At 46.3% G+C, this 123,897-nt stretch overlaps 3 protein-coding genes across 5 annotated transcripts; 1 reads left to right on the top strand and 2 right to left on the bottom strand.

The window, feature by feature from the left end:
* The first annotated feature begins 6,130 nt into the window (after nucleotides 1–6,130).
* NRDE2 (NRDE-2, necessary for RNA interference, domain containing) lies at nucleotides 6,131–58,441 on the top strand. 3 transcript variants are annotated; one of them, XR_005791131.1, is made up of 15 exons: nucleotides 6,133–6,327; nucleotides 20,011–20,119; nucleotides 22,163–22,393; nucleotides 25,360–25,509; nucleotides 31,334–31,784; nucleotides 32,635–33,040; nucleotides 35,108–35,241; nucleotides 37,627–37,747; nucleotides 43,011–43,186; nucleotides 45,180–45,566; nucleotides 46,301–47,229; nucleotides 48,345–48,483; nucleotides 51,314–51,385; nucleotides 51,842–53,187; nucleotides 54,200–58,441. XR_005791131.1 is itself a non-coding variant. In XM_040477991.1 (14 exons), the coding sequence occupies exons 1-14, from the start codon at nucleotides 6,264–6,266 to the stop codon at nucleotides 51,965–51,967; spliced, it is 3,495 nt and encodes a 1,164-aa protein (XP_040333925.1). In that variant the 5' UTR covers nucleotides 6,133–6,263; the 3' UTR covers nucleotides 51,968–58,441. The 3 variants fall into 3 exon arrangements, 2 of the variants coding, with proteins under 2 accessions (XP_040333926.1, XP_040333925.1); XM_040477991.1 differs by having other exon boundaries at nucleotides 51,842–58,441; XM_040477992.1 differs by lacking the exons at nucleotides 51,314–51,385; nucleotides 51,842–53,187; nucleotides 54,200–58,441 and having other exon boundaries at nucleotides 6,131–6,327; nucleotides 48,350–48,466.
* PSMC1 (proteasome 26S subunit, ATPase 1) lies at nucleotides 53,604–67,175 on the bottom strand. Its single transcript, XM_040477993.1, has 11 exons — nucleotides 67,105–67,175; nucleotides 63,213–63,266; nucleotides 61,848–61,944; nucleotides 60,250–60,374; nucleotides 59,815–60,000; nucleotides 59,533–59,661; nucleotides 58,612–58,708; nucleotides 56,242–56,431; nucleotides 55,597–55,748; nucleotides 54,893–55,047; nucleotides 53,604–53,951 (listed from the first exon to the last, which is right to left on the bottom strand). The coding sequence occupies exons 1-11, from the start codon at nucleotides 67,105–67,107 to the stop codon at nucleotides 53,817–53,819; spliced, it is 1,323 nt and encodes a 440-aa protein (XP_040333927.1). The 5' UTR covers nucleotides 67,108–67,175; the 3' UTR covers nucleotides 53,604–53,816.
* A 53,998-nt stretch (nucleotides 67,176–121,173) lies between these two features.
* On the bottom strand, nucleotides 121,174–122,954 carry KCNK13 (potassium two pore domain channel subfamily K member 13; the record flags this gene model as incomplete). The annotated part of the gene is made up of 1 exon (XM_040478432.1): nucleotides 121,174–122,954. A coding segment is annotated over one exon (900 nt), but the record flags the coding sequence as incomplete, so codon positions are not given.
* Between the last annotated feature and the right edge of the window lie 943 nt (nucleotides 122,955–123,897).

The raw sequence follows: 123,897 nt of genomic DNA, 5'->3' as shown, positions 1-123,897 counted from the left end.
TGCTCTGTCTCTCTCTGTCCCAAAAATAAATAAACATTGAAAAAAAAATTAAAAAAAAAAAAAGAAGAAGAAGAAGATGAAAGGAGTTTGCTCTTACAGGTTCTAGGTAGACCAGTTTAAAAATTTTTTTTTCAACGTTTTTTTATTTATTTTTGGGACAGAGAGAGACAGAGCGTGAACGGGGGAGGGGCAGAGAGAGAGGGAGACACAGAATCGGAAACAGGCTCCAGGCTCCGAGCCATCAGCCCAGAGCCTGACGCGGGGCTCGAACTCACGACCACGAGATCGTGACCTGGCTGAAGTCGGACGCTTAACCGACTGCGCCACCCAGGCACCCCCTAGGTAGACCAGTTTAAAAGTCTCATTCATCACTCCAACGAATTGGAACACCTCCAGATTGTGAGGTTATGACCTTGAGTGTGGAAATGATGTCATGCACTCATTCATTCTGTATTGCTTAGGGCCCGTGGTTGTGAAAGCCAGTCAACTTGAATCCATTTAACTGAAATGGAGAAGGTATTATAAGGATATTAGGTTGTTTCCCAGAATCCAAGCATAGGAATGAGGCTCCAGGGGCAACTGGAATGAGCTTCCCCAAATCTCTGGGACTCTCTTCTCCAACTCAATATGTTTCGTCTTTCTCTACTAACAGGCAGGCATCCTCTGCCCCTCCGCCAGCTCCTGGGCTATTACATCACGCGGTCTAGACACACAGAGGCCAGTTTCTTTGCTCAGCTCTAGTTCCCAAATCCCTGGAAAAGAACTTTGCTGGGCCTGGCTTGGGTCAGATCTGGGTTGAGCCCTTACCAACCGAAGCCTTGACTGAGTTGGGTCACATACCTACCGGGAAAACTCAGGTGGGGCCAAGACACCCGGCCTTATTGTACACACATGACCACTTCCCGGATTCAGGAAAAGGGCTGTGAATTAGGCAAGACAATAGGAGTCCACTACCTATTCTTTTTCCTATAATGTTTTTCTCCAAAGGTAGATGGAAATTACACAGGCATTATTTCACCAACAAACAAGGACTAGGCACCTACCTACTTTGTGTCCAAGTGCCTCCTGGCAGTCTATTTCTTCATATTGTGTCTCCTGTGACATTGTTTACAGACTGTTTTCTATAGCTTTCGGTAGCCTCTACTCATTTTTCATTCTTCGTGGCCAGACTGGCCGCCTACTCCACTGGGATCCAATGGAACACCATCTCTCTTCCAACTCCTGCAACTAAAACAGAGCCCCTTTCTGCAGATCTCTCCTGCACAATTCCCACCGCTCCTCCTTCACGTATCTTCTCCTCCCGCCAGCCTCAGAGAAAAGATTCGTTCTTGTCAGTGTCTGGAGGTGATCAAAATCCATGAGGCAACGCAGGCTAAACGAGAACACACTGGAACGTAAGACAGATCTAGAACAGCACCGTGCCCAGCTAGAGGGAGCAATCCCTGCCACAAAGAATAGAAGTACAAGGGATCGAGTGGTGCACTCTCACCGTTTAGTCAAACTACATATGAAGCCAAATCAGAATTTGAAACCATTTTTGGCCTATTCTAAGAAATCCCTGCTATAGGCACTGGAAATACCCAAAGTCTGTAGGGCAAAATAAATAATAATAATAATAACAACAACAACAACAGTTAAAGTGAGCTGTTTCCACGTACTCTGGGGTGGAATTTCCCACGCAGAAAAGACCTTTCAAAAATTTACTTTTACGGGCACTTGGGTGGCTCAGTGAGTTGGGCATCTGACTCTTGATCTCAGCTCAGGTTAAGATCCCAGGGTCGTGGGATCAAGCCCCGCATTGGACTCTGTGCTGACAGCATGCAGCCTGCTTGGGATTCTCTCTCTCTCTCTGCCCCTCCCCTGCTCACAAACTCTCTCTTTCTCAAAATAAGTAAAATAAACTTTAAAAAAATTAGTTTTGTTTAATGATATAGAGTTTGCAACCATCCAGCAAACTGTGGCCATGGGTCAAATTGACCCACTGCTGATTTTTATGGTCCATGGGTTAGGAATACTTTTTACATTTATAAGTGTTGCAAAAAAGAGAAGAATATTTTGTGACCTGTGAAAACTATATGAAATTCAAATTTCAATGTAGTCGACACAGAGACCCTATGTCCTGCTAAGTCTAATATACTTACTCTGCAACTTTTTTCAGAAAGTTTGGTGACCCCTGGTTTAAAAGGTGTTTAATTTATTGAAACAATACATTCCAAACCTTAGTGTGGTCTTAAACTTTTAAAAAGCCAGGTGGTGGTTACACTTCCATGAAACCACCACCACCATGATCGAGATACAGAACATTTCCATCACCCCCAAGAGATTCTGCGTGCCTCCCATAGAATATCCCTCCGTGTGCTCCCATAACCCTATGCAACCACTGATCTGCTACTATATATTCTGTTACTATATATTAATTTGCCTTTCCTGGAATTTTGTATAAATAGAACCATATGGTAAGTACTCCTGTGTCTGCCTGTTTTTGCACAGCATACAGATTTTGAGATTCATTCATGTTGTTATGCCTATCAGGAATTTGTTCCCTTTTATTGTTACGCTTTTTAAAAAAGTAAACTTTTTGATGTTTAGTTTAAAACTTTTGTATTATAGAACATTTCAACATTTTACCAGAAAAAAGGCCAAAATAATAGTACATGTATACGTTACTACAACAGTTATCAACTCAGGGCTAATCTTGCTTCAACCATACCTCGCCCCTTGACTTCCTCCCATATTGGAAGCCAGTTTTTGGCAATGTACCATTTCACCTTTTGGTATGTATATCTAAAAGACACAGACTCTTTTAAAAATCTGTAATCACAGCACCTTTATCATGCCTATACAATTTTAACAATAATTCCTTAATTTTATGAATTACCCAGCCAGTGTTCAAATTTCCAACCAATGGTTTCATAAGTGTCATGATTTTGACTTACACAGTTTGTATGAATCTGAATCCAAATAGGATATGTGCATTACTGTTGGTCAATATGCCTCTCAAGTCTCTTTTAATGTATGTCGCTCTATTTTTTTATTTTAAAGATTTTAAGTAACCTCCACACCAAACCTGGGGCCCAAACCCACAACTCTGAGATTCAGTTACACGTTCAACCGACTGAGCCAGCGAGGCACCCCTCTTTTTTTTTTTTTCAACGTTTATTTATTTTTGGGACAGAGAGAGACAGAGCATGAACAGGGGAGGGGCAGAGAGAGAGAGGGAGACACAGAATCGGAAACAGGCTCCAGGCTCTGAGCCATCAGCCCAGAGCCCGACGCGGGGCTCGAACTCACGGACCGCGAGATCGTGACCTGGCTGAAGTCGGACACTTAACCGACTGCGCCACCCAGGCGCCCCACCCCTCTTTTTTTTTAAGTTTATTTATTTATTTTGAGAGAGAGAGAGAAAACAGGTGGGTGGGGAGGGGCAGAGAGAGGGAGAATCTGAAGCAGGCTCTGCACCCTGTCAGCACAGAGCCTGATGTGGGACTCAGTCTCCCAAAACTGAGATCATGAGCTGAGCCGAAATCAAGAGTTGGATGCTTAACCAACCGAGTCACCCAGGTGCCCCAGACCCTCTTTTTTTTTTTTTTTTAATATTTGTTTATTTAAGTAATTACACCCAACATGGGACTCAAACTTATGACCCTGAGATCAAGAGTCACAGCCTCTTCCAACTAAGTTAGCTAGGTGCCCCTGTATGTCTCTTTTTGACTTGATTTTTTCCCTTGTATTTTATTTGTTCTAAGAACCAGATGGTTTGTTTTATACAGTTTCAGGGTTTTGCTGATTGTGTCCCCCGGTGTTTTAACATTTTCTGCTTTTTCATTTCCTGAAAACTGGCTATTGACTATAAAGGAATAAATATTTTTTAAGAGAGAGAGAGAGAGAGAGAGAGAGAGAGAGAGAGAACTTGAATGGGAGAGGGGCAGAGAGAGACTGAGACAGAATGTGAAGCAGGCTCTAGGCTTTGAGTCATCAGCACAGAGCCCAATATGGGGCTCAAGCTGATGAACCACGAGATCATGACCTGAGCTGAAGTCTGTCACTTAACCAACTGAGCCACCCAGGTGCCCAGGAATAAATGTTTTAATTGAAGAACAATGTTCTTAAATGTTCAAGTTCAGCTTACAAATTTTATTTGATTTATAAGCCTAGTAAATTTTAGCAATACCTTGAAGGGGTCTTGAATAATGTTTGTTTCAATTTATAAAGACAGTTAATCAAACACTGCCCAATGTAATACAGAACACTTTCCAAGTCCACTGTGGCTCACTGTTTTTGTAACCACAGTTTTGTTAGAACACAGCCGCTCCCATTTGTTTATGTGTTTATTACCTATGGCTGCTTTCCCGATACAACAGCAGAACTGAGTAATTGTGACAGAGACCCTCTGGCTCACAAAGCCCAAAATATTTACTTTCTCGCCCTTTAGGAAAAAGCTTGCTGACCTTTGCTTTGTATTTATATATTTCATATAAATTTATAAATTTAATATATTTCATTTCCTTTTCAGGTACTTCAATTACCTGCCAGGTATTAATTTTTATAAAGCTAAGCAATTACACTTACACATATAGTAAACTTTATATTCTTTGATGTTCTGAAACTCTGTCTAAACTTCATAAAGTTTCAACTTAAAATCAGGAGTTTGTATCAGTTACTCAATTATACACTTTGTTTTTGTTAATTAATTGCTTTTAGTAATCTCTACACCCAATTGGGGGGGGGGGTCAAACTGCAAAGCCAGGCGCCCCTTGACTGTACACTTTAAAGTGTTTTTTAGGGGCGCCTGGGTGGCTCAGTTGGTTAAGCATCCAACTCCAGATTTCAGCTCAGGTCGTGATCTCACAGTTTGTGAGTTTGAGCCCCGCATTGGGCTCCACACTAGCAGTGCAGAGCCTTCTCGGGATCCGTTCTCTCTCCCTCTTCCTGCTCCTGCCCAGCTTCCTCTCTCTCTCTCTCTCTCTCTCTCTCTCTCTCTCTCTCTCTCCTTCTCAGCAAATAAATACCCCCCCAATTTACATTGTTTTTTAATTTTTTTCATTAATTATTTTGAAAGAGAGAGAACAAGCAGGGGAGAGAGGCAGAGGAAGAAAGAGAGAAGGTGGGGGGAGAATCTTAAGCAGGCTCCAGGCTCAGCATGGATTCTGGGATCATGACCTGTGCCAAAATCAAGAGTCCCGGATGTTCAACCAAGTAATCAACCCAGGCGCCCCTTTAAATTATTCTTATAAGGGTGCTCTCTTAAGCCCAATTCTCCTATGCATTTGTAGCACCGAAAATATCTAACATGCCCAGATTCCTTCTGATTACAGACACATTACTATTAAGGTTTGATTTTCCTAAACCTTCCATATAACTTATTTTTCTGGAGTAGAAAGACATGGAGCACTGGGGAGGACTATCAGCATCCCCGCTCTGCAGTCATCTGCTAAGGAGGCAGATGCTGCTCCAACTAATTGAGATAACTTAGAGCCAGAGGTTTTGGTAGAACCTGAGGTGTTTTTTTATTAAAAAAAATTTTTTTTTAATGTTTATTTATTTTTTGAGAGAGAGAGAGAGAGAGAGCACACGCAAGCAGGGGAGGGGCAGAGAGAGAGGGAGACACAGAATCCGAAGCAGGCTCCAGGCTCTGGGCTGTCAGCACAGGGCCCAGTGCGGGGCTTGAACTCACAAACTGGGAGATCATGACCTGAGCCGAAGTCGGACGCTTAACCGACTGAGCCACCCAGGCACCCCAAGGTATTTTAAATAGTAAACGGAATTCTGGATATCTCACGTGGCTTTGAGTTGGATTTGCAGTCACAACTCACATAATAGCTAACTTTCATCAAGTGCTTTCCATGGGCCAGTCACAATGCCAACTAAGCACCTTATTAAGGCTCATTTAATCGAACGAACATTTTGCAGATGAGGAAACTGAACCTCAGAGTTTGATTAATTTGACCCACTTAGTGACGGTGCGAGTTCAGGGGTCAACCGGAATCCCAGCTCCTACTACTTTCTGCTCTGAACAATTCCACACCCGGTCTCTGCACTTCCGGGTTTTAACAGAAGCCTTCCAGTATCAATTACGGCGATGTGGCTCCGCCCCACCCCGCCCCGCCCCTCCTCGCCCTGCCGGGTCCCCGGGTCAAGCCCCAGGGAGTGCGAGTGGGAAAACCACACTTCCCAGAGTGCACCGCAACCGCGAAGGCCTCACTACCGGCGTCCGCTCGCCGGCGCCATTTCTGGAGAGGGGGACGGCGGTGCGGCCTGCCGTCATGGCGCTGTTCCCGGCCTTTGCAGGCATTGGTGAGACTTCCGGTAGCGGCAGCGCCAGGAAAGGTAAGGAAACAGAAGGGGTGAAGAAGTCACCCGGCGAGATTACAAAGGAGTTTCGCGGTCTTAGGTCTCGGTCCTTGCCTTGGATTTGTTTATCCCTTTGTATCCCAGAGTTCTCAGCGGCGCTGCAAAGCCTTCTGGGAAGGGCTCCTGGCCTCGTCCTGGCTTCTGCGTTTGAGTTGCGGAGTAATGGATGGAGAAAAAGAGACCGAGGAGAGGCCCTGGAGCTGGGACTTGCATGTTGTCATGCTTTTGGACCTCATTCTTGCGCTGAGCCTCAGTTGCTTCATGTATAAAACGTAGATAATAGTACCCTACATTTCAAGGAGATTCCTGATGTAGATGCTGGGTGTTCTTACCACATCTTTCTTCCTTTCCCGTGTTACTGATTTCTGAAATGCTTATTGGGTTCATTTCTGAAATGCTTATTGGGTTCATAGCTTTTGTCAGACTCAGAGCTAGGGATTAGGACCCAAAGCCTAATCAAAAAAAGCAAGTTCTTTCCGCAAGGGCGCAGGTGCTGGGAGTCAGAACTGTTTATTGAGGGTCTCCTGGGTGCCAGGTGATGGTATTACAAATTCGTTCTAAGCCTTAAGCATTCCCAGGAAATCTGCATTATTAACAAGTGAGGCACAGTGAATTGTAATGTAGAGTATTTAATCCTAAATCGTACACCCACGTGGCAGAGTCCAATTGTGTCTGGCACCTCTTTTTTTTTTTTTTTTTCAACGTTTATTTTTGGGACAGAGAGAGACAGAGCATGAACGGGGGAGGGGCAGAGAGAGAGGGAGACACGGAATCGGAAACAGGCTCTAGGCTCTGAGCCATCAGCCCAGAGCCCGACGCGGGGCTCGAACTCACGGACCGTGAGATCCTGACCTGGCTGAAGTCGGACGCTTAACCGACTGCGCCACCCAGGCGCCCCTGGCACCTCTTTTTATATCCTTTCTAGTTCACACGCTTCTTTTTTGGTAATGCTTCTCAGAATTGTGAGTCATTTCTTATATAGTTAGTGTACTTTTTGGCTAGCCTTCGCTAGACCCTAACCTCCATGTGGTCAGGGACAGTGTCTATACATGATAGCATACTTAGCCCCTAGCACAGGTCCAAAACGTGGTAGGGTATTCAATAAATGTTTGCTGAATATACAGACCGATAATAGGTATTTCACAAAGTAACAGAAAAGGTAAGATGTTATAGGTGGCACAGGTGAGCTATTGCAACATGGGAATTTCAAAGAAGGCTTTATATAGGAGCTAACTTTTGCGAGGGGTCTTCAAGAGGGTAGGATTTGAACAAATGGAGATAGTGGAAGGGCATTCCAGGGCCTTCAAAGACACGCAGGAAGGAAATCATGGGACCTATGCAGAAAACTGCAAACAGCCCAGTTTGGAAATACAGAGGCATGAAGAGGAGCCTTGGGAAAGGTGATTGAGACTGATGGTGAGGAAGGGTGGTGACTTCAGTAACTGCCAAGGGGTTATCCTTTACTGGGGGAAGGTGAAATAGAAGGTTTAAAGGGGAGTGTCGCTCTTGTCATTTATCTTAAGATATTTATCGAATGTCTTCTGGGGGTCTTCAGCATCAGGATAATGTTTGTAAAAGAGCTTTTTATGAAAAAAAAATCTAAGCATCACTTAATGAAATTAAGTGTAATTCTTTAATGTCATCTAATTTCTAGTCTGTTCAGATTTCCCGACTTGTCTTGCAAATGGTCTTTTAATGTTGGTTCAAGTCAGGATCCAAAAAAGATACAACAGTGTATTTTGTAGATATATCTCTTCAGTCTCTTTTTAATATAAAACAGTTCCTCCTTCCCCTCCATTTTCCCTTGTGATTTATTTGTTGAGGACACCGAGTCATCTGTCCTGTGGACATTTCCCACCAAATCCTCCTGGTGTCCTTTAGCATGCTTCTCTATCCCAGTATTTCCTGTGAGCTGGCAATTAGATCTAGAGAGTTAATTAGATTCAGGTATAATGTTTTTAACTGAAAATACTTCGTTGGGGTATTTGCTATTGACCGAGGTGACAATTATTCTATAAACTTCCTGTCAACACCATTGGGATGCCCTGAAATACAGTTCTGGCAGGAACGACAATGCTTGATGTGTTCTCTTTGCCAATTTTCAGAAAATGAGTTGGGGTCCTTACAATTTTTAGAGGTGACCAATTAGGTGTTTCTTTTTTTCCCTGCTTTCATTACAAACTATTGAATTTAAAAAATTTTTTTTTCAACGTTTATTTATTTTTGGGACAGAGACAGACAGAGCATGAACGGGGGAGGGGCAGAGAGAGAGGGAGACACAGAATCGGAAACAGGCTCCAGGCTCTGAGCCATCAGCCCAGAGCCCGACGCGGGGCTCGAACTCCCGGACCGCGAGATCGTGACCTGGCTGAAGTCAGACGCTTAACCGACTGCGCCACCCAGGCGCCCCTAATTTTTAACACTTATATTTCAATCCATTGCAGATATTTTTTCTGTTGCTCACATTGTCCCATCCGTGGCTAATGGGAGTCTAATTAAGTTGGTATGTGTTGTTCTGACATGACCCAGGTGTCTTTAATTGCTTTCTTGCTTTCTGGTCTAAAGGATGCCCAGAGCTCATCACTTCTATGTTCCATTATGGCCTGGAACTGGCTGTTTCTCTAAAAACCATTGTTTCTTTTAGTGGAAAATGGTTCGGGGAGGTTGAAACCACAAATTGGTGTTCGGAGTGCTAGTTGCACTGGGTTGCCATTATTTCTAGACGTTTTGAGTGGTCAAAACCAGGAAGAGAAAAATACGTCATGAATTCAGAGTGATATTTCCGGGCCAAATTGAAGATCGTGAGATTTTTACTTAATTTCTTTTTATTATGTAATATGTAATTTGTATATAAATTTGTAATTTAATATGTATATTTCTTCTTACACTGAAAATCTTAGTTCCTAATGCCATCAATACAATCATGTATATGTTAAAGATAACAGTAGTATTGTGACTAATACTAAATAGTTTGGGGCGCCTGGATGGCTCAGTAGGTTAAGCGTCCACCTCTTGATTTTGGCTCAGGTCATGATCTCTGGTTCCTGGGTTCGAGCCCCACGTCAGCTCCGTGCTGATGGTGCAGAGCCTGCTTGGGTTTCTCCTTTTCTCTCCCTCTCTCTCACCCCTTCCTCATGCATGCTGTCATGCTCTCTCTCTCCCTCTCTCAAGATAAATAAGCTTAAAAATTAGTTTAGTATTTCTTTGTGATTCTTTTTGTCCTTAGGACCTATCCTGCAGCAGATGTGTGGTCAAATTACTGTGTTTTAAGATCACTTGAAGTAATTCTCTGTGGTGTTATCAACAGTTTGTTATACAGTTAGGTATGTTTTTAATTTTTAGGGATTGCTTTTTTCTTCTTTTTGAATCGATCCTGTTTTATAGTGTTGTGAAACATTTACATGGTTCTGAGGTTGAAAATGTAAACCGGGTATATCCAGAGAAATAAAGGCTTCCATCTTTGTTCCTCCGGCCTGTTACTTTCCTTACTCTGCAAGTTAGAATTTTAATTAGTCAATGATATCCTTCCATTTTTTTTCTCCCTTAATATGAGTGACTATATTCCCTTCTTTAATGCCTACTGGTCTGCATTTTAGCTTGAATCCCAGAGATCACCGTACAGCATAGTATGAGATCTTCCTCATTTCTTTTGACTGATGCACAGAACATCATCGTGTGATGTCACATGGTTTATTCAAACAATCCTCTGTTAAGGACATTTACACTGTTTCTGGTCTTCTTTTGTACATAGAAGCACCGGACTTCCTTTTATATTTGGATTTCAGTTGACACACAGTGTTACCTTAGTTTCAGATGTACAACATGGTGATTCAACAACTCCATACCTTACGCTATGCTCACTGCAAGTGTAGCCACCATCTGTCACAGTACAACACTATTACAATCCCATTGACTACATTCTCTGTGCTGTGCCTTTTCTTGCTGTGATTTATTCATCCCATAACTGTAAGCCTGTATCTCCCACTCCCCTTCACCCATTTTGCCCATCCTCCCATCCCCCTTTGGCAACATCAGATCTTTGTATTTAGAAGTTTGATTCTGCTTTTTGTTTGTTTTCTTTTTCTTTTTTTTTTAATTTTTAAAAATGTTTTGTTTAGAGAGAGTGCAAGCAGGGGAGGGGCAGAGAGAGAGAGGCAGACAGAGGATCCAAAGCAAGCTCCGTGCTGACAGTAGCGAGCCCGCTGTGGGGCTCGAACTCACAAATGGCGAGATCACGACCTGAGCCAAAGTCTGACGCTCCACTGACTGAGCCACCCAGGAGCCCCTGCTTTTTGTTTGTTTATTCATTTGTCTTGTAGATTCTACACAGAAGTGAAATCGTGTGGTATTTTTGTTTCTCTGACTTCACTTAGCATGATAGCCCTTTCGGTCCATTTATGTTGTCCCAAATGGCAAGATCTCATCCTTCTTTGTGGCCATCCTTTTTTAAGCCTCAGAACCAGGATCTGAGCTCAGGCAGTCTAGCTTCAAAACCCGTGCTCTTTTTTTCTTAATTTATTCTTTTATTTTTGAGAGAGAAAGCGGAAGTGGGGCAGGGGCAGAGAGATGGGGGGACAGAGGATCCGAAGTGGGCTCTGCACTGACAGCAGTGAGCCCGATGCGGGGCTCAAACTCATGAACCGTGAGATCATGGCTTGAGCCACCCAGGCACCCCCAAAACACGTGCTCTTAAATACTCCTCTTGGCTGCTGATCTTTAGAATCCTGGCTCTGACTTTGTCACTCTTGTTCGGAGCTGTCTACTGTCTGTCTGTGGCTGTTAGGAGAAGCCCAAACTCTGACACCTTTTGAAGGCCCCTAACCTCTCCAGCTTCCTTTTGCCCCCACTTGCTCTCCCCCGCAGGGGTCCAGACATAATAGCTTGCTGTTTCCCAGAGCCCCGTGTTTGCACTTCCAGGCCTTTGTAGCAGCCATTTCCTCTGCCCAGACTCTCCCTAGCAGATTACCCTCATCCTTCAGGTCTCCACGGAGATGTTCTCCCAGGCAGCCTTCTCTGACCCATACCTGGTTGGGACCATGTGCTCTGCTTGTACCCCGTGTATTTTCTTTTTCTTGACATTTGTCACGTTGTGTGTGACTGCCAGTGTGTCAGTACCCTGAGAGTCAGGTTGGGTTTGTCTTGTTTGCTTTGTGTTCCTAGCTCCTAGAAATAAGAAAAATAAAATAAAATATGCCGAATGAAAGGAAAGAGAGACTTAGAGATTAAGTATTTTGTTAAGAGTTGCCCAACCAGTAAACGGTAAGGCCAGTATTTGAACACAGGTCCTTCTGACTCAAAAACTTGTGCTCTGAGTCACACTGTGATATTAGAATGTTGGGGGTTGGGTCGTGTAAACATTACTTTTGGGATCCCTGGGTTCTCTTCAAATTGTAGGTTAGCTCTGTAGAAGGGCGGACTTTCGTTAGGTTCTCTGTAATCACCTTAAACTCAGTGCTTAGCCATGTTTGCTGGAGGTTTCTGAACAAATGTTTCCTCCCTCAGTTTCCTTGTCAGAAAATAAAGGTTTCGATCAAAATGAAGAGCTTGACTCAGTCTTACTAAAGGGACAATCCCCTTCCCTAATATATATGTTCGTTTGTTATACTCAGCCTTAGAAATGCCTTTTTGAATGATTCCTGGAGGGGTGGTGCTCACCTGAGTTCACTTAAACCAGTGAATCAGTGCTATTTTATTACAATAGAATGGGGAGGGGGTGAACTTGGATATTTCATCCAGTTGTGATTCAAAAAATGTTAAAAAATTTTTAAATCTGTTCGTGGTGATTTCTTCATCCCTGTATCCAGTGGAATTGAATTAAAGCATTTTCACTAGTGATGGAGAGATAGCATTATATAATAAACTTGTGATAAAAAGAATGTCAACTTACTGATGATTCATTATATAATTTTCTTCTTCTAGATACCTGCCTGGGTTTTGTTCGGCAATAGTTTTTATTTATTTATTTATTTATTTTTATTTGTTTATCTGGAGGGAGAGAGTGCGTGCATTTGATTAGGGTAGAGTCACAGAGAGGGAGAGAGAGAGAATCCCAAGCAGGCTCTGTGATGTCGGTGCAGAGCCGGACACGGGGCTCAAACTCACAAACTGTGAGAACATGACCTGAGCTGAAATCAGGATGCTTTACCGACTGAGCCAGCCAGGCTCTAAAGCTCCTAAAGTGTTTTTTTGCCTGATGCTTCCATGCTTCCTTTCTTAGGAGTGTCTGTCTGTCTGTCTGTCTGTCTCTCTCTCTCTCTCTCTCTCTCTGTGTGTGTGTGTGTGTGTGTGTGTGTGTGTGTGTGTTTGTATAGCAGAGTGCTCATTTCCAGGCAGGTTCAACCTATGCTTATTTACCAGCCTGCAGGGACAAAAGGTTTGTCAGCCAGTCAGCTTCTCCATTTAAACCCAAGCATGTTGTATCCTGCTCAACCTGTCCGTAATATGTTACATCCTGCATGGTGTTGATGTAATTATCTGAATACATAATATTTGTTGATATAATTATCTAAATACATATTTGACTTCTGTCAAAGGAACTTGTAAATTGTGAGGATGTAAGTAAATATAGAAAAAGACTGCATTCTGATTAATAAAGCATTGTTTAATCTCAGATAACTTTCTCCAGGATTCCATATAACCAAAATTTAATTTCACAATGCCCATGTGTTATGTGAACAGTAAGGTTATGATTAAGTATAAATACCATATGAGCAGAGAGACCTGGCCTGCCTTAGTCACACTCTACCCCGAAAGTCTAGGACTGTGCCTGGCCACATAGTGGGTATTCGGTACTTTATTCTTTAATGATTCAATCTCCATTTGCAGTGAAGACTGGAAGAATTAAAATGGTTGTACTTTATACCTAGATAATGGCATGCTTTTGACAATCTCAAATTGCTTCAGTTCAGTATATTAGGTGCTGGGGATACAAAGATAGGAAGATATGGCTCAGATCCTCACTCATTTTGTTTTTTCAACAAATATTTATTGATCCTAGTTGCTTTGTGCCAAGGCCCTGTGCTAGGGGTTGGGAATACAGGAGTGAGTAGTCATGACCCCTGCCCTCATGTTGCACTTAGCTTGGAAAGGAAGGAATAGGAGGAGGGTGGGAGCTGAAAACTCGGATGTAAGAGTTGTAAACCAATTTCCTTATTTGGCAAAATATTTTTGTCTTTTTCTTTTTTTCATTCTCTGTACTATCACAGGAATCATTACTAATCCAGTCTCTGTAAAGATTTTCTTTAGACAAACTTTTTTTTTTCTTTTAATGTTTGTTTATGGGGGGGGGGCCGGGAAGAGCAGAGAGAGAGAGGGGGACTAGAAGATTCAAAATGGGCTCAGTGCTGACAGCAGAGAGCGCGTTGCGGGGCTCCAACTTCGAACTGTGAGATCATGACCCGAGCTGGAGTCAGGTGCTTAACCAACTGAGCCACCCAGGCGCCCCTGGTCCCTGTAAGGATTTGAGCTGTGGACCTTAGAATGAAGTGGGAAGACGGCCCCGCAGGTAATGAGATCACAGAATGAAAATCACCATGGTAGCCCTGTGTACCAGTTGCAGGGAGACTTCAGGAAAGCCAGCTCCTTCGTTGAGGAAGTGAAGAGTTGCACCACGGTGTATGATGGAGACAACTGGGCAGAGTGCAGATCGAGGCTTGGGTGTGTGCCCTTGGCCAGAGGACTGGACTTCTTCGGACCTCCCATGTTGTTCTGTAAATGAGGGAGTGGTGCCCGGGCTGTGCTCTGGAGAGCTTTCTCAGACCTGCCCCCTCCCTCTGAACCCCAGGAAGCATCCCTGCTTTTGCTGTTCTGCAGGTTGGGCCTCTCGGGAAGATTTTGTTTGAGCGGCATTTTCTTTAGCTAAAAAAAAGTTTTAAAATCCCTCAACTGATTATCTCCAAAATTCCTGCATGCCTAACATCCAGTGATGACTACTTCTAATATTCCATGCATGTTCACTGCTAATGTGCTACCAGGACCAAAAAAAAAAAAAAAAAAAAAAAAGCAGTAGCAGTAACTTGTCAGGTAGAAATACCATTTGCCCCAACAAAAGGTCATTTGATTGAGATGAAGGTCACAGAGAAGGTCAGTTATGATTTGGGTTAGAACCCCAAGCGTTTTAGTTCTGTAAACATTACTTTTTTTCCCACAGTGGTCTCATTTGGCAAAGCCTTGATTGTTTCCTTAAAAACCCTTTTTCTTATTTTTGGAGGACTTCTGAAGGACTTTGGAGAGTTACACACTTTATGTTGTTTTGACCTCTGTGTTTCTCTACATTTCCTCCACGCTGTCCTCACTATCTCAAATATTTATGTAAAATATGTAATATGTATATGTATGTAAAATATATGTTGAGAGCACCTCTCTTTGCATATTGCTTGTTCCGTCTTTTCCTTTGTTCATGACACAATGCGGTTGTTTTGGCAATAATCATGATCTCAGTGAGCTACAGAAACTTCACATACCTCTTGCCAGGGATCAGATCCAGACCGCAGAAGGAAAAGGAAACAGTAGGAAAGAGACTGCACGAACAGCTGTGTAGCCCTCAGTGGGTATGACCTTACAAATTACCTAATTCCTTTGAGCTTTAGTTTCCTTCTGTGCAATATAGATTGTAATACCTCCCAAAGGAGATTGTTTTGATGCTTAAAAGGTATAACGAGAATGTAAAGTGCTTTACCTGGTGTTTAGCCTACGGTAGGCACTTAAAGAGTTACAATCCTTCTCTTTCCCTTTTGTTTTAATGTCCCTTTCCTCCTTAGGAATTTTCCTCCCTCCCTCCCTGTCTCCCCTCTTTCCCACAAATATTTATTAAACGCCTCCTGATGTTATGCGAGGCATTGCTCATGGACCCACGGATACAGCAGTTGAGTAAAACAAAGTACCTGTCATCACGGGGCACACATTCTGTTCCTTCCTCCTAAGATGCAGTAACCATCAGGGACCAGAACAAAGAATATATAAAGCACTCTGCCAACCCAATACTAAAAAGACAACCCAATTAAAAAATGGGCAAAGTATTTGACTATTTCTGTTCAAATATTGGCCAATAAACACATGAAAAGATGCTTAACATCATTAGTCACCAGAGAAATGGAAATCAGCAGCACGATGAGAAAAGACATCACACCTACTAGGATGACTATAATCTAAAACACAGACGGTAACAAGTTGCCAAGGATTTGGAGAAATTAGAATCCTTCTACCTTGTTAATGGGAACGTAAACTGGTGCAGCCAATTTGGAAACCAGTCTGGCATTTCCTTAAAATGCTAAGCATGAGTTACCACATGGCCCGGCAATTCTGGCTGTCTAGCCAAGAGAAATGAAAACATATGTCCATATAAAAACTTGTACATGAATGTTTGTAGCTGCATTGTTCATAATAACCAAAAAGGGAAACAGCCCAAGCGTCCATTAGCTGATCAGTGGACAAAATGTGATCTACCCATAAAATGGAATATTATTTGCCGATAAAAAGGAATGGCTACTAATACTTGCTACAGTATGGATGAACCTTGAAAACATTATGCAAAGTAGAAGAAGCCAGTTACAAAAGACTGTATGCTGTATGATCTCATATTAAATGTCCTGGGGGTGCCTGGGTGACTCAGTCGGTTAAGCACCGACTCTTAATTTCAGCTTGGGTCATGATCTCGTAGTCGTGAGATCGAGCCCTGTGTTGGACTCTGTACTGAGTGTGGAGTCTGCTTAAGATTCTCTCCCTCCCTCTCCCCCACCCCCTCCCGCTCCCCCTCTGTTTGTCTCAAATTAAAAAAAAAAAAATCATATTGTCCCAAACAGGCAAATTTGTAGAGACAGATTAGTGGTTGCCTGGGGGTGGGAGAGCCAGAGATGAGTGATGGTGACTGCCAATAGGTCTGGGGTTTCTTTTTGGGATGATGAAAATGTTCTAAAATTATGGTGATAATTGAACAATTATATATATATATATACACACACACACACACATATATATACGTGTATATACATGTATATATATATATGTGTGTGTATATACATATATACATAATACGTGTATATGTATATATATGCATATACATATATACACACACACAAGCATATATATATATATATATATATATATATATATAATCTAAAACACAGATATTTTTTACTTAAAATATATATTTTTTTAAGTAAACCCTATGCCCAACACGGAGCTGGAATTCATGACCCTGGGGTTAAGAGTTGCACACTCCACGGGCACCTGGGCGGCTCAGTCAGTTAAGTGTCTGACTTCAGCTCAGGTCATGATCTAGCGGTTTGTGAGTTTGAGCCCCGCGTTGGACTCTGTGCTGACAGCTCAGAGCCTGGAGTCTGCTTCGGATTCTGTGTCTCCCCCTCTCTTTGTCCCTCCCATGCTCATGCTCTGTCTCCCTCTGTCTCTCAATAATAAATAAATGTTAAAAAAATTTTTTTAAAAAAGAGCTGCACACTCCACCGACTCAGCCAGCCAGGTGCCCTGCCCAGTTCTAAATATAGTAAAACCTTGGTTTGCAAGTATGATTTGTTCTGGAAACATGGTTGTAATCCAAAGCACTTGTGTAGCAAAGTGAATCTCTTCATTAGAAATCATGGAAACTCAGATGATTCCACAACCCCAAAATATTCACATAAATGATACAGTACCATAATATAATACAAAATAATAAAGAAAACAGATAAAGAAAAATAAATTAACCTGTACTTACTTTTGAAAGCCTTCGTGGCTGGTGTGAGGGAGACGAGAGAGGAGGGTTATTGTGTAGGACAAGTTTCACTATCACTAATGGAATCACTGCTGTCTGTTGGCTCAGTGGAATCTTTTTCTGCATGGGGCCGTTGTATACGCTCACACGGAAGTTGACTACAGTATTAATGAACTCTTGTCATATACTGTATTTAATGTAACTGGCAATAAGGCAGCAGAGGAAAGCGTCTATATCTGCAAGGAGCCTGACCTAGAATGAAGCTAAGCATTCCTAAGCTTACTCTTGAATGGAAAAGCAGAGGACTGTCCGTAGGTGCTTTGAAGTGACAAAAAATACACTAGTACCAGTCGTGGGCACCTTCCAACGTTCTGAAAAATCACTGATTTCTTCCAGACACCACGGCCTGAGACCGAGCATGGGAGATCACCCACAATCCCTCAGTGAGAGAGAGAGAGAGAGAGAGAGAGAGGGAGGAACCATTGGCTCAGTTGTGATCATGTGACATTCTGAATCACGTACTACTTGTATTGCAAGACACCGTTTGTTTATCAGGTTAAAATTTACTAGAAATGTTTGCTTGTAGGAAACAACCAACAAAACTAAAAGGCAACCAACGGAATGGGAAAAGATATTTGCAAATGACATATCGGACAAAGGGCTAGTATCCAAAATCTATAAAGCACTCACCAAACTCCACACCCGAGAAACAAATAATCCAATGAAGAAATGGGCAGAAACCATGAACAGACACTCCTCTAAAGAAGACATCCGGATGGCCAACAGGCACATGAAAAGATGCTCAACGTCGCTCCTCATCAGGGAAATACAAATCAAAACCACACTCAGATATCACCTCACGCCAGTCAGAGTGGCCAAAATGAACAAATCAGGAGACTATAGATGCTGGCGAGGATGTGGAGAAACGGGAACTCTCTTGCAATGTTGGTGGGAATGCAAACTGGTGCAGCCACTCTGGAAAACGGTGTGGAGGTTCCTCAGAAAATTAAAAATAGACCTACCCTATGACCTAGCAATAGCACTGCTAGGAATTTACCCAAGGGATACAGGAGTACTGATGCAGAGGGGCACTTGTACCCCAATGTTTATAGCAGCACTCTCAACAATAGCAAAATTATGGAAAGAGCCTAAATGTCCATCAACTGATGAATGGATAAAGAAATTGTGGTTTATATACACTATGGAATACTACGTGGCAATGAGAAAAAAATGAAATATGGCCTTTTGTAGCAACGTGGATGGAACTGGAGAGTGTGATGCTAAGTGAAATAAGCCATACAGAGAAAGACAGATACCATATGTTTTCACTCTTATGTGGATCCTGAGAAACTTAACAGAAACCCATGGGGGAGGGGAAGGAAAAAAAAAAAGGTTAGAGTGGGAGAGAGCCAAAGCATAAGAGACTCTTAAAAACAGAACAAACTGAGGGCTGACGGGGGGTAGGAGGGAGGGGAGGGTGGGTGATGGGTATTGAGGAGGGCACCTTTTGTGATGAGCACTGGGTGTTGTATGGAAACCAATTTGACAATAAATTTCAAAAAAAAAAATGTTTGCTTGTCTTGCGGAACACTCGCAGAACAAGTAACTTGCAATCCAATATTTTACTGTATACTAAAAACCATTGAATTGTACATTTAAAAAGAATGTTTATTTTGAGAGAGAGAATGTGAGCTGGGGGAGGGGCAGAGAGACAGAACCCCAAGCAGGCTCCCCACTGTCAGCGCAGAGCCCGACACAGGGCTTGGATCCACGAACCATGAGATCATGACCTGAGCCGAAATCAAGAATCAGACGCTTAACTGACCGAACCACCCAGGTGCCCCTTGCATTGTACATTTTAAATGGGTGACCCTTATGGTATATAGATGATATCCCAGTATGACTGTTAGGAAGTGCATCTCCTAACTTAGCCATCTCACGGGTTCTTTCTCCTGAGCGCATGAACATGCTCTGGCCTTGTCCTAGAACAAAACAGGACAAAATACAAACCCCCCCCCAGGAGCCCCCTTGCTGCCACCACCCCAGGGTTTTTTTTTTTTTTTTTCCTTCACAGCTAAGGCTCCTAAAAGGTTAGAAAATTAGTAATTAAGAAATAGTTCATTCCAGAGGACTTCAAAATTAATGGAGGAAAAATTTGGGACATTTAATCTCACCACCCCCAGAGATAATCATTATTAATGTTTTATTTAATTTTAGCATTGGAAAAGTTGACAGCTTGTGTTTTTATTTTCAAAGAGGAGTACTGTTTTTTTGTTTTGTTTTTGTTTTTTAAATGTTTATTTTTGAGAGAGGGACAGAGAGAGTGTGAGCAGGGAAGGGGCAGAGAGAGAGAGGGGGACACAGAATCCGAAGCAGGCTTCAGGCTCCCAGCTGTCAGCACAGAGCCGAAGCGGGGCTCGAACTCGCAAACTGTGGATCATGACCTGAGCCAGAGTCGGATGCTTAACCGACTGAGCCACCCAGGTGCCCCCAAAACAGAATGTTTTTTAAAGAAAAATATCTTAATCTCCTGTAACAGTATCAAGCATGGCAGGCTTTTGTGCATGCTTTGATTTTTAAACTTTTTGGAATTGTCTGAATCAAATGCGAGGTCATTAAAACCCAGTGCTTTGGAAGCGTTCCTGCTCATTGAAGTGTGGATGGAATTCATAAAGCCTTGTTGCTTTTTAAGCCACGCTTGTTATGTGGCTTTTGCTTAAGCCACAGCCTGCTATCACAAGAGGATTTCAGTCTTAAATATTTTAGAGTGTGTTAGAGCCCCATGCCCCGGGAAATAAAAATTTCATGGATTCCCTTCGGCTTCTGAGGACTGTTCACGACGTGTGGCTGACACTGGCTGTGAATTAGGACGTCAGCTGGTAAGATGGGTTGCCTGCTCTAGAAATCCCATCGAGCTCACTTCATTGATCTTTTTTCTTTCGCCTGTGCAGAATTAGACTGGCTGAGCAACCCAAGCTTTTGTGCTGGAGCCATAACCTCTCTGAGCCAACAAACTGAAGGGGCCACAGCCCTGGTTTCTGAAGGGTCACCTCTGACAAGGTAGGTTTTTATGAAAGATGGATTTTCAGTTTTTGTCAGTGTGTAGTCTGTAGCTTAGTTTGAATAATGCTTCTCCGTAAACCCTGTGATAAAAGAGCGAATTAGAACTCTTTTCACTTCAAGCAGTGAGGTGATCTTTGACTGTTTTTCCTTACCTCATTCCTAAATTCTTTCTATTTTTCCCCCTGCGTTACAGTGGCAAGTGCGAGACACAGTTACTGCCAATAATTAAGCCCCAAGGGAAACGGCATCATTGTGATTCTTTAAGTAACTTGACTAACCTCATTAGTAACCTTTAGAATATTGTCACTCAGATACCTCTTCAGTTGCATTTTTAGCAGTTTTGGAAAAACAAGATGCTGGTGTGGTAGAATGTAGGATAAAATCTCCTGGAAACTTTGGGGGAAGCAGAATGGCACATATCTGGACGAAGCTTTGAAAGAAGTTGTTGGGGTGCCTGGGTGGCTCAGTCGGTTAAGCGTCCGACTTCAGCTGAGGTAATGATCTTACAGTTCGTGGGTTCAAGCCCCGCGTCGGACTCTGTGCTGGCAGCTCAGAGCCTGGAGCCTGCTTTGGATTCTCTCTCTGTCTCTGTCTCTGTGTCTCTCTCTCTCTCTGCCCTTCCCCCATTTGCTCGTGCTCCCCCCCTCCCCCTCAAAAATAAACATTAAAAAAAGTTTTAAATTTAAAAAAAAAGAAAGAAATTGTTGTAGATCATTGAATTGAGAAATGAGTTCTCTTGCAAATATGGACTAGATGGTCTCATTAATTAAGATGATGAACCCTGGGAAGCCAGGACTCTAAAAGTACAAGAAGCCTTTGGAAATTGAGAATAGTTGATGCATGAGGCAGTTGTTTGTAGGTGTTTCAGTAATGCAGAAGAGCTCCTTGGAGCTTTTAAACGTATAAGGACCAGAATGAAATCTTTTTTTTGGCATTAAGTGATGAAGTTTTGGGGTGATGGTGGGGTGGTCTGGAGCTGACAGCCAAGAACGAACTCTTGAAGACATCTTTGGTGCATAAAGCTGATTTTATTAAAGCATGGGGACAGGACCCATGGGCAGGAAGAGCTGCACTGGGGTCCTGATGGGGGAGCTCATTATATACCCTCGGGTTGGGAGGGGGTCAGGGATAGAGTAAGTCTCTAAGGAATTTTGGAAGCAAGGTTTCCAGGACCTTCAGGGGCTGGCTGTTGCTAGGGAAATGCCGCTTATTACAGCTTAATAAAACCTCAGTCATGAGACCCTTCAGATGTATGGGGGGTGGGGCACAAGCTTGGAGTAGGATTGCCAACATATATCTCGGGGCAGGTGGGATGAGGGAAGTCGACTTACAGGATCCTCAAGGTTGGGATAATGTTAAGCCAAGGTTGTCTTTTGCCCCCAGCAAAGCGTCATCCTGGAGGCAGCTGAGCTCCTAGAGGGAGGTCACCCTGCCAGTTTCAAGGACTTGTCAATGGGTTGTAGGCAGTAAGGGAATTTCAGTTTTCATTTGCCTTAGTTTCCCACATCACCATGGCAAGCACTTAAACACTTTCTCTGTTCTTGGGTAGCCAGGCGTGTCCCAGGCACATCACACATAACCCACCTTGGGGGGGCGGGGTGCCAGCCCGTATTTTGCCCTCAGCTTGCCCCACCCTCCCTCATCATTAAGGACATATTGCCTTAATATGTAGGACTGAAAATAAACCTTTTATAATGTTATTTAAACAAATACTGTATTTGATAAAATGACTGGTAGATTACTTTCCTTCAAAAATGTATAGATGTGGGGCACCTGGGTGGCTCCATCAGTTGAGCGTCCAGCTTCGGCTCAGGTCATGATCTTGCGGTTCATGAGTTTGAGCCCCACATCTAGGTTTAGAAACTGTTGAAATTAGGATTTCTTCACCTACTGTTGTTTTAGGTCCAACTCTTAAGTCCTTAAGGGGAGTTGTGACCCAGGAAGGCACCGCAGAGTTCCCTTTTACATATTTGCTTATTTACATAGTCTTCTTTCTAATTCTCTTTTGAAAATTACTCTGATGTTGGTTTTCCCCAACAGGAGCCCTCTGAAATCAGAGCCTTCAGATGACAGTGACACTAACAAAAAGCCCAAACAAACAAGCAGAAAAAAGAAGAAAGAGAAAAAGAAGAAAAGGAAGCATCACCACAAGAAAACCAGGAGAAAACATGGGCGGTCCAGTAGCAGTGGGTCTGAGCCAGATAGTGATTCTGAAAAGGATAAAGCTTCCAGAAGCTTTAGAGACAGTAAAAAGGAATCCGAGAAACCAAAGTAGGTTTTCTGTTCGTAAATACCTATGACTTCAAAGTTTGAATTTTTCCCCTCAGTTGTTGCCACAAATTAGACGTTTGAATGCCTGGTTAGCCACTTAGTCAACTGGAGTCCAAAACTCTCCAAAGAGAGCTCTACCATTAGGTTAGCATTTAGAAGAAAAGTTTCATTACAAAAAATTAGAGTCATGATTTTATTTGAGAAGAGTTATTGAGACACAGTAATGGTTGTGTCAAAATCTGATTCAGGCAAAAAGTCTTTGGGGTTTTTGAAAGATGGCGGATGGGCCACGCACAGCCTGGGAATATGGGCCACTTTCCTGCGTCGTGTAGGGTCCCATCTGGGAGGGGCTGTTGGCCCCCACACTTCCGATCGCTCACATCACCCCCATGTGTGCACGCACGCGTGCGCACACACACACACACACACACACACACACACACTCTTTGGTTGAGGTTAATGTAGCACTCCATCGCTGCCTTTGTCCTTTTCTCCACATTTATTTAGAACCCCTGTTGAAAGTGTGGACCAGCTCGTGATCACAGTGTCTCCTTTCCTGGGGGCTTTACTCCTCCCCACATTTTGCTCCACTGTCTGCCGTGAGCGTGTTGCTCACATTGTCCCACAGCGCGGCGGCTGCACAGGTGCTCACAGGTCCTCTCTGCCTCGTCTCCTGGCCTCCCACACAGGGAGGCACTTTTCCCTGTGGTGCCTGTGACAGGTGGCGTGTGGTGAAACTACCTGAGTGATTTCTCACTTCACTTTTTTCTTTCCTTTGTTCATATGGGCTAGAAGAGAGAAAATTTAAGACATACTTAAAAAAAAAAAATGCAGTGCTCTTAAGTTTTGACCCTTAGGGATGATTTGCTTTCATAGTATGCTTAGAAGTCTCACTGATGGTCAGTGAGAGCTCTGTGTTGGAGTAAGTTTGGACTCTGGCCCATAGAGTTGCCATCAGACAGGGAGACGCTGCCGTCTTCCTGGGTCCTTCTGCCATCAGACCGTGGAGAACGTTGCAGGCCTCCGTGGCTCAGAAGACACAGATTGATTTAGCCCTCTCTCTGTGTCTCAGGTGCTATACCTGCAACCCACATTTGCTCTAGGAGGGGAGAACAAGGGAATCCAGCAAAAGGGCTCTGAATTTGACTGAATTTCTGTGGGCAGGAATCACTCCCGTCTTGCTTGCCATTGTGTTCTCTCAGCGCTTGGCACAGGGCCTGGTACATAGTAAGCGCTCAATACAGTCTTGTTACGTGAATGAGTGAATTATTGATATTTTTGCTTTCAGTATGTCTTCAAAGAAAAATACATTAATCATCGTTTCTTCTGAAAACTCACCGTTAGCTACCTGTCCTTTTTTTTCCTACCGTCGAGGAAAGTGAATTTTAAAGGATTTCTTGAACCCACACAGGAACTACCGTTCGAACTTGAAAGGTAGTTATTTTCAGCCTGTGCTTAGTCACATCGGAGGTGATCTTTACAGCCTCTTGATACTTCTGTGATCCAAATGGCATTTTTAAGTTCACTGATACTTTGCAGAATATCCCCATTAAGATCAAAATCGATTGTTGCTCTCTTATTTTCTCGATCTGAACTTCTGTAGCCTCTCCCTGGGAAGATGGCCTGGAGGAATTGTTTCCATAGAGACAAGGACTAAGATACTGATGCGTTGTGAGAGTACTTCCAGGATGTGGGGAAAGTAGGTTCTCAGGGGTATAGTATACCCCACGGGACTCTATTTCAGGGTGATCAAGGGGCCACTTCCCCCAAGGCGACAGCTTCGCCTGGACCTTTGTTTCCTAGAGTGACCTCTTCATCTTCAGGTGAGGCAGACCCTTCCCTGCTCACAGCCCAGACCTCATCCTCCTTCTTGACCTCAGTACTTGGTAGGGGACGGATCAGACCTTGTCTCCTCCCTGGGAGTGGTCTGCAGCCGCCCCCCACCCCCAACCCCACCCCCGCCCCCGCCACAGGCTTTCCATTTCTTTCTGGAATGCATCCACCTCATTCCTTCCCTTTGCTGCCCCTTCCGGAGTTTGTCAACAGAAAACCCTCCGGGTGTTCCAGAGGGGACTATGTTAAAAATCGCTGTGTGTTGTGACCCGAGATGCTGTCATTCAGCAAATACTGATTGAAACCTACTCTGTGTCCCCGAAATGCCATTCCTTTGTATTCCCAGCCAAGAATGATTTAGAAGCCTTTAGAGTCGTTATTTCTCTCTGGGAAGAGCCAGACAGCAAAGAGAGCAAAGGTAATGCTGTTGCGACTCTGCCCTGGCAGCCTCTTGTATGTCAGCAGCATTATGAGCTGATCTTCAGAGCAGGGAGGATGTTAGATGCCAGAAAGACTTGCCTTCGCTCTCATTTGACTCCTGGGAAGTGATTCCATGCGCATCTTGGCAGGAAGTCTGCCTACTCTCTAGTTGGTTCTGGGGGTACCGAAGGGTCTCGTCTCACAGTGGACTCTCTCTGCCCTTTTGTAAGGGGGGTCAGCACACAAGGCCGAGGCACCGTCCACAGAGCCCAGCTGTCCAAACAAGACTCAGCCCAAGCCTCAGTGATGTCTGAGACTGACCCATTCAGAGCTGCAGCTTTGCTGTTGTTGCCAAGATTCGGCTGGAATAACCGGAGCGCTTTTGGATGAGTTAGGCTAAGCAAGGGCAGCCCACTTGTTTACCAAATATGCTTGAAATTCTAGTTACAGTCATTTAATGGAATACTTGAACAGCTATATCAGGTTAATTTCTGAGGTAGGCTGACTTCTTGGTAAGATGCCACTTAGCGTTGACAGTTTTTGCTTTATATTTTAAAGTTTTTTCCATCTTTGTGACACATGCGCCTTTCATTTTATGCATTTAAGTACTTTGATGCTGTGCGGAGTTTGAAATGTTTACCTTCCGTACTTCCGAAAAGGTGGGCCGTGTAACTAGATGTCCCTTTGGTACTTCACCTTCCTCTGCCCCACAGCCGAGAAGGGAACGCCGTCGCTGATACTGGGCACCGCTGCGTCTGGCTCGAGGACGTTCAGGCTCTCACAGGGGAAACCTTCAGAACAGATAAGAAACCGGATCCTGCAAACTGGGAGTATAAGTCTCTCTACCGAGGAGATATAGCAAGGTATCCGTCACGGTGTCTTTCCTGATTTTCCCTGGTGGGAAGTAACTTGTCTCCCCCCGCCCCCCTTGAGCCCTGTCTGCATCGTCTCTGTCTGCTCCCATCCCTTCTAGATTCCGGGGGGTGGCCCCCATTGCCGAGGTATTGACATATGTGTCTTATCTCTCACATTCTGAAATGAAAGCTTAAACCTTGAGGTCAGGATCCAGTCTCCTTTGTAATAGGTTTTTAGTAAATATTTGTTATGAGTTACTCTAAAAATACCTTGAAGTAAGTAATTGTGACAAACTATCCAGAAACCATTTTGTCTGATCTGTATGCCATTTTTTTTTTTAAATGTTTGTTTTTGAGAGAACGAGAGACAGAGGGTGAGCAGGGGAGGGGCAGAGAGAGAGGGAGACACAATCTGAAGCAGGCTCCAGGCTCTGAGCTGTCAGCAAAGAGCCCGACGCGGGGCTCGAACCCACAAACCATGAGATCATGACCTGAGCTGAAGTTGGACTCTGAACTCATTGAGCCACCCAGGTGCCCCTGATCTATATGCCGTTTTTAAAAGTTATGAAGACTTTTATTTATCTCTCCCCCACGTAAGCCATTTAAAAAAAAAGACATTAAATAGTAACGACTTTTTCAAAATGTTTCTAGTGTACATCACCAGATAAAAAATGGGTGATGGTATTTGCTTCAGTAATTAGTTCATTAAACTTTTCTAGCCTGCCAATCAAAAATATTTAAATGCTTCTTAAATCCCTTAGACACTTAGTAGTTGTAGGACACTGTCGGGACACAAAGAACAGTGACACCCAATCTCTGTTCCCAAACAGCTTACAGGTAATGAAAATTGAAGGTAGAGAATATTGGAATATAAAGCCAAGGGGAGACCATTATCGTTCTTTATAAGCTGATTACTTTTTAAACTAAATGTCAGTTTCCATTACTTTGCTGCACCTCCCAATTTTCATGGTTGCCATTCATCATGACGTTATTCCTCACCACATAAATGATTCCAACAAAGATTTCCTTTACGATGTGTTTATATCCATAAGATTTTAGTGTGTATTTACAGCTGCGTACTGTCACGTCTGAGAGGCATGACTGTTGAAGTGTATTCATGTATTTTTGAGTTATTTTCCTGCTCCTCAAAGTCTCGTTAGATTTTCCACGCCACAGACGTGGGAGGACCCAGCCAAAGATGGGGAGGCCAGCACGCACCGGCCCAGCCTGCTCTTTCACTCCCGCTAGCCTGTCTGACCCTCCAGCTGCTGTGTGAGGAGGGCCGCACTCTTCTTTTCCGAACGAGGAAAGCAACCTCAGACAGGTTACGTAGCCTCCGGAGATCATACTGCCTGGAAGCGGCTTTTTTGGGAACCTGTGTTCCTCGAACCAGTAATGTTCTTTTGCTGTCCCCAAGTAAAGATGGGCCTGGTTGTCTGGTAGGCTGTGTTCTAGATTGGGAAATGGACTTTGCCGTTGACTAATAATGGAATCCCAGGTGAATCCCTTACCCTGTCTGAGCCTCTGTTTCTTCATTTGTTAACTCCTGCTGAGTCTTGCACTGAGATATCAGAGATAATGGATATGAATTAGAAATCGGTTTGCAAAAATAAAGAGGCATTATTTATTAATAGATGAAAAGGGAAAAGTATTCACAGTGAGTGGCTCTTAAATCTGTGCTAATGAACGGCCCAGATCTTAGGAAGAGAGTAATGAGACAAGTTTATTCATTTGAATTGCAAAGATACTATGGGAAGGGCTTGGGCATTGGTGTTATTTTCCAGTTAATTCCTAAAGTTTAGGGGAGATAAGTCTTGACCGGATTAATGGCTGTACAGCTGTTAAATGTCCAGATCTCGGAAGGTATTGATCCCACAGCATTGTGAGTTGGTCAGAGAACAGGGGGTGTTTTGTCAGGCTGTGAATTTTCACACTTAGGGGCAGTGACAACTCAGGAGCATTGAGAGGACTTGGCTAGCACTGTCCTGTGAGGACCAGATGAGGGCTTGTGGGTATTTGGCTTGTGACAGCAGCATGGTCACTGTCTTTTAAGCTTTGCTGGACCGTCTTTGGAAGGTGGGTTGGCAACGTTCTGTGTAACTTGGGAAGGCAGAGCCAGGACCAATGAGTGGAAGTTCCAGAAAGATTGGGCTCAGTATCAGAGCAAATGTTCTCATCGTGGGAGCATCCCAGCAGTGACCTGGTGTGTGTTAGAGTATTGTAGTGAACGGGACCTAGGGTTTGTGTATAAGAGTCAGAATTACCTTCGGAAAATGCCTTAGGACTAACATCCTGGCTGTCAGTGAAGTTCAGCTCAGTTTTAATCCATTTTTGGAATGGATTGTTTCTTTGGCTGTATACCAGATGAAATAGTTGGCTTATGTTTAAGAGCCAAGTCTTATAAAATAATAATAACTTAAACTTACCTAGTCCTTATTATATGGCTAAGGACTTCAAATTTATAAACTTTTTTGATCGTCCCTGCTCTTCTATGACATGGGTACCATTATTTCCGTTTCACAGATGAGGAAACTGAGGCACAGACAGGTTTTTGTTTTTTGTTTGAAATAGCTTGGTCAGGGTCATCTTGTTAGTAAATGATGGGGTTGGAATGTGGACCCAGGTGACTGCCACCATGAGAGCCATGTGTGAATTGAAGTCACTGAAAGAAAGGCAAATTTATTATTGCACAGCTCACTCTGGGACTCAGAGCCACTCAGTGGATTCAGGGCAGAATTCTATGCTTGATTTAAATATATTCTTTTCCCATACCCTGTCCCTTTTTCTTTTCTTTCTTCCCTTCTCTTCCCTTCCCATCGCTTCCCTTTTCCTTAATAGCTGAATTCATTTAAATTAAATGTCCATTGATATCCTTCACTGAATCTCCAATAATTCCTTCTGGAATTATTCAGGTAAGACCAGCTGACTATTTGATAAGGATTTTACAGGAAACATGCCTTCCTTTGGAGGAATATTGCATTAAATTACATCCTAGGTTTTGCCCAATTAAGATTCTATGACAAGTGATAAATTAGATAAAACCCAAATAGAAGGACGTTAACTTAAATGAGGGCTTACCCCTCCAGTGGGCCAATTTAAAGCTTTACAATAAAAATGATATTTGCTAAAACTAATGGTGTGGCAAAGTGCTTAAAGTAGGGAGGAAAGCCTGAAGCCATAATATCAACTATTTTTAACATTTATTTATTTTTGAGAGACAGAGCATGAGCAGGGGAGGGGCAGGGAGAGAAGAAGACACAGAATCCGAAGCAGGCTCCAGGCTCTGAGCTGTCAGCACAGAGCCCTACACGGGCCTCGAACCCACGAGCCTTGAGATGATGACCTGAGCCGAAGTCGGACGCTTAACCGACTGAGCCTCCCAGATGTCCCTAATATCAACTATTTTTTTTTATAAATTATTATTATTATTATTATTTTTACATTTATTTTGTTTTTGAGAGACAGAGACAGAATGTGAGCAGGGGAGGGGCAGAGAGAGAGGGAGACACAGAATCAGAAGCAGGCTCCAGGCTCCAAGCTGTCAGCACAGAGCCCGATGCGGGGCTCGAACCCACGAACTGTGAGATCATGACCTGAGCCAAAGTCGGACGCTTAACCGACGGAGCCTCCCAGATGCCCCTAACATCAACTATTTTTAAAACTATTTTCACATATCTGAAAGTAGGCACTTGATATATATCAGTAAGATTGTTTTCCTTCTCCTTTATCATTTTCATCTGTTATAAAGTACAGCTCTTAAAATCGGTTTTACAAAATGCACTTTAACGTCAGAAAACTCTGTAAACCTTTTTTTAACAGATTATGTGAATGTCGTAGTACCATTCATTTTTAGTGAAAACAAAATAGTCATGAAGGGGAGACCTTAAAATTGTTTTGACCACTCTATGGACTAGGCTGGGGAGAGACCGTCAGGAAGTAACCTAGGAGGAGCCAGGGGAGACGGTAAAGAGAACGGGCGTGTGTGAGCGGTGAGGGAGGCTTCACAGGCACCTGTTGACTATGGGGAGGCAAAGGAGCTGCTGGGCTTCGACCAGGAGATGGTGGAGACAGATTTTTCTGGAAGAGGACAGTAGACAGCGGCAGCTCTCTCCTGCTCATGCTGCTCCCCACAGCATTATGTTAACGAAAATTAAAAAAAAAAAAAAAAAATACAGCACCAGTTGAAAGAAGCTCGTATTCCCACCCTCTACGTTCTGCCATTAACATCTTGCTGCCCTCGCCTGATCACATATTTATCTGTTCGTCCATCCTCTAACCCACCTTGTTCATTTGATGCCAGCATCAGTATGCTGCCCCCTCCATGCTTCAGAATGCATGTCATTAACTAGCATTCAAGATTTGTTTCATTTTTTTCTTTTGACTTAAAATTTGCATACAGTGTAACACACAAATCTTCATGATACACCTGTATAACCCAGCCCCCTATGAAAATAGAGAACATTAACGTGACCCCGGAACGTCTCCTCACGCTCTTTTCCATTCAGTCCCCTCCCCATCTCCCCAGGGGCAGTTGCTGTTCTGATTTTTTTCCCCATCATTAACTAGCGTTGCCTGTTCTGGAATTCCGTCTAACTGAAATCATGGAGTCTGCACCCTTTCGTGTCTGGCTCCTTTCATTCAGTGTGATGTTTTGGAGATTCAGCCACATTGTGGCATTTATCGGTACTTCGTTGCTTTTCGCTGCCGGTCGTCCTCTATTGTGTGGCCATACCGTTGTTTATCTGTTCTTTCATTGCTGAGCGTCTGGACTCTGCAGTATTTGGCTGTTATGAATAGAGCTACTGAGAACATTTGAGCCCAAGTCTTTGTGTAGAAATGCAGTTTCCTTTTTCTTGGGTGAATACCTAAAATAGAATCGCTGGGTCACAGTTGGTAAGTCTAAGTTTAGTTTACAGACCTTTCCCCGAAGTGATTGTACCAACTCACATTCTCACTAACAGCACATGAGAGTCAGTGTTTAATTTTAGCAGTTCTGGTGGGTATGCTGTGTATCTCGTAGTTTTAACTTGCGTTTCCGTCATGACTAATGGTGTTGAGCAGTTCTGCGTGTGCTTATTGGCCATTCATGTCCTCTTTGGTGAATTCCTTCCAGATCTTTTGCCCATTTTTTACTTGACTGTTTGTATAACGTGCGTACAGAAAAGTGCACACTTTCCCTTAGCTTTTGTGCAGATACTCGGTGGTCCTGTGTTTGTAATTCTGGGGACATCTACATGTCCCATAAAAGCATTTTAGAACCCAGACTCTTTTCCCCTGGAGTAGAAACTAGCCAAATGTAACTTTGTCCAACATACTTTTGTTTCAGGACTAAAACTACAATTTTAGCCCTCTCCATTTTCTTCTTAAGTGGAGATGCAGGACCACATTGAAGAAAAGGGACTGGTCTAGGAGACAGATGACACATTATCACCCAGGGTTTCAGTGTCCTTAGCAATGGTGTAAAAGGGGATGAGGATTTCTCCCTTGCCTGGGTATGTATGATTGTGATGACCGATGACGAAACGTGTGGGGCAGTACTTTACAAAGCTCCAGGAAAACAGAAATTACTAGAATCTGGAGGACAGGCACGATCTTAAATTCATGAGATGTTAACAAAGAATTGAAGTGTTTAGGGGAATAAGTCAAACACAGAAAAAGTTAATTGCTAATTCTCATATTTCTCTAAATAGAAACAGTTTGAAGGTGAGGTGAATTTGAATACATGTAGTTAACTTGTCTAACGAGAGCCGAGGTCTGCTGAGCTGAGCCTTCGCCCGTGCAGAGTCTGTGCACATAACGCCCTCGGTGTCTTCTTTTCTTTTGCAAATATAAGATACAAGAGGAAAGGAGACTCCTGCCTTGGCATTAACCCTAAGAAGCAGTGCATATCCTGGGAGGGGGCTGCCACAGAAAAGAAGCACTCACGCAAGCATGTCGAGCGCTATTTCACGAAGAAGAGCGTGGGACTGATGAACGTTGACGGAGTCGCCGTTGGCGGTAAAACCGAACCTCCCTCATCTGAGCCGGTCTCATTTATCCCAGTGAAGGGCTCGGATGATGTGGTTCCTCCTGTTACGACCTGGCTGAACCCTCTGGGGATTTACGATCAGTCCACCACACAGTGGTTACAAGGACAGGGTCCTTCAGAGCAAGAATCAAAGCGGCCAGACTCACAGACAGACAGAGAGCATGCCCTGCTCAAGGCCAAGGTGGAGGAGTTTAACAGGAGAGTTCGGGAGAATCCCCGGGATATTCAGCTGTGGATGGCATTTGTTGCTTTTCAGGTAAGTGTCGCCGTCCCAGTTCTCCTACCGGAGTGACTGTCCTAGTTTGGGGAAAACAGATTTGCTGTGCCGCGGTTTTCGAGCCCCTGGGAGGAACCCTGGCACTGGGCGTTTGAGGATGATTAGACTGGAGCCCTCGCCCTGAACTTGGTCAGACTGAATAAATGCAGTGTGGGGTAGCGCGTGCTTCCGTGCAAAACTTGGGGGTGGGATGAGGGAGTGACCTGCTACTAGGGAGTGAGAAAGGGCTTCCAGAAGAAGGTGAAATCTGACCCGAATCTGGAAAGAAGAGTAGACGTTCACCAGGCAGGGAGATGTACCCGTGAGGTATAGACAGCGCGCAAAACACGCAGAGTCCAGGGGAGAAGGTGGTGTTCACACCATTCCCTGGTCAGAGCTGTGCTGCTCCCGTCCCAAAGTACATGGCTTTGTCTTCGTCCTACTTCTCTGTTGCTGAACCACATGTACCATTATCCTATTTTGCCTCACATTTGGCTGTTTTATTGGTAAAGTTGGCTCTTGGGAAGCAGTTTCCAAGATACTGCACCCTGGCTATTGATACATGATCGAAGTTTGAAATGCCAGAGCGTAGACAGGGAAATAAACGCAAGATCAAACATACCAGGTGACATAGGTGCCCCAGTAGCAGAGTTTCCACTCAAGACAAAAACAAAACAAAACAAAACACAACACTGATAAATGCTTATCAAGAAAGCAGGACTAACGATTGATTCTGAGAGGTGACGGGCGGTGCGGCCCGGAAGGGCTGTGAGCGTCTCTGTCCTGGCAGTGAGCGTTTGAGCCTCCCCTACTGCCGTTCGCGTTTGTAACTTGATGTTTTTGTCTGGAGGACGAGGTCATAAAGAGCCCTGGCCTGTATGCCATCGAGGAAGGAGAGCAGGAAAAGCGGAAGCGGTCTCTGAGGCTCGTTCTGGAGAAGAAGCTGGCCATCCTGGAGCGGGCCATCGAAAGCAACCAGAGCAGCGTGGACCTGAAACTCGCCAAGCTGAAGCTCTGCTCCGAGTTCTGGGAGCCCTCTGCCCTGGCCAAAGAGTGGCAGAAACTGATCTTTCTGCATCCCAACGATACAGCCCTGTGGCAGAAATACCTTTTATTTTGCCAGAGCCAGTTTAGCACCTTTACGGTGTCAAAAATTCACGGTCTGTACGGCAAGTGCTTGAGCACCTTGTCTGCCGTGAAGGACGGCAGCATCTTATCGCACCCCGCCCTGCCAGGCACCGAGGACGCCATGTTTGGTAAGAAGCCGAGGACCAGATCCCTTTGTCTGGGGGGAGCTCTCCTTTCTTTCGGCTTTCGTCAGAAATGAACACTTAGTTTTGCTTTACTTTAGAAGTGTCGACATGGATAAAACTGATTTAAACAAGAAAGTATTGGAATTCCTTGTGATTACCACAGATGTTCCCCTTTCCAGCTTCTTGGTCGGGGGCGGGGGCATTAGAGCCAGTAAAGTTAGAGAAGTATCACTGGTCTGGAAGTTCCAGCCTTTCTGCTTGTTAACCGAGGAAACCTAGAGAAGTCTGGAATGTTCTGGCTGTCCGTGACCTTCTCTGTGGAGGTGCTTGTCTGGCCGTCTCCCCCGTTCTAGGATCTCAGGCTGTGGTGTTCAGGGGGAAGCCCCAGCTGACTGGAGGTCGTTGTGTAGATGCAGTTCTTTTTTTTTTTTTTTTTTTTTTTTTATCTTTATTTGAGAGAGAGAGAGAGAGAAACAGAGGGAGAGGGAGACACAGAATCTGAAGCAGGCTCCAGGCTCTGAGCTGTCAGCACAGAGCCTGACGCGAGGCTCAAACCCAAGAACTGACGAGTTCATGGAATTCATGACCTGAGCTGAAGTTGGATGCTTAATCGACTGAGCCACCCAGGCGCTCCCCTCTTTTTAATGTTTATTTTTGAGAGAGAGACAGAGCATGAGCGGGTGGAGGGGCGGGGGGAGACAGAATCGGAAGCAGGCTCCAGGCTCTGAGCTGTCAGCCCAGAGCCCAACACAGGGCTTGAACCCACAAACTGCGAGATCATGACCTGAGCCGAAGTCGGACGCTAAACCGACTGAGCCACCCAGGCGCCCCTGCATAGCAGCAGCTCTTATTTTGCTGTTAACCATTCTGGTGTGTCCCAAAGGAGGCTAGAATAGAAACTGTGTCCAGTAGTGAGCTACCGAAGGCAGCATGTGAAGCAGGAGCTGGAGAATATCACTCTTGACTCGAACCCTGGGTTTGCCCTTCCCTGGTAACCTTGCCTGTTCGTGAACCTGGTTGAGTGCCAGTTTCTCCCTCAGCACCAGTGGTATAGTACTTGTTTTGGAGGGTTATTGAGCACATTACCTGCACATTACCTGAGACAGCTCAGTGTGTGGCACACAGCAGGCATTTATTTGGTCAAAACCTTGCTATTTCTGTTACCTTCTAAAGATAGAAATATATCGCTCCAGAAATAATAAACATGTTTGATATCGTTTGCGGTATGCTCATACAGCTTAGTAGTATTTAGTAAATGGAATTGTACCACAGTTGAGACAAACCAACGTCTTCGAGCATGGAACCCTGATTTGCTTACAGCTGACTCTGAAGAGTTGATGAAAGCTGCCGATGGTTACTGCCATCTAGCTTTCGGCACACTTCTCTGCTTTCTGATGACAACCTACATCATCCTCTCCCGAGAATTTTTCGTGGCATAACGAGCTTTGAATATTTGATTAACTGTTCAGACCAACCTTTTGCCGTCTTTTCCTATAACATATGTAGTTTTTGTCAGTATTTGTATTCCACGATGGTTTCATATAAAAATTGGGATAAATGTACATCATTTGATTACAGTACCATTGTGAATCCTTTTAATAAGGACATGTGTTATTACAGCTTTGAAATTACCACAGTAACTAAATTTGGAGAAAAGATATTCTCGGTGTGGAGATGCACATTTTTGTTTGTTTTTTATTTATTTTTAGAAAGAGAGTGTGAGTGAGTGTGCACAAGGAGGGTAGGGGGCGGGGGGAGAGGGGATGAGGGGCAGGGGGAAGGGCAGAGGGTGATGAGAGAGAGAGGGAGGGAGGGAGGGAGGGAAGTGGAGGGAGAGAGAGGGAGGGAGGGAGGGAGGGAAGGAGAGAATATCTCCAGCAGGTTCCATGCTGAGCACAGAGCCCAATGTGGGGCCCGATCCCATGACCCTGGGATCATGACCTGAGCCAAAATCAAGAGTCGGAGACAACCGACTGAGCTACCCAGGAGCCCCAGAATGCATGCTTTAGAAGCTGTGTTCTTTCCCTTTGATGCTGTTAACAGGAGTCTCCCTTCTCTCCCCGTTTTCAGGTCTCTTTCTTCAGCAATGCCACTTCCTGCGGCAGGCTGGTCACTCTGAGAAGGCGGTCTCTCTGTTCCAGGCCATGGTCGACTTCACCTTCTTCAAACCCGACAGTGTGAAAGACCTGCCCACCAAAGGACAGGTGGGGGTTCTGGTTGCGTGGCCCACCCCCCTCTCTCCTCCCTCTCCCGTTCTTCTCTCTTCTGGGGGCAAGTGTGGATCCTGGGAGATGGTGCTGGTATTTTTCAAATATCCTGTGCTCCTTTGTATCAGTCTTGCTGAGAATTATTTCTCAGAGTATTGTGGTGATCCAAGGAAAATTCCATAATGAAGGTGGTGAAACATGGAGAGATGAAGGATCCCCCCCCCCCGCCCCATATAAAGACTCACTATGTCCCCCCTTTTTTCTTAGGAGCTTTGTTTCAGTGCTCGTTGTCCTCACCAGGCGGAGAAGCAATTGTTACGCTTCTGAAGTCACATCTTAACTCTGTCCTGCCTTCGTGCGTTTGAAATTCGGTCTTGCGTCATTTCCCCAGTTAGCATTTCCACCACCTAAGATCTTCGTGGGAATTGCAAACGCTGTTACTTGGTGCTGGTTTGTCAACACACGTCCTAACGGGGGATCTGTTATCATTTAGGTGGCGCATGAACATTGCCCATATTTGTGATGTTGAAGCAGTAAAAACATTCTACCGCAGAGCCGTATACGAAAGCCTGCCTTTCCCTTTTTCCTTGGAAGAAATCTCAGTTTCCTGCTTTGCGAAGGGGCTCCGGTGGAAGATGGGCAGGATAGCTGAATTTATGGTGAACTTAAACAGAGGTCTTGAGAGGCTGAGGTCTCCATCTTGTGGAATGTCCATGAATTGCATTTGAAGACTATTTTTATCGTCATTATTTTGATCCGTTTTTTCCTAGGCAAAATTGGGTTAAAGAATATTGGTTAATATTAGTACAACTGATTAGCAGTATGATAAGCCGGATAACAACATTACTTTAAGACGTGCTTTGCTATTTTAGGAATATGCCGTGCCGTAGACGTGAGTCTTAGCTGACTGCGGGGCACAGGGTGTGTGCTTGCGGGGGCAGGATCGGAATGGCCCTCATTGCCACCCTTTGCCGACACTCGCTGTCTGTGACGAGGACGGCGACTTGTGGGGAGGGCACTGCCCGGGACTGTGAAGCGTCAAGAGCCACTCGCCCAGAGTGTCCACTGTTGCACACTCTGGAGATTTTAAATATTAGTAGCACACGTAGTCTCAAAGCACTTGCAAGGCAACTTTGAAATAAGGCTTTCTCTTTGATGACGTACCATATCTTTATAACTGAGAGACCTCGTTACCATACACGGCATAACATCAAAGAAGCAGAGTCTGGTCTGTGTCAGTGGGATGAATAAATTGGTTATCACCGTCACACTTAAAAAAAAAAAAGATACACTTCTTTTTCTTGAGTGACTTTCTTCGATCCCTCCTGGAAGAACAAGACCCGTGGAGAGGGGGGTGGTCTTCCCAGCTCCCCTTCCCGAGGTGGCTGACGGGCCCTCGGTGCGGGGACCCGGCCCTCTTCCCGGTGTGTGTGGTGCTCCTCCAGGCTCAGGCTGGATGGTCCCGCGGCTCCTGGGCCGTGGGCCACCTCGTCCTCTTCAAAACGTTTCTTATAAAAGCTTCCATTGAGCAAGTCGTTGGTTCACTTTTAAAGTCCTTATTGTCAGCTGACGAGACGATGGCTCTCCTGTTCGTGGCTGTGATCACTTCTCTTCCACGGGGAATTACCGCACTGAACTGGGGTCCACACACAGCGGACCTAATGCCCCAAACGCGTGAGAGCTGAGGTGTGATCCCAGGGCCTGGCTTTAACATGCAGGCCATTTTCTTCACCAGATGCCTGCCATGTGCCATTCTCTGCCGACAAGCGTTTATTGAGTCCCTACTATGTATTGGGCACTGTGCCAGTTAGGAACACAGAGTTGAGAGGTCATGCCATCAGGAGCTCCCAGGCTGTCCTGTTGAAACTTTGAATCGACCCCCTTCCCCACAGAAGGCCTGGAAAGCAACACGATTTCAGGTATTCAGGGGCCCAGTGGCTTTAAGGGAACCGGCGGTGTCACTGTTCCCAGTTAGACTGTTCTACAGCAGGATCAGAGCTGGGAAACCATTCCTCTCCCACTCAGCTGGAGGCCCTTCTCGGTGACCACGGCTGGTCTTTTTGTCACTGGTTCTCAGAAGTGGTAGCTTGTCACTTTTTGCCGTATTGTGTTCGTTGTAAGTCACTGGGTCCAGCCCTCGCTCAGGGGTGTGAAAGCCACAGGGCAGGGGTCAGGGTCCTGGGGGGCTATTTTGGAGGCTGCCCACCACACTACGTAATTATTTTTTTCTATTTTGGGGATGTATCCCATATCTACTAGGAAGACTGATGGCGAGCAAGATTTCTGCCATGAGCCCCTCTTACGCCAGTCAGAACGCACTCTGCTCAGTGACTCAGCAGTGTTGTACAACTTAGGCTAACTCCATATCTTCAACCTGAACAGGTGGAATTCTTTGAGCCCTTCTGGGACAGTGGGGAGCCCCGGGTTGGCGAGAAGGGCGCCCGAGGCTGGAGAGCGTGGATGCACCAGCAGGAGCGGGGCGGCTGGGTGGTCATCAGTCCAGGTAAGGCGCCTCTCAGGATGCGTATGCCTCCGCCTTTTTCTTCTGGAATGTGTTTTCGTATCTTCATGATTATTTCTTTATATGTGTAAGCTGTTTATTAGTCCTGAAGAACATTGAATGTCAAAAATACATCAAGTGGTTGCATTTGGAGAATAGACTGTCCCTCACCCTTAGGGTCTTTCACTCAACCCCCCAGGCCTTTGGAGGGTTCGAGTTTCTTTCCAAGGGCAGTAATTTTCATTTTTCCTTTTATAAGGTTGCTCCTGAAGAAGTAATCTTGTTACTAATCCCCCCTCTCCCTGCCCCATTTAATGTGTACTTAAGTCAGTCTTTCTCTTTCCTTGGCAGTGGACAGACCAACAAATCCTTTGACAAACACTTGCCTGTTTAGGAATACTGTGAAATATTAACTAGCATTTGTGTAACGCATTCTAAGTGACCCCAAAGCACGTTCCAGATTTACACCCTAAGACACCACTGTCCAATAGAAAACATAATTCGAGCCACAAAAATAACTTTACATTTTCTAGGAGCCACATTGAAAAGGTAAAATGGTGGGGCGCCTGGGTGGCTCAGTCGGTTAAGCGTCCAACTTTTGCTTTCGGCTCAGGTCATGGCCTCATGGTTTCGTGGGTTTGAGCCCTTCATCGGGCTCCATGCTGACAGTGCGAAGCCTGCTTGGGATTTCTCTCTCCCTCCCCCTCTCTCAAAAAAATAAATAAATAAACATAAAAAACTAAAAATAATAATAAAAAGGTAAAATGGTGAAATTAATGGGAATATATTTTGTTTAACCCAGTGTGTCAAAACCTTAATATTTCAACATGTAACTAATAATTTAAACATTGGGATAGTTTGCATTTTTTTTTCATACAAGCTCTTTGAAGTCTGGTGTGTATCTTACACTTTCTAGCACATTTCAGTTCAGACTTGCCACTTCCAAGGGCCCCGTAGCCGCATGTGCACGGCTGTCGTACTGGCCAGTGCAGCTCTCAGCTCCTTGGGATTTCACACCCTGGTTTTGTTGAAAGTGCAAGGGGGCCCCTCCTCACACACGTCACCCTTCTGGCCGTGGCTTCTTCACCTGAGGAACGAAAACTCTGGATTAGCCGCGGTCAGTGTGGCTGTGCAGCGCTCCAGGCCGGGCGGCCAGTCTGGCCCTTCAGGTGCCCGGAGCAGCTTTGCTGGGGCACAGGGAAGGTCACACTCGCTTGGCTCAGCTACTTTGACTCTCCTGGAGTGTTATTTCCCAAAGAGAACTGGAAACGTTCTTCAGGCTCGCCAGGGGTTCCTATATGAAGAAAAATGACCTGCAGGGCAAAATGTTTGTAGGTGTTACCCTCTTAAGCCAGTGAGTCTGCAAGACCCATGAAGGACCAGAAAATGGAAGTCTTTCTGGTGGTAACTTCTCTTTGAGTTACCAGCTCAGCATGCCTCTCTGTGTTTCGGCTGCTTTTTTGTTTTTGTTTTAATGGGCAAGACTCTTAAAGTGCATGGAATTTATGTTCTAAGGTTTACCATGTTCTGTGAGAAGAAAGTAGAATTCTCATAGCAGTGTCCAGGGACCAAGTTAACATTACTTCTCTGAAAGGTGCTCAAAGGTCCAATAGTTACTCATAATCAGATGTGAAGTTTGTTTTCCCAGAAAGGTAATGCAAGTGGTAAAACCCTGATTTTTAATGTCAAGTTACGGACATAAGTTGGCGTTTCCGTTATGGAGAATCTTCTATTGAGTTAAATGAATTTAGTGGGATCCTTCCAGAAAACCAACAGGATCAGAAGAAAGGCTGACCGTTTCTTGTTTCCAGAAAAATGAAATGATAACTATTCTTTGTTTTTGCTTTATTTTTAAGTTTTCTTGTCCATCTTGACAAGGTCAGCATTTAGAGTGTAGTTGGTATTTATCATTGATTCTGAGGTGTTTTTTCTTCATACATCACAGCTTATTTCTTCTCTCTCACCCTCACTTTCTGTTAGTCTGTGTTGTTACATATTTATATATGTCTTTCCAAAACCATGTAATCTTTTGAATTTCTAATGTAATAAGTTCAGGTATCTAAGTCTGATGTGTGACTCACAGGTGATTTCTCTTAATGGTGAGAGGTTTTCAGTGTGGTTAAAGGGTTACCTTAAATGTAAGTCTTTAGAAGGTGATAAATAGTTAAATTTTACCTTTCTTTGATAACTCAGAAGAGTGTTTAGATAGAATATTGAGTTTATTTTATTTATTTATTAAAAAATTTTTTTAAACATTTTTATTTCTGAGAGACAGAGAGCATGAGTGGGGGAGGGACAGAGAGGGAGGGAGACGCAGAATCCCAAGCAGGCTCCAGGCTCCAAGCCGTCAGCACAGAGCCCGATGTGGGGCTCAAACCCACAAACTGTGAGATCATGACCTGAGCAAAAGTCGGACGCTCAGCCGACTGAGCCATAGATAGAATATTGAGTTTAAAATGCAAATGTACAGGGGCGCCTGGGTGGCTTAGTTGGTTGAGCATCTGACTTGGGCTCAGGTCATGATCTCATGGTTTGTGAGTTCAAGCCCCACATTGGGCTCTGTGCTGATAGTGTAGAGCCTGTTTGGGATTCTCTCTCTTTCTCTCTCTCTCCCCATCCTCCACTCGCACTCTTTCTCTCAGAATAAATAAATAAACTTTAAAATGCTAATGTACACATCATGCCTTTAAATTCTCTGGAGTTCTTGTTACTCATTTATTTTGAAATAGAGATTCACAGGAAGTTGGAAAATACACAGGGAGGTTTTGTGCCCCCTCCCCCCGCCCCAGGGCCCACCAGCGACTGTGCAGTCGCACAGCCTGGAAGTGACCCTGGGGCGGTCCCCTGTGTGCGCGTGCGTGCGTGTGTGAGTGTGCGTGCGCACCCCCGCATCTCATGGCTTGACGAGCTCTCATTTGCTTGCGTGTTTGGTGCTGTGCAGCCTAATCGCAGGCATGGCTTCCTGTAACCACCCCCGCTGTCGGAGAACGATTCGTCACCACCGGGCTCCCTGATGCTGTGCCTGATAGCCATGTCCGCCCCCACGCCCACCGCAGAGGACCACTGATCTGCCCTCCACCCCTGTTATTATGTTGTCACGTTATTTTACACGTTAGATACAACAATTTTCTGTTGTAAAATTCACACAAAATTTACCACTTAAAAAGCATTTTAAAATATATGGCTCAGTGGCATTAACTACGTGCACACTCTTGTGCAACTGTCTTCACCTCTGTCCATCTCCTCAACCTCCTCATCTTGCCCAGCTGGCACTCTGTACCCATTAGGCAGTGACTCCCCATTCCTCTCCCCACCCTACCCCACCCCGGCTGACGGCCACCATGCTACTTCCTGTCTCTGAATTTGACTATTTTAGGAACCTCAGATAAGTGGGATCAGACAGTACTTGTTGTGTTGTGACTGGCTTATTCCACTTAGCATAATGTCTTCCAGGTTTGTCCAACGTGTAGCATGTGTTAGTACCTCCTTTTTTTTTTTAATTAAATTTTTTTTTACTGTTTGTTTTTGAGAGAGAGAGAGACAAGACATGAGCAGGGAGGGGCAGAGAGAGAGGGAGACACCGAACTCAAAGCAGGCTCCAGGCTCAGAGCTGTCAGCACAGAGACTGATGAGGGGCTCGAACTCACAAACCGTGAGATCATGACCGGAGCTGAAGTCAGATGCTCAACCGACTGAGCCACCCAGGCGGCCCTCAGTACCCCCTTTTTAAGTCTGAATGGCATCCACATTTTATTTATCCGTTCACCTGTCCACGGACACTTGGGTTGCTTCACCTTTTGCAGCTGTGAACATGGAGTACACGTGTCTCTGAGAACCTGCTTAGAGTTCTTCTGCACGTGTGCCCAGAAGTGGCAATGCTGGATCATGTGGTAGTTTTAAAAACTTCTCCGAGGCACCGCTATGTTGTTCTCCAGAGCACTGTACCATCTTCTGTTCTCCCCAACCTGTGCACAAGGGTTCCAGTTTCTTCACATCCTCACCAAAATTTGTGTTCTGTGTGACTTCTTAAGATTGACTTTTTTTTTCACCTAGCATCATTCCCCTGAGATCCGTCTGAATTGTTGGACGCGTCCATAGTGTATTCACATTTACTGTGAATAGTAGGTGTAGACGAATCAGCTCGTTTCACCTACTACTGCGGGACATTTGGAGTGTTTGCAGGGCTTGGCCACTATGGATAAAGCTGCCGTGGGTGTTAGTGTGCAGGTGTTAGTGTGTACGTAGGTTTTCATTTTTCTGGGATCAGCACCAAAGACTGTAGTTGCCAGGTCTTTGAATAAGTGCGTGTCTAGTTTTATAAGAAACTGCCAACTGTTTTCTGCGTGGCTGTACCAATGTATATATCCTGTTTGTTTATTTTTAAATATTGAACTTTTCTCCTCTTCCATTCTGCATGTTCAGAATTAGGAAACAAAATGAAAGTACAGGATAATCTTGAATTACCTTTTTTTGAGAAGTGGACACCAGTTGTAGTCATAAGGCCACTGGCTGAAAATTCTGGTGGCTTTAGAAAGGCTGAACCAGTGCTGTCATTAACTATCATTTAGCGTTCTAGAACTGTGTTGTCCAAATACGTAGGCACTAGCCACATATGACCATTTTATTTTATTTTAAGTTTATTTATTCTGAGAGAGAGCGAGCGAGCAGGGAAGGGGCAGAGAGAGAGAGAGTGGGGAAAGGGAGAAGCCCAGGCAGGTTCCACGCTGTCAGCGGCAGAGCCTGATGTAGGGCTCAAACCCATGAACCGTGAGATCATGACCTGAACCAAAACCAAGAGCCAGACGGTTCCAGACACATAACCGACTGAGCCACCCAGGCGCCCCTACATGTGGCCATTTTAATTAAAATGAAATAAAAAATTTAGTTCTGGTATCAGCTACATTTCAGGGGCCCAGTAAGTCACGTGGCTGGTTGCTACCGTATTAGACACATGGGTACATATTATGTCATTATCACAGAAAGTCCTCTTGGGCAGTGCCGTTCTATAATGTGTGTATTCCCATTTTAATTGCTGTGATAGCATTAAAAATCATGTGATTTCATTGGTTAATCTTCCAGGGAGTTTTGGGGATTTGATGGATGATAGCAGAGTCCCTCGGTGCCTCTGAGTCCCTGAGTGTCCCAGAAGGCTGGGCCTGGGTCTTACTCATCATGGCATTCCAGGGCCTGCCACAGCAGCTGGCATAGCAGAGCGGTTGGGTGTCTGTGGCTGGTGAGGGGGGCTAAAAGTCCCGTTCTTGTCTAGATGATGATGATGATGAGCCAGAAGATGAGGACCAGGAAATAAGAGAGAAGAGTCTGCCCAGGTGGCAGATCTGGCTTGCCACCGAGCGGTCCCGAGACCAGAGGCACTGGCGGCCGTGGCGCCCTGATAAGACCAAGAAGCAAACCGAGGAAGACTGTGAGGATCCAGAGAGACAGGCAGGTCCCCCGGCCCAGGAGGGAGGCCGGCCTTGGGGTCTCTGCCTTCTCCCCGTTCCCCTGGGGTCTGGTTACCTGAAAGAAGCTTGCTGAGCTCACTGTCTGAGCACTCGCCTGGCTTGGGAGATGTTAGCTTTTGCTCCTGTTTCTGTCTGTGGGAACCTCCTGGGCCACTGGTGGTGTGGGAGCTTGGAGGAACTTGACCAGGTAGTTCCTGTCCCCAGGTAAGGAGGGCAGGCTTCCCCGGAGATTGTCTTCCAGGTTATTCAGTTACTTTTTCACACAGAAGCCTGAGGACTCAGGGTTTTAAAACGTGGTATCGCCGTCCTAGATTCTTTAACCGCGTCCACTTTCCCCGCAGCACTCTGGGATCCTCAGAGGTACAGCCGATAGGTTTGATTCCAGAAGACAAGAGGACCTGGATGGAGAGGCTGTGTCGGGACAGTCAGTGTACCGCTTGTCTTGCTGGGGAGGGAAGTAGCATTTACCGAGTCCTGGCTTACGTCTTGACTTACCGAGTCCTTGACTTACGTCTCACATTATCTCACTATCATCGAATGCCTTGGTCTGTGCTGCGCTGTGTCTAGTGACCAGCAGCTCTGACGATTTACATTAAAGGAAGAGATTCTATTTTGAGACCTGAAACTGACCCAGTTTCGTAAGACACCAACTATACTGCGTGGCTCACAGCATGTTCTAGGTACAGACCAGGGGGCGGGGAGTGTTTGCAGTGGCGAGGCTTGTTGGCTTCGGCCTGGTTTGTGGTCTGTGACCCTCACAACCTACCTGCCTTGAGGGTGGGGATTTTTGCCTGCTGCCGGGTCACAGTGCGTGGACGGTGCTTTTCTTGGGGCGAGTGCTCAGCTAATGTTCCTGGATGGTGAGTGAATATTTGAAGCCAGATCTGCTCCAGGCAGAGGAGTCAGCATGGGTGCCTGGAATGTTTGGGGTGTGGCGAATGGGGTGGCCAGACTGCAGTTAGGATCAGGAAAGTGGGGAGCTCTGCGCAGGAAGGAGGGGCTGACTTCAGGGAAACCTCCACTCCACTCTCGGATGTTTGGTGAATGGCCCATCGCCAGGCGAGTCCCTTTTCCGGCCAAAGCTGATTGTGTCGGGAGGAGTAAGGTCTTGGTGTTTGGGTTTTATGGCGCTCAGGGTCACCCTTCCAGAAGTTCGTTCTCAAGGCTCAGAATTCCAGCCATTTTCTGGAAGTTCATCTCTGGACCAAACTGCTGCTGTGAGCCGTTCCTTGTCCCTTAGCTTTTCCTCCAATCAGAGCCTGGAGTAGAACAGCTTTCTGATTAACTGACGGTTCTGACGAGTAGAACCCCAGGGCGTCCAGTTTTATTATGCTCGTGCTTTGCTTTCCTCTTTGCTGAGAACCACAGGGACCAAGCAGGTCAGCAGCGCCCTCAGACAAAGGCTGGTCTCCGTGGCCTTACCTTTTCAAGTTACTGCATGAAATCATCTGTGGACATTTGCAGTTAGCGTTCTCTCTTCTAATTGCTCTTACCTCGTGGTCCATGGCTGCTGCCTTTCCTTCCTGCCTTGCTACTTTTTATCTCCTTTTGGGCATAGTTTTCATTTCCGAAAACAATTTTGTACAAGGAAATCACCAAATAATAAAATTATTTTCTATCTCAATAAACAGTGTTAACTATCGTTAACTTAGAGTAACCACAAAAGCAAATACGTGTGCTTTCAGAAGTGAGTATGATTCTAGATTTTCTGTGAATCCATTAGGCTCCTTTGGAAGGTTTTGGCTTAAGCCTGCCAACAGTTCCCTCCAGCTCTCTGGAGCCCTGTGAGGCCTCTGACTTTTTTGTATCTTTCAGGAAACCTAGCTTTTGTCCGTTTAAAATTTAATTTGAATAATTTCGAGTCATTAGCACATCGACGTAAAAAGAGCTGTGGGGAAAGTCATGAAGCCCTGTTTGTCACAGTAGACAAACCGAGCTCCCGAGCAGGCCCCTTCATCTCGTCTCTCTTGCAGGTGCTGTTTGATGACATTGCCCAGTCTATGATCCGTCTTTCCAGCCAGGATCTTCAGTTTCAGCTGGTTGCGGCCTTTCTGCAGTTCCTGGGCGTGCCTTCTGGCCTCAGCCCTCCAGCCTCCTGCCTCTACCTGGCCATGGATGAGAACAGCATCTTCGATGACGGGCTTCATGACGAAATGCCACTGACTTTTCTCAACCTTTCCTCTTCCGGTGTCAGCTGTGTTGGCTGCTCAGACCCACTGGGCCGCCGGCGCTGGACCCGGGGTCACAATCGAGAGGGCGAGGAGTTCATCCGCAACATCTTTCACCTTGTGATGCCTTTGTTTTCAGGCCGGGAGAGGTCTCAGCTCTGCTTCTCTTGGTTACGGTACGAGATCGAGAAGGTAACTGTGGCCTCCTCCACCCCACGTGGGGGCTTCGTACATGATCACGGGGCTCTTGGTGTTCCTCGGAGCACTGGGCCACACCACCTCCTTGTTCAGGGACCCCAGAGGCCCCTGGTGTGTGGCTGCCCCTGCTGAGGGGCCGCGGGGGTGGGTAGGAGGAAGGAGGGTGCAGCTTGCCAGTGACTGGGGCCGTGTGTGTTCGCACTTCTGCTGCCAGATGTCTGGGATTATAGGAGCAGTTAGTGTGAACAGCCAGGCCTAAGCGTAAGCAGGGGTTAGAGGATTTCGGGGTTTATTAAAACAGATAAAATACGCTACTTGACCCTGCTCCTCGTATCCATTTGCTAGAAATTTGTCTAGGGGGAGCTCTTCTGCCCTCTGCCGGTCACCAGTCAGTGGTGAATCTTAACACCCACGGTTCTGACGCCTGAGCTGCCCATCCACACACCAGGTTGTATCTGTCTGATAAGATGTGGTGGCCACCTCTCACGGGAGGAGACTACTGGGGTGTACGAGCCTTGTTTATAGAGGTTTGGATGCAGTCGTGTGGGGGCGCCTGTGGCCTCGGTACCATCCTGAATTGTTTCCCAGCTCAGGGAGCCTCAGGGTTTACCAAACATGTGAGAAAGGCGGGAAGTGTCGACACCTGTGTGGCTTTCTAACACTGACGGTACAGGGGGGTTGCCGTAAAATCCCAGGGCACTCGGGAGTCCTTTTCTTCTTACTTCTAGGTCATTTGGTGTCTGCACACTAAAAACAAGAAGAGGCTAAAGTCACAGGGAAAGAACTGCAAGAAACTAGCCAAAAACCTCCTGAAGGAGCCAGAAAACCGCAACAGTTTTTGCCTCTGGAAGCAGTACGCACATCTGGAGTGGCTGCTTGGCAACACCGAGGACGCCAGGAAGGTGTTCGATGCGGCGCTCAGCATGGCGGGGGGCAGAGACCTGAGGGACCGTGAGCTGTGTGAGCTCGGCCTCCTCTACGCCGGGCTGGAGGCGGAGCTGTTGCCGGACCCGAGAGGGGCCGCCACGGCACGAGCCGTTCACGTACTGACCAGGCTGACGGAGCAGGGGCCCTGCGGGCCCTACTCTGGGCAGGCGCTGGCCGTTCACATCTTGAAAGCTCGGAAGGCGTACGAACACGCGCTGCAGGACTGTTTGGGCGACAGCTGTGTGTCCGCTCCGGCTCCCAGCGACTCCTTCGACCGCCTGACTAGCCTGGTAAAATGCTTCATGCTCTTTCAGTACTTGACCGTAGGGATCGACGCGGCCGTGCGGGTGTACGAGCAGGTGTTCGCAAAACTGAAGGGCTCTGTTCCCCCCGGGGGCTCCGGCCCGGAGGACGGTGCCCGCGCCCAGGGCCCCCACGGCGCGCTGGAGGCCGTGACGCTGATGCACACGAGCCTGCTCAGGTTCCACACGAAAGTCAGCCTTTACCCCCTGGCTCCTCTGCGACAGGCTCTCTCCGAGGCGTTAAGGTTGTACCCAGGCAACCAGGTGCTTTGGCGGGCATACGTGCAGATTCAGAGCAGGTCCCACACAGCCAGTGAGACCAGAAGATTTTTCGACGCGGTCACCAGGTCTACCAAACTCTTGGAGCCTTGGTTGTTTGCGATCGAGGCCGAGAAAATGAGGAAGAGACTGGTGGAAAGTGTTCAGAGGTGAGTATGGACATCTTGTTCGTGTGTCCACAGACCTTTGGGGCACGCCTGCCGGGTCCCCACTGCCCTGCTGGGCCCCAGGGATCCGGAAGTGAGTATGGGCCGGGGCTGGAGCGCCCGCCGTAGATGTTCCGGGTGATGGCGGATGACCTGTGGAAAGAGGAGTAAGAGCCTTGCAAGTGGCCACAGCTTTCATTAGGGGCCTTCGTGGCTGCCTCCCTAGGCCGTGCTTTTTGGGATCCTGAACCCCTTGCTTATGGCGTGTGGGCGGTGACGGTCAGGCTTTCGGCTGTCCGAGGAGCTGTGCTCTTAGCACATGGACCAAGAGCCCGGGCCTGGAGTACGACTCTGGATCCAGATCCCAATTCCTCCACTTACCAGCCGTGTGGCCTTGGGCAAGTCCAGTCACCTGTAACGGGCTCCCCTTTTGTAACGTGGGAACAGTTGAGAGCCTGCCTCTTAGGGCTGCTCGGAGGGGCCGCTGAGGTGAGTGCTGAGTCCAGAGGGAGTGGGAAAGAATTACCAGTCTCTGTTGTTGTTCCAGATGGTAATAGTATCAGGCTTAACTGTTACCTCTTGATACAGTGTTTGTGTCTGAAGGTCGGGCGGTGGTCTTGGGGACACCTTAGCTTAGGCATTATTGTTCCTTCCAGATCTTTGCTGTCGCTTCACCCTGACCTCGTAGAAGCTGGCTACTCAGAGTTGCCTCTGAACAGTGTTTCACTTCATTTTTTATTTCTTCCGTTGGGATTTTGGTCACTCTCTTTTCCTTAAATGGAAAGGACTTTCCTCCCCATAAGGTAGAATTTGCATTCTGCTGATCAGAGGGTAGGCTTTCTTTAGAAAACAGAGAGCAAGGAGTTTGCGGGTGATGTCTAGGCAGACTCTGGTGTAGAAAACACACAACCCTGGACGCTGCCTTCCTCTGGCCTCGGAGGGGCCACATCATGTCTGTACTCTGCACCCCTAGCGCCCCCACACCTGGGACAGCACCATCCCTGATACACTCTGGTCCTGCCGATGCTGCTGTCTGCCGTCACTAACGTACCTCTTCTTCCTGTGGCGCCGTGGGTGCGAGAAGTGGCCTCGGAGTTACGTGAGCCTGTGTCTTGCAGGGTAGATGGTAGAGAGGTCCACGCCACAATTCCCGAGACCGGCTTGACACATCGCATCAGAGCCCTGTTTGAAAATGCGTTGCGGAGCGACAATGGCAGCCAGTGCCCCTTACTGTGGAGGATGTACCTGAATTTTTTGGTAAGAAAATATGTAGAGTTTTTGTTTTTATGCCGAGCTTTGCTTCGTCACAAGTGAGAAGTTAGAGGCGTCCGGCCGCCACCTCCTGGCAAAGCTGGCAGGGGCTTGCTTTTGCCCTCACGCCTCCGTGGCCTCGCTTAATCCTCATGGGAACCCCGGTGACTCACGTCCGGTGTCTCAGGACTGGGCAAGAGGTCGCGGGTTGTGGATCTCTTGGAGTTGACTTTGTTGAGTCAGCAACTTGGAAGTGGTCTGAGCTTTCATTGGAAAGAGACCTTAGTTCTTTGCCATCTGTTCATAAGAGTTCCCAGATCCTGATTCTGTTCTGTCGTTAAAGGTAAGAGTCACCCTAGACTGTCGCTTTTACAACGACCTCTCCAGAGAAGCTTTGTCTCACTGAAAAGTACCGTGGTGATTGAACATGGTGCAGTGCCCTTTAATTTTGCTGCTGTGCGTGTGGGGGCTGCTGGGTGGGTCCTGGGCTTCAAGCGTCTGTGAGTCAACTTTGCCTTTGGTTCGGGACCTGGCCTCGGAACGGGCCTCATTTGCCACAACACGTCTACTGCCACGTTGCATAGCTGTTTAGAAACCTAGGCTTCTAGGCCACTTCAGTGTTTGAGCTGAAGGCTACTAAACCAAGTGATCTGTAATGAACGTTGTAGCTTTCAGAAGCAGGAGTGATCTTCCTTATCTCTGTTTCCACTGGGTAACTTACGACAAAGTTTGTGGACTTTTCCACTTGACATAGGACAGAGTCGGGTGTAAAGAGCACGTAAGTTACGGATTAGGAGAGCTCTGGGCCTCCCCCCATCTTCGCAGATCTCAGAATTCATGTGGGTGTGCCCCCCTCTCCCCCCCGACCTCTGAAAGGCCCGAGTGGCAGGGAGGACGCGTGATCCCGGGACAGCCGCCTACTGGCCCACCGGGGACAAATAGGCACTTCCTTGTGGGCGGAAGTCGGCATCAAGATGAATTACCGCAAAAGTTTGTGTGTTTTGTGACATTTAAAAAACCCCAGAGCTCAGATTCGGTATTTTGACGCCCGTGTGTGACGTGGAAACCTCCAGAAGTCCAGGTGCTGGTGTGGTGTTCACGGCGCACTCATGGTGGCGGCCTGTTAACCGGGGGTGCAGCCAAGGCAGCGGCCAGAACGGGTTCCAGGCGCACCTCCGCTCCCGTGGGTGGAGCCACAGGAGCCACTCAGCCGAAGGAGAGGAGACGCTCCCTAACATTTCCAGCGCCGTTACCACGCAAGCCTTGGTCAGCAAGTGAAAGACCTTGAAGCGTAAGAAGCGAGGGCTCACGCGTCTGCCAGTTCTAACGTCTCCCGTCTTGGTCAGTAGAGATGGGTGGTGCGAGGTGGACCGGATGTATTTTTTACAAAGATCTTCCATGAGCCAGATTCGGATTTTGGACAAAAAAAACTCTTGTTGACTTGGGAGAAAACAATGGAGCCCCTTGTGGGATTTCTCCTTCTGGAAAGGTTAGCACTGGACTGAGGGGGAGTTAGAGCTGAGTTAGAGCAGGACTTCTCACAGCTCCTGAGGCATCCAGGTAGGTTCCCAGGGCTCTGATAACCCGGGAGAAAAATCAGAATAGGGCTAGAATGCTGGGGTGCAGGCCGCGTGTGCAGGGAGAGGCTGAAGGGAGCCGGCTCCATAAGCAGGGCTGGTGCTTTGGCTGGTTGTGTCTTTGTGCCTTTCCAGGTGCGTGTGCGCACGTGCAGATTTACTCCCTTATTTTCTTTGGGAGAACGATGGAAAGAATTAGTTTGTTGTTGGCCGTGGCGAGTATGGGAGAAGAAAGGAATTGGGGAAACAGTTAACTTTTCCCACTGAGGTTTGGACTTAGGTTAAAACCTGTTTGAGGGGCGCTTCCAAATGTGCTGCTCTCCCTACACAGTAACCAGCGCTTTCCCACTGAACCTTGTTGTTTTGGCTAAAATTACAGTTTGTTTTTTTTAATTTTTTTTTTTTTTAAGTTTATCCATTTATTTGGAGAGAGCGAGGGAGCACAAGTTGGGGAGGGATAGAGAATCCCAAGCAGGCTCTGTATTGAGCATGCAGAGCCTGACGTACGACTTGAATTCACAAACTGTGGGAGATCAAGACCTGAGCTGAAGTCAGACACTTAACCAACTGAGCCACCCAGGCACCCCTCGTTCTTTTTTAAAAATTTTTAAGTGAATTCTACTCCCAACATGGTGCTCAAACTCACAGCCCCAAGATCAAGAGACGCACACACCATCGATTTAGCCAGCCAGGCGCCCCGAAACTGCCATCATTTTCAAGATTCTTTGGGTGTTTTGATCATGTACCTGCACAATTGGGAAAGAAACTAGAGTGTATAAAGCGGTCCGCTGGTGCCGTGGGCTCGATGAAGTCAGTCTTACTAACAGAAAAGGGAGCAGGGGCACCCAAGCCGGTGGTCACCGGATTGCGTTTTACCCTCCGCTGCCATTTCTTCTTTCCCATTGACTGCTAGCAGAAGTTAGAACACACTGAGAGGCCAGCATGTACGAGAGCCGTTTCGGTTCACCGCGCTGGTGCTGAGTACGTAAGCCTCCGGAGGGACCGTCGGAGTCCCGGATCCGCCCGAGCACCACACCCCTGCCCTCTGCTCCTCCACCAGCCGTGTCCTCTACAGTTCTGTGCTTGTCCCATCCTGGTGCTGCGGGTCACGGAACACACGCCATGGTGGCGGTACCAGCCCTTCCCCACGGGCTGGCCCACTGCAGCCGAGCCCCCAGGTGGATTAGTACAGGGTAGTTTCTGTAGCCCTAGACTCTCTGCTTCAAGTAATCATTTCTGTGATTTGCCCCCTGCCTCAGGTTTCCTTAGGAAACAAAGAAAGGAGCAAAGGCGTGTTCTACAAAGCACTTCAGAATTGTCCCTGGGCGAAGGTAAGTTCCAGAGCCCCGGAGATCCGCACATTCCCAGGGACCTTCCCGCCAAGCCTCGGTGCCCGCCCCTCTCCCGTGTCCTTGTGGACAGGGCCCATGCCAGACCCTTTCATCGTGCAGCTGTCCCCCGTGGAGCCTCAGCTGATGGGCGATTGATTGTTTCCTTTCCTTGCGCGTTGCTGTGGGCAAGGGGGTCTGTCATTTGCCCAAAGCTCAGCCCAGATGCTGAAAGCATTGGGGTCTGTGTCCCAAAGCCCGGTCAGGAGGTGTCAAACACAGGGACAGAGATGTCCACCTAGTCCTGACCCCACTTCGGGAAGAGAAGGCTTTGCTGGAGTTCACCCCTTCCACCCCACTTCTGTGAGTCGGGCGTCCTGCCCAGTGAGGCCGAAGGGGAGCACAGGCTGTGGGGGGCGGCGTGGGGGCAGCTGGCTAGCGCTGGACCCCTGGCCCTAGGTGCTGTACCTGGACGCCGTGGAGCACTTCCCCGAAGAGATGCAAGAGGTCCTGGACCTGATGACGGAGAAGGAGCTCCGGGTGCGCCTGCCCGTCGAGGAGCTGGCGCTTCTGCTGGAGGACTAGACCAGGAGAGAACGGGCCCTGCCTTCCGGGCCTCTCACCTGCCCTGCCCCCGACCCCCCCACCGGAGCCGGGATGCGCAGGACGGGGACGCATGTGTGTGAGCATGTGTCACGAGACCTCCGCTTTTCAGGTTTAATTCTTAGTAATTTGGGTCTGGGTTATCAGTCTTTTACCTCTTGCACATTGTTTGGATGTGTGAAGGACACAAAACCATTGTTTACATATTGTATATGTGAATGTGTGTACGTAGGGAACAATCCTGCCAAGTGAAAACTAAACCCGTGGCTCGTGTGCGGGAGGTCTGTTCCACTCCTCTGCCCGGCCGTGAACGTTCCCCACTGGCACCCTTGGTGGCCCTGCCGTCGTGGTAGGAAAGGTCTGGTTTCTGAGCACTCGGACCTCTCCCCGCAGCTGGTGAGGAGAGCAGCTTTTGCCCTTAAGAGCCGTTTAAAACTTGGTGTTCTGGCCTCTCTCCCGTTTTAAGTTTCTCATTATTTGCTAGGCTCTTGATGCCACCTCCCTTCTGTGGACCAGGAGCATCACCTGGGGGCTTGTTAGAGATGCAGCCTCCGGGCCCACCTCAGCCCTTCTGAGTCAGGGCCTGCACTTGAACAGGACCCCCTGGGGACTTAGGTGCACCAAGTGTGGGGGGCACTGCCCAAAGGACCCCTGCGGCAGGGGAGTGTGCAGGCGGCCATCTGAGAAGTGCAGAGTGGAGCCAGCGCCTTTCCACCAAACCCACCCCTGCCTGGGGGCTGTGACACAGGGGCCCAGACCCAGACCTGCCAGGCCACATTCTTGTTTTGATTTCTGAGGGTATGAATGGAACGAAACGTAAATATCCACATTCAGACCACTTTCTTCTGAAAAGGACACGCCTTGTAGTCATTAAGGACACTGAACTGGGAGGAAATTGCTCTACCTTCCCTGAGGTCCTGCTCTAAGAGAAACGCGGACTGCTGCTGACTCTATCCTGAGCTCTAGAATGGCTGAAGTTGTATTTCTTTGGCATCTCATCCAGAGAAGCCCGTGTCGTGGAAGAGAATCTTGCCTAGAAACCAGCGGACACTGGTTGGGGAGAAGGGCGGCGGGTCAGGGCACCCGAGGAAGGTGGCTGGCCAGCCAAGTGGACGCTTGCCTCGATCTGCCCCGCTTCCTTCGCGGCTTCAAGACTGAACTGTTCAAGAGAGGGGAGAAGTGCCGGAAATGGATGAAGAAAGGTAAGGGGGAGCTCTAACAGGTTTTGAGAACCCTTGAGGGGGGTTAGGTTTCTGAACCTAAGAACGAGCAGGCAGGGCAGATTCCTGTTGGGAACCTTGCTTAGCAACGCCAATACCTTCCTGCCCAAAGGATGCTAGAACCCTCATGCTCCACAGACCTTCCAGAAGGGAAAGCTGAGTTTCCTTCTGAAGCCAGAACCACACAGTCGGCCTCTGTTGCTTAAACAGCAGACACCGCTGGCTTTGTGGCTGCTGTTGTCCAGCCCTGCCGCCGGCTCTGGGGAGGAGAGCAGGGCAGGAGGTGTTCAGGTCTACACTCCTGGCCGTCACCCAGAAGCCTCCCTAACGCCTTGGTCCACCTAATGCCGGACCAGCTGCTGAGCGGCTGGCATGGAGGCTCCAGAAACGGGACAAACTGAGGAGGCGCTCACTTTATTGGGGGGAGAGCACTGCACGTGGCCAACACATGAAGGCAGCCTGGCGGGCACCCTACACACCGCGTTCAAAAAGGGACACGGGAGGTTTTGCTAAGAAAGACCAATGGGAACGTGGGTTCCTCTGGGCGGCTTCCCAGCCTCATCCCTCGGAGGAGTCGGGACACCCCGTTTCCTTGAAGGCAGATGTGGTCACTACAAGTAGAGCCCTTCAGGGGTGCCTTCTTGTTTTTTATAAAGAACGTTTTCTTTCGATTTTTTGAAGTCTTCATTTGTTACTTTCATTCTGCGTTCTCTCAAGGCCATCAAACCAGCTTCTGTACAGATCGCCTGTGAGAAAGAACAAACAGTATGTTCAGAAAATGAAATACTTTGTGTTCTAATGATTCCGAGAGCTACTTTGAAATAAGGTGTAAGACGCCCACACTAAAACTCCCTCAACCATTTGGGAAAAGATGAGATCTTGTGAATGTCTGAAGCCTTCTAATGAGTGGCTCTGAGGAGGAGGACTGGCTCGGGGTCTACCCGGCGGAGTGGCTTGGGAGGGAAACTCTACCAACGCCCCACCGTTGTTACAGGGAGCCACGTTCCCGGGCCACAGATGCCGTTACACCTGGAAACTTCGCGGCAACAGAGCACACGTACAGTTCACCTACCTACACTGAGGAGAGAGCATGCGTTCTGGCTAAATGGAAATCTCCCCATTTACTGCATTTATTGTCTCGCAACACTTGCCAAAAGTAAAACAACCCACGCAACATGATGTGATAAAACCACAATCTCAGCACTAAGTTTCTATCTGGTTGTGACCCTCAGGATATTTCAAATGGTTCAGCAAAAAAAGAAAGTGAACAGAATGATAAAGCAAAGAGGTAAAACGGTAACACTTGGTGAACTGAGGTGATGGGTATGTGGGCATTTACTATTGTTGCAACTTTTCTGAAGACTTCAAATTTCCTAAAATACAAAGTTGGTGCAAAATTTAAAAACGCTCTTTAAATTGAAGTTACCGACAAAGACACTAACCTAGTTCTACAGATGCCAACGATACACAGTTCAGTGCAGGCACCGGCGTGAAAAGGCCCCACATGCGCCGTCCCTACCTGACCTTGGCACTTACCCCTACCTGACAGAAACCCAGGTCCTCACATACAAAGCAGGCTGGACGCACACTCAGTGCTGCCGAGCCTCGCCCTAATTCTGGTCATCTGGGAAGAAATGTCCTCACGCACACACACAACCAAGAGGTACAGTCCAGCCCAGGTTCTCACCTTGATGTCGGCCCCAGAGAGGTCATCTTTAGCCATGATCAAGTCGTCCAGGGTCACATCATCGGCCAGCGTCATCCTGCTTGTGTGGATCTGAAAGATGCGCCTCTTGGTCTTTTCATCGGGCAGGGGGAACTCAATTTTCCTGTCAATGCGGCCTGCGGGTATAAAAGGTTTCCAGTCACACCCCTGTGGCTCCCCCCAGGCTCCGCTGTGGCTCGGGAAGCCTGTCTCCTCAGACCTGCAGTTTCAGGGGGAAACTTCCCTTGTGGGAAGGGTCCAAATCTTGAAAAGTGAACACTGCTCTCTGTAAATATCCACATTTGAATTCATCCCGTTTAAAAGAAATCCTCTCTCCTCTGGTGCCTTCAGAAACACACAAACTAGCTACTGCTGCTTTTGGTGCTACCCGAATGCGAAATTAACTGGAGCTACCATAGGAGCTATTTCTTCAGAAAAAAGAATATTCATTACGGGAAAGAGAAACGGTCACAACTTAAGACTGCGATGAAAAGGGCCACGCTACACCTACTACATGATGCTCTTAGCCATTACCTCAGTGGAACACAGCTTTTGGGAAGTTATTCTACCCTTCAATAACGTATTTGCCTTGATGTGTATCACTTTTAAATCCCCTGAAAGTGCACTTAAACACGAACACATATAAACACACTCATTCTCCGTGATGGGACAAAAGCAAATCTGACCTGGTCTGATAAGTGCTGGATCCAAAGTTTCTATTCGGTTTGTGGCCATAATAACTTTCACGTCACCCCTTGAATCAAATCCATCCAACTGGTTCAACAGTTCCAACATTGTTCGCTGGATTTCTCTTTCACCACCGGAATTTGAATCGTATCTTTGAAAAAAAAGAGAAGGGATGAAAACCGAACTGATCTGCTGAAGGGGAATTATAAAAACACCTCTGATGCCTCAATTCTAGCAACAAAATCAGCACAGCCTCCCAACCACCACATAATCTTACTTAAACTGTAGATGTTTTGTGCCTGAGATGGCATCATTAATTCAGATTGCATGTTTGGTATCTGAGCCCCCGACCCAACCATGAGCTCCTGGAAAGCCTTGTGACAATGGCTGTGTCCCCAGAGTGCAGATGATGCCTGGCTCAGAGTGGAAACTCAAGGCATGGCTGCACACTAATCTCCAGATGGTCACGACTCCCGGGTGGTTGTCACCTGGCACCCCGGAGCAGAGCCTAAAGCGTCCACAGCCGCGTACAGAAGGAGCCGAGGCAAACCCATGTGCAGGCCATGCAGGCAGTGCTCCGTGATCATTCTCAGACAAGAGCTACAAGGTCTTTACCTCTAAATGACACAAAGAGAAAAATGTACCTTTTTGTTCCGATGGCATCAATTTCATCAATAAACACGATGGATGGCGCGTGTTCTTCTGCAACTCGAAATAACTCCCGAACGAGTTTGGGCCCATCACCTAGGTACTTCTGAATAAGTTCAGAGCCAACCACTCTTAGGAAAGTGGCTGAGGTTTGGTTTGCTACTGCTTTGGCTAATAAGGTTTTACCTATTTTAGGTTAGAAAAAGAAAGACAAAGTGAAAAAACCCTCAAGTGCTGTCTTAACTTGAAAACCCTGTCACTACCACCTAAAACGGGCAGATCCCTCTGATGAAAAGGCATGCCGCCATTCCAGTGTCTTGACATTATGTTCTCCAAGGCAGATAAGAGGAAATTCAGAACGTTCTGATTATTTTTAACCATCTTCCTAAAGTCATCATCATAGTGTCAGAAAATACACTTTATTGGGTTATTCGAACTTGCATAGAAGTTGCAAGTTATTAACCCGATGCATGCCACCAGGGTTTGAGATCCAAACTCTACTCTGAAACAATCAGTGATGGAAAAACGGCCTGAGAACCCTAGGTCTGACCTAAGGAAACACTCTTTAGCACCAGGCCTGCAGCCCCCGGGGCCACCCGAGGAGTCGTGGCTGTGCTGGCTGGGCTTCCCCGAGGCTCAGCTGAGACAGGGCCAGCTCCCAGTGAAACCCACAAATGATAGTTCAGACTTTTCTCAGTCTCTGTTGTGTCCTTGTGAGGAACTTCCTCTCACCAATCTCAGGGAAGATCTCAAACATTTCCAGTCCTGCCCCGTTCCTTGAGATTTCTATTTCAGGTCAAAACCAAGAGATCTGGCAGCCATTTTGTGAACTTTAGGGCTGGAAGACCTTGGCCCCTTTGATGGTGAGTGAGGACAGGGGCACAGGGCCAAGCAGGAGCATCAGGACACGGTGACAGTTAGAGCAGGGCTGGTAAAGGACCAACCTTAGGCCCGCGGGGGAAGGGGAGGAGGCTGCCGGGGAGTAACACGGAAGACTTAGTTCAAGTGGGAAGAAGGACGAGGCGCTAAGCTTTACTACAAGATGTGGCCACGACATCCTTGTGGTGAGACAGACAGAGGGCTGGGTATGAAGGCTTAAAGTGTGGAGACTCCCCGAGAGAATCGACTAGGGCTGGTGAACAGAAGACAAAAAGGACCTTTCTAAGTGGGTGGCATCTTTCAGTCCAGAAACGGCCAAGGCCAGCTGCTGTGGCACTGCAGTAGCCAGAGGGCTCACAGAACTGGCTTCTTCCTCCTCCTGTCAGGCCCACCACCCTGTGCTTCACCCCAGCTCCTCAGATCGGTCCCCAGCAGTGCACATGCACCAAAGGAGGCCTCTCTTCCAGCCTCAGCCCTGTTGCCAGCTCACTCCCAGAGCGACCGCGGCCTTGGGCTAGTGGTCACTGGCCTCTCTGATACTTGATTTCCTGGGCTGTAAGAGGACAGGCTGCAGAAGCTCCATGCCTCTGGAGCTCATCTCCACTTGTCTCCCAGTCCCTCCACTGTGGGCAGTCCCCAGTCCTCTCAGGATCCTCCTGGGAACGTGGTTTCAATTCACTCAAATAACTGTGCTTCCTCTGGAATTTACACAGCGATGTACTAAGTCCTGGACTGTACAATTTACTCAGGTCAACTAGTCGCACGGTGAACCAAATATATGTGTTTTTATCTTCATCTACGTATACAGTATTATATTCATTCAGTACCAATGGACCAGAGAATGAACTTAATCTGAACAGCACAGAATAGGTTTTAAATCAGCGGTTCTCCACCATGGTTCTGATGTCTGGCCACACACTCCAGATGCAGATCAGGATTTTCAGGGTGGGACCAAATACTGGTATTTTTTAAAGCTCCAGGGTGATCCTAGTGTACAGCCAAGGTTGAGCATCCTGGTTTATTTCCTGTCTTATAAAGTATATTTAATAGACTCACACTAATCTTGAATCATAAATACTTGAAAGCCTTATGTTTTACAGCATGTAAATGAGGTATACAAGAGGAGTTCTAAGAAACTGTAAATGCATTCACACTGAGCAGGCATTTGGGGTGGGGGCTGCCTACTGGTGTTCGTTTTTTGTTGCAATTCCTACTACTGTTTTTAACACATTAAGTCTGTTAAGTCTACAATTTCAAGTCTAAGATAATTCAGTTTCTAAGCATCTACTATACAGATAAATATACTTTTGTGTAATAGGTATGTTTCTGTATTTATTCCAAAAACGTCCAAAATGCCGCTTAGAGAACTTTGTTTTAAACTAAGGAATTGTGGCATCATTACTCAAGAATTAATTATAACAAGCTAATACTGCAGCTCAGGAGATCAGCTGAGTGCCCAGAGAGTGTCAAACACGGAGCATACGTACCTGTGCCAGGTGGTCCATAGAGAATGACCCCTTTTGGGGGCTTTATACCCATCTCTTCATAATATTCAGGATGAGTGAGAGGAAGCTCCACAGATTCCTACAGAAAACAAACACTGGTAAAAATAAAACGCTTTCCTACTAAAATTACCAGATCCATTAACCGGCGTCAAGAATGTAGCTCACTTTCAACAAAAATAAGCTAAAACCTCACTTACTACTGTTAGAGACACTGTGGGTGACTTCCTCTAGCAGCAAGGACACATTGAAGAGGACCTCTGTCCCGCCTGAGCTGCCGCCCCCTGCCTATTGCTCCCAATTTCCCTCTAACTTTCCAGAAGCCAGCCTTGAGCAACATTTAATAAGCTCTTCCTGAGCAAAAGAACTTCAAGTGAAAATACACCCTTTCCATTTAAACTACAGACAGGAGCTAGGATGATTTTCTGATTGCTGTTACACCAACGGACACACTGGCTAGAGATCGAGCTGTCTGAGAGGTGCCGGGTGGAGACCGGGGACAGCTGTGCACGACCTCCCGACAGACAAGACGCCGTGCAGGTGGCTGGCCCACAGCCAACCTGAATGACCACTGCACTTCCCCCGACTCACACTGTCCCCACATCACTGGAGGTTTCCAGATGGCCACAGCTGAAGTTAACACAGATGGAAACATTATATATTCACACACACAATAAACGCTGCATATAAAAAGGATTAAGCTGCAGCTGCTGAAGCAACAATCACCCAATTTATTTCCATTACCTAACTCGGTATTAACAACTACAAAAGAGCACACTGGCAAGCTCTGTTACTGTTTGATCAGTACAGAAAAAACAAAATATGCAAAATAACTCTAAGCACCCTAAATGAGGCAGCAGTAAGAAATCTAAAGTCTAAAAACCCAGAGCCGGTGCCTAGACCTACCTTAATTTCCTGGATTTGGTTGTCCAACCCCCCAATATCAGCATAGGTTTCCTGGGGGGCCTTTTCTACTTTCATCACCGTGACCAAGGGATCCGTGTCATCCATGAGCACCCCTATGACGGCATGTACCTACAGAGAACGTTAAGTTTTACTGCAGGGACGTGAGGTTTACACAATCCATTTACAACAGTGCAATGCCATTCACCAGAACGGCACGAATAGGCGGATCTGAGAGGAAGGAGAAAGCATCCCTAATTCGGGGCTTCGAGACTGGCAACTTGCCTTGTGGTTGAGCAGGACTGAACAGCCTGGCTCCAGCAGGTCCTTGTCTACAAAGGAGAGAATGCTGACGTAGTGTTCTGAGCCCACAGACGTGGACACGATGGCATGATTGTCATCAATGATCTCTTCCAATGTTCCTACTGACATCGGGGTCCCCCTCAGATCATCCACCTTTGATCTCTCCTCCTATGTAAGAGTATGCCACGAAGGAAAAGCGGGTTAGACCTAAAAAGTAGACAATGCTGACAGTTTTACTAGAGTTACTAGATTTTACTACGTTTACAAAGCAGGTGGTGCTTTTAAAAGGCAGCTAATTTATGATTCATAAGAGCCTGCACAGGTCAACTGCTTGAATTTCACTTATTCACTGAATTCTATTTAATAACTAAAACCGTCAATTTGTAAAATCAAAGTTACAGTAATTTCTCAGTTTACCTCTTGCTTTTCTTCTAAAGGCTTCATTTGTTCCTGATTTCTAATGAATTCTTCCTCCATGAGAAGATAGTCTTTAATTCTCTCTAACTTCAGTAATTTTAAGCGGCACTGAGTGTGAGGTGTCACTGTAATTAAAAAAGTTTTATTGTATGTGGAGCTTGACATTCGCAATGAATTAAGTCCATTCATAAGAAAAAAAGGTTAAGACTTAAAATAAGCTAATAAGCAGGTGCCTAAATGCAAAGGGAAGAGAGACTTTGGCAGTTCTAAGTAAGCAGGTAAAAACGGGACGAGTTCCATGACCAGACAGCTAATACAAAATGACATACACTAAGTGAACTGTCTCTATATATAAGAAAAGAACTCAAGGAGCCAAAAGATAGTTTGCTTTGGTGTTTTATTCCCCATAGGTGCTAATAAGAATAGCTACAAGTGCTGTTCAGTCAGAATACATGCTGCATGCTAGCTAGAACAAAAGCATCCACTTGTAGGAGGACCGTGAGATATCAGTGGTATTAACATAGGTGGCAAACATTTTTTCCACACTCTTCTGCGTTCTTTTGGCTTGAAGTCCCCTGCTGCACAGGAATTTTAGCATATATAGACAAAAATGCCAATCTTTTCTTTTGTGGTTCCTAGGTTTCCTCAAAATGTCTCTCCTTCCCTGAGGTTAAATATATTCCTGAATTTTTGTTCATTTACTTATTTTCACATCTGTACTACATCTGGCAAAAAGGGATCTAATTTCATTTTCCCTCAAGAGCAAATAAAATACGCCAGCCATTTATGTTAATACTTCATCCTCTTCCCACAGAACTCAGACATCACCTTATCATATAGTAATGACCCATGTAACGTGACTTCCTATGCTTTTCTGGCAATCTGAGGACCTCGTCTTTACCGATACCATTTTGACTCATTATTCATTTTTTCAAATTGTCGGATTCCTTTCATTCTTAACCAACCAACATTTAAAAAATTATTTCATCTCAGCAGGAAGACTTGTTTAGATGGGGATGGGAGGGCTTTGTAAGCCGAAGCGATGAGAAAAAGGCAGCCACGGGAAGGAGAGGGGGGAAGAATGTTTTTAAGCAAAGGGCAAAAGCCCTAATGTGGGTAAGAGTCAAAGAACACAAGGCAGGGCCGTGTGAACGACAGCAAGGGGAGTGACGGGCTGAGGACAGAGAGGTGGGCTGGGTCAGGTCACCTGATCTGAATCTCAGTCTATGTTCAGTATGAAGCCACTGAAAAAGCTGGTGTTCAGGAATCCCAAGACGGACATTCCAACACAGTGGCGTTCCATTTCTTTGGGGAATAAGCGTGTTTTCTAAGTTACTGAAGCTCAATCTGACTTTTCTAATCTCAAACTACACTCTTCATACCTCAGAGGAGCTGGCTGTTTAAGCGAGACATGGTTGTATACCGTCGGCACACTGCTAACACCAAAGCACAGCTCTTACCGCAGCCCAGAGGAGGGCCACACCCGCGAGCAGAGCTGCAGCCACCCCGTTTCCTGACTCCGCATTCCGACCTCTACGCTACACACACAGACGGCTCTCGGCTCTCGTGGAACCGACACAGCAGGGAGGAACCATTACCCAGTGGCAGCTTGCTGGCAGCATCCGGTCCCTTTGTTTTCTTCTTCTTTTTCCCCACTCTGGTTGGTACAGGAGGTTCGTACTTCTTTTTCTTGTCCTTGAATTTTTAGAACAGCAGGAAAAAACAGAAACCATACCAATCCTATCAAAACACAAACTTCTGTAGGGCCATCATCTATTTCTCGGGGCTGTAATTTCCCTTATCTTTCAGAATGCTATTAAAAACTCCTTTTACAAATAAAGCTAGGTTTACACTTCTGCAATTGGTGAATGTAACTGATCTTTTTACTTTTTTATTTTTAAAAGTTTATTTATTTTGAGGGAGTCCATATCAGAGGCAGAGAGGGAGAGAGAGGGAGAGAGAGAGGGAGAGAGAAGAGAGAGAAAGGGAACCCCAAGCAGGCTCTCTACTGTGAGGGCGGAGCCTGATGTAGGGTTCAGTCTCACGGACTGTGAGATCATGACCCGAGCTGAAATCAAGAGTCAGACGCTTAACTGACACCTCTTGATCTTTCTTTTCACAATACACAATGATAGACTATTCAATAAGGACTAGAGGTCAGAATTCAGAATTATATACCAAAAGTTTGAGCTGAAATAATGAGACAATTCTTCTTCACATCTGAGGATATTAAACACTAATTTACTGGCAATTTATTTTAACACTCTGTAGTGTTATTTTACACATTTAAAAATCATTAATTCAGGGTGGGGGGCCTGAGTGGTTCAGTTGGTTAAACAAGCATTCGACTCTTGGTTTTGGCTCAGGTCACGATCTCACGGTTTGCGGGTTTGAGGCCTGTGTCACGCTCTATGCTGCTGGTACGAAGCCTGCCTGGGATTCTATCTCCCTTTCTCTCTGCCTGTCCTACAACCACACTCCCTCTCAAAATAAATTAAAAAAAAAAATCATTAGTTCAGGGCACCTGGGTGGCTCAGTCATTTGAGCATCTGACTCTTGATTTCGGCTCAGATCATGATCCCAGTGTCGTGGGATCAAGTCCTGTGTCGGGCTCTGTACTGAGTGTGGAGCCTGCTTAAGATTCTCATTCTCATTCTCTCTCTCTCTCTCTCTCTCTCTCTCTCCCCCCTCACCTCTCCTCTCCTCCCACTCACCCCCTTTCTCTCTCTAAAATGAAACTAAAAATAAAAATCATTAATTCGTAATTACTTACTTGACAGGTCAACAATCTTCTACAACATGAAATGGATACTGTATGTGAGGCCAGGCTGGTTAAAAAACTACAGGATTACTTATTTTGCATTTTGACACTCACGAGTCCCCAAAGAACTTCTCAGCTGAGAGCCAAGATATGTTGCACAAGATATGTTTACTCACATCACAGACGCATCTGGCTTATTTACCTTGTCATCCTTCTTGCCACCTCCAGGGCCATGACCACCACTCTGACTTTGACCCTGAAAAAAGAAATCAGAGGTAGAAATTCAGAATGCGATCACTTCAAAAGAACATCCTTATATTCCCATGATTCCATGACACCATTTAACATTTCTGGACTTAAGATGTACCTTGCAGTCAACATGTACATTTAGCATCGTAGAAATTTCTTTTCTTCCTGAAAAGCTGTTAGTGGATCAATGGTGTGCCCTGCAACTGTTTGCATCTTAAATCAAGGACAAGTCTACTAAGAAACTGATGTATCATAATGAGGCTGGGATTCTAAGACCACCCCTTTTTTGAGGGGAAGTAGAGCTTGACATTCTTTAATATAAATATAAAACTACTTGAGCGAGTATATTTCATGAAATTAGGCCATCAAAGCTAAGTCATTTTACCTATTTAACAATCATTTATCAATCGTCTACTCCTTACTAAGATCACACCAAGACCCAGGAGACTTTCCTTTCAAAAGCAACTTACATACCTCCCATCTCTAAAGCCTGGGGCTCTCAGTCAGGTCTTTCTTCCCAACCTGAAAAGCTAAATCACCTTAAGGTATCAAGAACTCAAGTGTATTAATACACTCGTGGGATTTGGGGATTTTAAAACAGACCCCTCGGCTACAAGGGATGCCTTAATAAAGAACAGTATCTCAAAGCTGGTGGCATTTTAAACAATAGTGAACTTACTTGAATAGAGGAGCCCTCAGTCCCCTCAAATCACTTCCACGTAAGCACCTCTAAATTAATACACCACCAGTTTAATTATCAAGACAGAACAATGTATCATTGTTACCTAGAAGAGTTAGGGTCAAATATAGTTCCCCACCTGCAGGATTCTTAAAATTCTGTGCTTTATTCTGAAGAAGGTAATTGCAGGCTCTGAAAAACCGTGGTTCCCAGAGTTAGTTATACCGCAGTAGGCTGTCCAAAGTACAGGCCTTTAATACTTCCACCTCCTAAAGAAATGTGCTGTTGGCTGGGGCAGCTAATGTTTGTGGGGTGCTTACTATGTGCCCAAGTCTGTACCAGACATTTTCCTTTACTACTTCATTAATTCCACACCACCCTTCAAGGTAGGGTTTATCATTCCCAGTTTTTAGACGAGGAACTGCGATGAGCCTAAGAACATGGGCTATGGAATCAGATGCATCTAGCTTTAAACTCCATCACACAGGTCACCTCCCTGAGCCTCAGCATTCTTAACCAGAAAGTGGGGATGATTCTAGCTCCCCTTACTGAAGATGAGGTAAGGCACATAAACCACTCAGCATGTGCATGACTCACAGTAACTCCTCAGCAATACAATATCACCAGTGAACAAGAAAACATTAGGGTCAGGATTTTAATTACCAGCCTGGTTACAAAATCTGGGCTCTGAAATAAATCTATCTGGTTCAGTTCTTCACTCTCATTTAACCCATCTCTGTTTTTATCCAGAACTCTGACCTCCCACTCACTTTCCCACAGCATTTTCTCCCCTCACCAATCCAGCTATTCCTTTGTAAAACAAGGAGCTGATCCTTTAATTTTCCTCAAAAACCTTCAGCTGCTCCCCAGCATTTATGGTGTAATGTCCAAACTCTAGAGTGGCAGACGTGGCCCCTGCCACACTGGCTGCAGCTAACCTTTCCCAGGTTCATCTACCACTCGTGATCCCGCAAGTCTGGCCCCACAGGAGGGCATCTTCCTGTACAGGTCATAAACCTCTTCATTTCTGGGGCATTTTACAAGATGTTTCTCAGTCTCAAATAACAATAACAAATATACCCATTTCAAGCCCTTACTCTATGCCAAACAGTGTGCATTCTCAGGGTATCATCTAGTTTACTTCTTACAGACTCTATGAAATTGGCACAATCATAACCCCTGGTTTACAGATACGGAAACCAAGGCCCAGAGATGTTAAGTGACTTGCCTATTCTCACAAAGCTTGTCAGCGATGTAGCCAGGAATCACGAAGGTCTACTGGACACCAATATCTTCCTGCATGGCCTCTAGCAAAGACTGGCAGGGTTTGTGCAATAGCACAGCCACTTAATGTGTCTCTGTTTCCTCCTTGGTAAAGTGAGGATGATAATAATTACTGTAAGGATAAGAAGAAAATGCTGGAATATAACCCTATGTCTATTGCAGCATTATTTACAGTAGCCAAGATATGGAAGCAACCTAAGGGTCCATCAATAAATGAATGGATAAAGACGGTGAGGTGTGTAAATGCACACAAACACAATGGACATTACTCAGCCATTAAAAAAAAAAGATCTTTCCATCTGTGACATTAACGGACCCAGAGGGTATTAAGTTAAATGAAGTCAGACAGAGAAAGACAAACAACACGATTTCACTTGTATGTGGCATCAAAAAACAAAGCAGAAACAGATCCATAAACAGAGAACTGGTGGCTGCCGGAGGAAAGGGACAGTGGGTGATGGGGAATGGAAGGCACAGGCTTCCAGTTATAAAAGGTATAAATCCTGGGGGTAAAAGGTACGGCACATAAAGCACATAAATATACAGACAGTGGCACTGGGATAGCACTGCACTGTAAAGGGACAGATGGCAGCTACAGTGAGAGCACAGCAGAGGACAGACTCGTCCAATCACTGGGTTGTCCACCTGAAACTAATTTAACACTGTGCCAGCTCTACTTCAATAACAATAACAGTGACAAGGACAATAATGCTGGAAAAGTACCTAGCACATGCTTAGAACATTACCCCCGAAGTCCTTACAAGACCTAGAAGACTATGTGGTCGGCATTCTTGATGTTCAGGATACAGGCTGAACACACTGCCATCTCAGGCCCTTTGCGCTTAACTATTCCTTCTGCCTGGAGCCCCTTCCCCTCAGATGTCTGCATAGGCTACTCTCATTTTGTTTAGACCCCTGCTCAAATCTCACCTCCTCAGAGGGGCCTTTGCTAACACCCTATGTAAAATAGCCATCCCATCCCTTTCTATAAACAGCCATATAGCACTGGCCACCCACCCATCTCTCTCCCGTTCCCTGCCATCATATTGCAAGTCTGCTTTTCGGTGTGTGTGTGTGTGTGTGTGTGTTCGCCTTGTCTAGAATGTAAGCTCCATGAAGTGTGTGTGTGTGTGTGTGTGTGTTCGCCTTGTCTAGAACGCTTTTCGGTGTGTGTGTGTGTGTGTGTGTGTGTGTGTGTGTTCGCCTTGTCTAGAATGTAAGCTCCATGAAGGCAGAGACTTCGCCAATCACGCTCACCTCTCGCGCCCTCACCGCTTTGAGCAGAACTTGGCCAAAAAAAAAAAAGTTGCAGGTGCTCAATAAACACCTGCCTACTGAACTAACGAACAACTGCTAGCGGGAGATTCCCCTCCGAGGTGCACCAGTCACAAAGACGTCAGTCTTGAATGCCTCCCCCAAGTGCCCCCACTCCCCGCGGTCGTCCACCGCCGCGCTCTCCCCTCCTCGGCCGGAACGAATCCCTCCCTCTTCTGCGGTCGCGCAGCCCTTCACCTGAGCGGCTCAGAAAGCACGGGTCCCAGGTGCTCAGGGAGGCTCCCGCCGGAACTCCCCGCGCCGGTCAGCGGGGCCCCGGGCGACGGAGGAGCAAAGCGGGGCGCCCTGACCCGCTCCGCCGCCCCACTAGCAGCCCTCCCGGGGGACCCTGCGCGCCAGGGGCCCCAGGAACCCCGGTCCGGGCCCGCTGGTCGGCCCCGGCGGACCTCAGCACTGTCTCCGGGAGCCCCCGACCCCCGAGGAGAGCGGGCCGGCGGGCAGGAAGGCGGGCGGGTCGAGTGCCTCGGGGAGCCACCTCGCCCTCTCGTCTCGGGTCGCTTCGACCCCGTCGCACCGCCACCACCCGCCGAAACCCTTAGTCACTCACCATCTTGCTCCGGCCGCTTAAACCACCGCTACCGGATATGCATCTGCCAAGGCGGCCGACAGAAGCGGAAGTTGCCTAGTGACGCTACGGAAGCCGAGAGGAGCCAAATCCCTCCCTGACGGAGTCGCTCTCCAAGGGCTTGGTGGGGCAGCGAAGTATCTTAGAAGCAAAACGTGAATCTTGTAAAATATTTGAAAAAAAATTTTAAATCGAAGTTGTTAGGCTGTTGTCAACAGTTTAAGACGACGACGTAGACTTTGAAAGAAGTAAGACAGTTGTGAAAATATAAAATATTTAAAATCTGCAAAAATCTTAACTGAGAAGAATTTCACGTGTTGCTCCAAGAACTGGAATGGAATTATAACGGCGAAGGTGACATAAACTTTCGGATCAACATTTAAGCTATTATTTGGGCTCTGGAATAGACGTGATCATCTGAGAGTATTTCCTTGTCTAATGAGTTACCTGGATGCGTTTTCTTTTTTCCTTTGATGCTTTGTGGCTTGTGATGATGTCACATGTTGTCTTAAAATAACTAGTCTTGCACCTGGTTGGTAACGTTGATCATTTATTACACCCACCAGGACATTAGAAAGATAGCAAGCATCCCTTTGGCCTCTGGAAACTTCCACAACTGGTGCTCAAAATGTTGCCTGTTGCTGAACTGGAGAGATGGAATTCATTCTTGTTTTTTGTTTTTTTCTCTGCTCCTGATTACTTTAGGCATTTTAGTTGTGAAATGCTAAAAATATTTCACTAACACCCAACAGGTACAAAAATAGGAAATCACTCTTTCCTTTTCATCATCATCTATAAAAACTATGTCTTGACAACTGTTGATCTCCGCTAACAAATCTGGCATCTACATGATATGTGAAACAGTATGATAGGTGAGGGGCAAGACAACTCCCCCTTCACGAATGCTGAGAGAAACGCCAGAGTTGTATGGAATGTCTAAGCAATCTATGTATAACCCGAAGAAGTGTAGAGGTCCTGAGGTGGTGTCACATTCAAAGAAGCACAGGCTGATAATACTTAAGAAAACTTAAATTCTGGAGGGCTTGCATTAAGAAGCCCCTTAATGCACAGAAAACACATTCATCTCTTTTCTCCCTCCTGCTGGCCCCGTCACTATTCTCCACTCCAATGACAGCCAGCTCTGTAACCCCAACTCTTGCAGCTTCCAACCTCCCCAAGCACCAGGTGCTCCAGTCTTTCCACCCCCTCCCTGCTTCTTAGCTATCATTTTGTAGATAAACGTAACTTCTCTACTCTCCTTAGTGTTAATTCCCTTTTTCCAATTTCTTGGATTTCCCCTGGAAAGGGGGCACAGAAACTGACCCGGTCAGGGAATATCCATTTGCCTTAGGGAAAAAAAAAAGGGATGGGGCTGGGAAGAAGATGAGAGATTATGAAGAATCACATTAGTGACTTTTGCCTTGCTCACAGAAGTAATATTTTGTTTGTAGTTAGCCTAGGCTGTGTTTAGGACATCTAGGAATTGAAACATGATATTGAATATCACAATAGCGTATACATATAAATGTGTACAGTTGTATATGGACTTATACTTCTGCTTGTGTTTGAGTAGGTGTGCGTATCTATTGTCTTCTTTGTATCTCTGCACACACACGCACACACACACACACACACACACGTTGATGCCCTGCAAGTATCCAAGGCCAAACTTAGTGTCTTCCCCTAGGGCCTCACATATATTTTATCCTGGCTAATGACACCATTCAGAGACCTAAGCCGAAGCCTCCCCTCCAACCTCTCCCATTCCCTGGCCACCTCAGTAGTCAAGTCTTATAGATTTGCTTCTGTCATGTTTCATCATCTCGTCCCTCTTTCCATCCCCACCTTGTCACCCCATCTCACAATTCATTCAGCAAATAATTACTGAGCACACCATGTGCCAGGCTCTCCTCTATGATCTGAGGATACTGCGGTGAACAAACAGACAAAAATCCTTTTCCTAATGGATTTTACAATAAACAAGTAAATGAGTATACAGCATGCTACACGAAGATAAATGCTTTGGGGGAAATTAAATAGGAAGGAAGACTAGAGATCGTGCAGCAGTGGCGGTAGGTGCTTCTGACTTTAAATAGGATGTTATCTGAACAAAAACTTAAGGAATTAGAGAGTTAGCTCTTCAGTATCTGGAGGAAAGCTTTCCAGGCAGAGGGAATAGCGAGTGCAAAGGCCCTGAGGTGAGAGCGGCAAGTGATAGGGACTGGAGACACCACGTGGTGAAGAACTGAAAAACGGACGCATAACACCCAATGGAGGCTTAAGGGGGGTTAGAGTCAAAGCAATATAACCCAATAGGGAATTAATAATAAATTTTAATCATTAATACATTTATTATTAATAAATTATTACCCAATAGGGAAGAGAGCAACAGATTTTGGCATCAGAACACTTGGGTCTGAAACTGGGCTCCATCGCTTACTGCTGTCTCGGTTTCCTATCGTCGCTCTAAGAAACTACTACGAATTTAGCGTAGTCTTTTCTGGAAACTCTAGGGAGAATCCATTTCCTTGCCTTTTTCAGCTTCAGGAGGCCACCTGCATTCCTTGGCTTGTAGCCCTTCTTCCGTCCTAAAGCTGGTAACATTGCCCCTGCTTCTGCCCTCACGTCTCTCTCTGACTCCACATCTGCCTCCCTCTTGCACTTTTAAGGACTTTGGCAATCACATCAGGCCCACCCAGGTAATCCAGGATAATCTCCCTATCTTTAGATCAATTGATTAGTACCCATAATTCCATGCGTGACCCCCCCCCCCCGGAGCGAGTTTACCACTTAACTTACCATATTCACAGGTTACAGAGATTAGGATGTGGACATCTTTGGGGAGTCCTTACTCTGCCAGACACACTAGCTGTCCAAACGTGGGCATGTCACTTCCCTTTCTGTGCCTCAGTTTCCCCATATGTTCAAGAGGATAATATTAGTACCTCAGATCCATTCCTTTCCCTCTCCAGGCCACCGTCTGTCAGCCAGGTCACGTCAATGAGCAGCTCTGGTGGGAGACTGGAAGGGAGTAGACGGAGGAGTCAGAAATGTCTCTCTCTCTCTTTCAGCCTCCAGTGGCGGGGGCAGCGGCTGCCTGGCCACGGTGGCTTCAGTGCTCACCTGTCAGGACAACCATAGCTCCGGCTCCCACAGAGTGACAGGGCCCTGGGCCTGAAGTTCCCTTTGTCCTTCCCCCCCAGTGCCCACAGGGACTTCCTGCTGTTGCTAATTTCCAAGATGCCTCCTTATCTGTGTTGGTTATTTTACAGAAAGAGAGCATGTGGGAACGGGGGCGGGGGCAGAGAGAGAGAAAGAGAGAGAGAGAGGGAGAGAGGGAGAGGGAGAGAGAGAGAGAGAGAGAGAGTGTGTCTTCAACAGGCTTCACACTCAGCGCAGAGCCCGAGGAGGGGCTCGATCCCACAACCCTGGGACGATGACCTGAGCCAAAATCAAGAGTGAGGCAGTCAACCAACTGAGCCACCCAGGTGTCCCTAAACTTCTTAATATGTAACGCAGGGATATTCTTTGCAAAAACTGCTGAGATATGAATTATAGACTGTATCTGGTAAGAAGTGATCAAAGGCAGTTAAGATCAATTTGGAACAATTAACGTGTCCATTTTTTCACAATTTGTCTTGTTTCAAAACAAGGTAAATTAATCTTTGTTTCTCTTTGATTTTCAATAATGCAATGTAACAGAGCTAAAACTAAAAGTTCTCCGTGAAGCAAGGATTATGAGAAAATGTATGGCATTCCTTTGGTAAACGTGTGTATGTGTGCATTTTTCAAATTTTCTGGCACATAGAATTTCAGAAATAGGAAGCAGAAAATAGAAAACATTTTAAAAGAAGGTGAGGCTTGACTATGACTATAGTCGGAATCAATATTTCATATGACTAGAAAAATTGGTTTCCATAACCTCATAAAAGAACATCCACTGAATCTGAAAGAAACCATGTTAAAATTCGATCTGTGGGTTTTTGTTTTTATCTAAAGTATCTTGCAATATTGAGTAGTCTCAGAAGACATTGTAACTACACTGAAAAGAGAGTCATAAACCAATCTTACTTTAGCTGTTCTAAGTTATGTTTCATCCTAGGAGCAAGTATTGAGATTAACTGGAAAAAATTGCTAATATTTAAACACATTTTAAAGAGCTGTTTTCAGCTTCGGCATCTCTTACCACTGTTGGTTTGCTTTATTCTCCAGGGACACTCTGTCAGGAGTGATACATTTTATGTCTAACGTGTTTTATGACAGGGGACAGGCCATCAAATGAGACTTCTCCTCACTCCCACTTGGCCACCATCCCTGATGGTCTGTGGGGCCTCCTTCCCAATGCTAAACTTCACCCCCTGCAGAAATGGGTATATGATGGGGAAACCCTAAGCCCCAAGTATTTATGGTGCTTTGATTTTAGTCCTCAACGGAGCTTTCCCCAAAGCCATGTTCTCAGTCATTTCTGTGTGGGTCCCCCTGCCCAAGACATGGCAAGATACAGGTGGGTGAATGGGGTGGGCTTCCTTCTGTTAGGAGGGAGAAGAACTTTGGGAATGCGGGTTCAGCCTCGGAGAGAGCAGATTTTAGCATGGAGAAAACATGGCCACTAGGGAACCAGAAATAGATTCCCAAATCCTAGCGGTTTGCATACCTCGCTTTGAAGACCTCTGCATGTGTATATAATAGATAAATACATGTGTGGGGATTTGTTTACAAAAATAAATAAATACACAAATAGGACTTGACGCTCAACTCTTGGTCAAAAATCTTTACTGATGGCCGAGCCAGCAAGAAAGTTTGGAGAGGTGGCCTGCAGAAGAGAGGACATAGGTGCAGCATCTAAGGCAGCGACACCACCAGCCTCCATATTTGTTTCTCTACCCACCTCTCCTCTTCCCTCCAGGCCCCTTGGCCTCCCTCTCCTCCCCCCTGCCCTCTCCTTTCTTCCATGCCTGCATTCGCTGAGTGCCTGGGGCACTGTGCTAGGCACTGGGGCCGCAAGAATGGGCGCATTTCCTGCAGGGTTTCCTTCTGGGTGAAGCCCACTTCGTGGACTGAGAGCACCTGTCCGCCACACTGGCTGCCTTTGCTCTTGGTTCACGCGGCTCCCCCTGGAGGTGGCGCGGTGGGATAACAGTCTGGAAACGGTCCTTGAGTTTTACGAGCAAGCTTCAAGGGGTCAGGAAAGATCTTAGGATATAGAACGTAGATTTGGAAATGCAGAGAGCAAGATAGAGTCACTTGTCAAGCAGGCAGCCAAGGGTGTTGCCCCTAAGACCTGATCCCTGATGCATTTCTGTACCTGCCGGGGCTCTTGTGTGCGCTCCGTCAGCGCACGCGCGGAGTAATCGGTCTACATCAGACAGACTTTGTTGACGGAAATCTGCCCTAAGTTTTTGAAGCTCAGCACAAGTATATTCTCCATCTTCTGTTACTTCGCGGGTTCACCTTGACTGTGATTAAATTGAACACTCTTTCTTGTGATAATAGGTCTGCTTTGATAATCCTTCCGGCCAAACCCCTCCCTGGGTTACTATAGTTTCCTGGATCCTCAGGATGGAAGGTCCCAAGGGTGTTTTGTCCTTTACATTTGAATTATTCATTGATTGGAACGTCCTCATTCCTCTATTAGTAATAAGAGGACTACTTTTTACCCCTTTGTTGGTCCTGGTCTGGCTGCTAGATGGGTTTTGGGTTGTTTTGTTTTGTTTTTTTTTTTTAGAGAGAGAGCAGAGGAGAGGGGCGGAGGGAGAGAAAGAGAATCCCAAGCAGCCTCCATCCCACCTCGGGGCTCGATCCCACGGCCCTGGGGTCATGACCTGAGCCAAAATCAAGAATCGGCTGCTCAACCGACTGAGCCACCCCGGCGCTCCTGCCAGATGGCTTTCACTGGTAAGATGGTGAAGTCTGCAGTAGACGCTCTTGACAGTAAGGGCTTTATGTTTTTAGGATCCCGGGCTCCTGGTAGTGAGTTTCTTTCTGACTTCTAACTCTGTGGGTACCACAGGTCTTCTACACCAAGTATGGTGTCCAGCATCTGGGCCCTTCCCGCTTTTGTAAGGCATTTACCTAGTGCCCGCACATTCCTTCCATTTTTGTACCCTCGCAGCTGCGATACACAATTTCCTAACTATGTAGAGCTCTATGCCCCACTTATACCTGGGATATGTGTACATATTTTTCCACGGTTTTTGTTCACGTCTTTCTGCCAAGCTATAGATTATTTTGGCCACTAGTGGCATGTATTTTTGCAATGTTTCCAAACGGCTTCATTTTTCTTAACCCTCCAACTGCCCTTCCGAAGTGGTGTCTCTTGGGTTCAGCTTTGGCTAGTTCCACCTCCGGTCCTGCTTGCAAAGGGGTAAAGCCCACGATAAGCTTTCACTGCCGGCTGCCCCCTGCATAGGACCGGTTTTGGTTTCCTCTGCCTTTGCTGATACCTTAGGATCTCACCCCACGCAAGATGCCTGGAAAGTCTATATTCACACAGATCTACTCCCCAATTTATTATTGATTACTTCTGCTGGAGTCAATTCAAGCAATACTCAAGGAGCCTTTTCTGATTCTTCTAAATTGTCTAACACGCAGTGAGTCAACGGCACAGAATCCTGCCTACCGTGCAAACTGTCATGAGCACGCTACGAGGGCACACACACGAGTGTGTCTTTCCACAATGTCAAGTTGATTCCATCCTAAAGCAAGGCCGCCATACTTGTAAAGCGGGTCCAGGATTCCAAATTCAATGACATTTCACTATGCGTTTAAGTTGACGTCATACGTGTCACACAAAGCAAAGCACAAGACAAAGTCACATAGCACACAAGATACAAGAGGTAAGAAATTAATGAACCCAATGCGCTCAGTCTGCGAGCACGCGGTTGTTGGGGTGAGGCCTCCGTCCGGCCCAGGGCCGCTCTTTGGCCCCCGCTGCTTTTTATGTCGAAGCAGTGGAGGATCTCTGGTATGTTCGGAGATCAATGGACAGGGCCTTTGGTGGCTGTCGTCTTTTTGATGCGGTCAGATGTGAAAACTCACCCTCTGGAGAGTCTGACAGTTTGCTCCAAAGTCTTCTCTTTTAAAAGACGTTTAATTTGTCTTGGGGCGCCTGGGTAGCTCAGTCGGTTAAGCGTCTGACTTCGGCTCAGGTCATGATCTCACGGTCCGTGGGTTCGAGCCCCGCGTCGGGCTCTGGGCTGATGGCTCAGAGGCTGGAGCCTGTTTCAGATTCTGTGTCTCCCTCTCTCCGCCCCTCCCCCGTTCATGCTCTGTCTCTCTCTGTCTCAAAAATAAATAAACGTTAAAAAAAATTAAAAAAAATGATAGAAGACGTTTAATTTGTCTTGAGCCTTTCCAGGTCTTCTCTGGTTCTGCTGGTCATCACTTCTGGCTGTTGTCACCTGTGCTGGTCTGGGCGCTATCTGGTCTCAGCTGCAACGCCCGTGGCTGCAGACGTCACTGCTTGTCGTGAGCGAGACCATCTTGGTCTCTGCAGGAGCGTGATGGTTAAGGGCACAGACTGAAGTCAGGTCGCTCGGATTTGACCCCAGCTTGCCACTCACATAGGACATCAGTGTGTGGCCCCAGGCATGACTTTTCCCATCTGTAAAATGGGCGTACTAACACACCCTATCCACAGAACGACTTGACATTTGTAAAGTATTTACAACAGCGCCTGCCCCGTGTGTTAAGTACGACGTATGTTTGTTAAATACTTTTTTAAATGAAGCGTTTGGGCAAAATGACCTGAGGTTTGATCATCTGTCACCAAAAACAACCCCCAGCTTTAGTGCCCAGGCTGCTTGTCACTGTGGGTATGTCTTCTGTGCTTGGTCACTGAAGGAGAAATGAACCGCGGCCAGTTGACTGAGAGGCCCGTGGGTGCATGCAGTTCAGAGAGTCGCCGGCAGATGGAGCCATGCAACCAAATTCTGCTCAGCGGCCGGTTTCTCCTGTTCGGACTAGAAGTTCCTTCCGGAGCTGGTCTCAGGTGCTGGACTTCCAAATGACCCTGGTCGCTCCCCCCCTGCACCCTCTATTCACTCACTCTCTCCCCCTCCGCCCCCTGGGCTGGCCAAGTCCTCTTTCCTACGATGGGCTGGGAAGCCTGTTAATTGGGCCTCTATCTGGCTAAACCCTGGCCCCTGAAGGGGAGCGGAATTTGTCACCCTGAAACATGCCCCTCTGGCATAAGAATTATTTAAAGCTGGTTAATTTAAAAAAACGTTAAAGTTTATTTATTTATAATTATTTTGAGAGACAGGGAGGGAGAGCACAAGGTGGGGAGGAACAGAGAGAGGGAATCCGAAGCAGGCTCTGCACTGTCAGTGCAAAGCCCGCCGTGGGGCTCAAACTCACAAACTGTGAGATCGTGACCTGAGCCGAAATCAAGAGTCAGACACTTAACAGCTTAACGGACTGAGCCACCCGGGCGTCCCCAAAGCTGGTTATTTTTAAGAAACTGCAGACACAGGAGCAACTCTGATAAGTGGGTAGAAGTTACCCTTTTGTAAGAGACGTTTACAAATACAAGGGAAATCTCCATTTGTAAGGGCATCTCCCTCATACCCAGAAGAGCTACAGAGCAAATCTCTAGGAACTTTTGTCAAACAAGAAGGCAAAGACTTAGATCTGCATAACAAGCATGCCCTTGCTTTCTGTGCTTCCCTGGTAACCTCCCATTTTGTCTTTAGCTGAAGATGATATCTAAGGGGGTGGCTTGGGCCACTTCAGCGAGATACTCGGTTTTCTCCCCAGTATATAGGAGGTACACGTTATTAAACTTTTGTTTATTTTTCTCCTGTTAATCAGTCTTTTTATTACAGGGGTGTCTCAGCCAAGAACCTAGAAGGGTATAGGGAAAATTATTTTCTCTCCCCCACACCCTTTAGGCACTTCTGGAATCTACTTCAGTGGCATCACTGTGCCACTCTCTGTCCCTCTCTGTTCAGGCTCCATCAGGCTGACCCCCCATACCAGAGGAAGGCTTGCCTGAGCTCCTCTTGGTGTTGGAACCAAGTCACCACATTGTCACTGGACCCCCGGTCCCACCCCCCCCTTCTCCCCCCCTCCTCAACTTCATTTCTGTCTTGAGCTCTGGATCATCAGAAATGAACTAAAGCTGAAGACTTCAGATTCCACCTGCACTTTTACTGGGTGCCCAGTGGCTCCCATCTTAGACTTGTGCCCAGATGATGCACAGCAATGCTTTGACTTCCATGTGTTACCGAAACAGGACTCAGTTGTTGCCTTAACTACCTTCATTTTGACCTCAGTCTGTGTTTTCTAACTGTTTAAGTTCTTCCCGGTTACCTTTTAACTCGGGCAGAAGACCAGGCGGGCAAAGCATCCCATGGTGGGAACTGAAACTACCTCCTCCTCACACCAGCGAGACCCTGCGTGATTGGCCCCAAGACAATGACCAACCTGACCTCTACTGCCCAGCTGCGTGGACCCACCGACCTTGGTCCCACAGTTTTCTTACCTAACCCAACAAGTATTTTCAGCACTCTGGAGACATTGGAACACTAGTCCACTGTCTTCCCAGCGTCGGCCTCACCGAAATCAATCCCTTTCTAGTTTTGTCACCGTTTGTCTCTCTGCTTCTGGACTTTATCCTCGGCAAGTAGATGAACCTGGTCTGTTTGGGCCCCACTAACAACACTGCCCTCAGTTGTGCAAGTGCAAGTTACCACTGGCAGAAGCTGGCAAAGCACCTGCAAGGTCTCTCGGTTTGATTTCTAACAGTTGCACGTGAATTCATAATTATTTCAAAATTAAAAGTTTAACTTTTAGAAAAGTAGATCACTACCGCTGATCAAGTCATTACTATGTGAACCCACTTCGCACACTTCCATCTCAAGTCTGAGATCTGAGGAAAAGGTATCGTCACCCCTATTTTATGAGGACACTGAGGTTCAGAGAAGTTAGGCAGACTTGCCTAGGAAGTGGAGCGGGTCGAGATTGGAATCGCTCAAAAGCCCAAGCACCTCCCTAGGTGGGTTCAGTGGGTAGGAGAAAGAACCCACGTATTTAAAGAAAGATGAATAGAAACAAACAATCCAGAGGACAGGAAAGAGTGAAAAAATAAAAGGAACAGAGCCTCAGAGGCCTGGGATAGAATCTAGTGTTACAACATACACAGAAATGCAGCCCTACAAGGAAAGGGGGATAAAAGAGGCCAAAAAATTGTGGAAATGAATTGTCAATAACACCTCCAGTTTGGCGAAAAACATTAACTCAGAGATCCAAGAAGTTCGATGAACTCCAGGTAAGATGGTCACAAATTAAGAGAGAAGGGGGAAGCGGCCGTGGACGCGTCTTCACAGAGGTGCTGGCTGCAGTCACCGGATCTTCCAAGGCGGGGGATGTGGAGGAAGGAGCCAGTCAGCCCAGGACTGACTCTGGGGAATGGCTGTCAGTAGAGAGGTGTCAGGGGGGCATGAGGAGGGGCAGCGAGAGGGCAAGAGGGGAGTCCTGGTGGTGTATATGTCAAGGAAGCGATGGGAAGAGAATTCTCAAGGGGGTCAATGGTGTCAGGTGCACAGAGCAGCATTGAGGAATAGGGCAGGGAACCCAAAGGCCACCGGATATGGTCCTTAAGGAGATCCCTGGGGCACGGTCCACCAATGCCTCCTACCCCTACCAATGGGAGTGTCACCTTCCTTGGGGCAATTTGGCAATATGTCAATGTTTTACAAATGCTAACTTCGACCCACCTCATTCTAATTCTAGGAGTTTATCCTGCAAAAATTACTGAGCATGGGCACATGGATTTCTGTTCCTTTGTTGCAATAAAAATAACAGCTGACTTGTGTTAAGTGATTACCAGGTGCTGAGTGCTTTGCAGGCAGTATCTCATCTACCTCAGTGAGGAAATGCTAGCTTTACACCCATTTTACAGATGAGGAAACTGACACAGGAAGAGGTTAAGTAACTTATCAAAGGCACAAAGGTAAAGCTCGGATCTTTCTGACACGGAACCCCTGCTCCTGAATGTGAAAGCAGCATAAAGTCTAAAAATAAAGGCTTGTATACATAATGGCATATCTAACAACCAAAATATCACCTTGTCATAGCTTTTTTCCCTCCCGAAGTTCAGCTCCATGAGAGTGGAGACTTCATCTGACTTGTTTTAGTGCCTAAAACAGTGCTTGGCACATAATAGATGTTCAGTAAATACTCGTTGGATGAGGGAAATAAACCTATATAATAGAATGTTATAGATTATGAAAATTCATCTCTTTCAAAGAATAGTTAATGACGTGAGAAAAATATTCATGATCAATGATTGTGATACTATTTTACATAGAGAAGGAAAATATAACACTAAATATATTGTATGGTCTAAATTTTGCTCACTTACTTATTATACATTAAAAAAGAAAAGCTTGGGGCACCTGGGTGGGTCAGTCGGTTGAGCGTCTGGGTTGAGCATCCGACTTCGGCTCAGGTCATGACCTCGCGGTTTGTGAGTTCGAGCCCCGCATCAGGCTCTGTGCTGACAGCTTGGAGCCTGGAGCTGGCTTTGGATTCTGTGTCTCCCTCTCTCTCTGCCCCTCCCCTGCTCATGCTCTGTCTCTCTCTGTCTCAAAAATACATAAAACATTAAAAAAATTTTATATATATAAAAAAAAGCTTAAAAAAACACACCAAACTTTTAACTGGGGTTGTATCTATCTGGTGGTAGAAAAATGGCATGCTTATATTTTCTTCGTTATATTTTTTTCGCTACTTTTTAATTTCCTATAATGAACATGTTACTTTCAGAGGTAGAAAAAAAGAAACATTATGTATGATGAGCAGGGGTAGGAGAATGGAGGGCATGGAAGTCACAGCAGGATGGAACGTTCTGGAGAAATAAACTCTGGGGACGTGGAGTAGTGGCTGACTCAGCAGTCCTGCTGCAAAAATGAGATGAGTCAGACAGGAACAGAAACAGAAGCTGGGTCAGATGATGAGGCTTTTTCAAGGTGATGAGGATCCTGTGAACCTAAGAGTAAGAGGGAAGGAAGCCTGAAGAGCCAAGTTTGAAAACACTGGAGGGGTGTGGAAGTGATTGCAGTTTAGACGTCTCTGCACTTGGCCAGACACAGTGGAGAACAGCAGAGCTGTTCACAGCTGAGCAGGACACCCCACTCCTTCAACCAGTAAACAGGGAAGCCCCACCAGGCACCTGAGGCAGGGATGCAGTGACACAGGGATACAGGGGTGAGTAGTAGATGTGGCAGCCAAAAGACAGTGTCTGGGCATTATAAACCTCTGTCCCCAATAATAACCATCTAACTCTTGTGGGATAAGGGCTCAGAGAATAGGGTGAATAGATATGGCCAGGGTAGAGATCAGATATGAGGGTCAGGGACAAGATGTCCTGGGGTGGATGCTGTTGTGGGAGAGGAAGAACTTTTCCTCTACCCTCTTAGAGTCAGTCAGTGGGGGCATGCAAATTAAACTGCCATAGTAACAGGAGACAAAAGGCTTATTTGTATGCATACCAAAAGGAGCTAACAAAAGAAATAGGTAGCTCAATAAATATGTAAAGTTAGAGGCTTATAGACCTAACTTAGTGGGACAAAAGTGGGGGGAGAACAAACAGATTTCTTTGGGAAAGACAAATGGAGTTTTAGGAAAACAAATGGGAGATGATGTTTCTATACCGGTATGTGTAGTCTTTCCATCTTCTTCAGGACTGTGAACCGCCCCCGCCCCCCCCCCCCCCCCCCCGAGAGGGGTTTAGTGTAGGTTTATCTTCGGTCTCTCTCCTGGAAGTAGACTTGTCCCAAAGAGGGAATTCATGGAAGCCTCATTTCCTAGAAGTTGCTGCTGTTCATCAGATAAGGGAGGCTGAGAAGGCTTCTTTCTGCCATCTGTTGAATGTCAAATGTTTTCAGCTTAAAATAATCTTTACCCTAACTCTGGGGTTCTGAGTGGGGCCCGATAGTGTTTTTAAGACAAGATTTGAAAGTAGGTGGGAGCCAGGCAGAGATGTCTCCAAGCAAAAGTGGTGGGGTCCCCAGCAGCTAGTGGAGGTGCACAACAGCTGGGATGGAAAGTTGTAGAATGTGGACATAGGGTGCATCCCAACCCAAAGGCTCTCTGAATTTTCTGGGGATAAAAAGGCAAAGAAAATACAGGTTGGGAGCCAGAATGTCTAAGTTGGACTGACTGCCCATCAGCTGTATGGTTTCTGAGCCCCAATTTCTCTCATCTTTAGTTGGGGGTGATTTACCAAAGACCAAAAGCACCTGGGTCCAGGGGTCCCAAACAGACCAGGTTTGGTCACTTGCCCTAGTAAATCTAGAGGCAGAGGGAGAGAAAGAGAGGGAGAGAGAGAGAGAGAGAGAGAGAGAGAGAGAGAGAGAGAGAGATTGGGGGCAGTGGTAAAACAAGACAGGGATTTATTTCAGTGGGTCCATCATGTGGAAGACAGTGGACTAGTGTCCTAAGGCATGTCTCCAGAGTGCTGAAAATACTTGTTAGGTTATGTAAGAAAACTGTGGGGCCAAGGTCGGTGGGTCCATGCAGCTGGGCAGTAGAGGTCAGGTTGGTCATTGTCTTGGGGTCAATCACGCAGGGTCTTGATGGCATGAGGACAGTTGTTATTGCTGGAGGGGGTAGTTTTGGTTCCCACCATGGGATGCTTTGCCCGCCTGGTCTTCTGCCCGAGTTAAAAGATAAACTGGGATGTAATCAGTTCAAAAGTATAGACTGAGGTCAAGACGGAGGTCTTTGAGTATCACGACCAGGATACTGGCATTGATGGAGGCGACACACAGGACATGCCCATCACCACCAGCATCCTGTTTACAGCCACACTCATTTTGCGCTCAGCCCCACCCCCTCCTCTACCCCTAGCAATCACGAATCTGTTCTGATTTCCATAATTTTGTCATTTCAAGAGTGCTAATAGAATTATACAGACTGTAACCTTGGGGATTTTTTTTTCACTCAGCATATGATTAGCTTCCTAGGACTACTGTGGAAACCAGGTACCACAAACTGGGTGGCTTAACATACCAGAAATGTACTGCCTCACAATTTTGAAGGTGAGAAGTCCAAACTCAAGGTGTTGGAGGGACCTCACTCTCAGGAAGGCTTTGGGGAGAATCTGTTCCATGACTGCCACCCCTCCCCCCGCCCCATCGTCCTCTGGTGTGTCTCTTGGCTGTGGCTGTACAACTTCTGTCTCTGTGTCTCTGTCTTCCTGGGGCCATCTTTTTATAAGGACACCAGTCATATTGGATTAGAGGCCCACCCTAGTCCAGCATGACCTCATTTTAATTATATCTGCAATGACTATTTCCAAGTAAGACCACATCCCAAGGTCCTGGGAGTAAAGGCTTAAACATATTTTTTATGGAAGGGAACACAATTCCACCTGTAACAACATAATTCCCTAGAGACTCATTATTAGCTTATCTTAAAAAAAGAAACAACTCCCCGCCCCTGCCAATATAGAATTATCTGTTCATACATGTCTTTCTTCTAACACATTGTGAGCTATAGGTCTTTCCTGTCTCTGTGGCCCAGCACCATTTCTGGTATACAGTAGGCACTCAGTAAATATCTGTGGATGAGGCATGGCTGAGGCCCCCCAGATCCATCATGTCTGTATCATGCCCACCAAGCTCGGTAATGCCCTTCATCAGCTGCCAATCCCAATGTCACTGCTGGTGGTGTCATTAGCGATGTGTGCAGGTGTGAGCTCCTTTGTCCCTCCCTCCCTCTTTCCATTTCCCCTTTGACTGCCTCCAGGCCTCTGTCTTTCCTCTCCTCTCCAGTCTGACCAGTCTCTGAAAGCAAGGACTGGAATGGAATAGAAAGTAGAAAGAAAAAAAAAATATGGGCAAGAATCCATTTTTTAGAAATATAATGAATAATTATGAAAATGATCAGAAGTTTATGGCATAATGGCATTCTGCACCCGTTTTACAAGTGAAGCAAGCATGAATCTGATGTTGATTGTTTGGAGGTGTCTCTTTCGAGTAATTACTGTGGCAGGCTATACGAGAGTTTGATACTAAATCTCTCACTTCTCAGTTGGTTTTCATGGCACAATCAGGTCATTCTTGTCAAAGCTCTGGCCCTGGGGTGTTCGCTGGGCACATCCTCAGCACATCCTCCAGGGGCCAGGCATTTGCAGGAGGTGTGAGCAGCTCCCTGGAGCCCTGGTCATCAACTTCCCAAAGTCCTGCACTGTTGGCACAATTTGCGGTTCTGCTGGTGCCTCTGGATGGCAGCATCTGACAATCAGACATCAGCAAGAGACTGAGGACAGACCTAATGACCCAACATACCAGGAAGAGGCTACAGGGGAACAATGGTTGAGTGGGGACTGGTTCTATAAGGGCTGAACTCATTGGTAAAATGGTAGCATGACTTCCTGCAGCCTGGGACTGGTGGCTCCTGGGATAACAAACATGGGCATAATGAGGACCCCTCTGAGCCCCTCCTCAGGGCTTTGTGGTCCAGGCTGCTGGCAGGATGGATCTTCCTGGGACTTCACTCAATGAGAGCAGAGGTTCAGAGCATGGCATTCCTGAGCCACCTTGGTTCACAGCCCAGCCCCTCGACCTCACAGCTGGGTGAACTTGGGCAAGTCCCCTGACCTCTTGGAGCTTCAATTTCCTTCTCTGTAAAATTAGGTTTTAACCGAGATGACGTATTGGAAGCCCATACTGTAGAGTTTAGCACATAAACGTCACTTACTACACATATTCCAGGATTCCACCTGACTCATTTACTCTCATCTACTCTACATACAACCTGATTTCTGGGCTCAGAGATCTACTTACTGTTTCCCAAAGAACTGTGCTTGTTCATTCGTTTGTAAAGGGAAGTGGAATAAGATATTAGTAGCAGTTCCAGAAGTTGGGAGAAACCCTAAAATGGAAGGTAGACGAGTTCTTCCACCTGCTAAGAGAGATGTCAGTTACATCCCTTAGGGCTCAATCCTATAAACTCCCACCAGCAGCTATAATGGCAGCTATCCTGGAAGAGTAGACATTGGAAAGAGGAGGGCACCCATGGAAGCCGGAAGCACTCTGGATTTTCCCTTCCACCTTCCAAGTGAAGTGAGCAAAACTCAAGTAGAGACAGGTGGTTCCTGTGAAAACAGGGACTGTGTCTTATTCCCTGGCCACAGGTCTGCTAAATTGCAGACATGTCTGGGCACCAGGTTGTAGCATGGGAGAGAGTAATTTTGGTGGGAACTTGACATGTGTGCCTGGAGTTGGGGGACCCACATGGGAGCATGACTGGGGCAGCTCACTATGGCAATTGGAAAGAGATGACAGTCACGGGTAGCCTGTATACCTCTGGCTCGTCGCAGCACAAGTGGCTGCCACAGAAAGTAGCTGGCTTGATCCTTCAGTGGATCCTGACCAAGAAGCTGTGTGCCGGCATGAGGAAGCCCTGGCAGGAACAGTCTTCATGGCAGACTCCCAGGGGGGTCGTGAGAGGTCAGCTGGAGAATGCAAAGCCAAAGTCAGGGGACAGGGCATGGTGGAGGTATCCACAGGGAGCCTCAGCAGAAGCCCAGTGTGCTTCATGAAATAGCTGACATTTTGACCAGTGGATGTCAGCCAAAAGAGGATGACAAATAGCCCCAGCTAAGGCTCACTTCTCAAAATAAGATAATATCACTCCCTAGGGGAGCATCTGTAAGCATGAAGATGCTTACAGTCATTGTCACAATGACTGGGTGGGGTTGCCCTGGCATTTAGTGGGCAGGGATTCTGGACATCTTGTGTGGCATGACACAGTCCAGCTTAAAGAAGGATGGCCCTTCTAAAATGCAGCACACTCTGGAATCACAAAAGACCCCAAAGAGCCAAAGCAATCATGGGAAAGAGGGACAAAGCTGGAGGGAATCACTCTTCCTGATTTCAAAGTATATTACAAAGCTATACTATTCAAAACAGCATGGTGTTGGCATAAAAGCAGACACATGGGTCAATGGAGCAGAATAGAAAGCCCAGAAATTAACCCACACATATATGGTCTATTAGCTTTGATTTGGCAAAGCAACCAGGAATACACAATGGGGAAAGACAATCTCTTTAATAAATGGTGTTGGGAAAACTGGACAGTCACATGCAAAAAAAAAATTCACTAAAAATGGAGTAAAGATTTGAATGCAAAAGAAAAACAAAAAGGATTTGAATGCAAGACCTGAAACCTGAAACTCCTAGAAGAAATGATTGAGGGTAAGCTCCTTGAAACTGGTCTTAGAGATGATTATTTGGATTTGATACCAAAAACAAAGGCCATAAAGCAAAACTAAGCAAGTAAAAGGACTACATCAAACAAAAAAGTTTCTGCACAGTGAAGAAAACCATCAACAAAATGAAAAGGCAGCCTACTGAATGGGAGAAAATATTTGCAAACAATCTCTGATTAAAAGGTTAATATCTAAAATATATAAAGAACTTACACAACTCAGTAGCAAAAAAACAAAACAAAACAAAAACAAGCAATCCAATTAAAAATGAGCAAATTATCTGAACAGACATTTTTCCAAAGAAGACACACAGAGGGCCACAAACAGATGCTCAACATCACGCATCATCAGGGAAATGAAAATCAAAACCACAATGAGGTATCACTGCTAAAAGGGATAGTATCAAAAAGACAAGAGGTAACAAATGCTGGTGAGGATGTGGAGAAAAGGGAAGCCTCGTGCACCGCTGGTGGGAACATACACTGGTGCAGCCGCTATAGAGAACAGCACAGAGGTTCCTCAAAAATTTAAAAATAGAGCTACCATATGATCTGGCAATCCTACTTCTGGGTATTTGAAGGAAATGAAAACACTAACTTAAAAAGATATCTGCCCCCCCCCCCCAGCCAAGACACAGAAGCAACCTAAGTGTCCGTTGATGGATGAGGGGGTAAAAAAAATGTGTTTATAGTATGATGTGCGCACGCACACACACACACACAAACACACACACGGGAATATTATTCAGCCATAAAAAAGAAGGAACTCTTGCCATTTGGAATAACATGGATAGACTTGGAGGGTATTATGCTGAGTGAAATAAGTCAGACAGAAAGAGACAGATGCAATATGCTCTCACTTATATGTGGAATCTTAAAAATAAGAAACCACCTGAACCCATACATACAGAGAAAAGCTTAGGGGTTGCCAGAGGCAGGGGGTGGGTAAGGGGGGCTGTGAAAAGGGTGAAGGGGGTCAAAGGTACAAACTTCAGTTATAAAATAAGTCCTAAGGAGGTAATGCACAGCATGGTGATTCTAGTCAACAATACCGTATTTATATCGGAAAGTTGCTAAGAGAGTAGATCCTAAAAGTTCTCATCACAAGAAAACAATTTTGTCTTTACTGTGTGATCATTTCATAATATATACAAATAGAGACTCATTATGTTGCACACCTGAAACTGATGTTATATGACAACTCTGTCTCCATAAAAGAATAATATGCAACACACGCCCTTGAGGAGCTCAGATTTGATAACAGACTTTTGCGGCATCCCTGTAATCCCCCCCTCCCAGGTGGTGTCAGCAGCAGAGTGGGAGGAGGGAGGGGAAAAAAAAGAAAGGCCCTGCCCCTTCCCACTGCTGGGGAGGAGGGGTCTTGAGCTGTGAACTGGGTCTGAGTTAGGGGAATGGGGGGTGCTTTAGACTGGAGCAGGCTTTTTAATCGGAGTGAGTCTTCCGAAAATAGGACTGTTCCTAATACTAGAAGTGACCACAAATGCTGGGATCTGCCTAAGATATCCAGGGGTGGGAAGGAGGCTTTTTCGAGGCATGGGCCAAAGCACAGGTTTGGAGGAAATTGAAACCATTTCTGGTTTGAACTCTCCCTGAATTTTATTTTTTTTTAATTTTTTTTTCAACGTTTATTTATTTTTGGGACAGAGAGAGACAGAGCATGAACAGGGAAGGGGCAGAGAGAGAGGGAGACACAGAATCGGAAACAGGCTCCAGGCTCTGAGCCATCAGCCCAGAGCCCGACGCGGGGCTCGAACTCCCGGACCGCGAGATCGTGACCTGGCTGAAGTCGGACGCTCAACCGACTGCGCCACCCAGGCGCCCCTCCCTGAATTTTAGTAAACTAGCCGTTCTTTCAGTCACTCATTCAGTATGCACTGAGCAGTCACTGTGGGCTGGGCACTGGGCCTGGGGACGGGTGGACACAGTTCCTATTCCTGTGAAACATACGTTCCAGTTGATTTGCTTTTCACTCCTCTGTGCCTTTGCACAGGCTGTTCCCTCTGCCGAGAGTTCCTGGCTCTTTTCATCCGGATGCTCCCGATGAGATTCTTCCAGACTCAGGTCAGGCTTCACCGCCAGAGAGGCATCAGGAGCCCCTCCTTCCCATTCCCTCAGGACAAGCACCAGCCGCTCCAGTCACCGGCTCACGTGCCAGCTCCTCTCCCAGCCTCGTCACCCCCGGCACCTCAATGAAAACGCGTTCTGGATGATGGAAGAAAACTCTGCAATGACTGTGAGGTCATTGGGAAAAAAATCTACCTCCCTTTAGTTACTAAGCATGCCATTTTCTACTTCGAGACCCTGGGCCTCACCTTTCCCGTCTGTGAAGTGGGTTTACCACCCTTGCGTTCTCAGGCGCAGTGAGGATGGAAGGAACGGAACTGGCTGGCTGGGCAGCCCGTTCTGGGGGCTAGGCTGCTGGGCGCTTCACCCCAGGGGGTGCAGGATGCAAGGGCCTTGACGGGCCCTTCCTAAACAATGACGATGGCTTCTGAATTATCCATCACATTGCAAACTCTGGACTCTGATGAGCTTGTAGGTATTTTCTAGAGTTTGCAGATTTCTGGAGTGACTCCTCAGAGGGGATTATTATCATTATTACTATTTATCGCCTCGCTAGTTGCTTCTGCCATAATTTCCTGCTTTTCAGCCAAATTGGACCAGTTCTTGTTTCTTGTACCTGCCCTGGGCTTCTCACCTCCTTGCCTTTACTCATACTTCTAACTCCGCCACTAGCTGTTGAACTCTTACTCAACCTGCAAGACCCACCTAGATGCCACCTGCCAATAAAACTTTTGCCCGATACCCTCCCCCTGCCCCCAAAGCTGTGCTCCTGCGCTCCTCTCTTAGGACTTTTTTATTCGTTGACTTAATTAGGGAGGTTGTACACGTCACATCTCTTTTCTGCGCCTGGAAGCTCCTGGAGTAGGGACCATAACTGTTTTGTGTGTGCGTCCTGCGACCTGTACCTGACTCAGTGGCTTGTGTACAGGGGAAATTTGCACTTTCCAGAGAATGAAGCTGAGATCATGGGGGACACGGGTGAGTCCTGGGGCAGAAGCCAAGCTGATCACTGCCCCAAGTCTGCTTGGGTCTGGCTTTACCTGAACTTACCCACATCATGGCAGCAAAGCCACCCACCAATGCATGCCCATCCATTCCCATAGGCTCCCCCACAACTCGCAGGAGAAATCAGCTGTGTGCCTGGGGAAGCCCTCGTGGAGGTAAGATTAGCTACAATTTGTTAACAAGAGCGTTCCCCAAATGCGAAAACTGGGCTTTCTCTGTCTCAGCAAAGCCTTCTTGACAAAGTCCCTGGGAAGGCAGCAGTCCCTGCGGCTTTGCAACAGCTGAAAAGCCAGCTGCTGGAAAAATCCCAGCCAAACGGCTGCCAGCAGCGGATTGACTAATTCGTGGAATCCAATTTGCAATATTAATGGTAAACATCCTTCCCCAGGTGTGTCGGTTCAACCCACTAGACAGAGAGCAGTGGAATCAGGAGCTGATTTCAAAGACAGCTGAGAGGCTGGGAGGCAGCTTGGAGGGTGGAGGTGGAGGTGGAGGCGGGGGGCGCTGTTCCGGCAGGGGGCTCGGGCTCCAGGCCCTCCAGGTGCCATCTCCTTTCATCCTGGAGTGGTCACAGGGCTCCACGGCTTGGTTTGTGCCCACTGGATTTCAAGTTGTTGTCATGGAGCATTTATTGGGCACCTACTGTATGCATGGCACACTGGCTCAGGAATTAAAGAACCTGGCTCTGCCATGTATGAGATGGCAACCAATTTTGCCTGTCTGGACTTTGTTTCCCTCACTGTAAAGTGGGGATGATGGTGACAGTGATATGAAAGCTTCTGTTTGATGAGCACTTTTAATGTGCCAGGCTCTGTGCCAAAAGCTTTCCGGCTATGCCTTACCCAGTCCTCCTAAGATAGAACCCACTAACAGCGCCATTTTATAGATGGAAAAGAAAAAACAAGGCTTTGAGTGTGGACTGGTTTGGGTAGTGTCTCCTCTGTCCCCCGCCCCCCATTCATGTCCTTCCTGGAACTTCAGAACATGACCTTATCTGGTTATTTGGAAATAGGTGCATTGCAGATGTCATTAGTTAAATTGGGTGTGTTAAGACTGGAGTTTGTATTGGAGTAAGGTTGGCCCTTGCTCCAGTATGACTAGTGTCCTTATAAAAAGAGGATTTTTAGCCTCACAGATCTGGAGGTTAGATTTTGTGGTAATTTGTTATGGCATCTTTAGGAAACCAACACAGAGATGCAGAGAGGTTAAATAAGTTGCCCAAGGGCACACAGCTGGGAAACAGAAACCCTGGGATTCCAAAGCAGACTCTGATTCCAGAGCCCCTGTGAGGAGCAATGAGTCTTTCCTAAATGAGTCAGTTGTGTCAATCTGCTCCTGGAATGCAGCAAGAGCTAAGGAACTTCTAGTTGTTATTAGAGTTGTTGCTATTAGTTATAAGTTATCATGGGCTCTTTCCCTCCTCTGCACACTTCACGGGGTTGAGGGAGGGTCAGGAAGATAATGAACGCTTGGAAATCTTTCAAGATCCAGACAACTGTAAATTATATTATTGTTTTGTTTTGTTTTTGGTTCTGTTTGTAATTTTTTTTAATATGAAATTTATTGTCAAATTGGTTTCCATACAACACCCAGTGCTTATCACAACAGGTGCCCTCCTCAATACCCATCACCCACCCTCCCCTCACTCCCACCCCCCATCAACCCTCAGTTTGTTCTCAGTTTTTAAGAGTCTCTTATGCTTTGCCTCTCTCCCACTCTAACCTCTTTTTTTTTTTTTCTTCCCCTCTCCCATGATCTTCTGTTAAGTTTCTCAGGATCCACATAAGAGTGAAAACATATGGTATCTGTCTTTCCTGTATGACTTATTTCACTTAGCATAACACTCTCCAGTTCCATCCACGTTGCTACAAAAGGCCATATTTCATTCTCTCTCATTGCCATGTAGTATTCCATTGTGTATATAAACCACAATTTCTTTATCCATTCACCAGTTGATGGACATTTAGGCTCTTTCCATAATTTGGCTATTGTTGAGAGTGCCGCTATAAACATTGGGGTACAAGTGCCCCTATGCATCAGCACTCCTGTATCCCTTGGGTAAATTCCTAGCAGTGCTATTGCTGGGTCATAGGGTAGATCTATTTATAATTTTTTGAAGAACCTCCACACTGTTTTCCAGAGCGGCTGCACCAGTTTGCATTCCCACCAACAGTGCAAGAGGGTTTCCGTTTCTCCACATCCTCGCCAGCATCTATAGTTTCCTGATTTGTTCATTTTAGCCACTCCGACTGGTGTGAGGTGGTATCTCAGTGTGGTTTTGATTTGTATTTTCCTGATGAGGAATGACGTTAAGCATCTTTTCATGTGCCTGTTGGCCATCCGGATGTCTTCTTTAGAGAAATGTCTATTTATGTTTTCTGTCCATTTCATCACTGGATTATTTGTTTTTCGGGTATGGAGTTTGGTGAGCTCTTTATAGATTTTGGATACGTCTGATATGTATCTGACGTCATTTGTCTGATATGTCATTTGCAAATATCTTTTCCTATTCCATTGGTTGCCTTTTAGTTTTGTTGATTGTTTCCTTTGCAGTGCAGAAGCTTTTTATCTTCATGAGGTCCCAATAGTTCATTTTTGCTTTTAATTCCCTTGCCTTTGGAGATGTGTCAAGTAAGAAATTGCTGTGGCTGAGGTCAGAGAGGTCTTTTCCTGCTTTCTCCTCTAGGGTTTTGATGGTTTCCTGTCTCACATTCAGGTCCTTTATCCATTTTGAGTTTATTTTTGTGAATGGCGTGAGAAAGTGGTCTAGTTTCAATCTTCTGCATGTTGCTGTCCAGTTCTCCCAGCACCATTTGTTAAAGAGACTGTCTTTTTTCCATGGGATGTTCTTTCCTGCTTTGTCAAAGATGAGTTGGCCATACGTTTGTGGGTCTAGTTCTGGGGTTTCTATTCTATTCCATTGGTCTATGTGTCTGTTTTTGTGCCAGTACCATGCTGTCTTGATGATGACAGCTTTGTAGTAGAGGCTAAAGTCTGGGATTGTGATGCCTCCTGCTTTGGTCTTCTTCTTCAAAATTACTTTGGCTATTCGGGGCCTTTTGTGGTTCCATATGAATTTTAGGATTGCTTGTTCTAGTTTCGAGAAGAATGCTCGTGCAATTTTGATTGGGATTGCATTGAATGTGTAGATAGCTTTGGGTAGTATTGACATTTTGACAATATTTATTCTTCCAAACCATGAGCATGGAATGTTTTTCCATTTCTTTAAATCTTCTTCAATTTCCTTCATAAGCTTTCTATAGTTTTCAGCATACAGATCTTTTACATCTTTGGTTAGGTTTATTCCTAGGTATTTTATGCTTCTTGGTACAATTGTGAATGGGATCAGTTTCTTTATTTGTTTTTCTGTTGCTTCATTATTCGTGTATAAGAATGCAACTGATTTCTGTACATTGATTTTGTATCCTGCAACTTTGCTGAATTCATGTATCAGTTCTAGCAGACTTTTGGTGGAGTCCATCGGGCTATCCATGTATAATATCATGTCATCTGCAAAAAGGGAAAGCTTGACTTCATCTTTGCCAATTTTGATGCCTTTGATTTCCTTTTGTTGTCTGATTGCTGATGCTAGAACTTCCAACACTATGTTAAACAACAGTGGTGAGAGTGGACATTCCTGTCGTGTTCCTGATCTCAGGGGGAAAGCTCTCAGTTTTTCCCCATTGAGGTATATTATTGTTAATATTATCAGAGACAATGAGGTCCAGAAATTCACAGCCCACCCAAGCATGTTTCGTCAAAGTGACACCAGTTCGTTGCAATGGGAGGGAGGTGGGCGACAAACCACACACTGTTGTCTTCTAGAGAGAACTTGAGCTTCTCCTCATTTATGTGCCCAAATGCTGCCACCTGCAGGGACAGAGGGGGAGGGAATGGCTCCCCAAGGCCACCCCTTCTGCCACATGACCATGTAGTTCTTCTCACCTCCGTGGGTGGTGCATGCTTCCCTGGCCTTTGGGTTGGCAGTGTCACTTGCTACCCAGTGGAATGAGACGGAATGACGGTGTGCTGAATCTTTCGCATTTCTACCTGCTCGCTTGTGCCTCTGTCATCAGCACAGGAAGAGTGTCCTGGGGAAGCTTGCTGATTCCAGGAGGACAATGAGAGACACCTGGAGCACAGCCACTGCCAGGGAGCACAGCCTGGCTCAGCCAACCCCCAGCCGTGCATGCCTGAGGGAAATCAGTGCTCATCGTTGTACGCCATTGAAGTTTTGAGATTGTTTGTTATGTAGCATTATTACAGCCAAAGCAAACTGATACAACCTCCCATCCCCCCAGGGACTTCCTCCTTTATAAATCTAGGTGTGCAGATGATAGTCACCTGGAGCTTTGACACACAGTGAGACTCAGATAGCAGTGATGGTGTGCCCTTGAGCTTCCCTGGGGATTTGAGGATTAACAATATGGTCACGTGAATGACACCTAATGACTGTATGACCTTAGCTTCCTTAAACTCCCTGACTCAGATTTCCATCTGCAAAATGGCAATGGAAGTCTGTAGGATTGCTTGGAGTATTAAATGAAATAAAATAGGGATAGCACAGCACCTGACACACAGTAGGTCTCAGTAGTTCTGTAGCAAGTGAAATGGTTAGACCTCACACTGATTAGGCTTCAGTACGGGGGTGTGGAGGTCTGTCTGTCTGTCTGTCTGCCAGCTGCCTGCCGCAACTGCACAAGGGCTCGGGGCCTGAGGGAGGCTTATTTGCCTATGAACCTGGACGCCCTTCATTCATGTCCTTGGAGAGTCTGGGCCCTTCCCCTTGCCCATGCTTCATGATGCAGCTTGTTCTGTGTGACACTGAGAGGTTAAAGAAGAGTTAGGCGTTGGGGGTGGGGGCTGGATTTGAGACCCTGATGCAGCACCGGGGAAAGGCATGATCTTAGGCAAGTTAAACTCTTAGGGCCTCTGTTTCCTCATCTGGGAAGTATAGGCCATTATTCCCGCCACACCGTTCAGTACAGGGGAGGGTCAGACGTCCTCATGTCCTCACCTGTGGCAGTGTTTAGGATGGCGCCTCCTATCGCTAACATCTGTGGGCTAGGCCAGGCCAGGCGCCCTCATCCTGGGGTCTACCTAACCCCATGCGCCTGAACTCACCTGCCGGTCCCACCATGGAAGCACATCCCTCTGGTGGCTCCATGTGGCAAGAAGGAAGAGGGAGTGTGAACCACGTTTTGCTTCAAACACCCACCCTTCTCAACAGAGGGTTCTCTCTGAAATGCTTCTGGCACAGAAACAGCCCATCACCACCTCCGTTCTCTCCCGTTTGTGCCTCCCTCCCTCCCTCCGCACACTGACCCTATGACCCCTGTTGGGATTCATCCAGAGTTGATTCCAGAGCTCAGCGCCTGACCTCAAAACTCACAATGAAATAGAGGGAATTAGGTGCAAACACAGAAATAAGAAATTATAAGAAATAAGAAATAAGAAAACAGTTGTCTGACTGCCATTTTACCAAACACTATGGCCTGACATCAGGCTAAGCAATTTCTCTGCTTTATCTCACTGAATCCCCCCCAACAGCCCATGAGACGGGGACATGGGTGGTGTCATATCTACTTCTACAGATGAGGAAACAGAGGCTCTGTGCAAAGCCCTCCAGAGGACTGACGGAAGCGGGGAGGGAGCAGAGGGGAGGAGGGTCGCTTCTGGTAGATGGTGGTAGTGGTGGGGCTGGGAAGCCCTCAGAAAGAGAGCGTGCTTAAAGTGCCTTTGAGGATGATGAGTTAGGAGGGGCGGAAGAGAGAAACAGGGAGACAGAGACAGACAGAGAGATACAGAGGTACAGACAGAGAGATGAGAGACAGAGAGACAGATGGAGAGATAGAGACAGACAAGAGACAGAGAGAGGGACAGAAGAGCCCACCCTCACCAGACCTCATGTTCTAGTGGGGAGACACGATGGAGAGGTAAGCCCATCGATAAATACCGTTGGTGTATGTGCAGGGCCAGATATGATCAGTTGGCTCTCAGCGCCATTCTCTCACTTCCTCTTTCCAGTAATGACAGAAAGAATAAGGATGATGACAGCAGGAATAATAGGGGCGCCTGGGTGGCTCAGTCGGTGAAGCGGCCGACTTCGGCTCAGGTCATGATCTCACGGTCTGTGAGTTCGAGCCCCGCGTTGGGCTCTGTGCTGACAGCTCAGAGCCTGGAGCCTGCTTCGGATTCTGTGTCTCCCTCTCTCTCTGACCCTCCCCTGTTCATGCTCTGTCTCTCTCTGTCTCAAAAATAAATAAACATTAAAAAAAATTAAAAAAAAAAAGAAATAATAGCTACCACTTACTGATGGCTCATGGTGTGCTGGGCATTTCTCATGCCTTAGCTCATTGTACCATCATGACAGCCGTACATGGTGGTGCTGTTATTATACCCATTTTATAGTTGCAGAGAAGCTTTATAACTAGTCCAGTATCACACTGTTGGCAAGTCAAGGATGGGAAGAAATTCAAACTCAGGGTCTTTGGACCTTCCAACACATCCTCTCCCCAACCTTTGTGTGACTCATCCCTCCAACATATTTTTATACATACCCTCAAATTCCTTTTTTTTTTGAGGGGGGTTGGGGGGAAGGGCAGAGGGAGAGGGAGAGGGAGAGAGAAAATCTTAAGAAGGCTCCATGCGCAGGGCGGAGCCCCACATGGGGTTCAATCTTACGACTGTGAGACCACAGCCTGAGCCGAAATCAAGAGTTGGACATTAACTGATGAGCCACCCAGGCACCCCATATACCCTCAACTTCTAATGCACCCACTATTTACAAGAAGCCTAGTGGGTGCTGGGCAGCTCCTGGATACTATATGTACCAAGGATGTCTCATGTTAGATATCTTATAAGCAGGGGAGCTGAGTCTCAGAGGCTAAATAACTTGTCTCTGGTTACACTAATAGTAAAGAATAGAGCTGGGATTTTAGCTTTGGTCTTCTTGGCTCCAAAACCCTTGCTCTTTCACCATTTCACAGTGATCTGTCACCCACCAAACTCCTACACATCCATCAAGACCCAGTCTAAGTGTAAGCTCTTTGTGAAATCATTCTTGACTCTCTGAGGCATGGTTTTTCCACTTCTGTATTCTCATAATCCCTTTAATGTAATGTTAGTTTGTGGTTATTTGTTTACTTCTGTGTCTTTTTCCCTAGGCAGGGGGTTCCCCAAAGGTATGGCATGCCTGGCCGTGCTCCATTAACAATAATCTTGCCTCTTCCTCCGGAGACTGGGGCTCTGTGCATTTAATTTCACTTCTGATTTTAAACTAATTTAACCTGTTAGCTAATTGTCTATTTGTTTCTGCCATTTACCACTAATCTAGTTAGTGTGGAACAGGAATTCAGTTCCAGTGGAGCTAATGGAACAAGCGTTCTCAAGGTCAAGCCCAGCCCTTAGCAGTATTGTGGACTCTGCCTTTAATTGCTTCTTCTCCCCTTCTCTGTGGGCACCTCAGTCTCTCTGGCTGTATCTTTCCCTTCTTTTAATTTTTGTTTTTTAATTTTTTTTCAACGTTTATTTATTTTTGGGACAGAGAGAGACAGAGCATGAACGGGGGAGGGGCAGAGAGAGAGGGAGACACAGAATCGGAAACAGGCTCCAGGCTCCGAGCCATCAGCCCAGAGCCTGACGCGGGGCTCGAACTCCCGGACCGCGAGATCGTGACCTGGCTGAAGTCGGACGCTTAACCGACTGCGCCACCCAGGCGCCCCTCCCTTCTTATTAGAGACACTGGCTGATAAACATTCACCCCAAGTTAAAGTCCCTGGAACTCTGTTCTTCAGGGGCCTGCATTCAATCCAGGGATACCAAAGAGTGGAATTTCACTTGCCTGCACTTGGAGTAGCATTGCGGCGTGACTTTTGGGACCCCTCCTCTGTAAAACATATTAAAAATTATATTTTATGCGGTGCCTGGGTGGCTCAGTCAGTTAAGCATCTGACTTTGGCTCAGGTCATGATTGCACAGTTCATGAATTTGAGCCCCACATCGGGCTCTCTGCTGTCAGCACAGAGCCCACTCGGATCCTCGGTCTCCCTCTCTCTCTGCCCCTCCCCTGCTCACTCTCTGTCTGTCAAAAATAAATAAACATTAAAGTTTTTAAAAACATTATATGGTATAAAGTCAAATATAGTCCAGGGTGATTTATATTTTTTTTCCTTCCCTCCCTCTTTCCTTCTTCCCTCCCTTCCCCCCCTTCCCCCTCTTCCTTCCATCCTTCCTGCCTCCCTTCCTTCCTTTTTTTTGACATGAGATGCATCCTTATTGTAGAAGATCTGAGTTGGCAGAAGTCTCTAACCAGAATGTTTGGCCTCTCTCTCTTTTCTTTTTTAATGTTTACTTATTTTTGAGACAGAGAGAGACAAAGCATGAACAGGGGAGGGGCAGAGAGAGAGGGAGACACAGAACCTGAAGCAGGCTCCAGGCTCCGAGCTGTCTGCACAGAGCCTGACGTGGGGCTCGAACTCACGGACAGGGAGATCATGACCTAAGCCAAAGCCAGATGTTTAACCGACTGAGCCACCAGGCGTCCCTGGCCTCTCTATTTACTCTGTGTGTACAGGGGCTGTGGTTTCCCACATACAGCTAGCCATGTCCTCCCTCAGCCTCAGACATATGTATCTCCTTCAGCAATGATCCACTCCTTCCTCTGGCCCTGGGACTGCCACTGGCCACAAAACAGACACAGGTCTTCAGGATGACATCCCATCATGTAGTTCCTGGGCACTGTCTCCTAATCCCCCCAGGCTCCCTTCCCAGTCTGTGGCTACTGCAGAGCCCTCTGGGGGTCCACCCACTTGGTGGAGGTGTTATTGGGACACCTCAGACATTGCCTATTCCCCCAAACCCACAACCTCTGTCTAATTGTGACAAAACACCAGACAAGCCCAGGCTGACGGATATTCTGCAAAATACCTGACCAGTATTCTTCAAAACGGTCAAGGACCTAAAAAGCAAGGAAAGACTGAGAGACTGTCATAGATCAGAGCAGACTAGGGAGACACGACGACCACAGGCAGTGTGATTTCCTGGACTGGATTCTGGAACAGAGAAAGAACATCAGGGGAAAAACTAGTGAAACCCGAATAGGATGGTTTAGTTAACAGTAAAGTACGAATGTTAATGTCTTAGTTTTGACACTTGTACCAGGGTTGGGTAAGAGGTTGCCATTCAAGGAAGCTGGCTGAGGGGTATATGGGAACTCTGAACTATCTGGGCAACTTTTCATTTCTTTTTTTTTTTTTTTTTTTAATTTTTTTAACGTTTATTTACCTTTGAGACATAGAGAGACAGAGCATGAATGGCGGAGGGTCAGAGAGAGAGGGAGACACAGAATCTGAAACAGGCTCCAGGCTCTGAGCAGTCAGCACAGAGCCCGACGCGGGGCTCGAAGCCACGGACAGTGAGATTGTGACCTGAGCCGAAGTCGGCCGCTCAACCGGCTGAGCCACCCAGGCGCCCCTCTGGGCAACTTTTTTTTCTTTCTTTCTTTTTAAAAAATTTTAAAATGTTTATTTATTTATTTTGAGAGAGACAGAGTGTGAGCATGGGAGGGGCAGAGAGAGAGGGAGACACAGAATCCGAAGCAGGCTCCAGGCTCTGAGCTGTCAGCACAGAGCCCGACGTGGGGCTCGAACCCATGAACTATGAGATCATGACCTGAGCTGAAGTTGGACGCTTAACCGACTGAGCCCCCCAGGCGCCCCTGGGCAACTTTTCTATAAATCTAAAATTGTTCCAAAGTAGAACATTTATTTTTAAAAATATCACAAAACATTCACAGGTAGGACATTTTTTTTTTTGACCTTGGATTCTATCCTTTCCAAAGGGAGTATTGTATACCAAAAGCTAATCTTGTATTCATTGAATGTCAGGTCCTTTTGATGACTCTGGGCAGCTTGTGGTGTTTGGGGGCAGGGAGGAGCCCTATGACCCCATTCACACAACCCCTATGGGGGGTATGTGATCATGAAAGCAAGTCTCACACCAAATTCTGCCAAGCATGCAGGCCTTTATTAGTAAACTACCTAGATCGTGTCACAAATGGTTGGAATTTCAGGAAAAGTGTCTCTTTTTCAGGGACACAGATCTACCCCAGGCACAAAAAGTTTGAGCAACAAATATGCTTATGGCAGGGTAGGCAAGCCCTGTGGTCAAACCAGAGGTCCAGAGGTTTCCTGATCATAAGGGCTGGCCAGCGTTCACCCTTTAATCACCCAAGGGGTCCCGATACCTCACCTATAACTCCATTAACCAAAGTATGCTTCTGTCATTGCTTATGCAAATCAGGTAACCCTAAGGAGTTGTTACAGGTTTGGATGAACTTGTGGATGTAGCCTTGTCCACTACACTTCTCATCCCATAGCGTTTACAATATTACAGGGAGACAGTGTCTGCATAGAAAGCATCCCTGGGGAGCCTGGGTGGCTGAGTCGGTTAAGCCTCTGACTTCGGCTCAGGTCTCTGTCTCTGTCTCTCTCAACAATACATAAACAAACAAACAAAATTTTTTTAATGTCTCTTAAAAAAAAAAAAAGAAAAAGAAAGCATCCCTTACTTACACAGGTTGAAACCTACTTTGCTTCTTTTTATTTTTTTATTTTTTTTTTTTTATTTTTTTTTTCAACGTTTATTTATTTTTGGGACAGAGAGAGACAGAGCATGAACGGGGGAGGGGCAGAGAGAGAGGGAGACACAGAATCGGAAACAGGCTCCAGGCTCCGAGCCATCAGCCCAGAGCCTGACGCGGGGCTCGAACTCCCGGACCGCGAGATCGTGACCTGGCTGAAGTCGGACGCTTAACCGACTGCGCCACCCAGGCGCCCCGCTTCTTTTTTTTTTCCACAACCCTGAGGACAAGTTAATAATATCAACGGAGCTCTAGAGTTCCGCAGCGCAGAAGTGAAAGCCACTTGGGTGCATGTGAGCAAACCCTGGAGAATGTTTACAGGATGGATGAGGAAAAGGTGTCTTGAGGAGGCACCATGCCCAGAGAAGTAGGGACAAAATGGCAGACACAATCTCAGGGAGCCTGGGGCCCACAGAGTTGATACTTCCGGGAGACAGAGTAAGTTCTGTGCAGAAGCGTCCCTCGGCTCTGGTGATATGGAGGCTGTTGGTGAGCATATCTCTTGGTGTTGGTGACCACAGTGGTGTGCCGGAGGCAAAGCCTGAGCGTGGTAGGATGGGAGGGGACGGGTAGAGAAAGGAATGGCCACTCCAGACCTTGCTTGGGCAAGAGTGGCTCTGAAGGGAAGGAGAGAGACGCGGTGGCCAATCAAAGGGATTTCTTTTGTTTCTTGTTTCTTGTTTACTTTGTTTTATGGGGACTGGACTTGGCGTGTGGTGCAGGTTAAATACGGTGTGTGGTTAAGTGTTTAAAGCTTTGGACTCAGCCAGACCTACCTCTTGGTTCCTCTCACTTTGGGCACCTTTATTTCTGTAACCTGGCACACGTCATCCCTCTGAGTAACCCCAACTGAGTTCTTTGGTTGTAAAACAGGAATCCTAAGTGTCTCTATGGCACATGCCCCCAGTGTTTACAGCAGCACTATCAACAACGGCCAAAGTATGGCAAGAGCCCAAATGTCCATCGGCTGAAGAATGGATAAAGAAGGTGTGCTATATAGATACAATGGAATATTACTCAGCAATCAAAAAGAATGAACTTGCCATTTGCAACAACATGGATGGAGCTAGAATGTATGATGCCAAGCAAAATAAGTCAGCCAGAGAAAGACAAATACCATATGATTTCACTCACATGTGGAATTTAAGAAACAAAACAGATGAACACGGGGAATGGAAGGGAAAAAAAGATAAAAACAAAGAGGGAGGCAAACCATAAGAGACTATTCAATACAGAGAACAAACTGAGGGCTGCTGGAGGGGTGTTAGGTCGGGGGATGGGCTAAATGGGAGATGGGCATGAAGAAGGGCACTTGTTGGGATAAGCAGTGGCCGTTATAGGTAAGTGGTGAATCACTAAGTTTGACTCCTGAAACCATTATTACACCATATGGTAACTAACTTGGATTTAAATGAAATAAGAAAAAAAACAGTTCCTACGTCATATGGTTATTATGGAGACTGCATAAAATGATGTACATAATACACTTAGCACAATGCCTGGCACACAGCAAGAACTCAGTGTCGGCGGTCATCCCAGACAGAGCCAATCAAAGAAACCAAATGTGCACGAGAGAAAGGGATAATGATGAAGCCCAGTCCTCAGCCAAGCCCCTAGACAGCCTCGCATCTAACACAGAGGGCCTGACTACCTCGTGCTGACTGTTGGTCTATCTGTCTTGTTGAATGTTTGATGAGGAGTGTGGTCAGAGAATGTGAAGGGCAGAAGCTGGGACTTCATCGAGCTCACGGAACAGGCAAGTTTGGGACCGGCACGCTACTAAGTAGTTATTTAATAAATGTCTATTTGTAGGGTGGCATCTGGTCTAAGAGAGGTGGAAAGGTTATACCATCTGCCAGTCAATCTCTTCCTTTACTTGGCAGTGGAGTCAAAGGGCGCTTTGTGGTGGAAATGCCCCCAACCGACTGCACTAACAGTGACACTGGGAACTGCCCTGCAGTGAGCCTGTCAATGCTGTTTAGGCTAAGACACTTATCAAGTAACTGGATTATGATTGTCCAGTGAGTGGCATCCACTCCCCACCCCCAGCCCACCCATTATAGCTTCTACTCATGGAATAATTGAGGGCTCTAACTAAGAGTCCTCTTATGTAAGGCTTTGAAGATGGAACTGGTTGGGGGAACGTTTCTTAAATTTTTCCTGGAGAGCTTCTGGGTAAGAGGCAATTTCTGTAGAAATGAAGAACAATTGTCTCTACAACTTTCGGCACAGAGAATGGATACTTGAAACGTCCAACAAGAAGCTGTCTGTCACTTTACACAAGGGGTTGTGAATCAACTGCCACCACTAATCTGAGAAGAAAGTAAAATAGGAAATAGGAAATTTTTTAAAATGTTTATTTATTTTGAGACAGAGAGCGTGCAGAAGTGGGAGAGAGGGAAAGAGAGAGAGAGAATCCCAAGCAGGCTCCACACTCAGCAGAGTCCAATGTGGGGCTTGACCTCATGACCTCGGGATCACGATCTGAGCTGAAATCAAGAGTCAGACGCTCAACTGACTGAGCCACCCAGGTGCCCCAAGGAAATGTTTTGAATCAACACACGTGGTTGTAACTGGATATTCCCACCCCCAATAACTCCGTATTTGAGAAATGTCTTTGACTTTTAATATGTAATGGCATCCTTACTAGGAGTAATTTGAAGAACTCTTTTCCTTTGTGAAGGTAACTAGAGATATTTATCAGATTCAGCGATGGTAGGAGGGAGGGGAGGGTGGGTGATGGCTATCGAAGAGGGAATCTTTTGGGACGAGCACTGGGTGTTGTATGGAAACCAATTTGACAATAAATTTCATATATTTAAAAAAAATAGATTCAGCGATAGGCTGAGTCTCATTGAAGGGGTATCGTTCAAAAGGGAAGGACAAGGAAGAAAACCTTGGGTTGTAAGTAACTTGTTCTGTGAGTGTTCTGCAAGACAAGCAAACATTTCTTTTCTCTTTTTTTACAATTTTTAAAATATTTTATTTATTTTTGAGAGAGAGAGAGCAGGGGGAGGATCAGAGAGAGAGGGAGACGCAGAATCCGAAGTGGGCTCCAGCTCTGAGCTGTCAGCACAGAACCTGACATGGGGCTCGAACCCACGAACCGTGAGATCAGGACCTGAGCCAAAGCTGGACGCTTAACCGACTGAGCCACCCAGGCGCCCCAGAGAGGAAACATTTCTCATACATTTTAACTTGATAAACAAGTGATGTCTTGCCATACACATAGTACACCACGCTGAATGTCACACAATCACAACTAAGCCAATGGTTCTTGAAGTTCACTTTGATACACAAGTGCTTTGGGTTACAAGCATGTTTCCGGAATGAATTATGCTTGCAAATTTTTGTAAGGTTTTACTGTACTACAATTCACAAAATTTACAATTTTACTGTATTACAATTCACAGAAGGTTAGAGGAACTGATAGTTCCCCAGAATAATCCAGGAGAGGATGAGAATATGAGGTGGGAAGGTGTATTAGTCAGGGTGTCCAGAGAAACAGAACCCATAGGAGATAGATGGATGAATGATAGATAGACATAATACAAAGAGATTTATTTATTTTTTTTTTTAATTTTTTTTCCAACGTTTATTTATTTTTGGGACAGAGAGAGACAGAGCATGAACAGGGGAGGGGCAGTGAGAGAGGGAGACACAGAATCGGAAACAGGCTCCAGGCTCTGGGCCATCAGCCCAGAGCCCGACGCGGGGCTTGAACTCACGGACCTTGAGATCGTGACCTGGCTGAAGTCGGACGCTTAACCGACTGCACCACCCAGGCGCCCCTTGAGATTTAGTATGAGGAACTGACACATGTGATTCTGGAGGCTGAGAAGTCCCCCAGCCTGTCGTCTGCAAGCTGGAGAACCAGCTAGAAGGCTAGAGAACCAGGGACTCTGAGGGGAGGAGACTGACGCCCCAGCTCCAGTAGCCAGGCAGACGGCAAATTCCACCTTCCTCCACCTTTTTGTTCTACTGGGACCTTCAAGGGATAGGATGATGCCCACCCACACGCGGGAGGTCAATCTGCTTTACTCAGTCTGTGGATTCAAATGCTAACCTCTTCCAGGAACACCCTCACAGACACACCCAGAAAGGTTGTTTAACCAGATATCGGGGCATCCGGTGGCCCCATCAACCTGACACATAAAATTAACCATCACAGAAGGCAGGAGGGAGAGAGAAGACAGAAAAAATAGTATTATGTGCTTTTGGGTGGGGGGACACATATCAGGAATCACAAACGCATTCGTTCACACAGGAAGGCATTTAAGGAGCCGTTAAAAAAAAGAGAATTCTGGGGCACCTGGGTGTCTCAGTCAGCTGAGTGTCCGACCCTTGATTTTGGCTCAGATCATGATCCCAGGGTCATGGGGTCCACGCTGAGCATGGAACCTGCTGAAGATTCTCCCTCTCTCTCCTTTTCTCTCCCATCCCCCCGCCCTTCTCCCCTGCTTGTGCCCTCTCCCTCTAAAAAAAAAAGAAGAAAAAGAAAGAGAGAGAATGCTAATTAGATTACTAAGAATCTCAAAGCCAGAGATGACTACAAACATTAGCCCCTCTAGAATTCACAGCAACCTTGGGAGTAAGGAGGGGAGAACTTTGAACTGATCTCATCTAGATCTTAAGAGGCCAGAGGAATTCACATTAACATTGATCTAAGCATCTGAGGCCAAGTTTTTGACAAGTTCCATAGTGTAGAATAAAGTCTAAAGTCCACGAATCTCAAAAGAGTGGACTACGCCTCATTCATCTTTCTACCTCTAATGCCCAGGACAGTAGCTGACAGGTGGTAGAACTCACTAAATGTTTTCTAAATGAGTGAGTGATTGCATGAACATAGCATTGCACAGATCCGGCGCGAAAATGCTTGGATGAGCCGCCATAAAACCCCAACAGTAAAGCTGGCATCCCTGTTTAGAGCCTCTTTCAGTTCCATTAACTCATATTTAATAAATAATTTAAAATACACTGGATACCCTGGATACTTGGAGAGGCATCCATTTTAGGAGCACTAATTAGGAGAGGCAGTGGAGAGTGGCTGGTCCAATAGGTAGAGTGACAGCTCAGAAAGTTTCCAGGGGCGCCTGGGTGGCTCAGTTTGTTAAGCGTCTGATTCTTGATTTCGGCTCAAGTCATGATCTCACAGTTTGTGAGTTTGAGCCCCACGTCAGGCTTGGGATTCTCTCTCTCTCCCTCTCTCTCTGCCCCTCCCCTGCTCTCTCTCTCTCCCTCAAAAGAAATGAATAAAACTTAAAAAAAGAGAGAGAGAGAGACAGAGAGCTTTCAGGATGACTGTTAAGGCAAGAGGGAGACAGTCAAATGTCCATAAACACAGCATGGAGTCTTCAAGAACAGAGCAAAAGTTAATCCTTTCATTGTGTGCTTACTCCGAGTCAGGAACTTCTGGTCATATTACAGTCTTTAAGCTGCGAGGCTCAGCTGTAAGGTTAGGTTCATTATTCTGTTTCACTGATGGGGACACTAAAAGTCAGGGAAATTAACAGACTTGCCAATATTCAAATCCAAATCTGTCTGATTTTTCCACCCCTTAGTACTGAACCTGTTTTATTTTATATTTTTATTTTAATTTTTGAATATTTAAAAACAACAGATAACTACAAAGAAGCAACTGAGAGTGAACCATATTGCAACTCAGAATTAATTACCGTTAGCATCATAGTATATTTGTTTCCAGGGATGGTTGGTCTGTTTGTTTGTGTTTTGGTCTCTTAAGAAAAATCCCTCTACTGGATTTATAAAAATGAGCCGTTAGCATTCACCAGCTTTGTATCTAATTTAGCAATCTTGTTCTGGTAGCCTTTCCTTCTAGGTGTGTGTGAGTGTGTGTGTGTGTGTGTGTGTGTGTGTGTGTGTGTATACACGCACGATATATCTCCTATTGTCTCTTCAGGCAGGTTTGTTGTCCTCCATTGTCTGTCTCCTCTTGTTTGTTTTCACTGAGTTAAAGACATCTTTGGGGAGCCTGGTGGCTCAGTCAGTTAAGCGACCGACTCTTGATTTTGGCTCAGGTCAGGATCTCACGGTTCGTGGGTTTGAGCCCCGCACCGGGCTCTGCGCTGTCAGCACGGAACCTGCTTGGGATTCTCTCTCTTCCTCTCTTTCTACCTCTCCCTCTCGCTTTCTGTCTCAAAAAATAAACTAAAAAAAAAAAAAGAAATCTAATATTTTTGTGCACTGTATGTTTGTAGGAGACATAGGATTTTCCTGTTTTGAAAATTATATTTCAACACATGGGCCACACCAAGAAGAGCGTGTAGGAGACAGTGTAGGAGCTGCGGTAGGAGACAATGGACGGGTGTCTGATCTGAATCTTGTACTCACACTGTTCCCTCTAGGCGGGAAGGACAAATCCACCTCTCTCCTCAGCCAGGCTAAAATTTTCCAAACCAATCTTGCAAAATATAGTAGCTCAGGGTAAATTTAAAAATATATAAAAAACACACTATATAGTAAGTTATAGAGGATACATGTAGAGCTTCATGAAAATCTCTCTTGTAACAATTATGGAAGCTGTTAAAAAATACTCATGACCGAGTGTCATCCGAGACCAACTGAGCCAGAATCTCTGGAGACAGGAATGGGGCATCATGTTCTTTTAAAGCCCTCAAATGATTCTGGAGAATGCCCTGTTCCAGGGGAAAGACTGGACGGGGGAGCTGTAGACAGCAGCTTCCCTCTCCACAGAGGACAGAGTTTTCTCTCTTCTTTCCTTCCCCTCAGCCTCCCCCCTCAGGCTGTGTTAGGGAAGGGAAGGATCAGAGGCCATCTCCTTAGGGCTCTCCTCCGATTTACTTGGAGTCCATTTGGAGACAGAAACCACAGTGGCAGTTTGAACGGGGAAAATTAAACAGAAATTGTTGTTACGTGATGAAAAGTGGTTAACTACTCAAGGCAGGGAAAGAGGGCTCTCGAGTGTGGAGGCAGTGGCTGAACCCCTAGAGCTGAGGGGGTGGTCAAGGGAGGTCCCTGGAAACTGGGAGGAGTGCTCATCCCTCCCTCAAAGCTGACATCGAGTCCTCCCAAGTGAGAGTGTGCCATTTGGTGAGCCCAAAGTAGAGAGGGATTTCAGGGCTTAGGATGGTTTCTGATTTTTTTTTTCTTTTTAAAAAAATTTTTTTTCAACATTTATTTATTTTTGGGACAGAGAGAGACAGAGCATGAACAGGGAAGGGGCAGAGAGAGAGGGAGACACAGAATCGGAAACAGGCTCCAGGCTCTGAGCCATCAGCCCAGAGCCCGACGCGGGGCTCGAACTCACGGACCGCGAGATCGTGACCTGGCTGAAGTCGGACGCTTAACTGACTGCGCCACCCAGGCGCCCCTCTGATTTTTTTTTCTTTAGGCTCTGAGGGGTTTAATGCATGAGATGATTAATTTAGTGTGTGAACTTGGCTAGGCCAAGGTACCCCAATATTTGGTCAAACACCAGTCTGGATGTTTCTATGAAAGTATTTTAAAGAGGAGATTAACATTTATTTATTTATTTTTAAATGTTTACTTATTTTATTTTGAGAAAGAGTGTGAGTGGGGTAAGAGCAGAGAGGGAGAGAGGGAGAGAGGAAGAGAGAGAGAATCCTAAGCAGGCTTCATGCTGTCAGCATAGAGCCTGACCCAGGACTCCATCTCAAGAACCATCAGATCATGACCTGAGCCGAAATCAAGAGTTGGGCCCTTAACCGACTGAGTCATCCAGGTGCCCCAATGAGATGAACATTTAAATGGGTGGACTTTGAGTAAAGCAGATTTCCCTCTAGGGTGTGGGTGGGCCTCATCTAATCAGTTGAAGACACAGAGAAAGTAACTGGTGTCACTGGAGGAAGAGGCAATTTTGTCTCTGGACTGTCTTCGGACAAGAGCTCCAACCTCATCTCCTCCCTGGGTCTCTAGACTGCTGGTCTAACCCTGCAGATCTGAACCTGTCAGCCCCCACAATTGTGTGAAACAATCCCTTAAGATAAATCTCTGTCTTGTGTATCTACCATGCCACTGGTTCCTTCTCTGCAGATCCCTGGCTGACACAATGGGCTGCTGCCTGTCCATCTTGCCCAGGTTGGTGCCTCTCAGCTCAGCACTCCTCTGTCCCACTCTTTCTCCTCTGGCAGTATGAGGCATTGATGCTGGTTACTGCTCTCTACCCCACTAGATAGAGTGTAAGTAGCTCAGTGGAAGATTAAAGAGCCCTTGCAGTTAGTGAATATCCTGGAGGGGCCAGGGTAACTGGGAAGAAAAGAGCCAGAGACTCTAGTAAAGGGGGAAGAGTGGGAGCAGATGGTCCTTAGAGGAGGGAGAATTAGGAACAAGCAGTTTCCCCTAGCTCTTGCCTCTCACTCCTGACTTCCCTTGCACAGGGGGAGATGCTCACAAACAGTCTCTCTCCTTGGAATCCTTGATCTCCCTTCTTCCTTTCTTACCTCCTTATGCCTTCAGCAGAGAGCTTTTTGCTTCTTGTATCCATTCTCCCAGTCCTAGCCCTCAGCTACCTCTTCCATGCAGACCTCCCTGACCTTCCCAGTCTACATGGACTCCCACCCCTTCCTGATCACCCTGGGAATTTGTTTTTATAGTTTGTTTCAGCCCTTAGTTATGTAATGTGTTCTCGCAGTGTTCACTGTGTTCCTGAAGTCAGGGACTGCCCTGGGATTTGTTCCGCACTTTCAAACAGCACACACAGGGCAGGCTTTGATATTTATTGAATATTGAACTGACTTAAAGAGCCTGTGAGACAGCAGGGGTGAATGCTGGGACAAGTGGGTGGGGTGGTGCCCAAGTTCACACACGGGTCAGAGAATGCCAGGAATCAATCATGGGGACAGATGCACCATGCAGGTTTTCGGGCATCTCAGTGGCCATCAGCCTAACCAGCCTGGATGCAAAAATCTCTGCTGTAGTTATCTCCAGTGTCCATAAATCCTTCTCACCACATCTGAGGCTGGCCCTGTATCCTCTTTAAGGCTATGCCTTTCTTCAGCCCCCTCCCCCCATCCCCCAAAGCAGTGGTTCTCAAATGTTAATATGCAGAAAAACTGATTTTCATTGGGGGAAGGCAGGAAATGCATATTAAAAATGCAGATTCCCTGGCCTATAGAGATTCTGATTGAGAAGGTCTGGGAATAGCCTGAAAATCTGCATTTAAAAAAAATCTCCCTTGGGGCGCCTGGGTGGCGCAGTCGGTTAAGCGTCCGACTTCAGCCAGGTCACGATCTCGCGGTCTGTGAGTTCGAGCCCCGCGTCGGGCTCTGGGCTGATGGCTCAGAGCCTGGAGCCTGTTTCCGATTCTGTGTCTCCCTCTCTCTCTGCCCCTCCCCCGTTCATGCTCTGTCTCTCTCTGTCCCAAAAATAAATAAACGTTGAAAAAAAAAAAATCTCCCATGGTGATTCTGAGGATTTTGAGGAAGGTGGTACATATTGGATGGACAGCTTCTGCTGCTGGTAGGTTATTCTGTAATGACTTAAATCCAAGGGCAGCTTCTGGGAAGACTAAACAAAATTCACTCATCAAATGCCCTAGGAATACACAGAAATCTACCAAGGACAGCTATGAGGTGATTAAAAAAAAAAATCCCTTAAAAAAAGTGCTACCTTCTGCATAAATCCGGGATGCTAAATCATTACCTTCATCTAATAGCTTACTGGAAGCATAGTTTTCAGCGTAGTTATTTTGCATCCGGGCAATTCAAAATAATTAGAAATGGCTCTGAGATGCAGAAAAGAGATTCAGGGCTGGGAGGCATTGGGATCTGGCCACAGCGGCATAGCCTGATGGGGATACAGGCAGGACCCCGGGGGGGTGGGGAGTCTCCTACCCGTCCTTCAGAGTTCATGCTCAGGACAGCACTCTTCACTGGAAAAAACTGCCTGGAGGACTTGTTAAAACACAGATGACCTGGCCCTACCCTCAGAGCTTCTGATCCCTGAAGTTGGGTGGGGGCCTGAGAATCTGCATTTCCAACAACTTCCCAGGTGCAGGGGCTGCTGGTGCCCTTGGGGGAGCACTCTCAGAACCACTGATTTATTTTTACAAACTTGTTTTTAATGCTTATTTATTTTTTAGAGAGACAGAGCTGAGCAGGGGAAGGGCAGAGAGAGAGGGAGACAGAATCCGAAGCAGGCTACAGGCTCTGGGCTGCCAGCGCAGAGCCTGACGTGGGGCTGGAACTCACATACCATGAGATCATGACCTGAGCCGAAGCTTAACCGACTGAGTGACCCAGGTGCCCCAGAGAGAGAGAGAATCTTAAGCAGGTTCGACACTCAGCATGGAGTCCAACGTGAGGCCTGAACTAATGACCTTGAGATCATGACCTGAGCCGAAATCAAGAGTCCGACGCTTAACCAACTGAGCCACCCAGGCGTCCCTTGTTTTGTTTCTTTTTAACTTTTTACTTTGAGATAATTTTACACTTCCAGTCCAGTTGTAAAAATAGTACAAGGGTTTCCATATATACCTTTCACCCAACTTCTCCTCCTGTTAACTTCGTAACCACAGGACCATTGTCAAAACTAAGACGTTCACCTTAGTACAATACTATGAACTACAAAATTTACTGGGTTCCACGAATGTCCTTGTCAGGTGCTAGAATCTGGGGTCCTATGTAGTTGTCATGACTCCTTATGCTTCCCTGGAATCTGTAACAGTTCTTTTTTACTTCTCCTTCATGAGCTTCAGACTTTTGAAGAATTCTCGTCCCTGTTTTGTAGAACGTCCCTCGGTTTGAGTCTGTCTGATGTTTTCTTTTGATTAGACTGCAGTTGGTGTGACGGATGCCTCAGAGATGCCGTGCCCTTCACGATGCGTCATTTCCGTGGCACATGGCGTTAGTATGTACTATTGTGGTTGCTCATTCTGTTCACTTGATTCATCTGGGGTCTGCCAGAATTCTCCACTGCAAAGTTCCTGTTGCTTCTTTTTGTAATTGCTAAATATTTGGTGGAGATCCTTTTAGACTATGAATATCCTGATTCTGCTTCAACTCTTACCTCATTAATTTTAGCATCAACAGTCGATCTTGTCTGTGGCAGTGCTTAGTTTCGTGTTCTTTTTTTTAGGTCTTTTTAAAAAGTTTTTATTTATTTTTGAGAGAGAGAGAGAGAGCATGAGCAGGGGAGGGACAAACAGAGAGGGAGACAGAGGATTCGAAGCAGGCTCTGTGCTGACAGCAGACAGCCTGATGTGGGGCTCGAACTCACAAACCGCAAGATCATGACCCGAGCCGAAAGTCAGATGCTTAGCTGACTGAGCTATCCAGGTGCCCCTCTCCTTCATTTTTGAAAGATAATAAGTTTGATGGATATAGAACTCTGGATTGAAAGACTTCCTTTTTTAAATTTCAGCATTTTCAAGCTGTCACACTATAGTCTTATGACTTGCACGGTTTCTGATGAGAGATCTGCTACAATTCTTACGTTGTTCTTGTGAGCGTAATGTCCTTTTTTTCTCCAGCTGTGCTTTTCTACTTTCTTTTCCTTTTGTTTCTGTAATTTGAGTGTGGTGTGTGTGTGTAGGGGGGTATATTTACATAAATCACCTGCTAGGCATTCTGGGAGTGTCTTGGATCTTAGTTTCTGTCATTAATTTGGGGGAAATTCTCAGCTATTATTTCTTTGCATATTTCTTCTGCTCTGTTCTCTTTTCTCCTTCTTGGATTCCGGTTACTTGTGTGCAAGTCCATTTTTTTTTTATTAAAAAAAATTTTTTTTAAATATTTATTTATATTTGAAAGAGAGAGAGAGTGGGGAGGGGTACTGAGAGAAGGAGACAGAATCTGAAGCAGGCTCCAGGCTGTGAGCCATCAGCACAGAACCCAACGCAGGGCTTGAACTCACGAACTATGAGGTCATGACCTGAGCCAAAGTCAGACGCTCAACTGACTGAGCCACCCGGGCACCCCAGTCATAGTTATTTAAGATTTCCTACCAGGGTGTTTCCAACATCTGTTTCAAGTCTGAGTCTGGATCCAATTATTGCTTTGTTTCTAGAGAATGTTTTTGGATTGTGTGTCTCATAATTTTTTGTCATTGAAAGCTGACATCTTGTCAGCAGAGACTGGGGTAAAGAGTCTGTGTGCCTACATATGAGCATGCTTTTCCTACTAATAAACAGTGTGGATATTCGAATTCATCTACTCAGGACTTGGGCCAGATTTGAGGTTTATTGATGCTGTTTTTACCTTCTGTGCTTCCTGTTCCTGCAGCTATATCTTTTTTTTTTTAAGTTTACTTAATTATTTTGAGAGAGAGAGAGAGAAAGAGTGCAGGAGCAGGGGAGGGGCAGAGAGAGAGAGAGAGAGAGAGAGAGAGAGAACGAACCCTGAGCAGGCCCCAAGCTGACAGTCTTGGGCCTGATGCAGAACATGAACCCACGAACCATGAGATCATGACCTGAGCCAAATCAACAGTCAGACACCTGTCAGAGCCACCCAGGTGCCACCCACACCCCGCCCCCAGCAGCAATGTCTTAGGCGTGGGTGTAACTGGATTTGCCAAAGCCATGTCCGTTGGCGTGAGCTTTAGGGCTTGCACTGTGTCTCAGAGAGGGTTTCTCTCATCTTCTCAGCTGTATTCTGTTAATTGTTTCAGTTTTGTTTGTTTGTTTTTGTTTTTGTTTTTTTTTTAATTTTTTTTTCCAACGTTTATTTATTTTTGGGACAGAGAGAGACAGAGCATGAACAGGGGAGGGGCAGAGAGAGAGGGAGACACAGAATCGGAAACAGGCTCCAGGCTCTGAGCCATCAGGCCAGAGCCCGACGCGGGGCTCGAACTCGCGGACCGCAAGATCATGACCTGGCCGAAGTCGGACGCTCAACCGACTGCGCCACCCAGGCGCCCCTTTGTTTTTGTTTTTGAGAGAGAACAGAAGTGGGGGAGAGGGGCCAACAGAGAGAGAATCTTAAGTAGGCTTCATGCTCAGCTCAGAGCCCATCTCGGGGCTTGATCCCATGATCCTGGGATCATGACCTGAGCTGCAATCAAGGGTTGAACACTCAACCCACTGAGCCACCCTGCTGTTAATGTTAATTGTTACCTGCACTGGTTAGCTCGGCAGAGAGGATGCTGGGAGTGTTTCTGTGGTCCTGATTCAGCCTCAGTTTTAGGTGGACACTGTGTCCTTGGCTGTCAGGGGTGTGGTCTTCTCCCCTCTCCTGCCTGTTCCCTGGCTGTAGCTGTTGGTGCTGCATAGTCCTGCCTTTCCCCCCAGGAGTAGGGATTCTTGACCCCTGCCTCAGTGACTTTTCACCAGTGCCCAAAATAAGCAGATCTTGTTGTCCTCCCTTCCCCTCATTGATGTTTTTGTTCCTTAGAAAAGACATGAGAGCAAAGTCCTGGTAGACTTTCTTCTCCCACATGGCTGCTGTGCCCCTCCCCCAGGATTGCACCATAGTGGACATTTTCTTGGAGCTCAGGCTGGACTTTGCTGTGAGCACCCCGTGAAGTCTAGGAGGAGAAGACCTACAAGAAATGGTGTGTTCCCAATTTCTGTGGCCGTCAGGGGCTTCACGCTGCCCGCCCCCCCCCCCCCCCCCCCCGGCTGCACTCATCAATTCACAATTATCCACAATTCATACTTGCTCTAAACTCTTCCGCCCCAGGTAAGTGAGCCCTTGTGATTCCTCCCTCTCTGTAGATGTCTGTTTCTCCTCATACTTTGGGCCTGCCGGTTGCCCTGCAACCTCAGCTCACTGATGGCTTCCCCCAAAGATGGTGAATGTGAAACTAATACAGCTCTTTTTCATTGTTTGTCCAGGGGTGACTCTCCCTCTAGCTCTCCCCATCTAGCAACAGAGGGAGCACAAGTCATCAAACCATTAAATTTTCCTGAGCCCCGCTCTCCTCACCAGCAAAATGGAAATGGTGATGCCTCCTTCACAGGACTGTTGTCACAATTAACGGACTCATGGAACACATGGAAAGTCTTCACGAAGTGTGAAAGATTATGTCACGTAAAGTACTGTTCTCATTAGATCCTCATTATTAATAAGATATAGTAATTTCTTGAGCCTGAGATAATAAGCTCCCAAGTGGGGGGGTCTCAACCTTGGCTGCACATCAAAATCACTAATGAAAATTGTGCAAAGTGTACTTCTGGGGTTCCAGTATCAGAATATTTTTCGGTTAGGTCTGGGATAGGACCTGGGGATCTGTCATGTTAATAGAGGTCCCCACATGATGCTGATGTTCTCAGGGGTGAGAACTTCCATCTCATCTGGCATGCTTCCTTCCCACATCATTAGCAACCAGTGTGTACCCAGGAAGCAGTAGCTAAATGTTTTTGAGAAGATGCCAAGATAATCTATCAAAGTAATTGGGTCACTTTTCTGTATCAGAAAACTGAATATTCCAGTACATTCTTCTGTTTAAATGAGGGGTGGGAATGTCCTCGTTGTGCCCCATGTGTTCGGTACATGGCTACAGATAACGTCATTCCTGTGGGATCACGGAGAGTATGGCTTGTTTTGGAGGAAACTCCAAGAGGGATGATCTTCAGTTGTAGTGGGGAGTCTGAGAAAATAAGGGAAAAGTCCACGTCCTGTGCTAAGCCTTTCCAGAGAAACGTTCTTGTCCAACCATGCTAGCCCAGGAATGGAGACTTCTGTTGCAGGCAGCCTGGATCCACTGATCCCTGAGAGAGGGGCCAGACCTGTAAGTCAGAAGAAATGATGTGACTCCAAGGGCAATGTTCTCTGGCCTCCTCCTTTTAACATTCAAAATTCATCTGGAAATGGGTGGAGGTTTAAGATTGGGTGTTCTTTCTTCAGGTCTAGAATTAAGAGCCTGAAATGCAGAAGAGGTAGGCTGTAATCTTCCTTCCACTATGTCCTGGTCACTTAATAAAACAAGAACCACCATACGGAGCCATTCACTATGGCTCAGGGAGTATCTTAAGCCCTTTATTTATAAGGGTGACTCTCACATATTTCCATCAAAGTACCCTAAGGTGGAAAACAGTAGATTAACTTCCAGGAGGCTGGCAGTTCAGTCCAATGCAGCCTTAAAATTTCCTAGAGGTCTTCTGTTTTATCATAAAAATTAATGTGAATTACATATTTTGTTCTGTATTTTTTTAATGTTTTAGCAAAAAAAATGTCCTAGCTTTACGAGATACAACTGATGTATATAACATTGTGTGAGTTTAAGGTGTACAATGTGATCATTTGCTCCATGTATATATTATGAACTGATCACTGCAATAGAATTAGTTAACTCCTCCACCACCTCACATAATTACCATCCTTTTTTTGTGTGGTGAAAACATTTAAGATCTCCTGTTTTAACAACTTTTAAGTATATAACACTTGTAAACTATAGTCACCGTGCTGTATGTCAGATCCCCAGAACTTATCTACCTTATTCTTGGAAGTTTGCCCTTTAACCAACATCCTCCTATTCCCCCCACCCCTCAGCCTCTGGAAACCACCCATCTACTTTTCTGTTTTTGAGTTTGGCTTTTTCGGGTTCCACCTGTAAGTGAAATCATATAATATTTGTCTTTCTCTGATGTATTTCACTAGTTTAATGTCCACCCACATTGTCACAAACGGAGGGATTTCCTTCTTTCTCATGGCTGAATAATATTCCATTTATCAATAGATCTAATATATATATAAACTATATATATGTAAACTATATATATATATATATATATGCTATATATAAGGTAGTTATCGTAAATAAGGCTGCAATGAACATGGGCTTCAGACATCTCTTCATGAAAATGACTTTGTTTCCTTTGGATATATATAATCAGAAATAGAATTGTTGGATCCCATGGTAATTCTATTTTAAAATTTTTTGAGGAACCTCTGTACCGTTTTCCATAGTGGCTGTACCAATTTATATTCACACCAGCAGTGCATAAGGGTTTCCCTTTCTCCACATCCTGTCCAGCATTTGTTATCTCTTGTCTTTTTGATAATAGAGATCCTAGCAGGTAGGATATCTCACTGTGGTTTTGAGTTGCATTTCCCTAGTGATTAGTGATGGTGAGCACCTTCCCATATGTTGGCCATCTGTATGTCTTCTTTGAAAACATGTTTTCTCATGGTCCTTTGCCCACTTTTATTTTTTTAAGTAATCTTTACACCCAACATGGGGCTCAAACCATGATCAAGAGTCGCATGCTGCACAAACCGAGCCAGCCAGGTGACCCCCTTTGCCCATTTTTAAATCAGATTGTTTGCCTCTTTGCTAGTGAGTTGTATGAATTCCTTATATTTTTGGGGTAGATGGATGGCAAATGTTTTTTTCCCATTATCCATGTTGCCTTTTCATTTCGTTGTTTCCTTTGCTGTGCAGAAGCTTTTTAGTTTGACGTAGTCCCACTTGTTTATTTGTAGTTTTGTGGCTTGTCCTGTTGGTGTCATACCCCCCAAAATTGTTGCCAAGACCTATGTCAAGGAGCTTTTCCCCTATGTCTCCTTCTGGGAGTTTTGTGGGTTCAGGTCTTACATTTAAGCCTTCCATCCCTTTTGAGTTAATTTTTGTGAGTGGTGTAAGACAGGAATCTAATTTCATTCTTTTACATGTGAATATCTAATTGTCCCAGTGTCATTTAAAGACTGTCCTTTCTCCCTTGAGTATTCTTTGCACGTTATCAAAGGACTATACATGCACAGGTTTATTTCTGGGCTCCCTATTCTGCTCCATTGTTCTATGTGTTTGTTTTAATGCCATTAGCATACTGTTGATTACTATAACTTTGTAATATAGTTTGAACTCCGAAGTGTGATGCCTTCAGCTTTGCTCTTCTTTCTCAGGATTGCTTTGGCTATTTGGAATCTTTTGTGGTTTCCTACAAATTTTAGGGTTGTTATTTTCTATTTCAGTGAAAAATGCCATCAGAAATTCAATAGGGGGCATTGAATCTATAGGCAGCTTTGGGTAGTAAGGACATTTTTAGCAGTATTAATTCTTCTATTCCATCAACACGGAATATTTTTCCATTTGTGTCTTATTCAATTTCTATCATCAGAGTCTCATAGTTTCCAGTGCACAGATCTTTCACCTCTTTGGCTAAATTCATTCCTAAGTATTTTATTGTTTTTGATGTTCTTGTAAATGGAATTTTATTTCTTTTTCAGACATTTCACTGTTTACGTACAGAAACACAGTTGATTTCTAGGTTAATTTTGTATCCTGCAGCCTTAGTGAATTCACTGACTAGTTGTGTGTGTGTGTGTGTGTGTGTGTGTGTGTGTGTGTGTGTGTGTGGTCTTGGATTTTCTACATATAAGATCGTATAATTTTCCATCTTCCTTTCTGATTGGGATGCTTTTTTTTGTCTTGCTGGATTGTTCTGGCTAAGACTTCCAGGACTATGTCAAATAACAACAGTGAGAATGGGCATCCTTGTCTTGCTTCTGGTCTTAGAGGATTAGCTTTCAACCTTTCACTGTTGAGTACGATGTTAGCTGAGGGTTTATCATACATGGCCTTTATTATGTTGAGGTATATTTCTTCCAGTCCCAATTTGTTAAGGTGTTTTTACAAGGAAAGGATGTTGTGTTTTGTCAGGTGTTTTTCCTACAGCTATTGGGAAGATCTTTTGATTTTTATCTTTTATTCTCTTAATAGGGTGTATCACATTTATTGATTTGCGAATGCTGAACCATCCTTGCATCTCAGGGATAAATGCCACTTGATCATAAAAGAATGTATTAAATTAATTAAAATAAGCTTCCTTTTCTTCCCAAATCTTGGAATAAAATGGGCTCTTCTAGAAGCCAATCCTGTTTATTCTTTGGCTTCCAGAATGCCGTAATACATCACCTTCACCTTCAGGGGCTTAGGTACCACACGAGAGCCCAGACCCAGATCATGCCATTTATCTGCTGATGCTGTAATGCACATACAACTATTCCCACACTGCACATGAAGAGAGACTAGGCTTTGAAACACGACGTTACTTTAAAGTTCTTAGAGCTGAAACTCAAACCCAGTCTGTGTAATTTTAAAGCTTATTCTCCAATCTACTGTCAATCTGAACCTCAGTTACTTTTTATGTAAAGTGTGATTATTTATTACTCTTATTTCAGAAAAGGCTAACGGTCGTTTGAAGATAAGTGCCCTGCCTACTTCACAACGTGATAATGAAGGTAAAAATATTACCATTGTAGATGGATAAACCTTAAAAGCCATGAAGTTCTAGCAATATACAAGATACTATAGCTTTCCCCAAACATTTTACCATGTCGAATTGTACAAGCTAACTCAGCTAATCCTGAGGTGAAAGGACTCAGTGGAACAGAAATGAAGTTATTGTAGCCTTTTGGTTTAATATAAAACCATCACCAAGAGTGATGCCATTGAATAACCGAGAACCACTAATAAAGCACAGCGTGGCAAGCACTGGATGTCGGGGCAGGAACAAAACAAAATCCTTCACTGTTGGATTTAATGTCCTCCTCACCCTCGTCCCCAGTCCCCCAGCATGTGGACAGCCAGTGCCTGCTGCCTGGGCAGCTCCTTAGGGGCCACAGAGCCCTGCTCTGAGCATCACCCCGTTTGATCTGATGTTCTTACCATTTGCACATCACAGGTGCAGGAGAACTGGGGCACAGGGAGACTTGCCCACCCTGTGTCACATTGGAACTGGTATTCGTGGGCTGGTGTTCAAGCCCAAGAACTATTCTTCCCCAGGTGGCTAGCCTGACCTCAGAAACTACTGCACTTTGTTACTTTTTTTATATACAAAATTTTTAAGATTAAAAAAATGTTTATTTCATTAAAAAATGTTTTTAATGTTGATTTATTTTTGAGAGAGAGAGAGAGAGAGGGAGGGACAGAACAAGCAGGGGAGGGGTAGAGAGAGAGGGAGACAGAATCTGAAACAGGTTCCAGGCTCTGAGCTGTCAGCACAGAGCCTGATGCGGGGCTCAAAGCCACAAACCACAAGATCATAACCTGAGCCGAAGTCGGACGCTTAACTGACTGAGCCACCCAGGCACTCTATGTACTTTGTTACTTTTATGTAGCCCCCAGTGTGGGATGTGCACCAATGATCTAGGTGAATGTGGAATGATTTTGGGGGCACTCAGAGGTGGGATGCATTCACACAGAAGCACAGAATGAGGAAGTTATCCCCTTTTCCATTGTCTCCCAGTCATCGTTCCATCACAACGTCTGTCTGGTGCTGGCATCTTTCACACCTCTCCCACACATGCCAATCTGCGCTTCTAACCGAGGGAGAAGGTCCCAGGGTTTGAGTCTTCGCTAGGATACAGGATCTGGATAGAATCTAATGATAATTTTATCTTCACTTTATTGATTTTTACAAAGACTGTATTTTCTATTTATAACAAGTGATATGAGCCCTCCATTTAGTGAGACAAATTTGTTCCTAAAACAAAACTGGTCAAAACACAGTTGATCAAAATATTAAGAAGATATTACTTCAGGTGGTACGGGAATATGGAAAAACTTGTGCAAGTAAGTAGTGTAGGATGAGGGTCCCCTGAGACACCACATGTCTTGGGTCCATGGCCTCCCATGAAAGGCCAGTTCACGATCACAGCACCACAGACAACTGAGGACAGGCTAGCTGCGAGCCCAGCCACGGATGAAGTCCGAGAGCTTCATGGACGTCGAGTCAGTGGGTCCCTTCATCACCTTGGGGAGTCTCTGGGTTCCCGGACAGAGGCGTCCAGGCCAACCTTCTGCCGACGGTCACTCTCCTCCTGGCCAGTAAACTGCCAGGGCAGCCGAGCATGACTTCTGATGACGAGGCCACATGACACAGTCCAGAGAGAAGGGGACAGAGAGAATCAGTGAGGAGGCTAGAGACGTGCAGAGTGGGGACAGAGGTGACAAGAGAAGACAGCAATAAACATTCTAAGTGAGGACGGAAGGACCGCCTTGGAAATGTGAAGAAAAACCCATGAAGCTCATTACACCCACGGATGTACACGTGTGTGCTGCCTCTCACACCTGCGTGTGCAGCCACACCTCATTTTATTGCGCCACACTGCTCTTCCCAGGTACTGTGGTTTTCAGAAATTACAGGTTTGTGGCAACCCTGCATCGAGCACGTCTGTCAGCGCCATCGTCCCAACAGCGTTTGCTCACTGGCCCTGGGTCACATTTTGGCAATTTTCACAATATTTCAAACTTTTCCATCATTAGTAGATTTTTAATGATGATCTGTGATCAGCGCTCTTGGAAGTTACTACTGTAATTGTCTCGGGGTGCCACAGACCACGCCCATGTAAGATGGCGAACTCTATGGATAGATGTGGTATGTGTTCTGACTGCAGATGTGGAAATAGCAAGAGAACGAGAATTAGAAGCGGAGCCCGAAGATGGGACTGATTTGCTGGAATCTCATGATAAAAACCTAATGGATGAGGGGCACCTGGCTGACTCAGTCAGTGGAGCATGTGACTCTTGATCTCAGGGCCACGAGTTCAAGCCCCACGTCGGGTATAGAGTTTGCTTAAAAATAAACAAAATCTTGGGGCACCTGGTTGGTTAAGCGGCCGACTTCAGCCCAGGTCATGATCTCATGGTTCATGAGTTCTAGCCTCGCTCTGGGCTCTGTGCTGACAGCTCAGAGCCTGGAGGCTGCTTCGAATTCTGTGTCTCCCTCTCTCTCTCCGCCCTTCCCCTGCTCGCACTCTGTCCCTCTCTCAAAAATAAATAAACATTAAAAAAAGATTAAAACTTTTTCACTTTAAAAAATAAAATCTTTAAGAAATATTAATGGATGAAGAGTTGCTTATTACGGATGAACCAAGAAAGTGGTTTCTTCAGATGGACTCTATTCCTGGTGAAGATGCCGTGAAGATTATTAAAATGACAACAAAGGACTTAGAAATGTAGTTGATAAAGCAGCAGCAGTGTTCGAGAGGCTCGACTCCAGTTTGGAAAGAAGTTCTACTGTGGGTAAAACGCTATCAAACAGCCTCACACACCACGGAGAAACATCCGTGAAAGAAAGAGTCACCCCATGCAGCAAACTTTATTGCTGTCTTATTTTAGGAAATTGTCACAGCGCCCCCAACCTTCAGCAACCGTCACCCCTCTCAGTCAGCCGCCGTCGACACGGAGGCAAGACCTTGCAGCAGCAAAAAGATTACAACTCATGAAAGCTCAGATGATGGTCAGCGGTTTTTAGCAGTCAAGTATTTCTAAATTGACGTACTTTCAAAAAAAATTTTTTTAACGTTTATTTTTGAGAGACAGAGCAAGACAGAGTGTGAGTGGGGAAGGGACAGAGAGAGAAGGAGACACAGATTGCGAAGCAGGCTCCGGGCCCCGAGCTGTCAGCACAGAGCCCGACGCGGGGCCCGAACTCACGGACTGTGAGATCGTGACCTGAGCCGAAGTCGGACACCCAACCGACGGAGCCACCCGGGCTCCACAAATTGATGTACTTTCAAAAAGACACAATGCGTCGCATACTTAATATACTATAGTACGTGGTAACCATAACTTCCATCTGCACTGGGAGGCCAAAAGTTGATCTGACTGGCTTTACTGCGATATTCACCATACTGCAGTGGTCTGGGACCTCACCCATCGCACCTCTGAGGTGTGCCCGTACCTACACCACAATGTTAGAGGATTTGTGGGCTCCAGATTTTGAACTCCAGCTTTACATTCATACCTAGAAATTCCCTCGTTGAACCAATTCGTGCCTAAGAGTAACTACAGAGACACCTAGTTTTGCCATTTTGGGGACATACGTTATTCCCACTCATCCATCGTGAATGTACCACACTTCTCTCCTTCCGCCGGTGCTCAGATGTTTCCATCAAGGAACCTCAACCCAGAGCAAAACAAACGCATTCTCCAAGACCCTGAGATGACTCCTCCGGAAACTCCTCAAAAGTTCAAAAAACGTTTTTTTCGTGTTTAGCTCAAAAATTGACTCCAGTTTTGGATCCCACTGACAAAGAGCCATGCGTTTTGACATAACATTTCTCTGCAAAGATCACCAAGTACAGTGACCTTCTGGGAAGATGACGCCTGCTGATACAAATGCTCCTTGGCCCGCTGGCTGGGACATGTGCCAGGGGGCCAAGGAGCATTTGTATCAGCAGGCGTCATCTTCCCAGAAGGTCACTGTACTGGACTGGAGAAGAAAGGACCTGCTTTGTGCCAGTCCCCGTCCCAGGCATGTGGTGATTAAGAAATCTCCTAGGGCAGGGACCCAGCTCCTCTCCCCATGCCCATGGTGCCTTCCCCCAGAGCAGAGCCCCCGGGGAGCTTGGTTTTGCAGTAGCTACAGGATGCCTCCTTTGAGAGCAACACAAAGTAAGACTTGAAGATCTCTGACTTTGGAGCCGCACAGCCCTTAGTTCGAAGCCCAGGCTGCTGTTTATAGGACTCCTGCCGTTGAGTACTTTCAGCATTGTAAAAAAAAAAGGGGGGGGTAGGGTGCCAGCTGGAAGGAAAAGGCAACTCAGCTTAGGAGGGAGCAGTTGAGGGAGGTTCTAAAGCTGTGGGGAGCACGGGTGATGAGCCCAGACGTCGCCATCAGGACACCTGGGTTCTCCTAGCTGTATGCTGTCAGCCTTGAGAGTTCGGATAGGGAGCATTCCCTTCACGCCTCTGTGTCTTTCTTGTGTTTCTTTCTTGTGTATGGGATGGTCCCTAAGGTCCTCCCAGCTCTGATGAGTTCCACTCAACATTTCAGTTTCACTGGGTATCGTTCTCGGCTTTATTGTCTTTACGATGCCGACTTTCCTCATCGTCTCTAAAAGTGCCGCGTGTACACCATCCCCATCTTATAAAAATAACAGCTATCTCTTATTAATGCTGCTCTTGGGTCTCAAAATGTTCTCTCCTGAATATACGAAGATCCAGAGTTCCTGTTCCCAGCACGGATGTTTTAACTGCTCAGGAGGTTATGTAACTAGACTTGTTACACTCCCAGGAGGCAGAGCCGAAACAAATTACACAAAGAGAAGCCATTCCTTATCTGGCCTAGAATGTTTCTCTAGCCAAGAATCCAAGATGATGCTCATATCCCCAAGGGTTAATTTCTTGTTTCTTTTTTCACTGTGCACAATAAATGCCTGTTTAGCTAGGCACTGCCCCCAGCCCCGCTGTCCATAATGAGCACTCATGTAATCTTAGTTAATAAAGTGAGGATTTATTCAGTTTTCAGTTCTAATAAATAGTCAGCCATTATCTTTCCGATGGGCTCCATGCCCTGGTTAAAAAAAAAAAACAAAAAAAACAAAAATGAAACGGTCTCTGTGACCACTGGAAGGAAGAACGTTAACCTATAGTCTTTCCCTGCCAAAAAAAAAAAAAAAAAAAAGAGCCTGTCCACTACTTGGCTGCAGTTTAAAGGCCTGAAGCTTTCTTCTTACCATGCCGAGGTCCCACAGACACCTTAGCCCAGCATTAGGATCTTAAAAATAAAAGAAAGGAAAAACAAAACGCAGAGAAGCAGACACAGAGAGCAGACCAGGTGATTTCCCCATCCGTCGCACTGTGGACATATCTGCTCTGAAGGAAGCCCACGGCCCAGGCACCTTCTGAAGCATCCCCCCCCCCCTTTTCTGAAGGGGCTGGGAAGGGCAGTGGGTCCAGCCATTCAGGGTTCCAGGGGGGAAAATGAGGATTTCCGTTCAGGATTTTTATTTCCAAACGAAGACCAGAGCAGCAGGGAAATAGAGACTCACTTAAACCCCCTTCCCTTAGGCAGTTAAAGCCCTGGAGGAAGGGGAGTAAGACAACTGTGCAATGTCTTAGGCTGCCTCCGGGATTTATTCTCAAGACTGAATTCAGACCTCACAGAATAAAGACAAGGAGAAGGGCCTCCGGCCTCGGTCTGCAGCCCTAGAAGGTGGCTGGCTGCCCGAGGAGAAGAGCTTTCTAAGGCTGGGCCTGCAGAGGGTGACAGGACAACTCCAGAGGGAACACGCCCCGGCACAGAGTTGAGCCGGTGCCAATCCCCCCATCGCCCACTCTCCTGGCCTCCACGCCCAGCGGCCGCTCCTCGCTCCTACCTGTCCCCACTGGTCTCCGCCAACCTGTTGTTCATTATGGCAAAGGCCCCCACCCCCCCTGAGAACTCGTTGTCCCGGGACGGCGCGCTGGCCTGGGGCGGGCAGCCGTTGGCCGTCTCAGACAGCTGCTTCTGGAGGATGGCCAGCGAGACCTTGTTGGCGGCCAAGAAGTCCTTCATGGAGATCATCTCCCCCGAGAGACGCCGCCCGTCCGTGTCGCTGTCCATCACCCCATCCGTGTCTATGGAGATGTTGCCCCGGTCCTGGATGTTGCCCGGCATGACCACGTTCCTCCGGGACCTCAGGAGCCTCCTTTGGCATCGTCGGCAGCACCCGCCATCCATTTTCCTCAGGATCCAGTTCACGGACTGTTTGATGAGGATGGAGATGACATTGAACAAGGAGTAGATGCAGCAGACGCCCATGAGGATGAACATGAAGTTGGCAAAGCGGTAGAGGCCTTGGCTGTCATACTGGGCGTTCTGGCTGCTGACGAGGTCCCCGAAGCCAATGGTGCTGAAGGCCACGAAGCAGAAGTAGAGTGAGTCGAAGTAGCTCCAGCCTTCGACGGAGGTGTACATGGCCGATGCGCAGCAGGAGATGAGCAGGGAGGCCAGGCACAGGATCAGCATCACGTAGTACACGGAGGGCTTCCAGCCGGCCGAGCTAGCCCCCTCGCACCTGCCCGGGGGCTTCAGGCTCTCCCGGGACAGGGCCCCTCGTCTCCGCAGCCGTCGCTGGTGGCACGACTTCATGATGTAGGCAATGACGGTGATGAGGCGCTCCAGGAAGAGGTTGAAGAACAGGATGGTGCTCGCGCACCCAATGAGGCCGTAGAAGATCAGAAAGATTTTTCCTCCCACCGTGGCCGGAGTGGTCATCCCAAACCCTGCGGGAGACAAAAATCAGAGGAGAGAAGAGTGAGGGGGGCCTTTGCTGGGAATGCGGCCAGGGTCTCGGCATAGATGACTGGCCAAAGATCCGAAGGAAGAGTTTCGTAAAAGCACTCGGTCCTAGCCGTTCTAGGAACAAAGGAGAGGACGCTCCCTTCCTTTTGAAGACGCTATGTGTTTCTCTGGAGCTGCCCGGCTGAAAGCGCGTATGGTGCCATCGTACAGATCAGAAAAAGGCATCTCTTCCTCCGGGTGGATACAGTCAGCGAAAAATGGCCAGGCGATGAGAATGCGAGCTGGATTTCAGCCTCCCCTCCCGACCGGGCTGGACGTCCCGTACAGTGCACAGCCTGAGCCACCATACTCAGCAGACATTGTTCAGACAAACAGCAAACAGCTCATACGAAGAAAAGGCTCATACGGACTCCTCAGAATTCATTTATTCTACAAATACTTATTCAGTGCCATTCCAGGAACGGGGGATTGAACTCTAAGAAAGCCAGATCTGGTCCCTGCCCTCATGGAGCTCTAGCCTAGTGAGGGGATTACTACATCATATAGGTGTTGTGCTGAAGGAGGTGCAGGGTCCTATGGGAGCGGCTAAGAGGGGGAACCCAGCTCAGGCTTGGGATTCTGAGAAGACTAAGCAGGGATACTTGAAAGCTAAAGAGGAGTGAGGCAGGCAGGGAGGAGTGTGTGCGTGTGCATATGTGTGTGTGTGTGTGTGTGTGTGTGTGTGTGCATGTGTGTGTGCGTGTGCATGGTGTGGTGGTGCTCCAGGCAGAGAAACAGCAAATGCCAGCATACACAGAAATGACAAATTTGCTCAAGATTTTCCCATCTTTTATTTTTATTATTTTTTTATGCTTATTTATTTTTAAAGGGGAGAGAGAGTGAGCAAGCGAGCATGAGCAGGGGAGGGGCAGAGAGAGAGAGAGAGAGAGGG

The sequence above is a fragment of the Herpailurus yagouaroundi genome, unplaced genomic scaffold (assembly GCF_014898765.1).
Source record: "Herpailurus yagouaroundi ecotype Mexico unplaced genomic scaffold, PumYag 141, whole genome shotgun sequence".
Lineage (NCBI taxonomy): Eukaryota > Metazoa > Chordata > Mammalia > Carnivora > Felidae > Herpailurus > Herpailurus yagouaroundi.
This window is presented reverse-complemented; position numbering and strand designations above follow the sequence as displayed.

Bases quoted from the DNA above. Each gene is read 5' to 3' on its own strand.
- PSMC1 (XM_040477993.1), bottom strand. The intron at 60,375-61,847 runs GTAATGGTTCCT...TTTTAATTACAG, and splicing joins TGCCAGCAAGCTGCCACTGG to TGACACCTCACACTCAGTGC. The intron at 60,001-60,249 runs GTAAACTGAGAA...ACTCTTACATAG, and splicing joins CTTTAGAAGAAAAGCAAGAG to GAGGAGAGATCAAAGGTGGA.
- NRDE2 (XM_040477991.1), top strand. From the start codon at position 6,264: ATGGCGCTGTTCCCGGCCTTTGCAGGCATTGGTGAGACTTCCGGTAGC. The intron at 22,394-25,359 runs GTAGGTTTTCTG...TCTGCCCCACAG, and splicing joins AAGGAATCCGAGAAACCAAA to CCGAGAAGGGAACGCCGTCG. The intron at 51,386-51,841 runs GTAAGTTCCAGA...CCCTGGCCCTAG, and splicing joins AGAATTGTCCCTGGGCGAAG to GTGCTGTACCTGGACGCCGT.